This window comes from Pelobates fuscus, chromosome 3, assembly GCF_036172605.1.
Source record: "Pelobates fuscus isolate aPelFus1 chromosome 3, aPelFus1.pri, whole genome shotgun sequence".
Classification (NCBI taxonomy): Eukaryota; Metazoa; Chordata; class Amphibia; order Anura; family Pelobatidae; genus Pelobates; species Pelobates fuscus.
In genome coordinates, this window is record NC_086319.1 from 399459386 (window position 1) to 399603564 (window position 144179).

The 144179-nt window shown below is 41.0% G+C and overlaps 3 protein-coding genes across 3 annotated transcripts; all 3 read left to right on the top strand.

Annotated features, from left to right (window-relative positions):
• The first annotated feature begins 28821 nt into the window (after window positions 1-28821).
• LOC134601906 (extracellular calcium-sensing receptor-like) lies at window positions 28822-65397 on the top strand. Its single transcript, XM_063446410.1, has 6 exons — window positions 28822-29003; window positions 34637-34928; window positions 38472-39302; window positions 43713-43940; window positions 59846-59969; window positions 64365-65397. The coding sequence occupies exons 1-6, from the start codon at window positions 28822-28824 to the stop codon at window positions 65285-65287; spliced, it is 2580 nt and encodes an 859-aa protein (XP_063302480.1). The 3' UTR covers window positions 65288-65397.
• Window positions 65398-72651: 7254 nt separating this feature from the next.
• Window positions 72652-104507, top strand: LOC134601907 (extracellular calcium-sensing receptor-like). The gene is made up of 7 exons (XM_063446411.1): window positions 72652-72757; window positions 93040-93187; window positions 94529-94820; window positions 95931-96761; window positions 101732-101959; window positions 102716-102839; window positions 103585-104507. Exons 1-7 carry the CDS (start codon window positions 72652-72654, stop codon window positions 104505-104507), a joined length of 2652 nt encoding a protein of 883 aa, XP_063302481.1.
• A 14219-nt stretch (window positions 104508-118726) lies between these two features.
• Window positions 118727-131090, top strand: LOC134601908 (extracellular calcium-sensing receptor-like). Its single transcript, XM_063446413.1, has 6 exons — window positions 118727-119002; window positions 123634-123925; window positions 126212-127042; window positions 128112-128339; window positions 128974-129097; window positions 130168-131090. Exons 1-6 carry the CDS (start codon window positions 118821-118823, stop codon window positions 131088-131090), a joined length of 2580 nt encoding a protein of 859 aa, XP_063302483.1. The 5' UTR covers window positions 118727-118820.
• Window positions 131091-144179: the final 13089 nt, after the last annotated feature.

The following is a 144179-nucleotide window of genomic DNA, read 5'->3' on the forward strand; positions in this document are numbered from 1 at the left end:
TAAATGTGTTGTTATTGGTTTGGAAGTTTGTGTACCTGTTCCCAACAAGGTCCACCTGGGTGTCACCCTTGTTGGGAAACTTGCATAAAAGGCCAGTGTGCCTCCATTAAAATGGTATTCCAACTTACACTCCAAAACTGTGTGTCATCCTGTTATTGGAGGGAAAGATTTACTCCTGTGTCTGCTGTTCCAGCTTGCAGGGGATTCAACGGGGAAAGTCCTTGTAAGGACAAGAGTTAATTCCCCATTTGGCTCCAGGAAGTAGCGGTACCTGGGCCCCAGTCAAGCCTGTGGGCAGAAGTGCTGCGGTTTGTCCCCTGTTCCTGCTACGCTCTCTGGACTAGGAGAGGTCTACCCACTGAAAGCTGGATCCTGGTCTTGGGTCCAGGGAGGGTGGAGTATGGCGAGACCCCAACCAAGCTGGGGCGGTTCGTGGGGTCTATGGTGGTTATGGTGTTTCAGTGCAGTGATTATGGTACTCGCAAGTACTAGGAAGCAGAGATAGATGGAGGTACCCAGTCGGGGTTCCAGGCGGTTCGGTACAGTCACAAATGAGAGATTCCTTAGCCACTGATTTGTAAGGGATTTGTAAGGGAGTGTGCATGAAATTACGATTACGGTTTTGAAACAGCGAAATGTGTACTAAGACTTGGCGAGCGTTCTTGAGAGATCAGGAAGCTTTATATCTCTATGACTCCAGCAAACACTATGAATGTCTAGAGTTGATGTGCCCTATAGCTATATACATATACCTCTAGGGATACCACACATACTCGTTACAGTCCAGATTCTAGATTCTACCAAGAAATGTAGAGTATTGGAGAGTATTGAGATGGAAGGCTAGAAGTCCAAATACAAAACCATCCAGTGCTGGGTTAGCAAAAAGCAAAGTCCTGCATACTGCTTTACTCTAAAAGTACACCTCCCACTGCATTGTCAACAGACTTCGCAACACACATCCCACTACATTGTCAACAGATATCACACCACACCTCCCACTACATTGTCAACAGGCATCGCAACATACCTCCCACTACATTTAACCACTAGAAGAAAGGCACTCTGAAGCTAGGGCCCACAATCCCTGAATGCTAGTGACATGGGGGGCAATTGCTCCCTTTGCTACCCACCACATCTCACAATTACTTCTTTGCATAGAATGTGACGGCAGATAAGAACCATTTGGCCCATCTTGTCTCGACAATTTTCTAAATACTTTCATTAATCCCTGGCCTTATCTTATAGCTAGGATAGTCTTATGCCTATCCCATGCATGCTTAAACTCCCTCACTCTGTTATCATCTACTACTTCAGCTGGAAGGCTATTCCATGCATCCACTACCCTCTCAGTAAAGTAATACTTCCAGATATTATTTTTAAACCTTTGCCCCTCTAATTTAAGACTATGTCCTCTTGTTGTGGTAGTTTTTTTTTTCTTTTAAATACAGTCTCCTCCTTTACTGTGTTGATTCCCTTTATGTATTTAAATGTTTCTATCATATCCCCCCTGTCTCATCTTTCCTCCAAGCTATACATGTTAAGATCGTTTAACAAGAGCCTGTTTCTCTAGGCTTTGAAAAAGTTAACGGGGAGCGTAAAGTTTGCTGACTACTGTGTCATCAAAGATGGGTGAAAAAGTTATGTCGAACCTGCAATCAAACCCGGGTCAACTGCTTGGAAGTAAACTATACCATCAATGCTTTAAAATATTTATTGTTTCCTACTACAAAATCCTAGTAGGGCAATAAGACGTACATAAAAATGTACAAACTGCACACAACCCCTTTACTAGAACCTACCTTTTCGAAGGCTACTGTTGCTGCTCCTCCCTCTCGCACTGTTACCTACATTATACCTCTGAACTTACTGACCATATGCACTGTCATTGCACCTCTATCCTGTGCTGTAACTTACCTCATATTCCTATTGTTATTGACTTGATCTCCCTTTCCTATCCAATTGTCCTCGCCAACTGAGATGTCCTCTCTTTTCTATATTTTGGTATTCTGTACTTATATCTTTTTCTCTGTTATTTTAATTTTCTTTCAAGCTTCCACTATGAGAGCTATCAGCATCTTCAAACAGTGATATTTGGTATCGAGGAAATCAACAATAATCACAATATTCTCATTAATGTCTCCCTTGGATATCAAGTATATGATTCTTGAATCATGTTGCAGCAGAGCATGCAGGGAACCTTTGAAGTACTGACAGGAAGCAGTATGGCCATTCCTAATTACCGGTGCACTGGGGACATCCCTTTAAGTACTGTAATTGGCCATTCTTCATCGACACACTCGATGATGCTGGCACATATATTGGGGCTCAACGGATACCCACAGGTAAGAGCAAAGGAAAAAGGATCACACTATAGCCAGCTATCCATATGGAAATCCCCACAGTAATTTCATTAAAATCCTGATCTGCAAGTGTTTAAAGTGCTTTGTCATATTTAGTAACCATTACAATGCAGTTTTTATTTTAGAAATCGATAAAGTGAAACTATAGTGCCAGGAAAGCAAACTCGTTTTCCTGGCACTATAGCGACCCCCTCTGTCAAGGTCCCCCCCTGTGGTGCAGAAGGGGTTAATAACCCCTTGTGTCACTTACCTTTGTCCAGCGCCGATGTCCCTTGGTGCTGGCTCAGCTCCGCCCATGCTCCTCCCCCGCCGACTGGGAGACCTAATGCGTATTTGCTGCAATGGCCCCGCTCGCATTAGGAATTCCCCATAGGAAATCATTGTTCAATGCTTTCCTATGGGGATTCCGGTGATGCAGGATGTCCTCATGCATAGCGTGATGATGTCCAGCATTGTTTAGGTGACCTATCCACCATTATATCCCTTTAGTGGCTGTCTGGTAGACAGCCACTAGAAGAGGAGTTAACCTTATAAAACTGCAATAATTACATGCTCAGGGTTAAGGGTGATGGGAGTTTGCACCCAGACCACTTCAATGAGCAGAAGGGGTCTGGGTGCGTCCCTTTAATGCCCTTCGCCACTTGGTCCTGGAGAGGCCTGCTTGCCAGCCTCATCCCCTGTGACAATGACTCTTTGATGTATTTGGCTTTAAAGCCCCTATTCTACCTTCAGACAGACTATTTATGTAGGTTGCTTTATTTCTCTTATGTTTTAGTCACCCTGTACCCATTATAGGTGCAGGATTTGTGTAATGTAATTGTTTATAGTGTGTGTGTGTGTACTGTGAAATGTATTGCTTGCTCTCCTGTACTGCTGAGGTTTGCTACCAACTAGTTGGATTTGGCTATGGAGCTTGTCTAGTGCCTTCTGTTGGTAGCAACAGCAATATGCACTACCTGAATAGCGACTGGTTCATTTGCATATTCGGGTAGATTTGCATATTGCTAATTCTGCAGGCACGTGAGATATTTTCTGTTAAATATTGTCTCCCCCACCCCTTTAAAAATTTGCCATTTTTTTATAATAAGTCACTGTATGTTGCCTGCTACGATCTGACTGTTTGTAATTTTATTAAGTGTTTTCACAGCAATGTTAATGTAATTACCATATGGGCTGGTCCCAAGTAAAATAAAGTTTTAGACAGTTCTTCTTGATCCCTCAAAACATAGCCGTGTCTTGTTACTGGAGGGAGCTGTTATAATCACACTGGGGATTGCTATGCTCTGCATACTCCCCTGAGCTTGAATCACTTAAGAGCTTGTTCCTGATATGCTGTCCTTGGAGGAGAGGTCTTCCCCACACAGTTCTGGATGCTGGAGGTTCATACAGGGTGGAAGGAAGAGGTCTTTCCCACACGGTCAAGCTGGTCCAGGGTGGAAGGAAGACGGCGAGACTCCAGTCAAGCTACGGCAGTTGTGGAGTCTGCGGTGGTTGTGGTGTCTGGTGCGGTGCTTGTGGTCCTCGGTGAAAGCTAGGAAGCGTCCATTAACGGAAGGTTCCGTTACAATTAGGTCACAACAATCCAGTTATTAGATGTGGATATTGTGACTTGGACAGATGGGATACATCTAAATATGGGCTGTTGGTTCAGTTTTCTGAAACATTACTTATCATATTGCACTTTATGTAAAATACAGGAAAAACAAATGACTGCAAAAAGTAAAGAAGAACAACACCTGGCCCATATGCTCTACACTAAACCCACTGGTAGGAACACTCTTCTGCAAGCAAACAGTTTCCATCCACAGTATCTTAAGACCTCCCTACCTTTTTCCCAATTTCACAGAGTTCTGAGGAATAACTCGGATTCACATAACGCCATGATTCAGATTGGGGAGATGTGGATAAAGTTCAATGAGCGGGGCTATAAAGACGATACTTTACAAAAAGCACTTGATAAGTGCTTCAAGACCCCACAGAACAGAAGCTTGAAAACAAACAGAATGGTATTCCCCATTGCATACACCACAAATTCAGGCAAGCTACAACAGAGCATCTCCAGAAATTGGAGGATGTAAAGCAATGACGAACTCCTGCCAGATCAATTTCGGGAACCACCTATTATGTCATACCAAAGAGGTAGAAAACTCAGGGACCTCTTAGTGAAAACAGATCCCATCCATTGTTATGCCACCTCCAGAAAAAATCAGAACCTGGGTTGTTCTAGTTGCCTGGGGTGCGTCACTTGTAACCATATGACACCAAGTAAAACCTTTGCACACCCACATACCAGAAAAAAGTACAAGATAAAACATAGACTCACATGTACCACAGACCATGTGGTTTATAAGATACAGTGCCCATGCGGACTGGCATACGTGGGCAAAACTGATTTGCCGCTCAGGGAACGGATGAGGAATCATCGGTCCAGCATCCGTATTGCCTACCGCGATCAACATTCAGAACTACCAGTGGCTAAAGATTTCCTTGATGCACGACACCCGATGCCCTCAATGAAATTCATTGCCATTGATCATATACCAACACCACAGCGTGGAGGAGATAGGAGTAAGCTCTTTCTTCAAAAGGAACTATTCTGGATCAGGACGCTTGATACAGTATGGCCAAAAGGACTTAATGAGAAATATTCTCTATCCGTATTCTTATAACTATTGTACTTGCTATTGCTAACTTTTGTTTCTTTTTTCAGATCTGTGGGTCAATCTGATTCCCTTGATTTACAATTATTACCTGTCATATATTTTTTATTATTGTTTTCTGTTCAAACAGTTCCTCAGTTCATGCCCAAATAATTGTTGTATGGTTATTCTAATCAAATCTAAACAGGGGCTAGTCTATTATCATTATTCCCAAAAAAACACTGGGAATTTTTGGACCGAAGTATCCAACGCTCTAGATGTATCGTACTGGTCACCATTCTGAGTTTCTAGGTGATTGGTTAGTTTGCTCTTTCTGCCTAGCCTCTATCTTGTTCTATTCTCCACCTTTTGGAATTTCCGTACTACTTTTTGTATATATCTTCTAGCTTATACTTTTCAGTAGTATTCAGATGGTCTGTTGTATATGCAGTAATTTACACTAGCCTTCAATCTTTACTGTCATCCAGTTCTCCTCTCACATAGGTAATTTTGATGCTGTTTCGGGTATTTCCCAGACATTGTATCATGTTGGTTCTCTGGATATAATTATTTGTAACAATCCCCAGTAACTGTGGTATGAATGTGGCAATTCTTTTTAATCCAGGGAACAGAAGTCTTATCATTTAATTCCTTTCCTAGGGTTGAATAACGTTTTGTACTACTCTTTCATTTGGGTGCATTGGCTATGTACATTTTGACTTTATCCTTTTCTGTTTTTCCAACTAATGAGGTTGTAATGATCCAATCTATGGTAAGAACCTCACTAATATCTAATAGTTGGTAAAATGTTCCATCAGATATTTGTAATCTGGACACTTCAATCTGTGCCCAGTATCTATCTAGTGATAATTTATATTTCTGGGACCAGTATCCCTCTATATTGAGATTAATTGACATATACTTACGAATTCGATGCCTATTTTGTTAAATTATTTTTTTTCCCATAACCAAATCTGATTTCAGATTATCATATTTTTCTATCACTAATTTATTTTTCTTACCGGCTCATGCATTTAATATTTCCATTTTTAAATAACCTATTATGTTTGTTTCATGCTGTTTCATTGAATTTAATTTTGTTTAGCTATAATTTCCCTCTCCCTCCTTGACTCGCCGCTCGTGGACGCACTTGTCATGTCTATGACAGCCTGGCCGCGGTAGCACACCCAACACTAACGATATGCGTTCCAGCTATCGGCATGGTACCTGGCTGGAACGCAGTGTTGGGAGTTCAGGGTTACTCTGCAAGTGTTGCAGTACCGGGTCAGTTATCTCCGCGAATCGCGGAAAGCCACAAGCTGCTTGCCAAAGTTCAAGGGGTGAGTACCCATGTGGATGCTGTTTAATCATTAGTATAACCCTATCTATATGCACATTAATCGTTTGTATCACTTTCCTGAAGAAAGTTCAGATTTCTGAACTGAAACGTCGACTTTTGTAACCAGCCAACAACCTGAATAAAAGTTATGTTTTATTTTCATTTCAATATAGTCCTTTGAGTGCTATAATTTTTCTATCTATCTATCTATCTATCTATCTATCCACACATATATAAACACATACAAAATTGATAAAGAGATAGAGGGTATAGGGTGTTGGACTAGCCAACTCCCCAACCTCTATAGAGGTAACAAGAGTTATAAGGGGCTTAATCCTGAAAAAATGCAGAAAAAAAGGGGATAATGGGCTGGAAAACCACCTAATTGATAAGTGAAATCCCTGCTCATTCACAGGTATATACCTCTAAAAGTAAATGTGCCATCACAGAGGGGAGGGGGGGGGGTGTTGGGGGTAAGGAAGGGTTATTCAACCTTTATTAGGGGAAATAAAAGGATTTTAATTGTTTAAAGACTGGTAAAAGTACACCTGGATAATGTGTAAGTGAGTGAGATAAAAGGCGGTTCTATATGCCGAAACGCGCATCGAGCATACTCTTTAAACAGGAGCACTTTCATTTCTCTCAGCTCATATGAACTATATGCTCTGGAGGGCGAGTGATCATTTTTTGAGAGTTTATTATCTGTGCATTATATCCACATAACCCTAGTATTTGTATTTAAGTGGACACTTTTATACTGTATGGAGACAAATTTACTTTCTCTCCTTTTTTTCTACACATTCCACCCCATACATTCCTGCCTGCACTAGTAACTGTAGCTGTCTCCCCAAGTGGCACCATAACTACTACCAAGGCATGATTATATCCCTACCAATATTCCCCCTCTGCTTAAATGCCAATGTTGCGGCATGACTACTTTATACAGTGTACATATTGTACTCCCATAGAGATTTACCAATAGAATTTTCTATATATATTCACTTTATTAATTTTACCCTAGTTTCTTTTTGAGAGCATTTATCTCACTCACTTACACATTATCCAGGTGTACTTGCCTCTGGTAATACTTTTACCAGTTTTTAAACAATTAAAATCCTTTTTTTTTTTTTTTCCCTAATAAAGGTTGAATAACCCTTCCTTACCCTCAACCACCCCCCCCCCCCCCCCCCCACCCGTGATGGTATGTTTACTTTTAGAGGTATATACCTGTGAATGAGCAGGGATTCCACTTATCGATTATGTGGTTTTCCAGCCCATTCTCCCCCTTTTTTTTTTTTATAAACACATACAACTCAATGGATTTGTGGGAGGGCCAGTAAACGTATCTTAATTGTCACCGCACATATTTCCACTTCCTGGATTGATTTTCCCTCTGTTTGCTGTTACTGCAAAATCCATTCTCCAGCATTATTTGGCCTGTCTATTTTACTGAGGTAATCTCACTCTATTTGACTCTAACTCTATTCGACTAAGTCGCTCTCACTCGGGGTAGTTTCAGCCTATTCAGCCTGAAATTCAACTTCACTCTGTGAAATTCAACAGCGTTCGGGTGATTGTATTTGAATCAACATTCGAATCCTATTTAAAGTAATTCGACTGGAATTCTACTCCTAAAGACACAGTTCATATTTTCTCACTACAATTTGATTTAAGTCTAACATCTTATTGTAAGTATAAGGATAACCCGTGGTTAGACTCCCCTGGTTATATTTTCATTACTTAGCAATTTATACCCATCTTAATACTATTCGGAATTATAATATTTCATTCAGCCATTAATAAACATATATAGAGAGAATTGCTATAATATGGCATGTACTTTGATCTTCTGCTATGAATACAATTATCAAACTTTTCTACGTATATGTATTAGGAAGAAGGTGTCCACATACTTTACTAAAGATTAAACAAATTATGCTTCTTGCGCTTCTATACATCAATATACATACATCTATTCGGTCTTCTAGGTTCTACTATCCTGTCATAAGGAATCAATTAATAGAAATGTTGTAATTTACAGCAAGTATGCCCCTATATTTTAGGTTGAGGCGCCAACTCACATATAGGCCATTTTTTTTTACATATTATAGATTCTCACAGTGTTAGTGGTCAGCTTATTTATTCTCTAAAGATGGCATATTAACGTAACTCTATAGGGTCATGAACACAAACATGTATTCCTCACACTATAGTGTAAAACCACATTTAGCCCCCTGGCTCAACTTCCCCCCTTAAATATAGTAAAAATCTTACTTTTATTCCAGTCTGCTACTGGTGCTGGCTCTGCCCCTGACCTAACTGCTTGGCTGACATATTAGAAGTGTTGATCAAATGCCAATCACAATGCTTCCCCATAGGATTGGCTGAGACTTTCAAGAAGGGTGGAGACACTGAATGGCAGTGCTTCACACTGTGCATCAATGCCCCATGAAGCACTTCTAGTAGCCATCTGAGGAGTGCCAGTGAAGTTATCACTAGGCTGTAATGTAAACACTGCATTTTCTCTGAAAAGACAGTGTTTATTGCAAAAAGCCTGAAGGTAATGAGTATATTCATCAGAACCAATACAATAAGTTGTAGTTGTTCTGGTAACTATAGTGTCATAAAGTATCCACACATTTCAGAGTTCCAAATCTCGGGGTTTACTTCACACAGGTTTCTTTTCCTTACCAAATACATATTGGAATGCAATAATTTGTAGTCTACTTTGAGAGATCCTGTTGCAGTCAACTCCCTCATAAAAACAGAAATGGAACAAGGATTCTTAATAGGCCATTTTAATTTTCCCCCATTTTCTGCATTGCGTACTAACCCAATAGGGATTGCTATGGAAAAACTTAAAATAATAAACAATGAATAATTGACTTATCAGTTCCCCACTCTACATGTTTAGCCTAAATTAATTAATCCCTTTTCAAGAATTCTCACTACAATACACTACTATAGACCCTGCCATTCAAGCTATATTTTCAGGTGGATTTGGTGCATAGTTACGCAACTCAGATATTGTACACTCAAACTCCTCCTTATTCACCAACCCCTATGGCATCTACATGGTATCAAGTAGGACTTTCTTTACCAGGCTTACTTTTGGATCAAAGAGCAGCCCCAGGCTTTTTGATATGTTCACCAAGACACTATGCTGTTTACTACTTAATGCATGTAGATATCCTGTAGTCATTCATTATTTGTATGATTTTCTTAAAGTAGAGAACAATTCTAAACCCTTAAGCAGTTTAAAACATGTTGTTCAATTATTCAATAGCATAGGTGCCCCAATCTTACAGGGACACTATAGTCACAGGACAACTACAGCTTATTGAATTTGTTCTGCTGAGTAGAATCATTACCTTCAGGCTTTTTGCTGTAAACACTTTATTTTCAGAGAAAATGCAGTGTTTACATTACAGTCTAGTTATAACTTCACTGGCCACTCCTCAGATGGGAGTTAGAGATGGGCCATGGCTGCCTAAAATGCATCCAAACATTCAGTATCTCCTCCCTCTGCATGGAGACACTGAACTTTCCTCATAGAGATTCATTGATTCAATTCATCTCTCTGAGGAGATGCTGATTGGCCAGGGCTGTTTTTGAATTGTGCTGGCTCTGCCCCTGATCTGCCTCTTTGTCAGTCTCAGCCAATCCTATGGGGATGCACTGTGATTGGCTCAGGCCACCACTTCTGATGATGTCAGCAGGAAGTGGGCAGGTCTAAAGGAAACAGGGACAAACTATGCAGCTGCAGGCTTGAATTCAAGTAAGATTTTACTATATTTTTAGAGGCATGAGGGGACCAGGGTGGCTAGATGGTGGTTTTAACCCTATAGGGTCAGGAATATATGTTTTGTGTTCCTGACCCTATAGTGCTCCTTTAAATGATCAAACTGAAGGTCTTGGTGATAAAGGGATTTTCCTACGCATTAATCTGGACTCGGTAACCGTGAAAGCCAGCTTTCCTAAAAATAAACATTTCTTCCATTAATGATAACCTTTACATTCTTATCCAACAAGCTTGCTGTAATCATAAGGAACTCAAATCACTGCTAGGCTCACGTAATTTTGCCATGAGCATATTTTGTTTTTAAACTGAGCTACCCAACTAGGATAGTCTAGGCGTCATAGATAAGCAAGGTATGGCAGACCTTACTGTGTGGCAGAGGTTTCTACACATGTGGAATGGGAAGTCCATGTTTCTGTTGCCTTGCAGATAATTAACCTACAAATTGAAATGATTCTGCATCCTCAACTGGCTTTGTAGCAAGCCGTTTGCGTCTTATAATAACCTATATATATAACCTTATATTATCCTTCCTGGGCCCTTCAGTTTGGGTGTACCACTCCATGTTGTGAGTTTCATTTACAAGAATTTTATCTTAGTTTGAGATGTATGACAGTGTTGCACTAGAACTGTCTTTGTTTTTGTTTTTAGATGCTTGAGATCATCTAATATTAGTTTTGTATGTTAACTGCCGGAAAATCATTCACACGATTTGGTGATTTGTTTTGCACGTTTATTGCATTAAATTAATCTATGTACCATTATTATATAAATAATTAGTGTTCACTTATGCACTTTAATTGGTATCTATATGTAAGATATATTGTAAGATAATTGAACACTGTTTTCATTGATATTGCCCACCAATTTAGTGGTTGATTAATTGTTTTTTTATTGGTAAGAGATATATTGGAAGATAAATGTGCACTGTTTTAATTAATATTGCGCACCAATTTATGGGTTATACATACACATCTAACTTTCCATCTTTTAAAATATTAATATGTAGCATCTTCTGAATTTTCTTTTTGGATTTTTTAATTTGCATCTGTATGTAGTAAAATAATGTTTTCTCTGTTAAAATAAGACAAATTCCGGTTAGTATTTAGTAAAAAATTTTTATTAACATATTGTTTGACTTTAATGCCAGCTTACTTTTCCATTTCCCAACAGATCAGTCACTTTTCAACTAATCCTCTTTTAAGCGATAGCAATACGTTTCCATCTTTCTTCAGAACTATCCCCAGTGATACCTTCCTGTCTAGAGGTATTGTCCAGCTGGTGTTGCATTTTGGATGGACATGGGTGGGGATATTGGGTTTAGACGATGAATATGGCCAACAGGGAATTCAAATAGTCACTCAAGAAATAATCAAGGCTGGTGCGTGTGTTGCTTTCACTGAGAATATTCTTACTAATCAACCAGACCGTAATGCTCCTCGAATTGTCAAGGTGATAAGGGACTCAACTGCAAAGGTTGTAATTATCATTGCCAATGGTGCCGCTTTGGTTCCGATTTTTGATGAGATGTTGTTAAAAAAAGTACCAAATAAATTATTTGTTGCCAGTGAAGCATGGTCCACATACACTCTGTTTAATATGGAGAAATATTCTGGGCTACTTGTTGGAACTATTGGTTTAGCTATTCCACGTGGAACAATACCAGGACTTAAAGAGTTTCTCAACAAAGTCCACCAATCTATGACTTTAGGAGGAAGCTGGGCAAAGCTTTTATGGGAAAAATCTTTTGGATGCAAATATTTAGACATCAAAAATGTCACCTTGTCTACAAGTATGCAAAAAAAGCAGTGTACTGGAGAAGAAAAACTAGAAAGCATTCAGAACAACTACAATGATGTTTCACGTTTAAGAATCACCTACAATATTTACACTGCGGTTCATGTTTTGGCCAGGGCACTGGAAGACCTTCAAAACTGCAATAAGGCAGAAGGTCCATTAATTCTTGGAGGTTGTACAGACATTTGGAACTTCAAGTTTTTAGATACATAAATGAGAAAAGAAAAGTAAAACAAGGATTAGTTAGATTAAAAACAAAAGAAGGAAGGTATGTAGATGAGGATAAAGGTCTAGCTGACTGCCTCAATGAATATTTTTGTTCGGTATTTACAGATGAAAATGAAGGAAAGGGACCTCAGTTAAGAAAAAGGATAAATGAGTCATTTATTACACGTGAGTTTACAGAGGAAGAGGTTCTAGTTCAACTGTCAAAAGTAAAGACAAATAAGTCAATGGGACCTGATGGAATACACCCAAAGCTATTAAAAGAGCTTAGTGGTGTACTAGCAAAACCATTAACAGATTTATTTAACCAATCATTGATAACAGGAGTAGTCCCAGAAGATTGGAAGTTAGCGAATGTTGTGCCCATTCACAAGAAAGGTAATAGGGAGGAGTCGGGCAACTATAGGCCAGTAAGCCTTACTTCAGTAGTGGGGAAAGTGATGGAAACCATGTTAAAGGATAGGATTGTTGAACATCTAAAAACACATGGATTTCAAGACCAGAGACAACATGGGTTTACTTCAGGGAGATCATGCCAAACTAATCTTATTGATTTTTTTGATTGGGTAACTAAAATTATAGATCAGGGTGGTGCAGTAGACATTGCTTACCTAGATTTCAGTAAGGCTTTTGACACTGTTGCACATAGAAGGCTTATCAATAAACTACAATCTTTGAGTTTGGATTCGAATATTGTTGAATGGGTAAGGCAGTGGCTGAGTGACAGGCAACAGAGGGTTGTAGTCAATGGAGTATATTCGAAGCTTGGGCTTGTCACCAGTGGGGTACCTCAGGGATCTGTACTTGGACCCATTCTCTTTAATATTTTTATTAGTGATATTGCAGAAGGTCTTGATGGTAAGGTGTGTCTTTTTGCGGATGATACTAAGATATGTAACAGGGTTGATGTTCCAGGAGGGATAAGCCAAATGGAAAAAGATTTAGGTAAACTAGAAAAATGGTCAGAGTTGTGGCAACTGACATTTAATGTGGATAAGTGCAAGATAATGCATCTTGGACGTAAAAACCCATGGGTAGAGTACAAAATATTTGATAGAGTCCTAACCTCAACATCTGAGGAAAGGGATTTAGGGGTGATTATTTCTGATGACTTAAAGGTAGGCAGACAATGTAATAGAGCAGCAGGAAATGCTAGCAGAATGCTTGGTTGTATAGGGAGAGGTATTAGCAGTAGAAAGAGGGAAGTGCTCATGCCATTGTACAGAACACTGGTGAGACCTCACTTGGAGTACTGTACACAGTACTGGAGACCCTATCTTCAGAAGGATATTGATACCTTAGAGAGAGTTCAAAGAAGGGCTACTAAACTGGTTCATGGATTGCAGGATAAAACTTACCAGGAAAGGTTAAAGGATCTTAACATGTATAGCTTGGAGGAAAGACGAGACAGGGGGGATATGATAGAAACATTTAAATACATAAAGGGAATCAACACAGTAAAGGAGGAGACTATATTTAAAAGAAGAAAAACTACCACAACAAGAGGACATAGTCTTAAATTAGAGGGACAAAGGTTTAAAAATAATATCAGGAAGTATTACTTTACTGAGAGGGTAGTGGATGCATGGAATAGCCTTCCAGCTGAAGTGGTAGAGGTTAACACAGTAAAGGAGTTTAAGCATGCGTGGGATAGGCATAAGGCTATCCTAACTATAAGATAAGGCCAGGGACTAATGAAAGTATTTAGAAAACTGGGCAGACTAGATGGGCCGAATGGTTCTTATCTGCCGTCACATTCTATGTTTCTATGTTTCTAAGTCATGGCAGGTAAATATTTGATTTCTCTATTTATTTGCTCTGTTTATTTTGTTGAAAAGGTAACTGTAATAAATGAATAGCAATGAAGAAATCATGCACAGGATTAAGAAGAGTTCAAATATAGGCCATGGTGATTAGTTTTCTCTAGCTCAATGTGTTAAAGGAATACTTCAAACACCATAACTACTGCAGTTATGGTTATATTGCCAGGAGTACTCCGGTGGCCCCCATTGTTAGCAGTCAAAACATTTTAGAGATGTTTAACTGCTTACAGTAGAGCTTCTGTTAGCTCTGTGTCTTTACAAAGCCCTGCAGGTCAGATCATTGGTTGAGAGGGTCAACTTAGTGACCTCAGCCCAAACAAGGAGCTTCCAGCTCTCGCTGAGGTTGTAGTCGAAACACCTGAAATACCCCAGGTAAGAAATGTAATTGTTCTAAAAAAAAAAAAAAAAGCACTGCAGTGATTATGGTGTTTGGAGTGTTACTTTAAATGTGATTGATATAACTTTATGTTTGCATTTGTTACATTATTACAACATATTACAGATTGGTAAGAATATCCATATTTCCCCTGTTTGGAATGAAAAAAACCTTTCCTTTGGCAAATCTATGTTGTATTTGATCTTTTAAACCTGTAGATTTTTAGAAACATGATCACTCTGTTCCTCAGAAAAGTCACCATTACAAAGGCACCCTTATCTTAGCAGCCCTGCCGTTCAGCATCCCCACGCTCTGCATAGAGACGCTGAATTTTCCTCATAGAGATGCATTGAATTCAATGCATCTCTATGAGGAGGTCCTGATTGGCCAAAATGGCATTTGGCCCCGCCCCTTGCTGAAATCGTCCATTTTGATGATGTCGCAAAGGGGGGTGAAGCTAGCGCTGGCGGACCAGCGCGGTGCTGGAAATAAGGTGAGTTTTAATATCCTTACGTAAGTCCGGCCACCAAAAATCTTTAGAGACCAGAGCATATGTTTTGCGGATGCCCGGATGCCCCGCCACTTTGCTGTTATGGAGACAGCGTAGCACCTCCAGTTGGAGAGTGGCAGGAACGAAGTGTCGATCCCCAGGAGTCTGTTTGGGTGCCAAATGCTGAGATTTCATGATCTCGGAAAGCAATGGAGAGTGAATCCTAAGATTCGTGTTTGCGATGATATTTCCCTTGGGAACTATGGAGGACAGGACTGGTTCGGTTATAGTGGATGGTTCATATTGACGAGACAAAGCATCGGCTTTAGAGTTCTTAGAACCAGGTCTATAAGTAAGTACATAATTAAAGTGAGTGAGGAACAATGACCAGCGAGCCTGTCTGGCGGATAAGCGCTTAGCCTCCCCAATATAAGACAAGTTCTTATGATCCGTTAATATAGTAACAGGAAGACAAATACCAGACCTTTACCTAGACTTAAAGGCAGTGTAATATGTGTGAATGCAGTGTGTGTATGAGTGCAGTGTGTGTGAATGCAGTGTGTGTGAGTGCAGTGTGTGTGAGTGCAGTGTGTGTATATGAATGAAGTGTGAGTGTGTGATGCAGTGTGTGATGCAGTGTGTGTTTGTGTATGTGTTGGTGGGGGTGGGCATTTGATATATTATTAATTATTTTTTTTTTTTTTTTTTTTTATATTATTATTTTTTATTATTATTTAATTATTATTATTATTATTATTTTTTTAATTATCTTTTTTTTTCGTCCCCCCTCCCTGCTTGCTAGCTGGCCAGGGAGGGGGGCTCCTTCCCTGGTGGTCCAGTGTCATTGGTAGTTCAGTGGGGGGAGAGGGGTGCTGGCAGAGCTGTACTTACCTTTCCTGCAGCTCCTGTCAGCTCTCTCCTCCTCCGTGCGGTCTGTGCAGCTCCCTCTGTCAGCTCCCAGTGTAAGTCTCGCGAGAGCCGCGGCTCTCGCGAGACTTACACTGGGAGCTGACCGAGGTGCTGAACGGACGGCGCGGAGGAGGAGAGAGCTGACAGGAGCTGCAGGAAAGGTAAGTACAGCTCTGCCAGCACCCCTCTCCCCCAGTCTGTATTATGGCAATGTAAATTGCCATAATACAGACTCTGACTCGAGTATAAGCCGAGTTGGGGTTTTTCAGCACAAAAAATGTGCTGAAAAACTCGGCTTATACTCGAGTATATACGGTACATTACAGAAAACACTCCCAGCAATTACACACAAAATCCTCCCCTCTCCCTGTGATATAATTATGTTACACAATGGGTTAACATAATTATCACAAGCAGGGAAAATACAGTTTTTACACATACACTGTAACTTTAAAACCATACAGCCAATCTTCATAAAAATAACATATTATTAATCAGCACACTTTAAACATAAACACTCTCAAACATCAGCCAAATCCATTCAGTAGATCAAAACTTAGATGGAAGCCCTTTATGACCGACCGCAAGCACATTTTCCTGCCCAAAACAGTTCCATAGATTTGGGCTGTGCGGCCGGTCAATTTCGTGCAGAAAAATGTGCATTCGAATCTTCGAACGGGACTTAGTCTCTGCAGCTGAAAACGGGACTTAGTCTCTGCAGCTGAAAATTCAGTATGGGAGAAGGTAAGGGTCAGCGGTGTTCGCGGAAATGTGTAGCCGATTTTAGTTCCATGAATTTGGCTACACATACCGATGACCTCGTTCAAATGAACAAAGATGGCCGCCGCCACGTGTTGGTTTGCACAAACTGCAGCCTCCCAGCGGTCGGCAATTTACCTGCAGTAACCTCACAGCCTGGGAGGTAAATTGACTGCACACTTCTGGGTGGTCCGCCTGTGTGGTACTTGGTTCAGTAAGCCCCATTTACTGAACCAAGTGGGAGAAAGCCAGGAACACAGTATATTAAAGGTTTGGGGACGTCTTAAAGGGGCATTGTTCACCAAAGTCACAATATGTCCCCAGACGGTTCTTAACCCCTTAAGGACACATGACATGTGTGACATGTCATGATTCCCTTTTATTCCAGAAGTTTGGTCCTTAAGGGGTTAAAGGGCCATACACACCCAATAAAAGTCCATAAGTTTTCAGGGGCACAATCTCCCAGGGGCCATAGTCATGAGGAAGGAGGCTGGCAAATAGGCTTCTCCACAACCCAGGGAAGCAGGGCAATTTGTCATTTAAAGGGCCAGTTACAAATAGCAGTTTGTAACACAGCTATAGTATAAAGAATGCACATTGTATTCCTAACACTATAGCGTAAAGTTTAACACTTTACAATCTTGTAGTTTGAAACTACTGGATTTGTCTTGTCCCATTTTTAAACTAGCGTGTTCTAGCAACATATTTGTTAATCTAACTTAATAAAGTTGTTTATTATTAATATATAGCCCCAATTTTTGTTCTATTTGGGGTTAGGGTTGTTACAAACTGCCGTTTGTAACTGCCGTTTCTAACCCTTTAAGAACAGCATTGGGGCTTATGGATTTTTATTGGACCATGCTGGCCCTTTTCTGGGGACATATTGTGACTTTTGGGAACAATGCCCCTATAAGACTATGACCCCAGACCTTTAAAATACTTTTCTTATGGCTTTCTCCCACTTGGCTCAGTAAATGGAGCTTACTGAACCAAGTACCACACAGGCGGACCACCCAGAAGTGGAAGCGTTCAGTTAATTTACCTCCTAGGCTGGGAGGCTGCTGTAGGTAAATTGGTCACCGCTGGGTGGCCACAGTGGGTGGCGGCGGCCATCTTTGTTCATTCGAACGAGGTCAGCAATATGTGTAGCCAAATCCATGGAACTGAAATCGGCTACACATTTCAACGAACACCGCTGACCCTTACCTTCTCCTACACTCGGTTTTCAGCTACAGAGACTCTGATTGGTTGGTTTGAAATCCAACAATCAGAGTGCTCTGTGTCATTTTACACAGCGTGGGAAAGTTCTTTGGAATTTTCCCACGCTGCGTAATTTGACTCATAACTCTCTGATTGGTGGATTAAGTAACAGGCTGCTCACTGTATAATAGACATGCCCCTACTCGCGGTATAGCGAGTAGGGGCATAATTTACTAATACTAAGTAATCTTTACTTAGTATTAGTAAATTTGGCTGAAAGACCAATTTAGGTCTTTCAGCCTTTTAGTAGATAGCTCCCTAATACCATGGGAATTAGGGAGTTATCTACTTATTCATTCCTGTCATTACACTGACTGGCCAAGTAACTTACATTTTATATGAATGTATGTTACTTGATTGTTGTAAGTGTTGCAAATGCTTACAGGTGAATCCTGGCTATGTTTGTATACCTTTTATTTAAAATTGTATACAATGTAACATTCTTCTTCTTTCACTGGGTAAGTATATTAGTACTTAGGCAATACTGTGCTTCGGAACCTTCAGAACTTCGACACTTCGGAAATTCGGTAATTTCGGAACCTCGGCAATTTGGAAGTACCCGAATGTCCGAATTGCCTGAAATTCGTCCAAATTCATATTCTACCGAAACGAATTGCACATGTCTAGTATCTTTTACTTCATCCCAGTCCCTGTGTGTTTCTTTATACCCTTCTCCAGCCTCTGTAGGTCTCTTTCCCCCAGCTTCTTTTGTGTATGTCTTAGCCCCAGCCCCTTTGTCTCGTTCTCCCCTTCCAAATCTCATCTCTGTGTCTCTTTCTAACTCCAGACTCTGTGTGCCTCTTTCTCTTCTCCCAGCCACTCTGTGTCTCTTTTTTCCCCAGCCCAGCATTGCCACCCACAAAACGTGTGTGTCACTTTGTTCCCCTTCCCTTCTGTATGTCTCTTTGTCCCCCAAACAAACCTTATGTATGTATCTTTCTCCCATATCCTCCCTGTGTCTCTCTTCCCCATCTCCTCCCTGTGTCTGTATCTTACCCCTCTGTCTCTTTGCCCCCCTTCCCCTCTCTTTATTACCCCTCTGTCTCTTTGTCTCCCCATCCAATGTGTCTCTCTATTACCCCTCTGTCTCTTTGTCCCCCCTTCCCTGGTGTCTCTCTATTACACCATCTGTCTTGGTGTCCCCCCTTCCCCTGTGTCTCTCCATTACCCCTCTCTTTGTCCCCCATCCCCCATCCCCTGTGTCTCTCTATTACCCCTCTCTTTGTCCCCCATACCCTGTGTCTCTATTACCCCTCTATTTGTCTATTACCTTTCCCCTGAGTTTCCACTGCCCCTCTGTTTCTGTGTCCCTACTGACCTTGTCACAGGAGGACTGAGGGAGGGGGCAGAGCTAACTGCCGCCCGGCACACTCACTGATACTGACATAAGTCATGCAGCTGAGGAGATGGGGCCGCTGGCCGCAAGGTGAGTACCCCCTCAGAGTGTGCCACGGACTGACCACCCGGTGGCACCGGCAGGCGTTTTTATTAAAGACGGCTGCAGGGCTCCCTCTCGCTAGGGAGTAAGAGCTCTGCAGCCCCCAGGTGCCGTGGCCCACTGGGAAATTTCCCGGTATCCTGGTGGGCCAGTCTGGCCCTGCTTATAGCTTTTCTCTTCATCTACTGTTTGATCCTATGGTACTTAAACTCCTTCTATCCTGATCACTTTCCCTCTTTTTTTGCTTTCATCAGTCCACACATATCTAGTCTTAGCAACATTCCAATGTCCTTGCTGTATATCCTAGTAAGATGGATCAGTGAGTCAATGTCCCGCTTACTCTTGGCATACAGCTTGATGTCATCCATGTAGAGTAGATGGCTAACAGTAGCTCCACTCTTGAACCTATATCCATATCCATTCTTCATGATGAACTGGCTAAGGGGGTTGAGGCCTATGCATAACAGTATTGGAAATAGCATATAACCTTGACAAAAGTCACATTTGATGATCACTTGTTTTATTATGCTGTAATTGACTTATGGAGCTGTTTTCCACTTGCTCATCAAGTTCTTGATGAAGGCTTTTATTTTCCTGTTGACCTTCTATAGAGCCAAGTATTCCAGTATCCATGTGGCATAGACTTTCTAGTAGTCAATCCAGGCTGTTTAACTATTGCTCTGTCGACTTCAAATACCAGTTATACCACTTCACCAGTAAGTGTCCATGGGCAAGACACCCAATGATATATGCCTACCCACCTCACTAATATGAGAGCAACACATACTAAGAGAGTCATGCCAGGTCAGACATCGCCCAGATTAACAAGGTTCGTATCAGATGCTAGGGAACCAGGGCTATCTGATGACAACTGGAACAAACCATTTTATATATGTAGATAGATATGAAAACCAACTCTACATGTTCCAGCCAAACAGCCGTAACTCTGCAATTGAAGGTAGCGTGGCTGAGTGGTCTAAGACACTGGATTTAAATGCTAGTTTCTTTAGAGGCATGGGTTTGAATCCCACAGCTGCGAAATATTATGTTTATCAGGGATTGTGCATTATTGTTCATAAATGCCAAATTGCCCATTTGTCAACTCATATGATCACTGAAAACATTCACGTTCCTGGCTCTTTTCATCTGGAACTTAAAATGTTTTTTTTTTGTTCTTCAAAGTGGCAAGTAAAATTTGCCATGCATGAACAGTCACCCATTGTAAAGCACTGCGGAATTTGATGGCGCTATATAAATATCATAAAATTAATAATAATAACATCCCGCTTCAACTGTATTTGTATTTACTGCAAATGAATCATTCCTCTGCTGTAGGTAAAATCTCTTCTGCTCAAGTCTCAGTCGAAGACCTCTTGTTAAAGGTAGGCAGACAATGTAATAGAGCAGCAGGAAATGCTAGCAGAATGCTTGGTTGTATAGGGAGAGGTATTAGCAGTAGAAAGAGGGAAGTGCTCATGCCATTGTACAGAACACTGGTGAGACCTCACTTGGAGTACTGTACACAGTACTGGAGACCCTATCTTCACAAGGATATTGATACCTTAGAGAGAGTTCAAAGAAGGGCTACTAAACTGGTTCATGGATTGCAGGATAAAACTTACCAGGAAAGGTTAAAGGATCTTAACATGTATAGCTTGGAGGAAAGACGAGACAGGGGGGATATGATAGAAACATTTAAATACATAAAGGGAATCAACACAGTAAAGGAGGAGACTATATTTAAAAGAAGAAAAACTACCACAACAAGAGGACATAGTCTTAAATTAGAGGGACAAAGGTTTAAAAATAATATCAGGAAGTATTACTTTACTGAGAGGGTAGTGGATGCATGGAATAGCCTTCCAGCTGAAGTGGTAGAGGTTAACACAGTAAAGGAGTTTAAGCATGCGTGGGATAGGCATAAGGCTATCCTAACTATACGATAAGGCCAGGGACTAATGCAAGTATTTAGAAAACTGGGCAGACTAGATGGGCCGAATGGTTCTTATCTGCCGTCAAATTCTATGTTTCTATGTTTCTATGTCCTTTGTGGTTTTCAAAGAACAACAGAAATTGCAGGTACTTGTGACCCATCGACAGACAATGTACCCCACCATGAAAAAAAATGAAACCAACTGTACTTGTTCCAGTTAAAGCACCCCAAAACATTTCTTAAGATGTCTACTGAATTGGATAAAACAATACTTCACTTTGAGAATTCCATAAATGTATTTGTACTTACTGCAAAGGAATCATTCCTCTGCTGGAGGTAAAATCTCCTCTACTCAAGTTTCAGTCGAAGACCTCTTGTCCTTTGTGGTTTTCTAACAACAACAACAGAAATTGAAAATGCTTGTGACCCTTCGACAGACAATTTACCCCCACCGTGAAAAAAAAAAATGAAACCAACTGTACGTGTTCCAGCCAATCAGCCGTGAAACTGCATTTGAACTATGTATATACATTTGCAGTATGGGGCTCCGTCCTGTTCTTCCATGTGACCAGAATCCTTTAGAGATGTTTGACCTGCACCTCCTTTTTAGTACAGTCTAACAATTTACCTGGGTCCCACTTGTTACCCGCAGCCACAGCCCCTGCATCTAGTTTTCTCAAGCAGGAGAATCCAGTTGACTCTACAGAGCTAAGCAGTGCCATGCAGGACTATGAGTGCATTAGCTCAACAATCTTAGTTGATGAACATGTTCGTGGGTTGGCCTAGCTTTTTCAGCAGGAAAAGGAACATATACAGCACAGGTGCCTGTTGAACCCAGGTAAGTGGCCGAAATGTATTAATACCATGCCAAAGTGTGACAAGCACTCGATGTGAGCCCTGTGACATCTCATTGAACATGTGGATGACCACACTCATATGACATCATCACTGACATTGTCAGGTACCTGGATTATCGGGATGAAACTTACAGGGTTTGAAGAGACCCTGATAGGGTTTCCAAGTAGCCTCCTGTGTGACACTCTCCCATTGTGTTCAGAAGCTTTTTTCAGAATTGAGAATGGTGTTTGATCAGACACAGAGATTGCAAGCTGCAGCTCTATTACAGGATCTGTAAGTTAATCACAGAGCTAAGCTGCACAATACAGCTGGACAATCTGTTTATCCCTCTGATACCGAGGTCTTGCACTATACAGCAGATATTTATTTATATCTATGCATTAGAATTGGGCACACATAGAGCATATAAAGCATGTGATCTTCTATTTGAATAATATTAAAAAATGATGACAATTTTCCTTTAAATCACATTGCAGTGACATTCCTATTTGTGTTTCTGTGGCTAAATCAACATGATTTTTCTGTTGAACTTTAGCTGTGTTCTATCTGAGCACCCAGTTTAATATAATATTTTTATTGCTCTCGTAGAATAAATTTTTTTTTAATATTTTTACAATAGGAGTAAAACGTGTTTTAAACATTTGAGATACATGTGGCAAATCCCATCTGCACATTGACTGCTATAATTTGCTACAAAGAGACAGTCTGGTCCCTGCATTGAAACAGTAAATGTCCATTGAGGATCCAGCATTTTGGCTCCTGGGGATATGGACGGTGTATATAAACCTGGACTGTGTGCATTTACTGAGGACTTATTCTGCATTATCTCACACTTTAAGAAGGACAAACTCTGCAAAACAAAGAGCCATTATCAGGTATAGTGAGTAGCAAGAGAACACAGATTTTTTTAAAATGTATCACCATTATTACAGCACAGATTTTTAGACATAGTTTATGCATTATGCAAGTCTTCTTCGTGTTATGATAACCTCCTAAGGGTCCCTGTTTGTGAGGCACAGTCCCTGTGTTGGACTCTAATCCTGCTGTCCCTCTTTTCTAGGAGCTCCATATTGTTGGTGTATCTGAGTGTATAACAGAGCTCCACAGCAATAATACTCCCAGTAACACCGCTTTAAACTATAACAAATGTGTTTGAAAATCAGTCTGTGTAAATAATATACATTGTACTTCTAAATTATTATTTTTTCATAAATTATTAGTAAGTCACCTAAAATTTCTCAGATCCCTAAAGTACACACTACATTCCATAATAATATCCTCTAATATTTCTCAATTAATCTCTGTACAGTAAAAATAATATTCTGCTTTAGAATGTCCATATATTCCCTCGTCCCTATTCTCTGTTCTGACCTTGAACACACGTATAGCCATACGCCTGTCTCAAACTATTGTAGACATAGACCTCTGTTAATTATTTTACTCATATATTATGGGCTTGGTTGCTTCATCTAAGTGTTGCTTCTAAGTGTGTGGTTGGAGATATTCTGAGAGCTTTACAGAAGCTTCAACTGTCTAAGAGTTGTGCTAAGAGTTTTTCTTTTCTACTGTTACAGGTAAAATTCATCTGTAGGAAAAGGTTACTGAATGCACAAGGTTTGATTTCCTGTTGGTAATTATAAGGCATTTGATTTGATTAGTTAGCTACTTGCTATTGATTGCTGTTTAATTAGCTATTGTTTGCAAACAAGCAGAGGCCTACCCAGGTGTTAAACATTCCTAGTGGGAGGTGATTTTAGGTGTATATAAGGGTTGTTGTCATTAGCTTGGCTAATAGAGCTTGGTTGCTTCATCTAAGTGTTGCTTCTAAGTGTGTGGTTGGAGATATTCTGGAGAGTGTTGCTTCTAAGTGTGTGGTTGGAGATATTCTGGAGAGTGTTGCTTCTAAGTGTGTGGTTGGAGATATTCTGGAGAGTGTTGCTTCTAAGTGTGTGGTTGGAGATATTCTGGAGAGTGTTGCTTCTAAGTGTGTGGTTGGAGATATTCTGGAGAGTGTTGCTTCTAAGTGTGTGGTTGGAGATATTCTGGAGAGTGTTGCTTCTAAGTGTGTGGTTGGAGATATTCTGGAGAGTGTTGCTTCTAAGTGTGTGGTTGGAGATATTATGGAGAGTGTTGCTTCTAAGTGTGTGGTTGGAGATATTCTGGAGATAAACTGGAGGTAATCTGAGGTATTCAGGAGGATAAATAAAAAGTGAAAATTTGATTGAATTAAATAATTCACCTCATTGGAATGGCAGACTTAGTTCAGTGTAATAGTTGCTATGCATTTGTTTCATGTTCCACGTTTTGGAGGTTTGGTTGTTGCCTAATCTGTAGACAGTTCTCTATCTTGCAGGAGGAGATTGTATTTTTGAAGTCTGAGATTTGTAAATTATCTGGTAAACAAACTCAGGCTGGAACTGCTGCAAAGCCACTGCCACAGAGACGTACTAGGAATGGCAGATGGATCACTGTAGGATCTGGTAGATTTAGAGTTGTGGATGAAAGGCATATTGCACAGTCTGTTGCTCTACATAATTCATTTTCTGCAATTTCAGAGTGTAATTGTGTTATGGAGACAGGCACTGAGGGTAGTGGTGTTGTGGAGAGAGGCACTGAGACTAGTGGTGTTGTGGAGAGGGGCTTGGAGACTATGGTGAGGCCTAATAGAAAGCAGTTGTTGTTAGGGGATTCCATCATAAGAGGTGTGGAGATGGACAATGGTGGTCTTGTGAGGTGTCTTCCCGGAGCTACTGCTCACAGAGACAGGAGACGTATCTGTAATATTGTTAAGCGAGCAAAGCAGGAAGGGGAATTGGATGTACTTGTCCATCTAGGGACAAATGACTTGGCTTGCAATGAGGTTTCAGAGGTTAAAGAAGCTTTTAGTGTTTTTGCCAATGATCTACGGCAGGTTGCTTCCACACTGTCATTCTCTGAAGTTCTGCCTGTGCATAACACTCAGAACGACAGGCGGATGTGTATTAGGGACTTTAACTTGTGGCTTGGTGAATGGTGTTTGGAGCAAGGATTTGGCTTTATTTCTCATGGTAGCTCTGTTTGGAATGGAAATAAACTGTACAAAAAAGATGGTTTGCATCTTTCTCAAAAGGGAACAAATGTACTCTGTGAGCAGTTCAGAGGCTTTGCTAGGATGTATTTAAACTAGGTGGGGGGGGGGCAAAAGGTTGATAAAACATCAATCCAATTGTCCCCCAAAACAAGGACAGAAGGTGCCTGTAGCAAGTGTGTTAAAAAATGATAAGCTTAGAGTCATGTCTACAAATGCTCGCAGTTTAGGGAATAGAATCCATGAACTTGTGGCAATAATGGCAACTGATAGTGTAGATTTAGTCGCTGTTACTGAGACATGGTATAATGAGAAAAATGACTGGGACATAACAATACCAGGGTACTCTTTGTATAGAAAAGACAGGGAAGGCAGGAAAGGGGGAGGGATGGCCCTGTATGGCATACCTTACCATACCTTACCTTCTGCAATATCACTAATAAAAATATTAAAGAGAATGGGTCCAAGTACAGATCCACGAGGTACCCCACTGTATGGCCCTGTATGTGAAGGATAGCATAAAATCTACCCTAATAAAAGTTAGTGAGGCAAACATAGAGTCCGTTGGGGTTACGTTAGAATTTGGTAATCACACAGTAACTCGTGTAGGTGTGATTTATAGGCCCCCAGGACAAATTGAAGAGTTAGATAATCTACTAGTTGAGGAAAAAGCTAAAATGACAATGAAGGGGGAAGTTATCATCATGGGTGACTTTAGTCTTCCTGATGTGAATTGGAAAACAAAAATAGCTGCTTGTGCCAGGAGCACACATATTCTAAACTCCCTACTGGGATTGTCTCTAAAACAAGTCGTTGAGGAGCCAACTCGTAAAGAGGCCATACTAGATTTAGTAATAACAAATGGAGATTTGGTATCCGATATTACTGTAGGTGAAAGTTTAGGATTCAGTGATCATCAGTCAGTGTGGTTTAATATAAGAACAGTGACTGAGTCACACCACACAAAAACAAAAGTTTTAGACTTTAGAAAAACAAACTTTTCTAAAATTAGAATATGCGTAAAGGAGTCATTATCAGACTGGAGCAATTTAAATGGAGTCCAAAAGAAATGGGATTATTTAAAAGTTGCACTACTGAAGGCAACATCAAATTGCTTGTCAGTAAAAGCAACATTTTCAATTCAAGAAACCTCTGTGGTACTCCGCAGATGTGGCCAAAATAGTAAAAAACAAAAAGTTAGCATTTAGTAATTATAAAAAACCCCAGAGTGAAAAAACAGAATAATCTATAAGATTAAGCATAAAGAAGCTAAGCAAGTTATAAGAGCTTCCAAATCACACACAGAAGAGAAAATAGCACAGTCAGTAAAAAATGGGGACACAACTTTTTTTAGATACATAAATGAGAAAAGAAAGGATTAGTTAGATTAAAAACAAAAGAAGAGGTCTAGCTGACTGCCTCAATGAAGATTTTTGTTTGGTATTTACAGATGAAAATGAAGGAAAGGGACCTCAGTTAAGAAAAAGGATAAATGAGTCATTTATAACACGTGAGTTTACAGAGGAAGAGGTTCTATTTCAACTGTCAAAAGTAAAGACAAATAAGTCAATGGGACCTGATGGAATACACCCAAAGCTATTAAAAGAGCTTAGTGGTGTACTAGCAAAACCATTAACAGATTTATTTAACCAATCATTGATAACAGGAGTAGTCCCAGAAGATTGGAAGTTGGCGAATGTTGTGCCCATTCACAAGAAAGGTAATAGGGAGGAGTCGGGCAACTATAGGCCAGTAAGCCTTACTTCAGTAGTGGGGAAAGTGATGGAAACCATGTTAAAGGATAGGATTGTCGAACATCTAAAACCACATGGATTTCAAGATCAGAGACAACATGGGTTTACTTCAGGGAGATCATGCCAAACTAATCTTATTGATTTTTTTGATTGGGTAACTAAAATTATATATCAGGGTGGTGCAGTAGACATTGCTTACCTAGATTTCAGTAAGGCTTTTGACACTGTTGCACATAGAAGGCTTATCAATAAACTGCAATCTTTAAGTTTGGATTCCAATATTGTTGAAATGGGTAAGGCAGTGGCTGAGTGACAGGCAACAGAGGGTTGTAGTCAATGGAGTATACTCGAAGCTTGGGCTTGTCACCAGTGGGGTACCTCAGGGATCTGTACTTGGACCCATTCTCTTTAATATTTGTATTAGTGATATTGCAGAAGGTAAGGTATGGTAAGGTATGTATTTTTGATGATGATACTAAGATATGATACTAAGATATGTAACAGGGTTGATGTTCCAGGAGGGATAAGCCAAATGGCTTATGATTTAGGTAAATTAGAAAAATGGTCAGAGTTGTGGCAACTGACATTTAATGTGGATAAGTGCAAGATAATGCATCTTGGACGTAAAAACCCAAGGGCAGAGTACAGAATATTTGATTGAGTCCTAACCTCAACATCTGAGGAAAGGGATTTAGGGGTGATTATTTCTGATGACTTAAAGGTAGGCAGACAATGTAATAGAGCAGCAGGAAATGCTAGCATAATGCTTGGTTGTACAGGGAGAGGTATTAGCAGTAGAAAGAGGGAAGTGCTCATGCCATTGTACAGAACACTGGTGAGACCTCACTTGGAGTATTGTACGCAGTACTGGAGACCGTATCTTCAGAAGGATATTGATACTTTAGAGAGAGTTCAGAGAAGGGCTACTAAACTGGTTAATGGATTGCAGAATAAAACTTACAAGGAAAGGTTAAATGATCTTAACATGTATAGCTTGGAGGAAAGACGAGACAGGGGGGATGTGTTAGAAACATTTAAATACATAAAGGGAATCAACACAGTAAAGGAGGAGACTATATTTAAAAGAAGAAAAACTACCACAACAAGAGGACATCGTCTTAAATTAGAGGGCATAGGTTTAAAAATAATATCAGGAAGTATTACCTTACTGAGAGGGTAGTGGATGCATGGAATAGCCTTCCAGCTGAAGTGGTAGAGGTTAACACAGTAAAGGAGTTTAAGCATGCGTGGGATAGGCATAAGGCTATCCTAACTATAAGATAATGCCAGGGACTAATGAAAGTATTTAGAAAATTGGGCAGACTAGATGGGCCGAATGGTTCTTATCTGCCGTCACATTCTATGTTTCTATGGGTAATTTTAGCAAAATTTCTACAGGAATGATGAATTTTACTCTACACGTAATGCCTGCCATTTCTGATATTACTAATGTTCTCTGGCCATCACCTCCATATTCTCCCTGCTACCTTTTGTCTCGTTTCCCCATTTTAACATGTAATTCAAAGCTCACAGACTATCTAGAAAAGCACTTTGTATAAAAGAACCCCAAGGTCTAGATTTCATCCCACATTTTGTTTTCATCTGAGTATGAATTTACTGTGTTTTTTACACAATTGTACAGCACTGCGGAATATGTGGGCTCATTATAAAAGCCAGTAATAATAATAATAATGTTCCAACTCTGACACATGATATATCTATCCTTTTCTCTACATTAATTACCAGGTCTGCTCCAGCGAATGGGAATCCTATACATGGTACAGCTGTGTAAAAGCATGTTATGTCATATATTTACCTTTATTGATGTGTGTACATTTTATTGGGAATATGACTTGAAGAAGATCACACTGACCAAAACGTAGTCTTTTTGAATTCAGTAAACCACACCAAAAAAGATAAACTGACGGAGTCTTGGATTTCTTTTCTCTTGTAAATATGGGACTGTGTCTCTATATGAAAAATTGGCACCTGGTCATGTTCCTTCTAATTCCTGTATTTTACTCTGAAGACCAGCAATGCAGACTGCCCGTCACAGAGCTTGGAGGGATGTTACAGCCTGGAGATATAATGGTCGGGGTGATATTACCTCTGCATCTTGATAACTTGTATCAAACGATATTCTTTAATGAGACACCACCCAGTTTCCCATGTTTGAAGTAAGATCAGATTTCACTGTGTGCTCGAGTATTGATTCCTTTTACTGCAAATTACACAAACCCCACATACTGCTCTGAACATTCTATCAATGTTATTAAGTGGATGCTCAATGTTTGGAGTAACCTGCTGTAATGGTTAGGGTACACAGCACATACAGTGTAGCTCCTCTGCTTCAGTTTGGATAATGTGGTATTATGTGATTGTTATGACTAGATTGGTTATTTGCTTTTTCACAAGTCATAACAAACACACACACCTCCCCCCCTACAAGAATACACATCCAGACACACAGATTGTTAATGAAAACATGCTCATACATACAAACACACATATGCCGCAACATACAAATTAATTCAAATAAACTGTGTTCGAATTACAAAGAAGTCAAAAGGTATGAGAAGATAAACTAGCATTACTTTGTATCAGTGACACACTGTCATAGCATCTCCATCCTGCAATGTAACCTACTTCATATCGCTGTACTCACTGTCCCTATTCACTGTCATAGCATCTCCATCATGCACTGTAACCTACCTTATATCTCTGTACTCACTGTCCCTATCTACTGTCATAGCACCTCCATCCTGCACTGTAACCTACCTTATATCTCTGTACTCACTGTCCCTATCCACTGTCATAGCACCTCCATCCTGCACTCAGGCCCGTCTCTACCCGACAGGCAAAACAAGCAACTGCTTGGGGCCCCGAGCTGGCCCGGAGCCCCAAGCAGAGCCGGCAGGGGCATGCGGTCCTGGGGGGCCCAGACTGCTCAGGTCATCCGGGCCCCACATTCAGTGGGTACATACCGGGTCGCAGGGGGCCCGGTATGTACCCACTGGGCCAGCCTCTTCTCCTGGGGGGCCCAGCAGCCGGTCACCTCAGGGCCCCCCAGAGGCTGGCCCTGCTGACACGCGGCGGGCGCGCGAGGGAGCACTCTCCCTGGCTGAGTGCTTCCTCTTCAGCTCCCTCGCGCACCGTACTGATGCCGGAGCCGGAAGATAACGTCATCTTCCGGCTCCAGCATCAGTACGCGGCGCGCAAGGGAGCTGAAGAGGAACCACTCAGCCAGGGAGAGTGCTCCCTCGCGCGCCCGCCGGGTGTCAGGGACAGCCGACAGGGAGGACATTTCAGTGAGTGGGGGAGAGGGAGGGAGGAAATTGGAGGGGGGAGGGAGAAAATTTGAGTGGGGGGGAGGGAGAAAATTTGAGTGGGGTGGGAGGGAGAAAATTTGAGTGGTGTGGGGGGGAGGGAGAAAATTTGAGTGGGTGGGGGGGGAGGGAGGAAATTTGAGTGGGTTGGGGGGCGAGGGAGGAAATTTGAGTGGGGGGGAGAGGGAGGAAATTTGAGTGGGTGGAGGGGGAGAGGGAGGGAGGAAATTCGAGGGAGTGGGGGGGAGAGGGAGGGAGGAAATTTGAGGGAGTGGGGGGGAGAGGGAGGGAGGAAATTTGAGGGAGGGATAGGTAGGAATTTGAGGGGGAGAGGAAGGGAGGACATTTGAGGGAGGGGGGAGAGGAAGGGAGGACATTTGAGGGAGGGGGAGAGGGAGAGGGAGGGGGAGAGGAAGGGAGGAAATTTGAGGGAGGGGGAGAGGAAGGAAATTTGAGGGAGGGGGAGAGGAAGGAAATTTGAGGGAGTGGGGGGGAGAGGAAATTTGAGGGAGTGGGGGGAGAGGGAGGGAGGAAATTTTTGGGGGGGAGAGGAAGGGAGGAAATTCGAAGGGGGGAGAGGAAGGAAATTTGAGGGAGGGGAGGGAGAGGTAGGAATTTGAGGGGGGAGAGGAAGGGAGGACATTTGAGGGAGGGGGGAGAGGAAGGGAGGACATTTGAGGGAGGAGGGAGAGGGAGAGGGAGAGGGAGGGGGGAGAGGAAGGGAGGAAATTTGAGGGAGGGGGAGAGGAAGGAAATTTGAGGGAGTGGGGGGGAGAGGGAGGGAGGAAATTTGAGGGAGTGGGGGAGAGGGAGGGAGGACATTTTTTGGGGGGAGAGGAAGGGAGGAAATTCGAAGGGGGGGAGAGGAAGGAAATTTGAGGGAGGGGAGGGAGAGGTAGGAATTTGAGGGGGGAGAGGAAGGGAGGAAATTTGAGGGAGGGGGAGAGGAAGGAAATTTGAGGGAGGGGGAGGGAGGAGGGAAATTTAAGGGGGGAGGGAGGAAGGAAAATTGAGGGGGGGAGGGAGGAAGGAAATTGGAGGGGGGAGAGGAAGGAAATTGGAGGGGGGAGGAAGGAAATTGGAGGGGGGAGGAAGGAAATTGGAGGCGGGAAGAAGGAAGGAAATGAGAGGGAGGGGGAGAAGGAAGGAAATGAGAGGGAGGGGGAGAAGAAGGAAATGAGAGGGAGTGGGAGAAGAAGGAAATTGGACGGCAGGAGAAGGCAATGAGAGGGAGGGGGAGAAGAAGGAAATAGGAGAGGGGGGAGAAGAAGGAAATTGACGGGGGTAGGGGGAGAGATTGACATCCATCACACACACACACACACAATGCACCCCTTGCACACAGAAAAACACACAATGCATTACACACAGACACACATACACAAGCAATGCATCCCTTACACACAGCAACACACAATGCACCCCTTCCACACACTCAGTGCATCCCTTACAGCAGTGTTTCCCAACCCAGTCCTCAAGGCACACCTACCAGTCCAGGATTTAGGGGTGACCCAGTTGTGTCTAAGGTGTTTTTTCTTTTTTTTCTAAAAACACCTTAGACAAAACTGGGTAATCCTTAAATCCTGGACTGGTAGGTGTGCCTTGAGGACTGGGTTGGGAAACACTGCCTTACAGACACACACACTGCATCCCATACATACACAAACTCACCTTGCAGCCCTTACACATACAAACACAGATTCACACAATGCATTCCTTACACACATCAGGACATCCCCCTCCCCCCACACACACACACACACCCCTGTGAACAAACTCATTGGTGGAACATGAAGGTGGACCCTGGGACCCAGACCTTGAGCTGTGTAAATGGCCCTCAAAAAATGGAGCTGCTTCCCGTTCTCCCAGAACATTGATTTTTGTGACCACAGTTACAAACCGCCTCCAGAGAGCCTGTTCTACACCAGACCAGTGGAGCCAGACGGCAGCTGAAGCCCATCATCATCCTCATCTGGTTGTAAGTAGGCAATCTAGTATATTATTCGTGGCACTAATCTCTAATTTACCTCACATTAAAGGGACACTATAGTCCCCAAAACCACTGCAGCTTAATGTAGTGGTTCTGGTGTCTATAGCCTGTCCCTGCAGGCCTTTTATTGTAAACACGGCGGCACTGCAGCACTGTGTTAGTTAACATGGCAGATCATATGGGTGGGGCACTGTGATGTCACATGGGGGGCGGCAAACTTTACTTTTGCCTAGGGCGGCAAAAATCCTTGCACCGGCCCTGCAGACACTGCATCCCTGTGGGCGGACTCAGGGGGGGGGGGGGGGGGAAGGACCCGGGTGCAGGCGCCGACCTTGAGCGTGCATGTGGGGGCCTCCATGTCCATTTTGCTTGGGGCCCCCAAATTCCTTCAAATGGCCCTGCCTGCACTGTAACCTACCTCATAGCTCTGTACTCGCTGTCCCTATTCTCTGTCATAGCACCTCCATCCTGCATTTTAACCCACCTCATATGTCTGTACTCACACTCCCTATCCACTGTCATAGCATCTCCATCCTGCGCTGTAACCTACCTCATATATCTGTACTCACTATCCCTATTCACTGTCATAGCACCTCCATCCTGCACTGTAACCTACCTTATATCTCTATACTTAACTGTCCTTATCCATTGTCATCGCACGTCCATCCTGCACTGTAACCTATCTCATATCTCTGTACTCACTGTCCCTATCCACTGTCATAGCACCTCCATCCTGCACTGTAACCTACCTCATATTATTATTATTATTATTATTATTATTATTATTATGATATTTTTAAGAGCGCCGTCAAATTCCGCAGCGCTTTACAATGGGTGGACGAACAGACATGTAGTTGTAACCAGACAAGTTAGACACACAGGAACAGAGGGTTTGAGGGCCCTGCTCAATTAGCTTACATGCTAGAGGGAGTGGGGTAAAATAACACAAAAGGTAAGGATAGTATTAGACTAGTGACAGTTGCAGAAGAGGAATCAGTTGGGAGCTATTAACAGTTTAATTGATACGCTTTTATGAAGAAGTGGGGTTTTAATGATGTTTTGAAGGAGTGGAGACTGGTGAGCATTTAACGGAGGAGGGAAGCGAGTTCCACCGGAGTGCAGAGTGCAGCCCTCGAGAAATCTTGAAGGCGAGCATCATGAGAAGTGTGAGTACGGACAGAAGATAGACGTAAGTCTTCAGCAGATCGTAAGGGCCTAGACGGGACATACTTGTGTATAAGTGAGGATAGATAGGTGAGAGCAGAATTATGTAGAGATTTGAAAGCAAGAACCAGCATTTTAAATTGAGCTCTATATTTTATAGGAAGCCAATGTAGGGACTGACAGAAGGGTGAGGCATGGGAGGTGCGGGCGGACAGGAAGATGAGCCTCGCCGCCGCATTCATTATGGACTGTAACGGCGCAAGTTGGGAGCACGTAAGACCACTGAGAAGCGGATTACAATAGTCAAGGCGAGAAAAGACAGTGGAATGGACCAACACCTTAGTCGCATCTGGCGTTAAGTAGGGGCGGATGCGCGCAATGTTTTTGAGATGGAAATGACAGGATTTGGCAATAGATTGAACATGAAGCTTGAAGGAGAGGTCGGAGTCAAAGAGAACACCTAGGCAGCGAGCCTGCGTGGTGGAGCTGATGGTAGCACCATTGACTTGGAGGGAGACAAACACAGGAGTAACAACATTTGAGGGAGGAAAGACCAGAATTTCAGTTTTGGTCAAGTTTAGTTTAAGGAAGTGGGCAGCCACCCAGTTAGAAACAGCAGAGAGGCAGTCAGAGACACTAGTCAAGAGGGACGGGGAGAGATCAGGAGAGGACAGGTAGATTTGCGTGTCATCTGCATAGAAATGATATTGGAAGCCAAAGGAACTAATGAGTTTACCAAGGGAGGCAGTATAGATGGAGAACCGTAGGGGACCAAGGACTGAACCTTGGGGGACACCAACAGAGAGGAGTTCGGGAGAAGAAGCAGAGCCAGAGAAAGAAACACTGAAAGAGTGCTGGGAGAGGTAGGAGGAGCACCAGGAGAGAGCAATATCTTGTAGACTGATATTGCGGAGGATGAGAAGAAGCTGTTGATGATCAACAGTGTCAAAAGCCGCAGACAGGTCAAGGAGAATTAGGATAGAGTAGTGACCACGAGATTTTGCAGCGAGTAAATATCTCTGTACTCACTGTCCCTATTCACTGTCATAGCACCTCCATCCTGCACTGTAACCTACCTCATAGCTCTGTACTGTGTCACCATACACACTCTAACCTACATTACATATTTGTTCTCGCTGTCTCCATCCACTGCCTTTGAAGCTTTATCCTGTGCTGTAACCTACCTCATATCCCTATATTTATTGACTTTATCCTAATCTCAATCACTGCATCTCATCTCAGCACAACATCATTTATCAAATCCTCTCTTTTATATTTTGGTATTCCGTACTTATATATTTTTCTCTGTTATTTTTTATTTTCTTTAAAGCTTCCAGTATGAGATCTATCAGTATCTTCAAACAGTGATATTCGCCATAGAGGAAATCAACAGGAATCCTAATATTCTCACAAATGTCTCCCTTGGATATCAAGCATATGATTCGTGCAGTTTGTTGCAGCAGAGCGTACAGGGAACCTTTCAAGTACTGACAGGACACAGTATGGCCATTCCTAATTACCGGTGCATTGGGGACATCCCTTTAAGTGCTGTCATTGGCCAGTCTGCATCTACACACTCAATTATGCTGGCACATATTCTGGGGCTCTACAAATACCCACAGGTAAGAGGAAAGGAAAAAAGGCTACACTCTCGTATATATATATATGTATATATATATATATTATTTTCATTTTTTAATTTTTTTTATTTGTGGTCCGGGAAAACAAGGTGAGTTATAGTAGTGGTGGTGTAAGTCGGTTGTGGTGTGCTAAAACCAATGTTCTGGTAGGCCTGTAATAAGAAGGCAAAAAGTTCAACTTCTCATAGTAGTATGTCTCCATTCACCTTTTTGGAATAGAATCTTTGTGTTCTAGCTGCTTTTGAAACTTCTCATAATAGCACCCTCTAATTGAAGAGAAACATGAAAAGTGCAAAGTTCAACAGTTTAGCACCTTAATAGGCATTGACATTATGTAACCAGTACTTTAAATGCCTGCCTAAATTCCCTCTCCAGTTGAGTACATGGACATAAGCATCTTGCAAGTCTATTAACTTCATCCATTGTATTAACAATAATGGCTTTTTTATGAATGACAGATGTCAAGAATGCAGTAAACCTGTCTAGATGTAGAATGTCTCCATCCACCTTTTAGAAGTAGAATCTTTGTGTTCTAGCTACTTTTGAAACTCCCCATAATAGCACCCTCTAATTGAAGGGAAACATGAAAATGACAAAGTTCAACAGTTTAGCAGCTTAATAGGTGTTGACATTATGTAACCAGTATTTTAAATGCCTTCCTAAATCCCCTCTCCAGTTGAGGGATGCCTTTAGTGTATGCAGATGATCTCCCCTGTCCCAGCCATCGATGACGTGTTCTGGGATGTTCCACCAAAGACTACAGACGCAGCGCCTATTCTTACAGAATGATCTGAACATGTTGAAGGTTGTATCCAAATAGTTTTATGATGTTGTGAGCTAATTTATAAATAAAATCTGTTATTTCCTGTTGTTGAATCACAGTGATCCATTGGTTGGGGCATATATCGAGACACGGTGGAAGCGGAGTCTCATTAGTAGTGAGGAGATTGGTTCCCTGTGGCTTCTATACGATCCCTGGATATGTAGTATGACAGTCAACAATCTTTACTTATGTAAAAAGTTTTACTGCACTTTCTCAAGAGAGCTCTACCATGCCTTGGACTTTTAAACCATTTTCCCAGCTATACCCTTAACTGGGAGGGAGCATATAGAATTCAGCAGATCTATCTTTCACCATGAAGATGTAAAAATGAAGAGCCCTTCCACTGCAATCTCAGAAACCTCTAGTGATGTTTAGCATTGAGTACATGGAAATAAGCATTGTGCAAATATATTGACTGCATCCATTGTACTAGGAATAATGTTTTTTTTTATGAATGACAGATGTTCAAGAATCCATTAAACCTGTGTAGATCTAGGATGTCTCCATTCATCTTTTAGAAATATAATCTTTGTTTTCTAGCTGCAGATTATCTGCCAGTATTTTTGATAACAAGCTGTCATCTTGCTATCAATTTTACAAGATTCCCCGTGCCTTTAGAGCTCATCCCCCTCCCCCCCACCCAAAACTTCCGTGAACCACCACCATGTTTCACAGTGGGATGGTATTCTTTTCACTATAGACCCCTCTCCAAACATAGCGCTTTTGGTTGTGACCATATTTAAAGCTCTATTTTAGTATTGTTACTCCAAATTACAGTGAGCAAGAAGCTGTGAGCTGTGTCAAGGTGTCGTTGAACATATTGTAACTGGGCTTTTTTGTGGCATTGGCACAGTAAGGTTTCTTTCTGGCAACTCGACCATGCAGCTAATTTTTGTTCAAGTATCGTCGTATTGTGCTCTTTGACACAACCGCACTGTATTTTTCCAGAGTATTTCTCCTGAGATTACCTGTGGGCTTTTCTTGGGTATCCCGAACAATTCTTCTGGCAGTTATGGCTGAATTCTTTCTTGGTCTACCTGACCAAGGTATAAAGAGATCCCTGATCTGACTGGCATTTTCAAGCCTTTGGATATTTTTTTTATATCCTTTTCCATCTTTATAAAGTTCCATTAACTTGATACACAGGTCTAAAGTCAGTTCTCCCCCCCTCCCCCCCCATGGCTCAGTATCTAGCCTGCTCAGTGCATCCACGTGAGAGCTAACAAGCTCATTGACTATTTATACACAGACACTAATTGCAATTTATAAAGCCACAGGTGTAGGAAATTAACCTTTAATTGCCATATTAATCTGTCTGTATCACCTTGTGTGTCTATAACATGGCCAAACATTCAGCATGCTACCCTTCCTGCAAGGTAACAACAACAAAGGAAAATCATTCAATTTCATTTTAATAATTAGTAATTTAATAAAGCCCATATACAAACATTACACCCCTATATACACACACTGTACATGAATGAGCGGGTGTGGCCAGGGAGGGACGCTGTGAAGATTCTCTGTACAAGGCACCTTAAGTCCTAATGCCAGCCATGCTCCTTGTCTAACATCCCAAAAAACAGGGCATGCAGTTAGAAAGATGATTGAATGCATGGCTGTTCACCATTTGTCACCAATAGACATAGGAAGAACTTTTTTCCTTGTCTACCCTACTTTTTATATTTTCCCCTTACCCGTTCCAACCAGCGAATGGGAGTAGATATTAGACTAGAAACCTGACTTTTTAACCACTATCATTCTTAACCCATGGCCAGACAGCCAATGTCAAGGACTTTGGGGGACATATTTTTGGGGGTGTTGCTATATTTCTCTATTACTCCACCAATATCTCAAGCACTAGCAAGAACTCTGAACCAATCATTGCCATCCAAGATGGACAGAATCACACTTGAAAATGCAGAAGTGTGGTTTCTGATTTATCAGTGCAGCTTAAAGGGATTGTATTATGGCTTCAAAATAGTTTTATGAAAAATAAATAAACAAATAAATAGATATAACAATAATAATAATAATAGTGATAATAATTATAAAGGAAATAAAAGAAAGTTGGCCCTGCAATTCGTCGTATTCCACAATGATCATTTCAGTGAGCTGTAGTAACTATAATTCTTGATGGGAGCATTTCCTGATATCATAAACATTTTTGTTGTTGTTTGGGAGTCCCACTAAAATATTTCAAGCAAACTAAAAATTACTTCCAGATATTAATCTGTCTAAAGAGAAACACCAGAGGTTTGGACTCAAACTGTATTCACGTTTTTTTTTTTTTTTTTTTTGTGGGTGGGGGGGGGGGGGGGGTAGTTTTGATGGTGTTGATTTTTTTTTTTTTGGTGGGGGGGGGGGTCAATTTGTAATTCTGCATCATACATATGCTTTCCATTATAATTTTCCATTACTAAATGTTAATGTGTAGCATCTTCTGAAGGTTCTGGTAGAGTTTTTTCAATTTGCCTCTCACTATATATTTATATATATATATATATATATATATATATATATATATATATATATATATATATATATATATATATATATATATGTATGTATATATGTATATATATATATATAGTAAAATAATGTTTTCTATAGTAAAATAAGATATGTTCCAGATTAGTATTTAGTAGAATTTATTAACTTATTGTTTGTCTTTAATGCCAGTTTAATTTTCTATTTCCCAACAGATCAGTCACATTTCGACTAGTCCTCAATTAAGCGACATCAATATGTTTCCCTCTTTCTTCAGGACTGTCCCCAGTGATATTTTTCAGTCTAGTGGTATTGCCCAACTGGTATTGAATTTTGGATGGACATGGGTGGGGATATTGGGTGTAGATGATGACTATGGCCAACAGGGAATTCAGACAGTCACTCAAGAAATAGTCAAGGCTGGTGCGTGTGTTGCTTTTACTGAAAATATTCTTAGTAGGCTACCAGACCGTAATGCTCCTCAAATTGTCAAGGTGATGAAGGACTCAACAGCCAATGTTGTGATTGTCATTTGCAATGGTGTTATTTTGGTTCCTATTTTCGATGAGATGTTGTTAAAAAAAGTAACCAAAAGAATATTTGTTGCCAGTGAAGCATGGTCCACATTCACACTGAACAACATGGAGAAATATTCTGAGCTACTTGTTGGCACTATTGGTTTAGCTATTCCCCGTGGAACAATACCAGGGCTTAGAGAGTTCTTCAACAAAGTCCACCCATCTATGACTTTAGGAAGGAGCTGGGCAAAGATTGTATGGGAAAAATCATTTGGATGCAAATATTTAGACATTAAAAATGTCACCATGTCTACAAGTATGCAAATAAAGCAGTGTACCGGAGAAGAAAAACTAGAAAGCATTCAGAACAACTACAATGATGTTTCAAGTTTAAGAATCACCTACAATATTTACACTGCGGCTCATGTTTTGGCCAGAGCACTGGAAGATCTTAAAAGCTGCAATAAGGCAGAAGGTCCTTTCATCCTTGGTAGATGTGCAGACATTTGGAACTTCAAGTCATGGCAGGTAAATATTTAATGTATCTCTTTATTTGCTCTATTTATTTTGTTGTAAAGGTAACTGTTATAAATAAGAAAACAGAGCGAAAAAATAGGTAGTGGGTAACCGACTACGTCCTTAACCCAAATGGAACAGTCACCAGTACTGTACCAAATGGGACAGTCCCAGTCTGGCCCCGCTTAGCCTATTGTACCGCAGGGAGACTCCAGGGGTCTCCAGGGGCTTGACCCCTAAACTATATCAATGCCAAACAGACAGAAACAGATGCTCAAGGTCTCAAACTACAAAAGTAAATGAGACCCTATGCATACCTGGATATATGTATAAAGTTTGTAGAAGGGTACTATATACAGATACTGGAGGCTGAATCCCCCTAGCCAGGGAGGACAGTGCCACAAAATGAATAGATAATTGGAACAATCAAAATACATAAAAGAACTCAAAAATTAAATAAATGAAGTATATACAACTAATTCACTCTCCATTATCTAATGGATCTGGGATAAGTCGAGGACTATTCTGGGATAGAGGGACAAAAAATAAAAAATCCTTTAATGATAGTAGTCAATAAATATATCCATATCCCTGTCTCTGCTGCTTACCCAGCCATACAGAGTTAATGAGTAGATGAATGGATGAAGATTAAACAACAATAGTTTAAATTAAATCAAAATGAATGAAGTATATACAACTTGTACGATCTCTACTGTCTAATGGGTCTGGGATATAGTCAAATGAGAGAGGACTATTATGGGATAGAGGAAAAAATTCCAATTAATAATCAATATCCATATCCCTGCCCCTGGTGCTTTCCCAGCCGGCGTTTCTAGCATTTATTATTTTTTTGTGTTTCTCACATGGGCACAGATTGAACACTTTGGGTGGGGAGCATTTTTTACCATGCTCTGTATCACCGTTTTTTGTTGATTTTCTTTCATACTTTCTCTATTATGTCTATCTAGCTAGCTGAAAAGGGAGAGAGGCTTTATAACTATATTTGTCAAGTACATTTAGTACTGACCTCTTATCCTATCCTATGCTTCTTTCACTATATTGCTCTATCCCTTGCTTACAGCATCTCTGTGATACAGTCTGATTGTTAGTGCTGCCTTGTTTAATTAACTTTTATGTTGATTATCTGTATCCACTTAGGATGACAAATTAGTTCTAAGCACTAACTTTGGAGCGGATAATAGCTATATATATGTGGCTGGGCAAGCACCAGGGGCAGGGATATGGATATGGATTATTAATTGGAATTTTTTCCTCTATCCCATAATAGTCCTCTCTCATTTGACTATATCCCAGACCCATTAGACAGTAGAGATCGTACAAGTTGTATATACTTCATTCATTTTGATTTAATTAAAACTATTGTTGTTTAATCTTCATCCATTCATCTACTCATTAACTCTGTATGGCTGGGTAAGCAGCAGAGACAGGGATATGGATATATTTATTGACTACTATCATTAAAGGATTTTTTATTTTTTGTCCCTCTATCCCAGAATAGTCCTCGACTTATCCCAGATCCATTAGATAATGGAGAGTGAATTAGTTGTATATACTTCATTTATTTAATTTTTGAGTTCTTTTATGTATTTTGATTGTTCCAATTATCTATTCATTTTGTGGCACTGTCCTCCCTGGCTAGGGGGATTCAGCCTCCAGTATCTGTATATAGTACCCTTCTACAAACTTTATACATATATCCAGGTATGCATAGGGTCTCATTTACTTTTGTAGTTTGAGACCTTGAGCATCTGTTTCTGTCTGTTTGGCATTAACTGTTATAAATGAATAGCATTGAATTGCACATGAATTGGTGATTCATTTTATCTAGCTCAATATGTTAAAGGAATACTTCACGCACCATAATTACTTCTGTAATGGGTATGTTGCCAGGAGTACCCTCTTGCCCCCATTGTTAGTAATCAAACCAATTTAGAGAAGTTTAACTGCTTACCTTAGAGCTTGCATCAGCTCTCTGTCTGAGCAAAACCCTGGAGTTCAGGGCTAGCTCATTGGCTGGAAGGGTCAGGTGAGGGACCTCAGCCAAGTCCTACTCCACTGAGCTTAGATCAGACAAGAAGTTTCCAGTTCTCACTAATGCTGTAATGGAGGATGCGAGTGGCACCTGACAAAACCCACTTAAGAATTTAATTTGTATATATAAAAAAAAACACCATAGTGATAATGGTGTTTGGAGTGTTCCTTTAAATGTAATTGGTATAACTTTATGTTTGCACTTATAATCCATCTTATTTTAACCCCTTAAGGACACATGACATGTGTGACATGTCGTGATTCCCTTTTATTCCAGAAGTTTGGTCCTTAAGGGGTTAAAGGTAATAACAAAACATATCACAGCTTGGTGATAAAAGCCAGTTCACGCATTTCAAGTGTTCCAGCTCAAGCACACATTGTGCAACTAATAAAGCTGTTGATTATTTGCAACAGGTGTGCTTGATAAAACACCTGTTTTGCATATTTGTACAAGGGGTTGAATAATTTAGAAACTGGAGAAGTTATTATAAGATACATTTTCTGTTGAATTTGGGAAATCCGCTTGAAGCATTGGACTGGTAAGTGCCGGCGAGACATATTACAGAAATGCTCTTGTTGTACAAATAATGTTTCATACAATTCATAAAATAATATTAAATCATGAGACCAATTATTCACAGATCAGGTGGGATATGTACCTTAATTTACATTTTGGAGCTTAACATTTGTAGAACTATGCTACTAGCCAGTACTTAACAGTTACTCACCACTGCAAGTCTGTTATACCTCCTCACGGCCCGCGCTGCTCCGGTCCTGCCGTCTGCACTGCTCCTCCAGGCTCTGCTGACATCCGGCCGACAACGCGCACACGTCCAGGTGCACGCGCACGACCGGGAACACGCTCGGGGGTGCGCACATACATGCGCTAGGGTTGTGAGGCTTGTCTCCGGCCCCCTAAAGTGATATTACCATGTTTTACCTGTGAACTGGTACTCTATTTATATACTGCCCTATTTTGTTCCCTAGCCTATCAGCTCTCTCCTAGCCCTATTTATACCTCCCTCTTACATCACTTCCTTGCCCTGTCGTGGTTTATTGTAGCCCGAGAGTGCGTTCTGTTAACTTGTCTTTCCTGGTATCTGACTTCGGCTTGTCTCTGATTTTCCGTATTTCTGGATTCCCTGACCTTTGGCTTTGATTATCGTTTATCCGTACTTCTCCTACCCTGACCTTGGCTCGTCTGACCATTCTGTTTTTTTCCTATTTTTCTCTTCACGTTAAGTCTGGTCACTTTAAGGACCGGTAATACGTCTAGCTAAGTTGCCCTTTAGTCCTATAGTTAGCGTGTCAGGGGAGTTATACCTTGCAAAGGGCAAGCAAAGGCAGAGCGGGCCGCATTCAGCCCACAAGGACCATCTTTGCAGCCCGGCGAGCCGCGAGTACATGCTGGTGTTATAGCAGAGTAGGCACCTGCTTTCTCCACATTGAAGGTGCCTACTTTGCTAAAACTTACCTGGCCGGGGAGGAAGGCCAGCGAGGGAGCTCAAGCTTCCTGCTCCTCACTGCTCCCTCACCCGCGCGGTTTGTAGTGATGCCAGGGCGCCAGCGCGTGGGAGGAAGCAGTGAGGAGCAGATAGAAGGACCCCAGGGAGATGCCCCACATCGGCTCCAAAAGGTAGGGAGCAATAAAGAAAATAATGTGTAACTGTGTGTATGTGAGTGTCTGTCAGTGTGTGTCTGTCTGTCTGTCAGTGAGTATGTGTGTGTGTGTGTGTGTGTGTCTGTCAGTAAGTGAGTGTGTGTGTGTCTGTGTGTCTGTCTGTCAGTGAGTATGTGTGTCTGTCTGTCAGTGAGTATGTGTGTATGTCAGTGAGCATGTGTAAGCATGTCAGCGGGAGGATCAGATTTGGGACAGGGTGGTAGAGGGGGGTGCTGTGGTTTAGTAGAGGGGGGGGACTGGGATTTAGTAGAGGGAGGTGCTATGGTTTAGTAGAGGGGGATGCTGTTTTTTTTATATACTGTACTTTTAAAAATAAACCTACGTTTCTATGAAAATGTAAGTAATTTTTTTCTTGTTTATGTGGCCTGTGCCAGACTTTGAGTTTGACATGCTTGGCATAGGGGCATACATTTTCACTCACTGATGCATGTTTGTTTGAAACATATCACATATCATGTTTTCCAACTATATCCAGAAAGTGAATCCTCAACAGTCTCACAACCCACTACCTGGCCTATAGCTGTTTCATTTAAGTGTATTCACATATTTTGTAAGATCTTATTTTAATTCATTGTTTTTGTTTGATTAGTTTATAAAATCTTAAATTAAACATTTCAGATTAAAACAGATAAAACTGTGTCTACTCATGCTCTCTGCAATTAATAAGCTCCACATGTCCTCTCTTTCAGCTCTTGCATTACATGAAGAAAGTGAAGCTCAAACTAAGCAGCGGGAGGGAGCTTTACTTTGATAGAAACGGTGACCCACCTGCTGTTTATGACATTCTAAACTGGCAGCAGGGCCCAAATGGTACCATAAGGCATGTCAACGTGGGCAGTTATGACATGTCAGCATTTCTTGGACAAGTCTTCACCATCAACACCAGTGCCATAGTCTGGGGAACTAAAGACCAACAGGTAACATAATACATGATCATCTTTTCCATGACTCATTGGACGTAAAAAAAATAAACAGAAATTTTAGAGAATTAATAAGGATAATTAAAAAAAAGAAAGAAAGAAAGAAAGAAAGAAAAAAAAGTACATTTTGAAAAAAATATATTAGCAGAGAATCCTTAACTTCATTCTAATTTACCTTTTTTGTTGTCATAAATTAGCCAATTTATGATATGACTTTCCATGCCATCCTCCACATATTGGTCTTTAGAGGTTATCATGGAACGTCCTAACATTTTGGTGTGACTCGGGTTAAATCCCTGCTCACTTTAGGAAGACCCAGATATCAGTTGAAATCTGGTATTAGTCTCTTTCAGCTGGGGTAAAATTTATACTGATAGATGTGATGATGCAGCTGCAGTGAGTTTGATGTTTCCAGTATCCAGAGAAAACACCCACAGAGCATGAATAGATCCTGCCATAGTCTCCCTGCATTATTATTATTATTATTATTATTATTATTGCCATTTATATAGTGCCAACAGATTCCGTAGCGCTTTACAATATTATAAGAGGGGGATTTAACTATAAATAGAACAATTACAAAAAAACTTACAGGAACGATAGGTTGAAGAGGACCCTGCTCAAACATGCTTACATTCTATAGGAGGTGGGGTGTAAAACACAATAGGACAGGAATTTGCAGTCAAATAAGGTGGGCTGCTTTTTAGGAGAGAGCAAGAGACAAGTATGTAAGGTAGAGGTTAATCTGGGAAGTTTTCCTAAAGAGATGGGTTTTAAGGCACTTCTTAAAGGATGCAAGACTAGAGGACAGTCTGATGGGGCTAGGCATTCTATTCCATAGGAAGAGAGACGCCCGCGAGAAGTCGGACAGGAGGTGATCAACGGACAGGAGGTGATCACAGGCAGAGCGGAGAGATCGAGAAGGGACATACCTATGGATCTGTGAAGAGATATAAGAGGGGCTAGAGTTGTTCAGTGCTTTATAGGTGTGAATTAATACCTTAAATTGACTCCTATAGCATACAGGAAGTCAATGTAAGGACTGACAGAGGGGTGAGGTGTGAGAGAACCGACTAGAGAGGAAAATCAGTCTGGCGGCAGTGTTCATTATGGACTGTAGTGGTGCAGTACGGCTTTTGGGAAGACCAATCAGGAGAGGGTTACAATAATCCATGCGGGAAATTACTAGAGCATGGACAAGCTCCTTGGTAGCTTCTTGCGTAACATATTGGATGTGAGGCTCAAATGTGAGGCCAGAATAAAGTATGATGCCAAGACAGCGCGCTTGCAAGGATGGACTGATGTGGGTACCACAAACTTTAAGGGAGAGTGAACAAGGAGGATCAGTATTAGGAGGAGGAAAGACAAGGAGCTCAGCTTTAGAGAGATTGAGTTTCAGAAAGCGGGAGAACATCCAGTCAGAGATGGAAGAAAGGCAAGCAGTGACTCGCTGCAGGATGGCAGGGGAGAGGTCCGGGGAGGAGAGATATATCTGGGTGTCATCAGCGTACAGGTGGTAGTGGAATCCAAAAGAGGTAATAAGTTTGCCAAGAGAGGCAGTATAAAGATAAAATAGAAGGGGACCAAGTACAAAGCCTTGGGGGACTCCAACCAAGACAGGACGAGGGGAGGAGGTATCATTAGAAAAGGAGAAACTGAATGAGCGTTGGGAAAGATAAGAGGAAAACCACGAGAGGACAGAGTCAAAGAGACCGAGCGATTGAAGAGTTTGAAGAAGGAGAGCATGATCAACGGTGTCAAAGGCAGTAGAGAGGTCAAGAAGAATTAGTATGGAGTAGTGGCCTTTGGATTTAGCTGCTATTAGGTCATTAGTAACTTTGATAAGATCAGTTTCAGTTGAGTGGAGGGGGAGGAAGCCAGATTGAAGAGGGTCAAAGAGAGAGTTGGAATTGAGGAAGTGAGACATACGGGTAAAGACAAGTCTTTCCAGAAGCTTTGAGAAAAAAGGGAGCAGGGATATAGGACGATAGTTAGAGGGGGAGGATGGGTCAAGAGATGTTTTTTTCAGGATAGGTACTACAGTGGCATGTTTAAGTTCAGCAGGGACAATGCCAGAAGAGAGAGAGCAGTTGAAGATGTGCGTTAAGGAAGGCACAAGACAAGTGGAGAGAGATCTGGTAAGGTGAGATGGGACAGGATGGAGCGGGCAAGTGGTAGGGCGAGAGGAAAAGAGAAGAGCAGCCACCTCTTGGTCAGTAGCTGGGGAGAACGTCTGAAGGGTAGGAAAGGCATGATCTATGTGTGGTTGAGAAAGGGAATGGCAAGGAGGGGAGAATTTTTTCCTTAGCTGTTTAATCTTGTCGGTAAAGTAACATGCAAAGCTATTGGCAGTAAGGTTAGTTTGGGGGGTGGCCACAGCAGGGCAAAGAAAAGAATTAAAGGTGGCAAAGAAATGCCTGGGATTATGGGAGTATGAAGTAAGGAGAGAGGAAAAGTAGGACTGTTTGGCGAGGGCAAGGACTGCGCTGTATGTGAATCTATAATGGAGAAAGTCTGACTGGGTGCAAGACTTCCTACAGGAGCGTTCAGCACAACGGGAGCATCTTTGCAGGTAGCGTGTTGATTTAAACAAAAACAACAATATATGTGAAACACAACCCCAGTGAGAAATGTATAAATTTGGAGCAAACCGGGACTTCCCCTGAATTTTGGGTGAAGTGTCCTGGATGAATCCCCGAAGACTTCCTCTTGTCTTCAATAGATATATGCAAATAGGATAGGGGAAAATCTGCTAAACACAAGCAAAATAAAGAAACATAGCGTATAACTGTGTGGGGACTGGTGTTAATGTGTAATCACAATTGGACACTCACAAATTATTGGAGTTAAAACAGCCTTGAAAGGTATCTCTTTCTTCAGTATCCAATGTGTTGTCCCTCTTCACATATTCATCAGCGGATGGATGTATATATCTCAGAAGACAAAATATATACAGAAATTGTAGTGCACTTCCAGAGTTTAAGTAAAAAAAGTTTTAATAACTTACATTCAGGTAAAAAATAAACAGCATGTCACCATAAGACGTCCTACGCATTTCGTCCTTGGACTGGACTTCCTCAGGGACTTGGTGAGATAAGGTGCAATCACAAATATTAACAGCAATAAAAATATCCCTCCCGCAGTCCTTTTATACATCCCCATTTGGTGTTCAAAGTCTTTCAGCTGGTGTTCATTTTTCGTTTTTCGCGGTCTTGGGCCGAATGACGTCATCGCGTACGCCACGTGCGTTCCACCATGCGTTCCACAGACCCGGAAGTGGGTCGCGATCGTTGGTCTGTTTCCATTGCATAGACTCAGAACATGTGTAGACGGGTGCACCAAACGGAGAACCAAACGGTTCTCTGGATGGCACTTACAATTATAAAACAAAATCAGAACTGTATATTTACCATATAACGTGTTGGTAAAGGCATATGTATACATCCCTTTTTATGAGAGAAAAAATAAAAGATAAAAGTTGCTAGAAGTTGCTTCCCTTACATATTTTATGTTTTTTATGCTTTTCACATCATTTATGCAGCATATGTAATAAGAGGATAATAATATCATTTATAAAAAACATAGGGAGAGGATAGTGATGTCACTTATAGAAAACATATAAGGAAAGAATAGCGATATGATTTAACATCTTATGATTCTGGTACCATAAACAGTGTATATATACTGATATCGATATGATAGTGAAACCCGTTTATGTTGCACCTTTGTTTCTTTCTGTTTAAAGGTAAATACAATAAGTTATATGTCTTTTGGGTGACAATCAAAAATATCCTAAGAGATAAATGATAAAAAATAATACAAAAAAACGGAATAAGAAAATTAAGTAAAATTTGGAATCACAATGGGAAAAAATATAAATAAAAATAAAAATAAAAATAAAAATAAAGATAAAAATAAAAAATAAAAAATAAAAATAAAAATAAAAATATAAATAAAAATAAAATTAAAATTAAAAATAAAAATAAAAAAATCTAATAAAGATAAAAAGATAAGTAAGACAAAATAATAATAATAGGGATAAAATACAAGTAAATCCTTTATTTTTCGAAAGAAGAAAAGGTGCAATAATTCCCACGTTTTACAAAAAACGAATATAAAATTGATGGTTCTTTTTTTTTTTTTTTTTTTTTTTTTTTTTTTTTTTATTTCAGACAGTACCTGCCGGTAATTTTCTGTTGCCATTCATATAGTTCGGGCTATGGTACTAAGTCATCATTAATATTTCGCATTATCAATAACAAAAGAAAAAAAAAAACATAAAGACAATACGCAACTGACATACAGATGGTGATTACGATCCTCAGTAATGTTCCCATAATAATAATTAGAGTAACTAGCTAATTATCTTAGCATATATTTCTTTTATAGGTTAAAATGCACACAACTTATTTAGCCATTTATCTATTTCCACCTTTTTTTTTTTTTTTAGGTTTACATTTAAGCCGCTTTCCATTTTTAGCTGAAATGTTAACTGATTTTTTATGGTTTCCCAGTTTGGTATATTATTAGTTCTCCATCTTCTGGCTATAGAGATCTTTGTCGCTATTAACGCATGCGTAAGAAAGTATTGAAGGTCCATATTATATTGGCTAAGATTTAAGTGTAATATGAGTAATTCTGGAGACAGAGGTATTTTAGAGTCGGTTATTTCTTGAATTTTGTCTATAAACATTTCCCATAATTCTATTATCAAGGGGCAGCTCCACCAAATGTGTAGCATGTCTCCCACCGCACTATCACACCGCCAGCAAGTCGCTGATATGTTATGATCCATTTTATTCAAGCGACTTGGGACCAGGTATAGTCTATTTATAATCTTAAAGTGTAACTCAGCTAAATTTAAGCATTTAATATGTTTAGCCACAGACACCCAAGCTTTTTCCCAATCACTTTTTTCCAGTTTTTTCTTTATTTTCAAATCTTTCTCCCATTTCTCAATGGCCGGAAAAATAATATCTTCTTCCTTGAGTCTTAGTATCGAGTTACACTTTTTTAATAAATTTTTCGTGTCATTCGCTTTCAGCAGCTGACATAACTTACATTTAACTTCTGAATGTTCTTTGTCTAGTGCTTTACTTAAGTAACTATTGATCCTTATAAAGTTATATTTTTCTTTTCCTGGCAGAGCAAATTCTGTATTTAATTGTTCAAATGATTTAAGATTTGGTCCAATCATTAGATCTTCTATGTTTTGAATACCTACTTTGTCCCAATTTTTTAGATTTAGATCTTCTATATTATTTTCCAAAATTGAAATTGGTAAAGTATTGATGATACGGTTATTAAGACCCATATTTTTTCTTATTTTGTTCCAAGCTTCTACAATATTTTGTAACACTATACTTTCAGAACATGGTTGGCAGTTGTCTTTCTTTTTTTGCGTCAGCCAAAAAAGGGTAGACAGATCTTTATTATTTGACATTTTTTTTTTCTATTGCATACCATCTCTCATGTTTAGTCTCTGTATGTTGTGAAATAATGCAATGAGAGAGAATGCTCGCTTGATAGTATTGTTGGATCAGCGCAAGTCCCACTCCTCCATTTGCTTGTTTAATCGCCAAGAATTTTCTTGCCAGCCTCGGTTTCTTTGATTGCCATATAAATTTAGAAAAAGATTGTTGAATAAGTGATAGCCAGCTGTCAGGTACCTTCAAAGGGAGCATTCTGAATAGGTATAACCACTTTGGTAAAACATAGGATTTAACTATATTTATACGGCCCCACCATGAAAATTCCAGATTTTTCCAATCTTTTAGTAGCTTGTTCATTTTTAGGAGTAGTGGGAGGAAGTTAATCTCAACAATTTTGCTTGGATCTGTACAAATATTAATTCCCAAATAATTAAACGATTTTTCAATCCAGGTAAAATCGAACTTCTTTTTTATCTCTTTTTTTTCTTCCATATTTACATTACTCGCCAAAATGGTTGATTTATCTGTATTTAATCTGTAACCAGAGACCTGCGAAAACTTTTCTATAATTGTCATGAGCTGTGTTATTGATTGTAACGGATTTTCTAAAGTTATAATCACATCATCTGCATAGAGGTTTATTTTTATATTTTCTTTCTTATGGTCAAAACCCGAGATGTTTTCTTCTTGTCTGATGGCAGATGCCAAAGGTTCTAATGAGATTATATAGAGTAAAGGGGATAACGGACATCCCTGTCGTGTTCCGTTAGATAATGGAAACCACTCTGAGCTAAAGCCGTTCCCCTTTATTCTTGCTGTTGGACCAGTGTATAGGGCGCAAATGTTCTCAAGAAGTCTTCCCTCCAATCCGAATCGCTGAAGTGTTTGTCTCATGAACTCCCAGTTGACCCTGTCAAATGCTTTCTCAGCATCTAAGGACAGGGTCAACATGGGAGTTCCGGTGGTCCAAGCGGAATCCAATATGTCAATCAATCTTCTGATATTATGGGTTGAGGACCTCCCTGGGACAAACCCGACTTGGTCTCTGTTTATTATTTCTGATATGATTTTTTTTAAACGTTCTGCTATCATAGCAGAGTATATTTTGATGTCGGTATTCAACAATGAGATTGGACGATAATTCTTTATCTTCTCTGCATCCTTTTCTTGTTTAAGGATAGGCACTATATTTGCTTGTAACAGTTCTGCCGGTATGCTATTAGGTGTAACAAAGGAATTGTAAACTTCGCTTAAATCCGTTTTAATATTATTTCCTAACAGTTTGTAGAAAAGGTTATCAAATCCATCTGGACCAGGTGATTTATTCTTTTTTAATTTGTTGATACAGAAGATCAGTTCTTCTTCTTGAAAAGTTTTATTAAGCTCCTGCAGTTGTGTTTGTGAGATTTTTGGACTCTTTATGTTCTCAAGAAATGCGCTAATGTTCTCCGTTTTGATAGGGTCTTTAGTATTGTATAGATCTTGGTAGTAATTTTTGAAGGCTTCTGCTATTTTTTCAGGTCTCAAGATAGTCTCTCCATTATCAATAATTTTGGTGATGATTCTTTTCGATTTTTCTTTTTTTATTCTGTTCGTCATTAGTTTTTCTGCTCTGTTTCCGGTGTAGTACCATTTTTGTTTTAAGTAATGTAACGCATTCTTTGCCTTTGTCATAAGATGTTCATTAATTAATTTTTCAATGTCTATAATTTCGTTAGTAATACTCCGAGATGGTTTCTTTTTATTTTGTTCAAGTAAATCATCTAGTTTTATGTACAATTCAGCTAAATTTGCCTTTTTTTTATTTAGTTTATTATCTCTTGCTGTTAAGCTTATAAAAAGGCCCCTTATTACTGATTTGTAAGCACACCAAGTCATTGCTGGAGAGACATCTTTATTTCTGTTTTCTTTGAAAAAATAATCTGTTGTGTCTTTAATTTGTTTAAGGTTATCTTCATTTTTAAGTAACCAGTCTTTCATTTTCCAGTCAGCTCTTGTTCTTTGATATTGTTCTTTTATATCTAGGATGACCGGATTATGGTCTGACCATGTAGTAGCTGTTATAAAAACCTTTTTGATTTGGCTCGCTAAGTTTCTGTCTCCCAAAAAGAGATCAATTCTAGAGTATGAGCAGAAAGCTTTTGAGAAACAGGAAAAATCCTTCTCCTTCGTATGAAATATCCTCCAATAATCTAAGAGTTGTGCTTGTTTAATTAATTCAGAAAATGTTTTAGCAGTCATCTTCATATTTCCATAGTTACAAGTTTTTGTTTTAGAGCTCCGGTCCATCTCAATATCGGGTACACAGTTAAAATCTCCCATAACAATAACTCGACCCATTTTCACGCGTTCCATTTTATTCAGCACTTTTTTAATAAAAGCAATTTGTGATTGATTTGGTGCGTATATGTTCACTAACGTATATTTTTGATTGTTAATTTCTGCTACTAATATAATGTATCTACCTTCCAAATCAATTTCTTGGTATATAATTTTTAATGATATATTATCCTCTTTTCTTTTTTTGACTCATAGAAGCACTGATTATAGTAGGAAAAAATTTAGATTTAAGATTATTTTTATCTTGTGTTCTCCAGTGGGTTTCCTGTAGGGCTGCAATCTGGATTTGTTCTTTTTTGAGAAACTCAAGGATTGTATATCTTTTAAACTGTGAGTTTATCCCCTGTGCATTAATCGTCGCTAGTCTCATTTTATTTTATATATCCTATTTCTTTTCCTTCGAGGACTGGTAAATTCACCATCTGTACTAACAAACATATAAAACACAACATAAAACGTACAATGTCTGCCTTTTACTAGGCAGAAAGCAATGTATCTATTTCCTCCCTTGTGTTCCTCCCTACCTAGGCCTCCCGTAGCCTTCAGGGGGAAGTCCTGCCAAAAACACAGGGAGAGAAAACAACAGTCCCAAAACGGCACCGATTCTCTAATCAGTGACGTCGCAAAAATCCCCATTCTCTATGCTCGCAGAAAAAATGTCGAGATCTGCGAGCTAGAGTTTCTCCTTGGCCGGACGGGTGTAGTGGATAAAATAATACCAGAAGGGGAAAAAAAAAAAAAAAAAAAAAAAAAATTGTTTTTTCTTTATTTTTTATTTGTTTCATATTTTACCCAAATAGCACCTACATTCAATCTTAGTGTAGATTCGTTTGTTTTGTATCAAAATATTTCTATAAAGTGACACCCAGTTTTTCTTCCTTTCTCTTTCTTTCTTCCTTTATTTGATCTAAATAGCCTTTTAGTTAAACCCAAAAAAAATTGTTTTTAGTGTATTTAGTGTATTTTCTATTTTAATATGTCTTTAAATCCAGGATTTTACTTCTATTTTATATCATGGTCTTTCTATCAAATTACCTCTTACTATATCGTGTATTTTCTTATTATTATTGTGGTTATTATAAACACCCCTTTCCTTCTCTTTTTCCTCCCCTATTTTTTTTCTCCCTCTATTCCCTTCTCTTTTCTTCTCTTTATCCCTTCTTTCCCCCATTTTCTTAGTTTTCAGGAGAGATTTAAATTAATAATGTGAAACCACCCATTACATTTCTGTGGTCTCTAGTGTAGCTTTAATCCTAATTTATTTTTTTATTTAGTGTCTTATATGTGCGAGAAAAAAAAAAAAAAAAAAAAAAAAAAAAAAAAAATTATCTCATGCCATGTCTTATGTTAAATTCCCTTCTAGTAGCCATTGTTCTAATTTCTGCGGTTTATCAAAAGTCAGTCTTTGGTTATTATATGTTAAATTTATGCGTGTCGGGAATCCCCAGGCATATTTAATTGCATTTTTTCTAAGGACCTCTGTCTGGTTAATAAAAAGTTTCCTTTGAAGTCTGGTCTGGTATGAGAGATCCTGAAAAATCTTAATTTGATGGAAGATTGACCCCTTCAGGTCTTTTGTTGTCATTGCCTTCATAATTTGTATCTTAAAACGGAATGATTGTAGGCAAATAATTATGTCTCTCGGGGCTTGTTCTGGTATATTATCAAGTTTACGTAGTCTATGACATCTTTCAATGCCGCTTGTGCCATTATCTGAATTAACCCCCAGGAACAGAAAAAACTCTACACAATACTTTTCTAAATTTGCCTTTGCAACAGTCTCCGGGACCCCCCTAATTCGGAGGTTTTGTCTTCTGGATCTATCTTCTAAATCCACAATCTTCTTTTTCAGGCTCTCTAGGTTTTCATCCAGTTTATTTATATTATCCGTATTGTTTTTTTGTTGTATCTTTATTTGGTCCGTCTTCTCTTCTAGCATTACCACTCTTCTTCCTATATTTATGATCTCATTTTTTATTTCTCTAGATTGCAGGTTTATTTCTTCTTTTATTTTCTCAAATTGTATCTCCAAGCATTTGGATAAGTAACCGGCAGTAATAGATACATTTTCTTCCCAAGAGCTATCTGACAAGGTTTTGTCTATCTCAGTCTCTTTAGAGTCCAATATAGGTATTGATTCTTCTTGTATAGATTTAGTACTACTCCCCTTATTTAATTGGGGAGAAAAAAAAACCTGAAGTCCTCCTTTCTGTGGCTGGTTCTTGTTTTTTAGCAGTTTTTTTAACATTCTGTTTGCCTTCTGGGTTTTTTTTTGAGGCCATTTCCTCCTCCTATCTTTCCCTTCTTTTTCACTTTCTCTTTCTATTAGCGTTCTATTTCTTTGTTTTTTTATATATCTCTTTTCCCTTTTTTCTTTTTATTTATATATATTTTTTTTTTTTTTTTTTTTTATCATTAATATATAAATATTTTTTTGTGTTCCTATATTTTTTTTTCAGTGAAGTTTCCTTTGAGTCTTAGTAGTTCTTAATAATTCTTAATAAATGATTAATAAATGATTAAAGGGAGATAGGGGTAGCAATTACTGCGATAATAGTGCGATAATAGTAAATAGTACTACATATAATAGGGTATAAAACCTATATATGGACCTTAATGTACACTTAGGTACTGAGTGACTAAGTAGTATCTAAGCTCTGTTAACTAATACGTAGATCTAATATACATGTATACATGTAACATATGTCATATATCTATAGTAAACCAGCCGGTATACTTATCCACTTATCCACTTCTTCGGTTAAGCGTCCTGAGGGGTCACTCTTCTCACTCCCATCACGCCCGTCACTCCCCCTTTGCAGTACCGGACGAACAGAGACCGGTTTTCCACCTAGAAAAGTAGGCGCTTGGGATCCGTCCTCTGTCCTCTCTCTCCACTCAGCATCCGCTCAGCAACACTGCGTCGCCCCGTACCTCCAACCGCAGCAAAAAAAGCAAGTCAGGCGTCTTCCCTCACAACGTCCGGCTCTGCTCGGTGTCTCCCACCTCCCATCTTCCGGCCAAGGAAAAAAAAACCCGCGAGACGCGGCGTGCCACGTGCCACGTCCTACGTCATCCCCCCACCGATAAGGTCTCGTTGGGAAAGCTTTTTGGTCAAAGGAGCTTTTTGGAGACGAGGAAATTTGACCAAAAAGCTTTCCCAACGAGAGACTTTTTGGATCAATAAATTAAAAACACTCCAACCCTTTGGTCTAAATTTAGATATTGATTTGTGGAGTTTTTTTGAAGATTAAAAGAACCATCAATTTTATATTCGTTTTTTGTAAAACATGTGGGAATTATTGTACCTTTTCTTCTTTCGAAAAATAAAGGATTTACTTGTATTTTATCCCTATTATTATTATTTTTTCTTACTTATCTTTTTATCTTTATTAGATTTTTTTATTTTTATTTTTATTTTTAATTTTAATTTTATTTTTATTTATATTTTTATTTTTATTTTTATATTTTATTTTTATCTTTATCTTTATTTTTATTTTTATTTTAATTTTAATTTATATTTTTTCCCATTGTGATTCCAAATTTTACTTAATTTTCTTATTCCGTTTTTTTGTATTATTACCCGTCTACACATGTTCTGAGTCTATGCAATGGAAACAGACCAACGATCGCGACCCACTTCCGGGTCTGTGGAACGCATGGTGGAACGCACGTGGCGTACGCGATGACGTCATTCGGCCCAAGACCGCGAAAAACGAAAAATGAACACCAGCTGAAAGACTTTGAACACCAAATGGGGATGTATAAAAGGACTGCGGGAGGGATATTTTTATTGCTGTTAATATTTGTGATTGCACCTTATCTCACCAAGTCCCTGAGGAAGTCCAGTCCAAGGACGAAACGCGTAGGACGTCTTATGGTGACATGCTGTTTATTTTTTACCTGAATGTAAGTTATTAAAACTTTTTTTACTTAAACTCTGGAAGCGCACTACAATTTCTGTATATATTTTGTCTTCTGAGATATATACATCCATCCGCTGCTGAATATGTGAAGAGGGACAACACATTGGATACTGAAGAAAGAGATACCTTTCAAGGCTGTTTTAACTCCAATAATTTGTGAGTGTCCAATTGTGATTACACATTAACACCAGTCCCCACACAGTTATACGCTATGTTTCTTTATTTTGCTTGTGTTTAGCAGCGTGTTGATTTAGTATGCCACGGTTGGGGGCGGGTGCTCCTTGAGGTGCTTGTTTGGAGCGGTGCTGCAGTGTTCAAGGCAGAGGTGAGGGTAGTGTTATATGCAGAGATGGCCAGTGAAGTACAGGAGAGGGAAGGGATGGATAGCAGTTGTGAATCAATATCAGCTGACAGCTGCTGGAGATGAAGAGAATTAAGGTCCCTCCTGAGTTGAGGGGGGTTATGCTGAAGTTGTTGGCTGAAGGTGTGTACGAGAGAGGAAATGGAGTGTTGCAGATATTAGCTACTGTACATGCAAGAGCAGATTAGGTCAAGGGTATTGCCAGGGTGGGAGAATTAGCCCACTGTGATAGCACGAGGGAGGAAGTAATTGAAAGTAGTTTAGAGGCTGTAGAGGTCAAAGGTGGGTTAATGGGAATATTGAAGTCCCTGAGAATTAGGGATGGAATATTAGAAGAGAGGAAATAGGGTAGCCAGGCAGCAAAGTGGTCAAGGAAGAGAAGAGGGGAACCAGGGGGGCGATAAAATAGCAATGTTAGCAGAGAAGGGTTTGAAAAGGTGAATTGAATGTATTTCAAATGATGGGAAAGAGAGGGAAGGGGGAGTGGGTAGAGGTTTAAAGGAGCACACCGCCACCTTTACATGCCACACTGCTGATTGTGATCGGCCTTGGGCTTCACCAGCTGCCCTGCACTAATCGAAATGCTAATAGCAGTAAGAGATTGCTATTTTAGCTTCTGCAGTATTTTGCTGGAGTGTCCCCTATTATTAGAGATACTGATAGGATTAGGGTTAGTGTTATGTAATGCTGACTTTGGGTTAATGATGTTTTAGGGTTAGAGATAGTGTTAGGTTAAGATTGTACTATGTTCCATATATAGGTGTGTGTGTGTGTGTTAACATTAACTGCCGAAACTTAATTTAGATCCTAAACATACTAGTAATTTGACAATCAGGGCTGAATCTAATGTGAGTTCTATTTCTTTAGTTGCAACTGTAATAATTATTATAAGCAAAAATGTGAAAAATGTGTCTTCTTTTCCATTGTAAAAAAAATTCATACTTACAGCTACACTTAGGCTCATGGAAGTAGTCTGAGTGCAATTTCCCAGTCACATAACCCTGCAAATTTAATTCTAGCAGTTTTTTTAAAGAAATAGATAGTGTTGGGTTAAGGTTATGGATAAGGTAAGGGTCGGTATATGGTTACAGCTAGCGTACTTGTATAGAGTTGGTTGAGGGGGTTGGTATAGGGTTAACAGTTAATGATTGTTTAGTTGCACTTGCAATAATTATGAAAATGTGAAAAAAATATATAATAAAATACATTTCTCTCTTAATTTCTCTCTTTGAACTTAAACTGTGAAACAAACACATAGCACAAATTCTAGGTTTTGTTTTGTTTCAGATGTTTAAGGGTTAATATGTTTTGTTCAAAATTTGTATTCTGATATAGACAGTTAAGTCATAATATAGTGTTAGACAATGTTGATGCTAAATAATAGTAATAATAATAATCTTACAAAATGTGTTTTAAAAAAAAAAACTACCCTTGGAAACAAGTACAACCTCTTAACTATACTTTCTGGAATTAATCAATGACATTCTAAAGCATCACAAAACTCATCCATATATAGCCTTTGTACTGAAAAAGACACTATAGTCACCAAACCAACTTTAGCTTAATGAAGCTGTTTTGATGTATAGATTATGTCTCTGCAGTCTCACGGCTCAATTCTCTGCCATTTAGGAGTTATATTACATTTGTTTGTGTTTAAATAGCCATAGTCACGCCTCCCCTTGATATGACACAGCCTGAACAAAAATAAATGGTTTCATTTTTAATCAGATGTTAGCTTACTTAAGAAGTTTTTACCCCCACTAATTTGAGTCACACACATATAGGTCTAGCAAACTAATAACAGTACAGGAGATAATACGTGATTAATTAAACAGACTGTGTATAAATTAACTATAAACATTAGCTCTCACTTTACAGCAAGTGTTTAGGAAGACTGTGCATAAACAAAGTGATTTAACGCCTAATTGGCAGGGGGTAGATGTGACTACAGTGTCCCTTTAAGGTATAAAAGGGCCTTTGGTTACCACTTAAGGCAGTGTCTCTTCCTTCTTTAGAATGGAATACTGTCATGCAAGTACCTAGTAACTTATTGTTATACTTGGTTTACTTAAATTACATAAAATAACACTAGTTTATGCACATCCAATGGGCACATGAATATTCTGGCAATATTTCTGGATAGTGTATTTTATTTTCCTTCATTGGAAGAATCACTATTTGTCTACATGTGTAACAGTTTTAGTTTTGATGTATCTACTAGACTTAGAGATTGGTTTGAGATCAAATCGCAATTCGTCTAAATTTTGGCTGATCGGGACGGTGTTTGACCGATTTGCCGAATTCCAAGCCTAAATATACTCAAATTACTCACTAACTGAACAACGCTATGCTGAACATGTTTTTTGGGGGGAAGTAAATACTCAGAATTCTGCCTGGAATCAAAAGAAAAAATCTGACTGATGGCTAGGGACAGTCAATAAATGTTCATTTTATTCAGTTTGGAAAATGTTTTCTAGACAGCAGTTTGGATGTGTGTTTTCTTTGTTACATGTATTTCTCTCTTTCTGCCTATTTGTTTTCATCTTTGTGTACTGGAGATCCATGTGAAAAGAGAAACGGCTTCCAAGCTTCAATGTCCCTATTCTTCATGTCATCGTTATGTAGGTCTGAAATGTGTTCTGTCCAGGTTTGCAAGGATACATTGAGTATCTAAAGCTGAGTGCATGGTGGACAAACTACTGAGCCCATTAAAGAAAGAGAGCTATCTACACATTCACATTCTTATTTGGATAAATGATAATGGGATGGAGGGGGTGGCGTAAGTTGAGGTTCCAGCTTGTGCGATGGCCTGCGTTTGAGAGGGGTGGGCTGGGTAATGCATACGGATTATTTTTTTTTTTTTTTAAAGCTGTATCAAGATTTTTAGTTGTGCATATATGAAGGGGCGTTGTACTAGCTTGAGGGAAACACATGCATATTCCCTGCCCCCCCATCCAGCGGGGAGTCATCACCACCAATTGCTCTTGTTCATTCTCCCTGTCTGGAAATTGTGAAATAAATTGCTAAGTTGTCAATCTTTAAAAAAAAAAAAAAAAGAAGTGTGGAAAACAGGAAGAGCAGTAAAAAAAGGAATCTAATAGATAGATATTTGTCTACTGCTCCTTGTGTTTTTCCCTCTATTGGTTACCATTTCTCAGTTAAATGGTAAACCAAATTGCAAGACGGATGCTCCTAGTGCTCACCGAGGGCCGTCATCTGTAACATGAATTTTAAAGTAAATGTAGCATCTCGTGTAAAGAAAAAAAGGTTTGAGCTTATTTGAAAATGTTTTCCCCATTTTTGAAATGTTACAGTTTGCCCTCAATATAGTCTGGGTGGAAAGACTGTTCATACATTTCTACTAATTTCTTTTTTACAACTTTATGCATCCCTGCAGTTTATGAGGTGGGGAAACATTTTCAAATAGTATCTTTAAGGAATAGAATTTTAAGACAGCCTTGAGCATCATTGGTCATCAAGGAGTTAAACAACCTCAAACAGCATAACTAACTGTAGCCTAGTCATTTTACCTGACATATGTAAATGAGTTGTCCTTTAAACTACTCCTAGTAGGCAGCCATCATTTATCGAGAGCTGACTCTGGTACAGGATTGACAACCATGTGAAAAGGTCATAGTGAGACAGTTTTCTATTCCTTTCCATTCTTCTAATGATGTCAGAAAAAAGAGATAGAGAGAAGAAACAACTATTGGAAATTATCCTCCAACAAAATGTACAGAATCTATGTATGCTGTATGTGGTATGACAATCCTTACTAAAATAAAATGTCACTAGTAGAGTTATAATAATACAAGTAGCGTCTAATGCCTATTCTCTCCCCAGGTTCCTGTCTCAGTCTGCAGTCAGAACTGTCTCCCTGGTTTTCGTAAAGCACCTAAAAGAGGGCAAACAGCCTGCTGCTATGAGTGTGTTGCCTGCTCACAAGGCGAGATCTCCAATCAGACAGGTAAGTGATGGTTTTAATGCTCAATGGTACTCTCAAATTATGGGGGGGGGGGGGAATGAAGGCAGTCCAAGTGCTGCTCTAAGGGGGCTCCACTAATAACCCAATTATACAGACAACAGGTCAAGGAAATGATTTATCAGCTCTCTTTGTTATTTGAAGAACTATTTGCACGCTGGCAGGGCTAGTATCCAGGAAGCCCTTGGCAGTGTGAGGGTTAATTATGTAGGAGCTGGCCAGCACTTGCAAACCAGATGCCACATTAAAATAGTAAAAATAGTAGAGTATTTTTTCTTCTATTCTTCAGCTCCAGAAAAAGGACCCCCCAAAAATCCATAATTATCAACACCACTAATTAAATGTAAAAAATGCCCAATCACACACACACACAAAAAAAGCAAAAGTAAAAGCGCGTCATGACAAAAAAAAAATCCATCGCCTCAGAATGAGGATTCCTATCAGGGAAAACCCTTATATATATATATATTTATATATATCACAAATCATGGGAAAATTCCCCACTCTGCAATATAACCAGAACACCTACCAATCAGAGTGCTCTCACACAAGACATCAGGATTTATGGATTTGCTCTTTCTTGGGACTGAAGAAAAGAAGAATTATTAGAAAAAATACTTCTGATAGTAAATATATATATTTTTTACAGGTTTTAGGTATTTTGGTCCTCTCCTCCCTATTATTAGGATAAGGGGGTTATGCAGGGCCAGGTTAAGAGCCCAGTGGGCCTGGTGCTGACAATTATGATGGGCCTAATTACAAAATGTTATTGACCAAAAACACTAAAACAGTCCTACCTCCTAAACATCATGTATCTGATGGAGATGGAGATGTTGCTGGAAGGAAAACAAGGGGCTGGCTGCACTCACCTAAACATGCTTAAATGGGGTGCTGCTGGGGGCCAATAAGTACAGTAAAAATAGAAATCCAGCGCACTCACGTATCAACTAAACAGCTACTTTGATGCTGACAGATTTGACTAGTTTTATTAAAAACACCTAATCTAGGCAAAAAATAATGGGGGTTTAGTTACACTATATGATCATACATTGCATAAGCCTGCCACAAACGTTAATGTACCCCATCTTTGGCAGGTCCTACTCTCACTGCCAACTGTCTACTAAATGAGCTACTCACTTGGGGAAATCCTTCCATCTCGAGTTCTCTGCAGTACAAGGCTTAAATAGGGTCCTGAGATGAGACACCTGTGACAGGGGGCGGTGCAAAACCAAGGAGCTGGCTGGACTCCTAAATATATATGGGAAAACAAGGGGCTGGCTGCACTCGCCTAAACATGCTTAAATGGGGTGCTGCTGGGGGCCAATAAGTACAGTAAAAATAGAAACTCATAGGATGCAGCTATGAGAAAACACATACCCTATGCTAATCTCACGCTTTCAACTTTCAAGTAAACCCATAACCCCTAACAGCAGTGTCCAGTAAAGAAGGAAGTTTATGGATGGGGTTAAAGGGTGGGCCACTGACACAAATCACATAACCAGAACTGCCGAAAAGGGCAAACATACACAAAAAGGGGGCATGTCTGTGTCCCCATGTCTGCCAGTCCCATAGTGTCTGTGTCCCCATGTCTCCCAGTGTTCCCATGTCACTAGGGGACATTGGGAGACATGGGACACTGAGAAACTAGGGAACACTGGGAGATATGGGGACACTGGGTGACTTTGAGACATGAGGGGGCACTGGGAGATATGAGGCACTGAGACACTGTGATACATAGGGGACACTGTGATATATAGTGGAAACTGGAGACTTGATAAAGACCTGGGTACAGGTCAAAACATTGCGGTGTCCAATAAACCTGCTTAAATCTATCACAATGAGTGCCTGATATTTTTTTCTTTTATACTAGGGGACACTGAGACACTTGCGGGCACTGTGAGACATGGGGACACTGGGAGACTAGAGGATTCTGAGAGATTAGGGGACACTGAGACACTACGGACACTGAGATACACCAGGGACACTGGGAGTCATGGGGCACTGAGACACTCTGATGCAAAAGGGACACTGTGATACATAGGGGACACTGGAGACTTGATCAAGACCTAGGTACAGGTCGAAACATTGTGGTGTCCAATAAACCTGCTTAAATCTATCACAGTGGGTGCCTGAGATTTTTTCTTTTATACTAGGGGACACTGAGACACTAGGATACATGGGGACACTGGGAGACATTGGGACACAGAGACACTAGGAGACTAGGGGACTTTGGGAGACTAGGAAACACTCAGACACTAGGGACACTGGCACACTACGTACACTGAGAGACACCAGGGACACTGGGAGACATGGGGATACTGAGACACTGGGAGTGCCCCATGTCTCCCAGGTCTCAAAGTCGCCCAGTGTCCCCATGTCTTCCTGTGTCCCCCAGTTTCTCCATGTCTCTCAGAGTCCCCATGTTGCCCAGTGTCCCAATGTCTCAGCGTCCCCAAGTCTCTCACCGTCCCCATGTCTCGCAGGCTTGGGGATGCTGTCTGGGCTCTGTGCAGAGCTGCTCCCCCACGGATCAGTGAGTAGTGAGAGGCAGGGAGGGAGATGCTGTAACTTCTTATCCCTGCCTCTCTTCACACAAACAGTGAACCCTACTAGTCGGCGCTGGTATTGCAGAATAATCTCTGTTTAAACTGAGACAGACATTTGTATTGCCGTTATTAATGCAATACCGGCACCGGCTAGGCAGCCTCAAATACCTGAGAAATACTTCTGAGAAATATCTGGCAACCCTAAGAAATACCTGGCAACCCTAAGAGTAGTGTGTGTGTAAAAAAAATAATATTTTTTTTTTAAAATCAATGGACCTATTCCATGGGCCTGGGGCTGCAGCTCTATCAGCCCCTATGTTAATCCGGCCCTGGGGTTATGCAGGGACTTTATTATAAGGGGTGGCTAAGGGATTGGGGATCCCTAGGGACTTTAGGTTCCCCCACTTAACATTTAAAGTATTTCCTAATCAATGCCCATGGGTGGGGGCACATGGGGGACTATGTTACCCATGTTATTTCACAGGCCCCATCCCACTGATATGAAGCCTTTTTTAGTGACTGGGCAGCAAATGTTTCCCAGCTGACACTAGCTGTTCAGTGCAGAAATCTCTATAGGGTAGAACCCAAAATGCAAAGAAACAGACAAAACAACAAGTGTATTGACATTTTCAAGGAATCAAACTAAATAAACTCAAACTGAATAAAATACAAACACAGATAACTGAATGTAAGAGAAGGGCCTCTGGATACAGGGAGACAGAGAGCTCAGGATACAGGGAAGCAGTCAGCTCAGGGGCACAGGGAGACAGTGAGCTCTGGAACACAGGATAGGCAGGCAGCTACAACAGGAACTCAGGATAGGCAGGCAGCTAGCACAGGAATACAGGACAAAATAGAAACCTAGAAACATAGAATGTGACGGCAGATAAGAACCATTCGGCCCATTTAGTCTGCCCAAAAAATGACATTAATGAGCTGGCAAACAAGAAGGGGTGAGGCTCAACTAAATAGGGAGAATAGGATTGCAAAGTAAGGCTAGCTGGGAACAGAAAGAGGTCTCAGTCTGGATGCAGAAGCCTGCAATAGCACTACAGACAGGTAGTGGCACTGTGAGGGACTGCACCAGACTGAGAGTAAACTGAATTGTGACAATAGAAGTCAGGGCCAATACTGGGGGGGTTTGGACAACCCAGGTGTTCTGTAGATTGGCGGGATGTTTGGCGATAGGATTCCCACCTCAGGTAACTCTCACCTCCTTTTGTTAGGTCCCACCTTCCCTCTTGTCCGGCACCGCTCATGAGGGGGCATGACCTAAAAAGATACAATGGGAATTATCTCAGGGGTTGTGCCTCCTGCCAAACACCCCACTATCCAAAGAGCACCTTGATCGGCCCTGATAGCAGCATGTCAGTCTTTTTGATCCAATATAGTATTTTTTTTTTATATATTTTTTTTCCTTGTTTAATCTGACAATCTGTCTATCATGCCAGCTTCCACATTCCACAATTATTCCTTGTGCTGTCAAGGGATTTTTAATTATTCAGTGTTTTTTAAATAAGGGCTCAGAGTTGAATTATCTGAGCCTGGATTTGCCGCATTAGCCCTGGTTTTCAGCTATTTGGTGGAGATAGGCCTGCCTGAGATCTATGACATATTTAGGTTAGTTTGTATTTTGCAGTCCAAATAGACTTGTATGCAGCTGGATGGTTTTGCCTCATTAGTCTTAGAGCAATTCAGACTTTAAGGAATAACCCTGATAGCATTTCATAAATGTGCAAAATTACAAAGTATTTATGAGCATAAGCACTTTTGACAAATTACAATATTGTGTTTGAAATATCATAGTTTTTGCATTTGTCATTTTTTATTTCAGATTCTATTGACTGCAGCAAGTGTCCATGGGATCAGTGGCCAAATCCTGAGAAATCAAAATGCCTTCCAAAACGCTTAGAATATCTCTCTTATGAAGACCCAATGGGATCTGCTATAATGGCCGGGAGCATCACTTCCTCATTGGTTCCTGCTTGTATTTTAAGACTATTTATCCAGCATAAATCCACCCCCATTGTAAAAGCTAACAATTACACATTAAGCTGCATTCTTCTAGTATCCCTTTCACTTTGTTTCCTATGTGCTTTGACTTTTGTTGGTTACCCTCAACCAATGATGTGTCTTCTACGCCAGACTATGTTTGGCATGGTTTTCACACTATGTATCTCTTGTATTTTGGCCAAAACGATCATGGTGGTTTGTGCATTCATGGCAACAAAACCAGGCAGCAATCTGAGAAAATGGACCATGCCTCGGGTATCCTATTTTATAATTTGCATTTGTTGTCTTTTACAATTCCTCTTGTGCATCACTTGGTTATCTCTTGTTCCTCCATTCCCTGAACTAAACATAGAATCCCAACCGAGAATTATCACTGCTGAGTGTAATGAAGGTTCGCCCATTACTTTCTGGTGCATGTTGGGGTATCTTGGCCTCCTGGCCACTATCAGTTTTATTGTTGCCTTCTTGGCCAGGAGACTTCCTGACAGCTTCAATGAAGCCAAGTTCATCACCTTCAGTATGCTGGCATTCCTCACTGTCTGGGTGTCCTTTATTCCAGCTTCACTCAGTGCCCGAGGAAAATACACAGTGACCATGGAGATATTTGCAATCCTATCTTCCAGTTGGTCCCTTGTAATCTGTATGTTTGTTCCTAAATGCTTCATTATAGTGTTCCGGCCTTATAGGAATTCCAAAGAACATCTAATGAGAAAAGAGACAGATCAGTACAAAATAACTAAATAATTGTAGATCTGTTTGACATGTCACGTCTGTACTGTCTTAAATTATGCATCCAGCATCCAATGTATTCTTATAATATCGAAGAAGCAAATGTATCACAACTTTATAGAGCTCAGCATACGAGCCCTGCCAATGAAAAATGTTCATAGAAATACATATCAATTTTTGATTAGAGAAATTAAAAGGCATGGAAATGATTGTTCACATTTAGCATTTCAGATATATCTTAAAATATAAAATCAACAGACGTGCAGTCTATTACAATATTCTCACAGAGCAGAGGTAGTCCCTAGACAAAAAAAATATGATACCACTGTTAATTTGGTCACATTCTTGCAAAAGAGCCAAACATTGTGAGATGCAATTAATTTTGAACTCTAAACAAATTAGAAAATCTTTATACTAAAATAGTGTGTCAAACTAATTTATTCTGGAGGGCCAAATTGTCCACTGAAATAGGTATTGAGGGCTGAATGCATACAATTTATATTTACACCCAAGGAACAAGAAAAAATCAGGAACAAAGAATAACTTTACATAATTTCATAATTTATCACTTCCCTAATAAAGGAAAAGGTGGGAGAATGATATATAGGTTCAGTAGGGCTGGCCTGGCAGAGGAGGGCATGAACGCAAGTGATAAAATAATGAAAAGAAAATAACTAGCTCTTAACCCAAAAGTATGGTAATTGAATGATTAAAAATCAACGTTTAATATAAGGTATATACACAAAGATAGAAGTGGATACAATCAAAGGTATTGCCACTAGATGGAGACAAAACCAAACTGTGCTAAATAAATAGCATCAAAGAAAAAAATTACACTTAATAATCTATTTTCAATATATATACAGTGTGAGAAGAAAAAGGGGGGGTGGGGGGGGGGAATGAAAAACAAAAAGATCAATTTATATATTTACAGATAGAGGTCTACTTGGGGATGTGTATATATATCCATTGTACAGCGCTACGGAGTCTGATGGCACTATATAAATAATAAAATAATAATAATAATACATAAATAGATAGCAACAAGCTGTATCCACTGCAGTGTTCTGCAGTATATTGAGTAAATAATCTGTTACAGTTTATCACTAGAATGCAACATGGTACAGTAACATCATGTTTGCAATGAAATGCCAGGGGTAACTCTCGACAATATGGAAATGCAGGCAGAATACAGCAGCTACTTGAAAAAATGAGATGTGAAGTCCTAGTAAAGACTGTTGGCACAGAGTAAAATGGTAATTCTGGTTAATATAGATACTAAATCCGTGCTTTCAAGGGCACCTATGCTAGATTGTAGAGACTAGATCTAGCTATCACTGTATGGCACTGCCGATAATTCTCACCATTTAAAAATACGGTATAACGTTAAAAACGTCGGGAAAAATAATTCTGCTTCAAATATATGTGACAATTAGTGCATAAAGAGGTACCGGTACTGAGAAGAAAATAAATAGATTTACACTTGGATGGTAATGCTGCAAGTATTTACTAATGTGCCTTCAAGGGCACCTGTTGAGAAGAGATTCTATCTATCGCTGTCTGTTACGGAAAAAAATAATTAGCTTATTGCCGAATAGTAACCCTGCAATGATTTGCTATTCTGTGCCTTCAAGGGCACCTATGAGAGAGAGAGTCTATCTATCACTATAAGGCAGAATGCCAGAACGTCTAATCGCCCTGGTCTGACCACTACTGAAGAATTTTGAGCGGAGAGGTCTGTAAGGATCCACATACAGATAGTATGCCGGGGTAACCAGGGTATCTGTTGACGATCTGCAGTCTAGCCCGGGTGTTAGATGGAGCCCCGACACATTTCGACGGTTGGGCAGTTCTTCAGGGGGAAATGAACCTCTGTAAACAGAGGGTTTAAATATCGGGCTGTGTCTGATGATTGGTGGGAAGGTGGCCAATCAGAAACTTAAGTGGATTGATTGACAGATGAAACAGCCAATAAGAAAAGTCTGAAGGGTTAACCACATAATAATTTGTCTTTGACATCAATTGATAAATAAATATTTAGGGTTAGCATAATCTGTCTGAATGGAATAACAACCAATTATATGTAGACTGTATGTCCAATATTAAGAAAATGTATGATGAGGACTGTAACGGACCGTTTCACTTACAAGAGGATAAAACCCAGTTTAGGCGATAATCCCCTTTAGATGGACCAGCAGCTACCATAAGCACCAACTTCCCGAACTCCCAAACTGCACGAATTCACCAACTCTCGAACAGCAGACACACTAACCCTGGAAGCAGCCGAACAGGAAAAGCAATATGGACAGCTTACACTCCTGGCAGTCGGCATACAGTCCCCTTTCCCCCCCAAGAAAGAGACACACTCCAGCTTCAGGGTTAAACAGCAACAACACTGATTTATTCACACACAGGCTTTTATGAGATTCTCCCATGCAAGGGAGGGGTTTACAGTACACCAATCCAGTTTAAGGTACAACCCACACATCTCCTCCCTCCAACATATCTGTTAATACAATTAACATGGACATATTTTTACCCAAGTTTTGGATGTACCCTAAATACTTGGTGTTTGCCTAGTCAAGTGTCCGATTTCAGTTCCAGACACTCGACGGCAAAACACCGCTGTTCGGTAGTTTAAGATGGCCGCCGCCACGTGTTTGTTTCCCGAATGGCGGCCACCCAGAGGACAAAGACCACACTGCACTGATTGCCAATTACCCGTTTGCAACATTGTTGCAAACGGTAATTGGAGGTACACTTAGTCCTGGGTGGTCTGGTTGTTCGGTAGTTTCCTCAATACAATGAATGGAGTGATTCTACCGAACAATCAGATGAATGCTGCAGATATATATAACCCAGGTTAACTGCATACATAAATGCATATACAATATACAGGCAGTACAATAGAACCTGCTTCACAGTCTTAAAGGGACAGTAGTCCCAAAATGTCCATCGCTGATTTTAAAGGGCCAGTAGCCGCAATATAAATTATACATGCCCAAATATAGTCTTTAAAGTGTAATATGTCCAGGGGCCATAGTCAGCGGGCAGGAGGCTAGCAACCAGGCTTCTCCAGTTCACAGTGGCGAAGTTGGTTTCGCCACAAGGACATAGTAAATATTTGAGGATAGTCTCCTAGAAAATACAATAATGGAGTGAAAAAAAAAGCTTATAATAGTTGTAATTTGTGATTGATAGTACAGTTGAAGGCTTCACTGATAATAAACAGTAATAAAAATAAAAACAAGGAGTAAATTGAAGATTTGCAATTAAGAGGGCATACTAGGAATGAATAAAGGGGGTGAAGTTAAATTCTTAATTTAACCCCTTGGGTGCCATTGTTTGGTATTTATAGATAAATCTAGATTCCTTCTGAAGTAGTTTCAGATTAAAAGTACCTTTGTATGAATTAAGAGTTAAAGGGACACTATAGTCATCCATTCTTGGGGGGGCTGGCGTGCTGGGACATCCCTCCGCGTCAGTCTTGCCCAGGTGCGCAGGTTGCTGCTTTCAATACAACAAAAGCCATTGTAAGTGGGGGGCCAGATGCAAGTTTAAGAACGAATGCTCTGGGTGTGGCGGTTCTGTGTGTCTGTGTATCTGCATGTATGTCAGTGTGTGTATCTGTGTATTATGTAAAGAGTATTTTCAGGTTTAGGCTTTGAATGGTTAAATTGTGCATTAGGGTAAAGGTTTGTTTAGGTTTTGGTATGCTTTAAATATAACCCCTTAGTGACCAGACCACTTTTACATTTTCTTACCGTTTGGGACCAGGGCTGTTTTTACATTTTTGCAGTGTTTGTGTTTAGCTGTAATTTTCTTCTTACTCATTTACAGTACCCACTCATATTATATACCGCGTTTCTCGCGATTAAATGGTCTTTCACCATATCATATAATTTACTGTAAAGATTTTTATAAAATATGATGAAATATTAAAAAAAACCACACTTTTTCTAACTTTGACCCCCAAAATCTGTTGCGCATCTACAACCACCGAAAACACCCACGCTAAATAGTTTCTACATTTTGTCCTGAGTTTAGAAATACCCAATGTTAACATGTTTTTATGTTTTTAGCTTTTTTGGAAAGTTATAGGGCAACAAGTACAAGTAGCACTTTGCTATTTCCGAACCATTTTTTTCTCAAAATTAACGCAGGTTACATTGTAACAGTGATATCTGTCATGATTCCCTGAATAACCCTTCACGTGTATATATTTTTTAAAAGAAGACAACCTAAGGTATTACACTTGGGGTATTTTGATTATTTTCATGCAACCATTTTATAAAAAATTAAAATAATAAAAATAATTGGTGATTTTTTTGACACACATAGCAATTTGTCACATCCTGTTCCTAGCTGCGGATCATTCTGGCAATGGCGTCTGGTATCCAGTACTCTTTTTACAATTCTTGTTTAGTTTTTCTTTTTTTTTTGGTTTTCTATTCTATGTCTGGTTCTGGGTTCATTCCTGTAATCCGTCCCTGGAATTCCCAGTCTCCAGGTTTCCTTTAAATGTTTGTTTTATGTTGCCACACCCGTTTGGTTTCCATCATTCTTTTTGTTTCAGTGTTCCTGCAGGCAGCTGCTCAAGGCTTCTGCCCTTTCTTGCAGGTAAGTGCTATATATGTCTTCTTTGGTTGTTTTAGCATACATTAGGCAGTGTAGGACCTGCCAGATATGGGGTACATTGGCGTTGTTGGCAGGCTTATGAAATGTATGATCATATAATGTAACTGTGACAGATCCATCTGTATCATCTGAGACTGCTGGTATGTCTGTTTGCCCCTTTTTCGTGTAATTGCCTGTCCGTATGCCCCTGTTCGTTTGTTCCAGAATATACAGATTAAAACTACCGAACAGAAGGCCACCCAGGAGAGAAGTGTGCTGCTTGTTAACCTCTTGACCCCAATTAGAACGTTGTGGTTAACCGCAGACACCTCTCCATTCTATCCGTATGCAGGGTGGTCGTCATTCGTGTGCCGACCACGAGGCGGTGGCCATTTTAAATACGCGAAAGACCAGCGGTGTTCGGCGAAGATTCTATGGAACTATAAACGGACACTTTATCTACCGAACACCACTGAAACTACTGATCGCCCTTCGTTTTCGTCAAGGCATACGAACACTGGTCCGTTCGGGAGTTTGGATTATACGCATGGACTTAACCCAGATAGCCATCCCATGGAGTCAATAGTATACCGAAAGACATGTGAAAGACTTTGACTCCATGGCGATTTAACTGTGCGCATTGGATCTGAGCGCTATTCGGTAGAAATATGCACTCAGATCCAGGCTATCTGGGGATACGTTGCACGAAGCCCATGTATTCGGTATTTGTGTAGTTATATATTTTTATGTGTTTTTACAGTCGTGTATAAAATGGCGATTTATCCCTGGAGATAATTAGATTCCTTCCCAATTATCTCCAGGATAGAGAGGAGGGATTTACTCATGTAAAGGGGAGTGTTTACACCTGAGCCACTGCGATTGGCTACTGTACAATATATGTCCCAGTCTCCCATCTGGTCCCCTAGGGGAGTGTCCACCAGGTGGGAGACCTGCATAAATACCGGGCAGGTAGCCCTCATTAAACAGATTCCTGTTTTACCCTCAAGACAGAGCTTGGTCTCGTGTTTGGGGGGATTGCTACTTGGAAGGATTTATTTCGCCTGTTTTAACCGTGGAAGAAGTTAGCTGATTTTATGTTCGTGGATTTACCGCATTCCCTTGCACTCCGTTTGGGAGATTGGCGGTCGGCCGTGCAGAGCCTGTGTCTCTGGAAAGGGGGATTATCGGCTAAACAGCGGTTTCATCTATTTGAGCTGTGAGTGTCTTAACAACTGGTGGCAGCGGTGGGATGATCCTCATCGCCCAGAGAGACAACTACACACCCAGAATTAATGGAAATACCGTACCAAAGGCTGAAAAGAGCTACCCTTAAAGATTTACTGGAACAAAGAGGCAGACAAGCCAGTAACCTCAGGACGAGGGAAACTATTGCCATACTGACCGAGATGGATGGAGTACCAGGGACTGAAGGAATCAATGGGCCCAGCACAGCTGACAGAACCCCCGAAGAGGCAAGCTTTGACCGGGCGGTAAGAATCAGACTGGCCCATTATGGTCCCAACCCGACTATAGAAATCATCGACCGGGTCATAGCAGCTGTGGAGGCCAACCTGCTACGCCAAAGCGGTGCTGCAGCAGCCCCAGTTCCAGCAACCCCGGTGGAGAAAAGGAAGGTACAGTTTGCAGCTTTTAAATCCTTCATTGAAACAGAAGGGGAGATTGATGGGTACCTTGCCGATTTTGAGCGGCAATGTGCGCTACACAAGGCACCCACAGAAGACTGGGTCACTATATTATCTGTAAAGTTATCCGGCCGGGTCAGTGACGCTTTTCGGGCCATTCCTGACGAGGAGATCGGGGATTATGTGGCTGTAAAGGAAGCTTTGCTCTCCGGGTATGCCGTTACACCGGAGGCATACCGGAGGCAGATCCGAGACACTGAAAAACTATCTGGGGATTCCTACATTGAATGGGCATGTAAAGTGCACTGCACAGCCGCTCACTGGATGGCGGGTTGTCAAGCCATATCCGTGGAAGAGGTGCTGCAGATGTTCCTGCTAGAACATTGCTTTGAGAAATTATCCCCCTCCACCCTGCATGAAGCAGCCCGCCTGGCAGATGAGTACACGGATGCCCATAAACTGGACAGTGCTAGTGTTAAGACTCCTGCCAGAGTGGAGTACCGACCAGCAGCACCCCCAGCAGCTACCGTCTACCAACCACCGACGCACCGCGCATCAGCAACTCCTCCAGCTAATAAGTACATTCAGCCACCCCGGTTTAATTCACGGGACTACTCACAACCCATCCGGTGTTTTGGGTGCAAGCAGCTGGGGCACAAATGACCGGAGTGCCACTGAATAACGCTAACCAGGCCCAGTCTGGGAGGAGACCCATCAGCGGAAACCAGCGCAACCCTCCGCCTGCTGCCCACTGTGTAGAGGAGGAGGAATGTTGGGGCGTCTTGCACGAGGCAGACCCCGTCCAAGCTGCCCACCGGGATAACCACCAACAACACAGAGAGTTAGTTAAAGTGAATGGGAAGGAGGTCAGCGGTCTGTGGGATACCGGTGCAACCATGACATTGCTCCAAAAGCACTTGGTGTTGGAGAATCAACACACCGGAGACACTGTGGCTGTGAGAGTAGCCGGAGGCGCTGTGTTTCGCCTACCCGTTGCCCGGGTACATTTGGTTTGGGGAGTGGGCGCTAGACATGTGAATGTCGGGAATCATGAGGGATTTACCAGCTGACGTCTTCCTTGGAAATTACCTGGCCCCTCTTGTCTCCGCATACGCTCCCATGGGTCCCGCCGAAGTTAATGCTGTGATGACCCGTGCCCAAACCCGTGCCGCCGAGACCGGCCCACCTGAAAAAGAATACCCCTCCGCAGAATCGGCAGCTGGTGGTACCTGCGAAATACCGGCAGGAGATTCTGCGGATTGGGCATGATGTGCCGTTAGCTGGACAGTTACGGTCCCGCCACACAGCTCATAGTATCACTCAAAATTTATTTTGGCCCAATTTTAACCGAGAAGTGCGGGTATACTGTAGCACTTGTGACACATATCAACGGGTAGGTAAACGGGGGGATCACCCAAAAGCTAGGCTTATGTCTATGCCTATGATTGGGGAACCCTTTTCCCACATAGCCATTGACATTGTGGGTCCACTGGCCAGGGCTAGTCCATCAGGTAAGAAGTATATTCTCACTGTGGTGGACTATGCCACTTGTTACCCAGAGGCAGTCGCGCTGTCTAATATTGAGGCAGAGACAGTAGCTGATGCCCTGGTTAAGATTTTTACTAGGGTAGGGTTCCCTCAGATGATTCTCTCCGACCAGGGAACTCAGTTCACCGCTGTGCTCACCCAGCAACTGTGGAAGGTGTGCGGCATTAAACCACTGCTTAGCTCACCTTATCACCCACAGACTAACGGTCTCTGCAAACGATTTAATGGTACCCTCAAGCAGATGCTGAGGACATTTACTGACACTTGCAGAGACTGGGAGTGATTCCTGCCTCATCTGCTATTTGCATACAGAGAGGTGCCTCAGGAATCCACTGGGTTCTCTCCCTTTGAGCTACTCTATGGGAGAAGGGTCCGTGGACCCCTAGATCTCATTAGAGGACACTGGTAGGGAGAGACATATGTTCTGGAACTCTGGGATCACATGGAGAAACTGTCCCTAATGGTAAGGGAGAATCTCCAGGTGGCCCAGGAGAGACAGAAGAGGTGGTACGATCGGGGTGCCCGACAGCGGGTCTTCCAGGTGAGGATTTATATTATGCATTTATATTAGTTTTTTGCATTTTTCACACTTAAACTGCCATTTCACCGATTATATTATCAGTATAATATATTTTACTGATCTAAAACACTACTTTGTGTAGAGTAATGTCTCACGAGTACAACAGTACCCCTCGAGTACAGGTTTTATGGTGATTTGGAAAGTTACAGGGTCAAACATAAGATTTGCCCATTTCTGTTTTTGTAAATTGCTATTTGCCAGATTGGCTATATTGCCTTTGAGACAGTATGGCAGCCCAGGAATGAAAATGAACCCCACCATGACATACCATTTGAAAAAGTAGTCAACCCAGGGTATTCAGTCTTTGTAGTAGCCACGTAGTCACAAACACTGGCCAAAGTTAGCATTTTTATTTATTTTTTGCATGTTTTACACAAAAACTGCACTTTTACTGGTGATTTCATCGTCCTGATGGGTTTTACTGTTTTAAAAGCTCATATTTGTGTTCAGCAAAGTCTCCCGAGTATAACATGTTATGCACTGTATTAAAATTACAATGTACAGGTTTTATGGTGTTTTGGAAAGTTACATGGTCAATTCAGTTTGCCAGATTGGTTTGCTGGGTCTAAGTTGCCTTTTCAGACCGTATGGTAGCCCAGGAATGTAAAATAACCCAATCATGGCATACCATTTTCAAATGTAGATAACCCATGGTATTCAATATAGAGTATTTCCAGTCTTTTGTAGTAGCCACTTAGTTACAAACGCTGGCCAAAGTTTTTTTGCATTTTTTTTTTTTTTTAAACAAAAACTGCACTTTTACTGGTGATATCATCGTTGTGATAAGTTTTACTTTTTAAAACACTCATATTTGTGTTCAGCGAAGTCTCCCGAGTATAAAGATGTACATGTACAGGTTTTATGGTGTTTTGGAAAGCTACGTGGTTAAAAATAGGGCTTGCCAATTAAATTATCTGGACTATCTGCCTGGGTTGTCAGGCAGGTCCTTCAAATTATAATTAGTAAAATAAAATACTTATGTAGTTGATAGTTAAATATATTCAACTGAGGGGGGCGGAGCGAGATGACGTAGTGTGGTGTGCTTCATACTTGGTACTCAGGGTACCGCAAAAACGATGAAGCAAGGGGATGTAGGGAGCTTTCCTTACACCTGATAAAGCCACAGCCAGCCAAATAACCCAAAGGAGCCAACTCTTGCGAACATATTCAAAGGGAATATAAAACAAGACCAATAGGAGAAAACAGCAAGTGGGAGTACATCTCCATAAGCTAAGTGCCAGTTGCTACTAATTTTCTGTCTGTTTTCATTCTATGTTTACTCTGCAGAGGTTGGTAAACAAAATTGAGTCTCCTGACAATTTGTGAACACCTAAGAAGAGGTGAAATGGAGATATGATAGAGAGCTGCATACAGGGGGCAATATATGAGTTAAAGACAATTTAAACCCAGTTAATATTTCTGTCCATAGTAGATTACTAAAAAGGTCTGCAGTTAGCCAAGTGGAATTGCCCAGAGGGTTTTGTTACTTCTAGTGCCTTACCTTTTATTTATTGTCGGTACAGAATAGGAAGGAAAGAGAGGAAAAAAGGAAAGAGAAGAGAAAGAAAGAAAAAAAGGAAACAAATTTTAAATAATAAAACATAATTGCGTACCAGGAGAGAAAGGTGAAGGTGGGAGTAAAGGTGAGGAGGAGAAGAAGTTGGGGAGCAAGAAACGCAAGATAGAAAAGGGTGCTACACTAAAAGCAAATATAGTACTAGCCTAAAAAGCAAATAACTTCCAGAAAAAAAGCATTAAACTAAAATATAAATACAAATTAAAATACAAATGGCTACAAAAAAGACACAAAATGAACAACACCTATAAAAAGAGAAAAAGCCTGAAAATAAAACAGAAAAACGCCTTTCCTTCTTCTCACCAAACCTATCAAGTAATAAAACAAACCTGGAGGAATCTCTTCTCTCTAATATTCCATCAGAGGAAGGCATTAATAAAGGACAAGGGAAGAAATTCAAGAGTCAAGAGAAGGAAAAAATGAATATAACAACTTACTCAGACACTTAGATACACAATTTGTAAATCTGAGAGAAAAAATCCAAGCTAATACTCTAGAAATAAACAAAGAACTGTTGACTCTCAACAAACATTTTAAAAGAAAAACTAAATGGATTGAAACGAAAGGAAAAAGTCCACAAAGAAGAACATTCGGCACTGGAAAAAAAGATGGCTGACATGAAGAACAAATTGATAGACCTAGAGGACTGGTCAAGATGGAACAACTTAAATGACCACTATAGTGCTAGGTAAACATACTGCCCTCAGGGACCCCCTCCCGCCGGGCTCTGGGATGAGGAAAGGGTTAAAACTTACCTTTATTCCAGCGCCAGGCGGGGAGCTCTCCTCCTCCTCTCCGCCTCCCATCCTCCCTTTTGGCTGAATGCGCATGCGCGGCAAGAGCTGCGCGCGCATTCAGCCGGTATAGGAAAGCATTTACAATGCTTTCCTATGGACGCTTGCATGCTCTCACTGCTCTCACTGTGCTCTCACTGTGATTTTCACAGTGAGAATCACGCAAGCGCCTCTAGCGGCTGTCAGTGAGACAGCCACTAGAGGATTTGGAGGCTGGATTAACCCTATTATAAAAAATAGCAGTTTCTCTGAAACTGCTATGTTTATTAAAAAAAAGGGTTAATCCTAGAGGGACCTGGCACCCAGACCACTTCATTAAGCTGAAGTGGTCTGGGTGCCTAGAGTGGTCCTTTAAGAATTGGAGGAGTATCAGAACAAATAAATCTATAAAATCTGGAATCTTACATAGAGGAATTCTTTAAGCATCTGAAGGTGGAATGGGCCCCAGAATTCCCATAATGTAAAGATGCCACAGAGAAAACTGTGTATGAATTTTATAGATTTTTTTTTATTGGGTAACTAAAATAATAGATCAGGGTGGTGCAGTAGACATTGCTTACCTAGATTTCAGTAAGGCTTTTGACACTGTTGCACATAGAAGGCTTATCAATAAACTGCAATCTTTAAGTTTGGATTCCAATATTGTTGAATGGGTAAGGCAGTGGCTGAGTGACAGGCAACAGAGGGTTGTAGTCAATGGAGTATATTCGAAGCTTGGGCTTGTCACCAGTGGGGTACCTCAGGGATCTGTACTTGGACCCATTCTCTTTAATATTTTTATTAGTGATATTGCAGAAGGACTTGATGGTAAGGTGTGTCTTTTTGCTGATGATACTAAGATATGTAACGGGGTTGATGTTCCAGGAGAGATAAGCCAAATGGCAAATGATTTAGGTAAACTAGAAAAATGGTCCGAGTTGTGGCAACTGACACTTAATGTGGATAAGTGCAAGATAATGCATCTTTGACGTAAAAACCCAACGGCAGAGTACAGAATATTTGATAGAGTCCTAACTGCAACATCTGAGGAAAGGAATTTAGGGGTGATTATTTCTGATGACTTAAAGGTAGGCAGATAATGTAATAGAGCAGCAAGAAATGCTAGCAGAATGCTTGGTTGTATAGGGAGAGGTAACCCTTACACCACCTGATTGATACAACATCATACCTGATGTTTTAAAGCAGGTTATTACAAACAATTTAGGAATGTTAGGTGATTTATGCCCTTTATGTATTAAAACCAGACTCTGCATCAACTATGTAATTTTCCATGGGTGTTTTGCCATGGATCCCCCTCTGGCATGCCACAGTCCAGGTGTTAGTCCCCTTGAAACAACTTTTCCATCACTATTGTGGCCAGAAAGAGTCACTGTGGGTTTTAAAATTCGCCTGCCCATTGAAGTCTATGGCGGTTTGCCCGGTTCGCCCGTTCGCGAACATTTGCGGAAGTTCGCGTTCGCCATTCGCGAACCGAAAATGTTATGTTCGCGACATCACTAATACCTAATTATGTAAAAAAATATATATAGAATTAATATATGTAGAATTAATATATGTGTATATATGTATATATATATACGTATGTGAATATATGTGTATATATATATATATATATAATTTTTTTTAAATATTTTTATTTATATATAGGTATATATATAGTGATATATACGTATATATTTTCGTATATAGATATATATATTATTTCATTCTACGTGTATTTTGATATAAATATATATATATTAATATCACAATACAGTTAGAACAAAATAACACACATTTTTTATTATTTTTTTAATTTTATTTTTTAAGGTATTTACATATTTGTTTTTTTTTTTTTTACACTGATTAATTTAATTTTATTTCCAGCCAGCAGGGAGACTACCTGTCATTACAGGCAGTCCCCCTGCTGGCAATGCAGCAGGCAGCTAACCCGGCCATGTGATTGTGAGGTCCTCGCAAGGACCTCACTCTCACATGGCCGGGGCGGCTGCAGGAGGACGGATCTGCTGTGGGGGACTCCCTGGGAGTCCAACTGACCGCGATCGCCGGCGTGGGATTGCCGGTGACCGGGTAAGTGAAAAAAAAACGGAGGGCGTACTATTATTGTTTCGACCCCAAGCTTGACAAAGACCTTTGGGGTCGAAACGTTGCTGTTGTGGTTCCTAATAAAGTACCTGTCTTGAACCAAGGAGTGTATGGACCTCTATTACTTTATTAAAGCTACAGCATGTCTTCTCTAATAAGCAGAAACATGCAGCTCATTCTATTTTTTTTCCAAGCTTTCTATAAGCAACATTGCTTCAATCTATTCAAACCTATATTCCTGAAAAAAAAAATTAATCTTAAAATCAAACAATTTGCTTGAAGTCAATATGGCTCCAAAAATAGAAGAAAGAAAAAGAAAAAAAATACTCCCAATCTCACTAAACAAATTAACAACTTGTATTCTCCTAGAGCTAAAAATAAGGATAATAAAATGAAATCTTACAATACTGAGTTGAATATCACATCAATAGGAGGAGTTCTACCTCCTAATACAGATGACGACTCCATGATCAGTGAGTGATCCTCCCATCTCTGATGAAAACATCTCAGAAATGCTAGATAACATCTAAAAAAAAAATCTAACAAAACAATACCTAGGAAATAAAGTCAGATCTAGAAAACAGAAGGAGAAGAAAAAATTCTAAGAATCAGAAGAATCAGCGAATCAATTACCCAAGATCAACTCTGTCCATACTTACATGATTTAATGAATCCAATAATAACTCCAGAAAAAATGGAAATACATCCCTTTGAAAGATTTCATAGACTTGCTTATCCTAAAAACAGAAGAAGAACTCACCAAGTGATATCCTAATACCCTTTCAAACTACTACACTAAGAATATGATATCCCAAGCAGCAAGAAAGAAGAAAACACCGGGGGACAGCCATAAAGATATTAATGTTTTTCAGGACATTTCATATGCTACAAGAACTGCAAGAAGTAAATTTACTGACAAAGCCGAACTCGGCAGTGTGTATTTGGTAGTACAGTGGGGGCAGTGTGTGTATGGGGGGAGAAGTGTATGCATGGGAATGCAGTGGGGGCCGTGTGTGTATGGGGGTACAGTGGGGACAGTATGTGTATGGGAGAGAAGTGTGTGTATGGGGTTGCAGTTTGGCAGTGTGTGTGGTTGTGCAGTGTGTGTATGGAGGTACAGTGGGGGCAGTGTGTGTATGGGGGGGAGAAGTGTATGCATGGGAATGCAGTGGGGGCCGTGTGTGTATGGGGGTACAGTGGGGACAGTGTGTGTATGGGGGGAGAAGTGTATGCACGGGAATGCAGTGGGGGCCGTGTGTGTATGGGGGTACAGTGGGGACAGTGTGTGTATGGGGGGAGAAGTGTATGCATGGGAATGCAGTGGGGGCCGTGTGTGTATAGGGGGCTGTGGGGGCAGTGTGTGTATGGGAGAGAAGTGTGTGTATGGGGTTGCAGTTTGGCAGTGTGTGTGTGGTTGTGCAGTGTGTGTATGGAGGTACAGTGGGGGAAAAGTGTGTATGGGGGGTGCAGTGGGGGCAGTGTGTGGTGGGACACTGTGTGTATAGGGGGCTGTGGGGGCAGTGTGTGTTTAGTTGGGGGAGGGGGCTGATTAAAAATAAAAGTGTTTTTTAAATTAAAAAATATGCTTTATATCTCCCCTCCCTTCTTACCTTTGCCCAGGGAGGGGGGATATTCAATGTTAAGCCCTGGTGGTCCGGTGGTGGTGAATTCCTGGCAGTTCTAGTGGGGAGTGAACTCTAGCCTACAGCTCAGGCCAGAGTTCACTCTCACGAGAATGGAGTTTTGCCATGGTAAGCGTGGCAACGCTCGGTGAAAGCGAGAGGTGACCCAACGGAGCTGCAAGCTAGAGCTCTCAGATCTCTTCTCCCTCCCCTGCCAGCCATCCAGCAATGTGCCTGTGGACCGGTGAGGAAGATCTCTGATATCCCCTGCAGTCCATGAAGGCATCCAGCAGGGCCGCCGCTTGGATATCATCGGCCCGGCAGGGGAGAGAATCGACTCTCAGGGGGTGCAATTGCCCGGTTGCCCACCCCAACCTGGTTCCGCCACTGACAGGCCAGGAGTGTGCGGTGCCGAGATGCTGATGCGAACTGCCTATTTTCGGTGTGCATTTCACTGTCCTCATTGCTCTGTGTTCCACTCAGCAACTTCTGTTACGGATCTTGATCAAATGTCCCAGCTAACGTATTTTACAAAACACAGGTTGCTTCATTAGAGGCAATATATACTCTGACATATATATATATATATATATATATATATATATATATATATATATATATATATATCAATAAAACACTAAACACTCGGACATATATATATATATATATATACCACTCTGACATAGATATAGGTTAGAGTCAGAGTGTTTTATTGTAGTAATATATAGTGCAGCAGTTTAATCCCAGTGACCCCTGTGCTTATCATTCAGGAGTCTGTAAACCACCCTTACATCTTATATCTAATCACCAGAACAACTACAGCTTAATGTAGTTGTTCTGGTGTCTACAACCTGTCCCTGCAAGTTTTTTAATTTTAACATTGTCTTTTCGGATAAAAGTAAATGTTTTCATTAGTGCCTAGTAACACCTCTAGTGGCAGTCATTCAGACAGCCACTAGAGGCGCTTCCTTGGTCAGTGCAGCACGGATGTTCAGCATCTCCAAACTCTGTGTCTCCATGCTCTGCGTTGATTCAATGCATCTCTATGAGGAGATGCTGGCTGGCACAGTGTGGCATTTTGCTGTGTATGCGCAATAGCCTCCCATGCTTTCCTGTGGGAAAGCATTGGATTGGCTTTGATTGTCAATTCTGATGATCTCAGCCAAGGAAAAGGAGAGGAGCGGAGCAAGCCATGACAAGACCAAAGCAGCACTAGAAAAATGGTGAGTCAAATCACATTTTACTCTTCTAACAGTGGGGGCAGGAATGTAAACTATGTTTTTACACTTTAGTGTTATTTTAAGTCTAACACTTTCATATATTTGAGATAGAAACTACTGGATTTATCTTGTCCTAGTTTTCAACAAGTGTGGTCTGGCCACATATGATTCAATCCAATGTTGTTTATTATTCATTTATAACCCCAATTTTTGTTCTTTTAGGGTTAGGTACAACTGTAGGTATGTTCCGTAGCATTTTGTAATTTAGTTAATTATTTATAAAGTGCATTCTGAACAGTTACCAAAAAGGGGGGGTCCAGGTTGGTTGAAACTGCTAGAACTTGCTGAACCTGTAGGAAGGTAGCACAAGTCTCTTAAAATTACCCCTAAAATTACAGTATAGGAGAACCTTATTGGACTTTTCTTAGGAAGGAAGCAGACCTACAGCAGTCATGGAAGCATGGAGGACCAGACGGTCAGTGACCCAAAAAAAGTATTTTCTTGTGAAGCTGCAGATTAATCCACAGAGTCATAAGAACTAGATCTAGGAGTTATTCTCAATTTCTGCTTATTCTCATTGACCTATTTTTTGTGAATTTTAATAAACTTTATTATTATTATTAATTACCTGTTGCTTCCCTTCTTTTATACTAATACATATTAAAATGATTGGTGTATTGTATAAACACAAATGTTCACACCTGCTCTATACTGGATATATCAGAAATTAAAGGTACACTATAGTCACCAGAACAATGACAGCTTATTGTATTTGTTCTAGTGAGTATAATCACTCCCTTAAGTCTTTTTGCTGTCAACTTTTCATAGAAAATGCAGTGTTTACATTACAGCCTAGTGATAACTCCACTGACCACTCCTTAGATGGCTGCTAGAGCTGCTACTTAGCTCAGTCTTGCATAGTGTGCATCACAACATATCAGTATCTCCACCCTCTGCATGCAGACACTGAACTTTCCTCATAGAAATGCATTGATTCTATGAATCTCTATGAGGAGATGCTGATTGGCCAGGGCTATGTTTGACTTGTGTTTGCTCTGCCCCTGATCTGCCTCCTTGACAGTCTCAGCCAATCCTGTGCGGAAGCATTGTGATTGGCTCAGACCACCACTTCTGATGATGTCAGAGGAAGTTCACAGGCAGTGGTAGCAGTTTCAGAGTTGAATACAAGTACGATTTTACTATATTTAGGGAGGCAAAGTAGGGTCAGGGGGGCTAGATGGTGGTTTTATTACTATAGGGTCAGGAATTTGTGTTCCTTTAACATGGTTACTGGTAAAACACTCATTGTCTCAGGTACAAACAAGGCAATCTCCAGCCACAAATATAAATTGACTTGAAGGAAAGTACCTACGAGACTGTTAGTGTGGTAATTATAACTGCATTGTTAAATACAAAAAGATATGAAAAAGCATTCAGTTGCACACTGAAAACATAAATAATGAATAGAGGAGTAGATATTAAAAAAAAAGATAATGAACACGCAGAAGAGGTTGAAAAAAAAAAAAAAGGTTAGAAAGCAGTTGTGGATAACATAGAGCCAAGGGAAGGTTTATTAAGGCAAAAGCCAGGTGTTATTATAGTTGAAGCAGTACATGCAGACCAATATCTATGGGAACAGATAGAATGTCTCTTTGTTTTTTTTACACTTTGCACCCAGAACAGCAGTTACTAGCATAACAATCTGTAGATCAAACTAGTGGAACAATAAACATAATAAAAAAAGGCATTAAACGATCCAGATGGGAGAGACAAAATAATAATTATAATATGGATGAAGCAGTAAGTGACATTTGCAAATGCTAAAAAAGTAAGGTGTGAAAGAAAAGACAAAACGTAAAAAGGAAGTCAAAAGAAGCCTAAACAGCTGAGAATTATATATTTACAATAGATCTAACTAGCTGAACAAAAAACATATTAAAAAAAGCATAAACTGATACAAATATGATAATGATACAAGTTTTCCACTTACCTATCAAGTTCTTGATGAATACTCTTATTTTCTTGTTGATTTTGTATAGAGGCAAGCATTCCAGTATCCATGTGTCATAGGCTTTCTTGTAGTCAATCCAGGCTCGGTAAAGATTAATCTGTCAGCTTTAAATCCCAGTTAGACCCCCTCAGCAGTAAGTGTCCATGGGCAAGACACTTATTGATCTATATCTATCCACCTCACTAATATGAGAGCAACACGAACCGAGAGTCAGAGATGGCTCTAGACTTTATGAGGCGAAACTCAAACATGAGGCCCCACTAACACAAAGTGAAAATAAAATAGAGTTGCAATACATGCACACATATAAACATTGATGCACTGCCTACCTGTGTTTGTGCCTGAAAGTGTATGTCTTCAGGTGAAATGGAGGGTTGCACTTAATCACAAGGTTTTAGCACAGGGTGCACTGAGCATGGGTCAGCAAACCCCAAACAATCTGTATACATGAAACAAATCTCAGGCACTGACTGTGATCACTTCCAGGCAGTTTATTGCATTTTTTTCATTTATACTGAAAGAGTATGAATGTATGACTCTGTGAGCATGTTTGCGTTTTTGTCTGGGGTAGCTGCTTGAAGTGTGTTGTGTGTATGGGGGTCTGCCTGTGGCCTTTGTGCATTGTGTTTATGGCAAAGCTATGTTTCCTGACTGTTTGTGTATGATGAATGTCTTCAGCTGGTGACTGTGAAAGGTGAGTAAAGTGGTTCCAGTGGCAGGGAGAGCGTGACAGGGTGAAGGAAGTAATTGGGACAGGGAGTGGGTGTTCTGAGAGAGAATGAGGGACAGGGAGTATGACATAGCTTGCTGAGGGAGTGTGACAGGGCGAGTGGAGGTAAGTGTGTCATGGCAATTGTGTCATGGTAGAAGGGACGAGTGTGACAGAATTAAGGGGGGCTAACGTGACAGGGTGAGTGTTGCAGAGTAAGGCCAGGTGAGTTTGAAGGGGGTGAGATTAGCAGGATTAGGAGTGGATAATGTGAGTGTGGATGCATGAAGAGGCTGACAGTGTGGGGGGTGACAGTGTGGGCGGGTGACAGTGTAGGGAGGGGTGACAATGTGTGGGGATGTAACAGTGTAAGTGGATGCTAACAGTGTGTCTGGGGAGGCTGACAGTATGTGGGAGTATGGTGACACAACATTGTTGTGGGTGACAGTGTTGGGGGCATGACAGTGTGTGTGAGGGGTGATACTGTGTGTGGGGTGGATACTGTGTGTGAGAAGGTGATGGTGTGAGGGGTTGATGGTGAGAGGGACATGGGGGTGATAGGGAGAGGGGGGTGATAGGGAGAGGGGGTGATGGTGAGAGGGTGGTGATGGTGCGTGGGGGTGATATCATTGACAGAGGACCCGACACAGTCTACCTTAAGGCTGCTTAGGCGGCCGCGAGGCCTAAGCGAGCGCAAGGCATTAGACGGCCGCCTAAACCACCTAAGTAGAGAGCCGCCTCTACCGAGAGTCATACCAGGTGAGACATTGCCCAAACTAACAAGGTACACATCAGATGCTAGTGAACAAGGGCTATACGATGACAAGTGGAACAAACCATTTCATATATGTAGGTAGATATTCACCATGTATATGCATTTGCAGTATGGGGCTCAGTCCAGGCCTCCCTGGTGTGCAGAACCATTTAGAGATGTTTGGCCTATACTCCCCTAATGGAGGCCCTGCATTTTAGTACAGTCTGACATATGACTGGTCATCCACAGCCACAGCCCCTGCATCCAGTCTTCTCCAGCATAAGAATATGTATGGCTCTGCAGAGCTAAGCAGTCCAGGTAAGTGGTCAAACCATATTAATACTATGCTAAAGGGTCAGATGTAACAAGTACTCAATGTGGGCCCTATGACAACTTAATGAAAATAGTGTGGCTTAGCTTCCACATATGGCCACTCCCCTGTGACATCATCACTGGCATAATGAGGTACCTTGTTTTACAGGGTAAGACTCAGTGTTTGAAGAGACACCCAGTATGACACTTTCCCAGTGTGATCAGATTCTTATCTCAGCATTGAGAATAGTATATGATCAGACACAGAGATTGCAAGCTGCAGCTCTATGACATGACTGGAGCATAGACGCCATATGGGAAGGCGGAATCAGAACAAAAACCCCCGCATACCTAACCCAATAAAAGACAGACACTAGGATATATGGGTCAAAATGTCCACAGCTTTTATTAATGATAGTATTGGTAATAAATTAACATTAAAAAAGTCATTGCCCCACACCCCACCATACCACATCCGTATCCCCTCAGTTAGATAAAAAAGTCAAAAATTACCCATTTATAAACACATAACATAACAGTATTTCAACATGAACATAAATGAAGTGCCAATAATTGTAATTAATCATGTTATGCATGTACCTGGATACCGCTACCCCACCAGGTTCTGAGCCACCGACAAGCTAGGATTAATGCTTTCCTATGGGCGGTTTGAATGCGCGCACGGCTCTTGCCGTGCATGCGCATTCGGAGCTGAGAGGCGGAGGGATCCCAAGTGCCAAGGGAGTCCAGCGTTGGAGAAAGGTAAGTGCTGAAGACACACACACATTCTCACGAACAGACGCATACACACTAGCTAACAGACACACACATTTACTGACAGAGACACACTCAGCGACAGACATACATACACACTCACTTACAAAACATACACTCTCACTGACAAACATACACTTACTAACAGACATCAAACAGACTCACTAGCAGACAAACAAACACACTCAGTAACAGACACACACAGTAACACACTCACTGACACTCACTAGCAGACACACACTCAACAGACACACTCACTAACACTCACTAGCAGACACACACACTAACACTCACACTAACACTGACAAAAACACTAACACTCACACTAACACTCACAATAACACACACACACTAACACACACACACACACACACTCACACACACACACTCCCACTAACACTCACACTAACACTCACACTAACACATGTTTTTTTTTAAATGTAATCCCCCCAGCCTCCTTACCTTTTGGAGTGCTGAGGGGATTCCCTAGGGTCCAGTGGTGCTGCTGGGCTCCTGGGCGGCCGGTCACTGGGTGGCAGGCAGGCTGGCTGGCTCTTCTGGCTCCGGTATCAGTGTGATGCGCGAGGGAGCTGAATAGGAAGCACTCAGGGGAGAGTGCTCCCTCGCTCGCCCGCAGGACCGGCCGTGGGGTGACAGCAGGGCCAGCCTCGGTGGGCCCTGAGGTGGCCGGCTCCTGGGCCCCCCAGGAGAAGAGGCTGGCCATAGTGCATACATACCGGGTCGCAGGGGCGGCCGGGCCCCCTGGTGGGCCGGGCCCGGTCGCAGCCGCGACCCCTGCGTCCCTGGTATGTACGCCACTGATCCCTACATAGCTTCCTCCTCTGCCTGCCTTCTAGCACTGTCAAGGCCCTTTTCCACTAAGTTGTGCTTTTGTTACATGGGACTACAGGATTTGTGAGCTAATCACGGAGTTAAGCTGCACAAACAGTGTATTTCTCCCTCTGATCTCGAGGTCTGGCATTATACACAGATATGTATTAGTATCTGTGCATTAGAAAAGTATATACATAGAGCCTATAAAGCATGCAGGGCCGGACTGGCCCACCGGGATACCGGGAAATTTCCCGGTGGGCCGTCGGCACCTGGGGCCGGGGAGACATGTGGGTGTCCTGCGGCCGCATGGAGAGCTTGGATGGCGGCCGCAGGGGAAGCTCTTCTTGCGGCCACAGGGGAAGCTCTTCTTGCGGCCACTGGGGGAGCAGGCTGTTCTGTCTCTGCTCCCCCTCCCTCGCGCGCAGCTTAATGAGACCGGGGCCGGAATATGACATCATATTCTGGCCCCGGTCTCATTAAGCTGCGCGTGAGGGAGGGGGAGCAGAGACAGAACAGCCTGCTCCCCCAGTGGCAGCAAGAAGAGCTTCCCCTGCAGCCGCAAGAAGAGCTTCAGGAAGGCTGGCTGGGCTGGAAGGTGAGCACACGGGGGGGGGGGGCACAGGAGCGGAGGGGGCTAAGAGGTCACAGGAAGGGGAGAGGGGCCAAAAGATGAGCACAAAAGGGGCTAAAGAGGGTACAAGTCTGAAGGGGGGCTAAAGAGGGCACGGGAGGGGGCTAAAGAGGGCACAGGAAGGGAGGTGGCTAAAGAGGGCACAGGGAGGGAGGGGGCTAAAGAGGGCACAGGGAGGGTGCTACATAAGGGTACAGGAGGGGAAGGGGCTAAAAAGCACACTGGAGGACAGGGGGCAAAAGAGGGCACGGAAGGGGAGGGGCACCTATCAGTCTGCCCACCCACCCACACAGGTAGCAACAAGAATGTATGTCAGTGGGAGTGTGTCTGTCTGCCATGCTGTGTGTGTGTCTGTCTGTGTCATGCTGTGTGTGTGTCTGTCTGTGTCATGGTGTGTGTGTGTGTCTGTGTCGTGTGTGTGTCTCTGTGTCACTGTGTGTCTGTATTATGGTGTGTGTGTGTCTGTCTGTGTCATGGTGTGTGTGTGTCAGTCGTAGTGTCTGTGTGTGTTTGTAAAAATAGTGTTTTACTCACCTTTTTTTTTTCAACGTTGTGCTGGTCTCTGCCTCTAAGACTGAGATCATCAAGCTTGATGATATCAGCCAATCTGCACTGACACAGGAAGCGCCTCTAGTGACCGTCTGAGTGTCTGTCACTAGAGGTGTCACTAGGAAGCAATGTAAACACTGCTTTTTCTCTGAAAAGTCAGTGTTTACATTCAAAAGCCTGCAGGGACAGCTATAGACACCAGAACCACTACATTAAGCTGTGTGTGTGTGCGCCTGCTAGTGAGTGAGCTTGCTTGCATGTGTGTGTGCGCCTGCTAGTGAGTGAGCTTGTGTTTTTATGTCAATGAGCTTATGTATATTAGTGAAATTGTTTGTCTATGAGGCTGTGTATCAATGAGCTTTTGTGTGTCAGTGAGATTGTCTGTGTCTGCATGTGAGTATGCTTACTGTATAATTAAATGTTTTACTCTGAAAGGACCAATATTTTATATTAGTAAAAGCAATATATATATATATATATATATATATATATATATATATATAAACTCAATCATTTGGGGTGGCAAGACATAGCCTTACATATTACATGCAACAATATATGGCGCAATGACTTATGGGGTTGGCATAGATTTTTTTTTCCCAGGGCTGCTTTGTATCCCCAGTCCGGCCCTGAAAGCATGTGATCTTCTATTTTGAATAATAAAAAATGATGACAGTTTTCCTTTAATGACACTCCTTTTTGTACATGTGACTTAATCAAAGTGATTATTTTGTTGAGAATTAGCTGTGTTCTACCTGAGCATCCATTTATTTATATATTATTGTTTTATTTTATTTTCTCTTAATGCTCTCTTAGAATAATAAATGTGTGAATATTTTTCTAATACCAGTAAAAAGTGTTTTAAACATCTGAGGTACATGCGGGAAATCACATCTGCACAATGACTGCTATAATTTGCTCCAAAGAGACAGTCTGATCCCTAGCATTGAAACAGTAAGTGTCCATTGAGGATCCAGCATTTTGGCTCCTGGGGATATGGATGGTGTATATAAACCTGAACTGTGTGCATTTATTGAGGACGTATTCTGTCAGCATCTCTCACTTTAAGAAGGACAAACTCTGCAAAGAGTCAGTATGAGGTACAGTGAATATAAAGATAACACATTTTTTTTAAATATATCACCATTATAACTGCATATATTTTTAGGTATAGTATATATAGTGTGTGTTTCTTTATCATGTTACTGCTAATCATTCCTCCTAAGGGTCCCTGTTTGTGAGGGATAGTGCCTGTGTTGACATTCCTCTGTTTCTCTATTCCATCCTAATGACCCCTCTTTTCTAGTAGCTCCATATTTTTGGAGTCTGAGTGTATAACAGAGCTCTACCGCAATATAACTCAAATTAACCCATCTTTAAACTATAAGAAATGTTTAGAAACCAATCTGCCTAAATAGGATACATCTTTCTTCTTCTAAATTATATTTTTTTGCATACATTGTTATTAGTAAGTCACATAAAATTTCTCAAAAGAGCCCGGCCCTCTCTACACCACCACTCACACCCCAATATGTTCATCTAAAATGGGAATATGCTATCCATCTATGTATGTCCTGGCAATACCTTCTGATACGCCTGTATTGCCTGCCACATGCATCCTGCTTCCTGAAATACACTCTACTATTATGTACTGTCATGTCCAGTACTGATATATAAGAGATATAAGAAAGCAAATAATGCGTGCAAAAAGGCAATTAAACTTGCTAAACTTCAAAATGAAAAAATGATAGCTAAAGAGAGCAAAACCAACCCCAAAGCATTTTTTAAGTACATAAATTCCAAAAAACCCAAAAATGAAAGTATAGGTACACTTAAAACTGAAACGGGGGTGTTAGTTAATGAAGACCAAGAAAAGGCAGGAATTCTAAATAACTATTTCTCCTCCGTATATATTAAAGAAGAACCCATGGCAATAGATGTGCAAATGATTGCTACTAAAAACTTGCAGAATAATTGTAATTGGTTAACTCAAGACAATGTGCTGCAGCAACTAAAGAAAGTTAATATAAACAAAGCTCCAGGGCCTGACGGTATCCATCCACGTGTACTTAAGGAACTAAGTGTAGAAATAAGTGAACCTCTGTTTTTAATCTTTCAAGATTCTTTTCTTTCAGGAAGTGTTCCGGAGGATTGGAGGAAGGCAGATGTGGTTCCTATATTCAAAAAGGGTTCAAAATCCTTGCCTGGAAATTATAGACCTGTGAGCTTAACTTCTGTGGCTGGTAAAATATTTGAAAGGTTATTAAGGGATAATATTCAAGAATTCCTTGAGAAGAATATGGTTATCAGCAAAAATCAGCACGGTTTTATGAAGCACAGGTCATGTCAAACTAACTTGATTGCGTTCTATGAAGAAGTAAGTAGAAGTATAGATCAGGGTGTTGCAGTGGATGTGATCTATTTGGATTTTGCCAAGGCATTTGATACAGTTCCACACAAAAGATTAGTGTTCAAACTCAAGGAAATCGGTCTCGATGAAAATGCTTGTTCTTGGGTAGAACATTGGCTTAAAAACAGAATACAAAGAGTTGTCGTTAATGGTAAATTTTCAAGCTGGACAGAGGTGGCAAGTGGTGTCCCTCAGGGGTCTGTTCTGGGACCCCTTCTATTTAACATTTTTATAAATGATCTTGAAGACAGCATTGAAAGTCATGTTTCAGTGTTTGCAGATGACACAAAACTTTGTAAAATAATACAATGTGAGCAAGATATTACTTTGCTGCAGAAGGATTTAGATAGACTGGAGGACTGGGCACTCAAATGGCAGATGAAATTTAATGTTGAAAAATGCAAAGTTATGCACTTCGGCGTAAAGAAAATACAAGCAACGTATACCCTTAATGGAAGCGAATTAGGGATAACAACACACGAAAAGGACTTGGGAATTGTTATAGACAACAAACTATGCAACAATGTGCAATGTCAATCCGCAGTGGCCAAGGCCAGTAAGGTATTGTCATGCATGAAAAAGGGCATTCATTCTCGGGACGAGAATATCATTTTGCCTCTCTATAAATCACTGGTAAGACCACATATTGAATATGCTGTGCAATTTTGGGCACCTGTTCTAAAGAAGGATATCATGGCACTAGAAAAAGTGCAGAGGCGGGCTACAAAATTAATAAAAGGAATGGAACATATCAGCTATGAAGAAAGGTTAACAAATTTAAACCTATTTAGTTTAGAAAAACGTCGCCTGAGAGGGGATATGATAACATTATACAAATATATTCGGGGCCAATACAAACCATTGTGTGGAAATCTATTCACAAACCGGACTTTACATAGGACACGAGGCCATGCGTTTAGACTGGAAGAAAGAAGATTTCGTCTAAGGCAAAGGAAAGGTTTTTTTACTGTAAGAACAATCAGGATGTGGAATTCTCTGCCTGTAGAAGTGGTTTTATCAGAGTCCATACAGATGTTCAAACAGCTACTAGATGCATACTTGCAAAGACAGAATATTCAAGGATATAATCTTTCAATGTAGGGTAATAACTGCTTGATTCAAGGATAAATCTGACTGCCATTCTGGGGTCAATAAGGAATTTTTTGTCCTAGCTTGTTGCAAAATTGTGCTTCAAACTGGGTTTTTTTTTTTTTTTTTTTTTCTCTTTTGGATCAACAGCAAAAAACAGGTGTGAGGAAGGCTGAACTTGATGGACGCAAGTCTCTTTTCAGCTATCTAACTATGTAACTATGTAACTATGTAACTATGATATCCTCAAAATATACTCTGCTATTCCTGCATTGTCCCCAAAAGGCTCTATACTATTCAACTCATACATCCCCAAAATAATGCACTTTTACTGTAAGTACATCTCTAATACATGCCCTGCTATCCTGGTACTTACATCTCCAAATACACCCTGCTATTCCAGTACTCACATCCCCCACCTATGTCCTGCTATTCCAGTACACACATTCACAAATACACCGTACTATACCAGTACTCACATCACCAAATACACCCTGCTATTCCAGTACTTAAGTCTCCAAATACACCCTACTATTCCAGTACCTAAGTCCCCAAATACACCCTGCTATTCCAGTACTCAAGTCCCCAAATACACCCTGCTATTCCAGTACTCAAGTCCCCAAATACACCCTGCTATTCCAGTACAAGTCCCCAAATACACCCTGCTATTCCAGTACTCAAGTCCCCAAATACACCCTGCTATTCCAGTACTCAAGTCCCCAAATACACCCTGCTATTCCAGTACTCCACTCCCCAAATACACCCTGCTATTCCAGTACTCACATCCCCAAATACACCCTGCTATTCCAGTACTCACATCCCCAAATACACACTACTATTCCAGTACTCACATCCCCAAATACACCCTGCTATTCCAGTACTCACATCCCTAAATACACACTACTATTCCAGTACTCACATCCCCCAACTACGTTCTGCTATTCCAGTACTCACATCCCCAAATACACCCTGCTATTCCAGTACTCACATCCCCAAATACACACTACTATTCCAGTACTCACATCCCCAAATACACACTACTATTCCAGTACTCACATCCCCAAATACACCCTGCTATTCCAGTACTCACATCCCTAAATACACACTACTATTCCAGTACTCACATCCCCCAACTACGTTCTGCTATTCCAGTACTCACATCCCCAAATACACACTACTATTCCAGTACTCACATCCCCAAATACACCCTGCTATTCCACATCCCTCAAGTACACACTACATTCCATAATAATATCCTCTAATATTTATGAAGTTATCTCATTACATTCCCCGTAATATTCTGTCTTACTATGTCCATACATTTTCTCTTCCCTATTCTCTGTATTGATCTTGAACACACGTATAGCCATTCACCTGTCTCAAACTATTGTAGACAATATTTTATTTATATATTATGGGTAATGTTAGCTAAATTGCAGCATGAATTATGAATTTTACTCGACACGTAATGCCGGCCATTGTCAATATTAATGATGTTCTCTGGCCATCACCTCCATATTCTCCCTGCTACCTTTTGTCTCATCTTCCCATTTTATCATGTAATTCAAAGCTCACAGACTATCTGGAAAAGCACTTTGTATAAAAGAATCTCAATGGCTAGATTTCATCTCACCTTTTGTTTTTGGTCTTGTAATGTGCATATGTTAGCACGTTATTAATGTCAGTAATAATAATAATTATGTTCCAACTCAGACACTTGATATATTGATCGTTTCTCTACATTGATTACCAGGTCTGCTCCAGTCGGTGGGAATTCCATACATGGTAAAGCTGTGTAAAAGCATGTAATGGCATATATTGTGAACATGGCTTGAAGAAGAGCACACTGACCAAAACGTTGTCTTTTTTGAATCCAGTAAATCAAAACAAAAAACATAAACTGCCAGAGTCTTGGATTTTTTTTTCTCGTGTAAATATGGGACTGTGTCTGTATAAGAAAAATTGGCACCTGGTCATGTTCCTTCTAATTCCTGTATTTTACTCTGAAGACCAGCAATGCAGACTGCCCGTCACAGAGCTTGGAGGGATGTTACAGCCTGGAGATATAATGGTCGGGGTGATATTACCTCTGCACATTGATAACTTGTATCGAACGATCTTCTTTAATGAGACACCACCCAGTTTCCCGTGTTTGACGTAAGATCAGATCTCACTGTGTGCTCGAGTATTGATTCCTTTTACTGCAAATTACATAAACCGCACATACTGCTCTGAACATTCTATCAATGTTATCAAATGGGTGCTCAATGTTTGGAGTAACCCCCTGTAATGGTTATGGGGTAAATAGCCTATGGATGCAGTCCCCTTGAATTGTGGGAAATTATCCTAAAGAGGTTTGAACAAGAATGGCTTTAACGGCACATACAGTGTACCACAACAACAACAACAGCAACACACACACAATTATCTACAAGAATACGCATAGATACACTCAGATTCTTGTTGAGAAAATACTCATATGTACAAACAAATGCAATCATATAAACTGTGTCCAAATGTCTATGAAATCAAAAGGTATCCGAAGATAAACAAACATAATTTTGTATCAGTGGCAATACTAGGGAGGAATTATAAGGCTATAGTTTTAATATGGGATTCTTACGCTATTGATTTGTAAGGCAGTTGTTAAGCTAGGTTTTATATCCAGTGACCCACTGCAAGTTTTATATCTCCGTGACTCTAGCAAAATCTATGAATGTCTTGAGTATTGTGTTGATGTGCCCTATAATATGTATATAGATACAGACTCCTCCAGGGATACTTGTTACAGTCAAAATTCTAGAGTCTACCAGGAAATCTCCTTCCTGTCCAGACCTGGAGAGTATTAAGATGGTTGGCCAGAAGCCCAAATACAAAACCACCCAGTGCTGGGTTAGCAAAACCCAAAATGCTGCATACGGTACACTGTCAACTGACATCACAACATACCTCCCAGTACATTGTAGTACTACAACCACTAGAAGAATGCCACTCTGAGGCTAGAGCCCACAGTCCTAGTGGGAGAAAAATTAACTTAAAAGAAGAAATTGTGACATGGAGTGGGTAGAAAATGGAGCAATTGATCCTCATGTCACAAGTTCTTCTTTAAAGTTCTATATTTTATTTCCACTACATAATCCTTATGGGGTTATAAAATGAGAAATAAAATGTATAAACTGCACTAAAACCAACCTTTTATCACTGAACCTACTGACTAGACACATTATCGCTGCTCCTTAATCCAGCACTGTAACCTACAGCATACCCTGTGCTTACTGTCCCCATCCACTGTCATTGCACCTCTATCCTCTGCTATCACATATCTCATATCCTTATAGTTATTGACTTCATCCTCATCTCAGTTACTGCATCTCATCTCAGCACATTATGTCTCCCCTTTCCTATTCAACTATCTTTATCAACTGAGCAGTCCTCTCTTTGATATGTTGATATTCTGTACTTATATCTTTTTTTCTGTTACTTTCATTTGCTTTAAAGCTTTGAGTATGGGAACTATCAGCATCTTCAAACAGTGATATTCGCTATAGAGGAAATCAACAGGAATCCTAATATTCTCACTAATATCTCCCTTGGATTTCAAGCGTATGATTCGTGCCGTATGTTGCAGCAGAGCGTGCAGGGGACCTTTCAAGTACTGAGCGGACGCAGTCCGGCCATTCCTAATTACCGGTGCACTGGGGACGTCCCTTTAAGTGCTGTCATTGGCCAGGCTGTATCTACACACTCAATTATGCTGGCACATATCCTGGGGCTCTACAGATACCCACAGGTAAGAGCAAAGTAAAAAAAAAAAATACCCTATACAGTGTATTTTTAGCTGTGTTCAGAAAAAAGCCCAAATGAAAAAAGCCCACATGAAAATTGCACACAATAAAAAAACCACTGCCATAAATGCCCACAAGAAAAACGCCCACATGGAAAATTGCCCACTTGGAAAATTGCCCACACAGATCAAAGCCCACAAAGAAAAATGCCCACACTGAATAAAATGCACATATAGCAATTTTCCCATTCATGAGCATGAATAAGTGTATTACCTACATTTTATTTTGCTATCGATATCTTATGATTAAAATATCTCATATTCATATGCAAAAATTGGCATTGTGATTTTATCATGTATAATTAAATAATAATTCTGCGTTATTATAAGTATACTAATTCACTGCTAAAAAAAAATGTGGTCTGTGTATGTAGAGTGATATAACCCCTTAACGACAGAGGAAATTTTACAAGTTCTGGCCAAAACAAATCCTAGAATTTGAGCTAAATATGTCTTGTTCATTATTATATATAATTTTTTCAGGAAAAACAAGTCTTTCATTTCACATCAAATATACATTTATATATAATATATAATTTAATTTGAATACAATCTAAAAAAAAAAGTGACCCATTCCACTATAACCACTACAGCGAGCTGTAGAGAGTCACTGTAGAGAGTCACTCTAGAGAGTCTTTGTGCGTCTAATAGAACATTTCTTGCAATGGTAACCATTTTTTTTTCTTTGTTTGGAAATCCCGCTAAAACATTTTAAGCAAAACCAAATTTCCTGCTCCAAAAATTAATATTGACTGTTTTTTGGTTGTTGTTTTTTATGTCAATTTGAAATTCTGCATCATACATATACATATGCTTCCCATTATAAATTTCCATCTGTTAAAATGTTAATATGTAGCACCTTCTGAATTTTCTTGTAGAATATTTTTCATTTGTGTGTATGTATATATATATATATATATATATTAAAATAATGTTGTCTCTGTTAAAAAATACATGTTTTCGATAGATTAGTATTAAATAAAATAATGTATTAAATTATTGTTTGTCTTCAATGACAAATGAATGACTTCAGTTTAATTTTCCATTTCTCAACAGATCAGTCACATTTCAACTAGTCCTCTTTTAAGCGACAGCAATAAGTTCCCCTCTTTCTTCAGAACTGCCCCCAGTGATACCTTCCAGTCTAGAGGTATTGCCCAGCTGGTGTTGCATTTTGGATGGACATGGGTGGGGATATTGGGTGTAGACAATGACTATGGCCAACAGGTAATTCAGACAGTCACTCAAGAAATAGTCAAGGCTGGTGCGTGTGTGGCTTTCACTGAGAATTTTCTTAGTAATCAACCTGACCGTGATGCTCCTCGAATTGTCAAGGTGATAAGGGACTCAACTGCAAAGGTTGTGATTGTCATTTGCAGTGGTGTCATGTTGGCTCCTGTTTTTGATGAGATGTTGTCAAAAAAAGTAACAGAAAAAATATTTGTTGCCAGTGAAGCATGGTCCACATTCACTCTGATCAACATGGAGAAATATTCTGGGCTACTTGTTGGAACAATTGGTTTAGCTATTCCATCTGGAACAATACCAGGGCTTAGGGAGTTTCTCAACAAAGTCCACCCATCTATGACTTTAGGAGGGAGCTGGGCAAAGATTTTATGTGAGGAATCTTTTGGATGCAAATATTTAGACATTAAAAATGTCACCATATCTACAAGTATGCAAACAAAGCAGTGTACCGGAGAAGAAAAACTAGAAAGCATTCAGAACAGCTACAACGATGTTTCAAGTTTAAGAATCACCTACAATATTTACACTGCGGCTCATGTTTTGGCCAGGGCACTGGAAGATCTTAAAAACTGCAATAAGAGAGAAGGTCCATTTATTCTTGAGAGATGTGCAGATATTTGGAACTTCAAGCCATGGCAGGTAAATACTTATTATATCTAATTATTTGCTAAGATTAGACATAATGAACAGCAATGAAGCAACCATGCACAGGACTAAGATTAATTAAATTATAGGCCATGGTGATTCATTTTCTCTAGATCAACGAGTTAAAGAAATACACCAATAGCCATAACTACTGCTGTAATGGTGATGTTACCAGGAGTACCCTGGTGCCCCCACCCCCTCCCCCCATTGTTGGTAGTCAAACCATTTTAGAGAAGCTCTCTGAACAAAACCCTGGAGTTAAGGGCAAGCTCATTGGCTTGGAAGATCATCTGAGCGACCTCAGCCAAATAGCTAAGTCCAGCTCCAGATGGCTTCGATCAGATAAGGAGCTTCCAGCTCTAACTGAGACTGTAGTGAAGGCACTTGACAGACTCCAGGTAGGAAGTCAAATTGTTCTAAAAAGCAATGTTCCCTGTTTGGAATGAAACAAAAATATTTTCTTCAGGAAATCTATATTGCATTTGATAATTTAAACCTTTAGATTGTAGAAACATGACCACTCTATTACTCAGAAAAGACACCATTACAAAGGAACCCTTATACTGTAATTGTGAAATGTTCTGTACTGCAGCCTTTGTTTGTGTGTCTCTCCAAACCCCTTATGTGCCTCTTTCACTCCTTTAACCCCTTTTGTGTCTTTATAAACCCACTTTCCTCTTCTTCATCTCTCCTTACGTCCTTTACTGCCACCTCCTAATATTGTCGAATGTCCGAGTGGAATCGCAGATCGGTATGCTTCCCTGTCTGTCATTGGAGCTCTGAGTGGTATAATGTGTAAATACTAGAAAGGAAGGATATGATGTTCAGTAAAATCACCTGTCCAGCACCAAATGTATATATCTACTGCCTGTAGGAACAAATTCTAAGGTGCCTTCCACCCCTCCACCAAAAAAAGGCAAAAAGACAAATAAAGCAAGTTTACTTAATTGTAATCATACAAATGTGTCTAAAAACCATATATCATTGGACAACTGCATATGTTTGTATGTGCATAATTCTTCTTGTAATATATTGTGTTTGAATCTGTGAGTATAGTAAGAATATGCAGCTGTGTAAATGCATGCAGTGTTAAATATAATGTTAGAAGTGGTTAGGGCAGGGGGGTTAAGAAGGATTAACAAAGCGTGAGTGTGGTTAAAGCTGTGGTATTAGCAAAGTTTATGATTATTGAGTTTAGTGTTAGAGCTGGGTAAATTTACTATTGGGGTAAATGGGGTGTTTAGTTTTTAAGAGCAGTTAAACCAAGGATTTAGGTCAAGAGTATTTTCAGGTTTAGGCCTCGAATGGTTAAATTTTAAACTAAGCTGAAGGTTTGTTTAGGTTTTGGCATGGTTTAAATTCAAGGTTAAGGCAAAGGGATATTTTGGGTACAAGCAGTGGAGCATACCCTTCATAGCAGTAGTTCCCAGTCTTGTTTACACTTGTGTATTCATTTCCATAAATTGTAGCCATCATTTTTAGCAAAATGTTCATAATTGATATAGTTGATATTATTTCAAATGTATACATTTTTATCTGCCTCATCTCCCCCTTTTGTCTGCTGTAGGCCACCCTGGTTCTCCTCTGCCTGGGTCTCTTTCTGCTTCTACTTTTCCACTAGAAGCCCATGTTTTTCCTGCACTAAATATATTGGTATCATGCTCTTAATCTTGCACTAAGATTTTCTACCTTCTCATTCGCCTCTAGAGTTTGACAACATCAATATTTAAGGAGTTAAAGTGCGTTTATTACTGTCTAAATATTGTTATCTTTCACTCTTGCCTACCCTTGCATTACATTTTTAAACCTAAGATAGCTTGTCTTCTGCTTGTGATGGTCCATATATAATTATGGTTTCTACTTTCAGGTTTTTTTTTTTAATCTCTCTTCCACCCTTAGACTTACCATGCCAGTGGTTATCAGAAGCTACCTTCCTTTTGTTAATATATGTGACTTTTCAGGGAACCATAACTAATTTCCTGGCTTTCTGTTATCTTTGGAAACATTGATTCTCAGTTACAATCTCACTTTGATTCTCAGTTACATTTAAAAATACATTTCTTACTGTTTGCCATTGTATCTGGACTCTATTACTCGTCAACCAATCTACTAAAGAGTTACTCAAGTATTTACACATCTGATCAAGACAACACCTCACTATTTGCGTATTGCTATTGTTAAGTGCTTCTTTATAATCTAATTAGAATTAGAAGTAAATATACGTGAAAAAAAATGAAACCAATGAGCGTAGATTTGATACCATAACTCTATTTCCATCATTGAATGAGAGAAATTAGATATTATGTGTTATACATATGCCATTAACAATAATTTTCTGTAAACTGTCTTTAATTAGGACAGTCATTAACATTATGGGGGAGATAATGGTGTGATGAGGAAGGGGAGAGCGTCAGGATCCCGCGGGCGGCTACGAGGGGAGGCTGCAGTCCGCTCGCGGCACTCACCCTCCAGCCATCCGCGGTCCCCTTCCTGGCGTGCGCTCGGTGGGCGGCATCCTCCCAGCCACGGATGCAGCCCGCGTCTTCCTCTACGTCCCCCAGCGGCAGCATGTATGACGCTGCACGCTGGGAGACCGCCCATTTTAATAAACGCCGGGGTCAGCCACCTGACCTGGCGTTAAAGGCACAGTGCCCAGGGGCGTATTAACCGCGAGGCAAACAAGGCATTTGCCTTGGGCGGCATTTTCCAGGGGGCGGCAAAAAAAGCCGCCCCCAAATGCCCAAGGCAAATGTCTTGTTAGCCTTGCGGCTAACAGACATGCCGGCGGGCTGCTGGGCGATCGGGCGGCACTGCCTGGCTGGCGGGCGGGCGGGCGGGCTTGCGGCCGGCTGGCGAGGGAGCACTTCCCCTGAGCTGTCTGCTCAGCTCCCTTGCCAGCCGCAGAGTGAGAGTCGGAGGCGGAGCCGGAATATGACGTCATATTCCGGCTCCCAGCCTCACTCTGAGGCGCGCGAGGGAGCTGAGCAGACAGCTCAGGGGAAGTGCTCCCTCGCCAGCCGGCCGCCCGCCCGCCAGCCAGGCAGTGCCGCCCGATCGCCCAGCAGCCACTGGACCACCAGGGAAGAAGAGACATTCCCAAAGGTAAGGAGGCTGGGGGGGGGGGGGTTAATTAAAAAAAAAAAACGTGTTAAAAATAAATATAAAAAAAACGTGTTAAAAATAAATATAAAAAAAATGTGTTAAAAATAATTTTTAAAAAAAAATGTGTTCAAAATAAAAAAAAAGTGTTAAAAATAAATTTAAAAAAAATGTGTTAATGTGGGTGGGTGAGTGTGTGTCTGTGTCTGTTAGTGTGTGTGTCTGTGTCTGTTAGTGTGTGTGTGTGTGTGTCAGTGTGTGTGTCTGTTAGTGTGTGTGTCTGTTAGTGTGTGTGTGTGTGTGTCTGACTGTGTGTGTATGTTAGTGAGTGTGTATCTTAGTGAGTGTGTGTGTCTGTTAGTGTGTGTGTCTGTTAGTGTTTCTGTATGTGTCTGTTAGTGTGTGTCTGTTAGTGTTTGTGTCTGTTAGTGTTTGTGTCTGTGTCTGTTAGTGTGTGTGTCTGTGTCTGACTGTGTGTGTCTGACTGTGTGTGTATGTTAGTGAGTGTGTATGTTAGTGAGTGTGTGTCTGCTAGTGAGTGAGTGTGTGTCTGTTAGTGTGTGTCTGTTAGTGAGTGTGTTTGTCTGTTACTGAGTGTGAGTGTGTCTGTTAGTGTGTGTGTGTTTCTGTTAGCTAGTGTATGCGTATCTGTCAGTGAATGTGTGTGTGTGTATTTAGTATGCGGGGCGGGGGGAAAGGTTGGGTGGGGGTGGCGCGGGAGGAGGGGGGGCGCGGGGGGAGGGGGGGCGCCTGAGTTTTGTCCTGCCTAGGGCAGCACAAAACCAGGATACACCACTGACAGTGCCTCAATCACAGTGGGAGGTCTAGATATCTCCCACCTGTGATTGTTAATTCTGATTGGAAATTATCCAATCAGAATTAACCTATGGATTTAAATACTTACCTTTCCTGTTCCTCTCTGCCCTGTTGTGGTCTTTGCTTGCTAGTATTGCTACTGAACTTGTGTTTCTGGTTATGTACTCTCTGGCTTGTTTATCTGACTTTGTGACTTTCTCCTAACCTTTGACTTCTGCTTGTTTCTCGTTATTCTGTCTTCTGGTTCCCCTTACTCGGCTTGTCTCCTGACTATTCTTTGTGTGCTTAGCCCGGCCACTCTAAGGTCCGGTACTGCATCTTTTCTGTGTGTGTGTTAGCGTGTTTGGTTCCCGGAATCGTGAGAGAGAGAAAGTGTGAGATACCAAAGTGAGGGGGTGATATGTGTTACTACAGAGATACCAAAGTAGGAGGGTGATATGTGTTACTAAAATACATAGGTCTAGCGATATGGGTGAAGCATGTCCTTGACCCTATTAATTTTCCACAAACGGTAATTGTGACTGTAAAATATTCAATAAAACATATACAGAAAAAGTGGTTTGGTGATTTTGGTTTAAGGCAAATTCTCTTTGTAATTCAAGTAATGTTTCATAGAATTATTCAAGTGAGATTAAAACCTTTCATTCCTGCAATCATTAATTCATATTTTGAAGATTATAATTAGAAGAACTATGCTACCAGTCAATGCTTAAAAGTTACTCACCACTACAAGTCATACCATACACACCTGGGGTAAATTTTCACTCACTGATACATGTTTATTTAGTACATATCATGCATCAAGTTTTCTTCTGACATAATCCAGAAAGTTAACCCTCAAATACAGTCTCACAAGCCACCACCTGGCCAACAGTTGCTTTGCTTACTGTGTATTGACATATTTTGTTGTAAAGATCTTATCTCAATTCACTGCCTTTTTATGTTCCATCAGTTTATAAAATCTTAGATCCATAATTTCAGATTAAAAAAACAACTGTGGCTACTTATGCTATCTCTAATTAATAAGCTCCATGTGTTTTCTTTTTCAGCTCTTGCATTACATGAAGAAAGTGAAGGTCAAACTGAGCAGCGGGAGGGAGCTTTATTTTGATAGAAACGGTGACCCACCTGCTGCATATGACATTATAAACTGGCAGCTTGGACCAAATGGCACCATAAGACATGTCAATGTGGGCCGTTATGACACATCAGCATTTCTTGGACAAGTCTTCACCATCAACACAAGTGCCATAGTGTGGGGAACTAAAGACCAACAGGTAACACGCTTTTGCCATGATTTATTGGACCTTAAAAAAAATAAACAGGAATTTTTGAGAATTACTTTGTAAAAATGAAATTGTTATAATGTTATGATGCCAGGAGGCCCCAGAGTGTACTCCTACCTTAAGGGTTTTTAACCGGACTTGAATGATTTAACCCCAAAAGTTTCCTCTAGTGTCGATCTCCAGGTCCCCCAGGCGACATACGGTTTCTGAATCTCAATTACAGGAAGTGCTGCCACTGCCAAGCAACACTCAGCACTTCCTGTAATTGAGATTCAGAAGCTGTATGTCGCCTGGGGGACCTGGAGATCGACACTGGAGGAAGCTTTTGGGGTTACAGAGGCCAGCTGATGCTCATTTAGTAGCTGCCCATTGATAAAAAAAATAAACATTTTTGTTATCAGTGGGGCGCTACTGATTGGCTGAAGTTATGTAAATGCCCGAGGTATCCCTTAAACTACCTCCTTGTAGTCAGCCATAATTTTCCGGAGCTGTCTGACTGTGGTACAGGAATGACAACCATATGAAAAAGTCATAGTGAGATAGTTTTCTATTCCTTGCTATTATCGTAATGTCGTCAGATGTCTGAAAAAAAGAGATTGAGAAGAAACAACTAATATAAAATATTCTCCACCAAAATGTACATAATCTATGTTTGTTGTCCACATTGACAATTCCTATTAAAATAAAATGTCACTAGTAGATAAATAATAACACAAATAGCTTTTTTAAAGCCTATTCTTCCCCCAGGTTCCTGTCTCTATCTGCAGTCCGAGTTGTCTTCCTGGTTTTCGTAAAGCACCTAAAAGAGGACAAACAACCTGCTGCTATGAATGTGTTGCCTGTGCACAAGGCGAGATCTCCAATCAGACAGGTGAGTGATGGTTTGAATATTCAATTGTACTCTCAAATTTCGAGGGCAGAATGAAAGACATGGTGAAGATTCCAGTTTTCCTAAAACATGTGACATGAAGGCAGTTCACATGCTGCTCCAAGGGTGTGTTCAAGGGGTTCCACTAATTATTATGATTTATAATAAGAGGGGTCTAGTGTCCCCTGTCCCCCCATACATTAATAAGTGTAAAAGAAGGGGGTATCCAGTTCCCCCTCCATTTCGCACCCATGCCGCCCCTAATATTACAAAATTAAAAATAGGGAGAAACTATTGTTCCCAACCCCAATTAAAAAGTAGGAGTGGTGGTAATGCTATTGTCCCACACCAGTCAAATAATAATACCTCCCACCCCCAGTGGATAGGGATATCCAATCACTTAGCCACCACCTAAACTCAGCCCTTACCTACCCCCCACACCCTAATAATAGTGAAAAGGGGGCACAAATATGTAAAAAAAAAAAAAAAGGTACACAGTCACTAGTTTTAAATGTTTAGTAGATATGACCCCACCTAACGGATGGCAGGTGGGTGCATATGGAAGTACAACATCTCCATTATAGCAATATGTTGGGACCATTTAGACTTTCCCCAAATGTACAGAACATTTAAATATAATAATTACAAAGTTGTCTTAAGTAACCAACAGTATTTATGAGCATAACCACTTTCACAATATTGTGTGTTGAAATATGATAAGATATGTATGTGTAATTTTTTTTTCCAGATTCTGTTGACTGCTCTAAGTGTCCATGGGATCAGTGGCCAAATCCTCAGAAATCACAATGCCTTCCAAAACCCTTCGAGTATCTATCCTATGAAGACCCAATGGGATCTGCTATAATGACTGGGAGCATCACGTCCTCATTGGTTCCTGCTTGTATTTTAAGACTATTTATCAAGCATAAATCCACCCCCATTGTAAAAGCTAACAATTACACATTAAGCTGCATTCTTCTAGTATCCCTTTCACTTTGTTTCCTATGTGCTATGGCTTTTGTTGGTTACCCTCAACCAATGATGTGTCTTCTACGCCAGATTATGTTTGGCATGGTTTTCACACTATGCATCTCTTGTATTTTGTCCAAAACTATCATGGTGGTTTGTGCCTTCATGGCCACCAAACCAGGAAGCAATTTGAGAAAATGGACCATGCCTCGGGTGTCCTATATCATAATTTGCATTTGTTGTCTTTTACAATTCCTCTTGTGCATCACTTGGTTATCTCTTGTTCCTCCATTTCCTGAACTAAACACTGAATCCCAACCGAGAATTATCACTGCTGAATGTAATGAAGGTTCACCCATTGCTTTCTGGTGCATGTTGGGGTATCTTGGCCTCCTGGCCACTATCAGTTTCATTGTTGCCTTCTTGGCCAGGAGACTTCCTGACAGTTTCAATGAAGCCAAGTTTATCACCTTCAGTATGCTGGCATTCCTCACTGTCTGGGTGTCCTTTATTCCAGCTTCACTCAGTGCCCGAGGAAAATACACATTGGCCATGGAGATATTTGCAATCCTATCTTCCAGTTGGTCCCTTGTAATCTGTATGTTTGTTCCTAAATGTTTCATTATAGTGTTCCAGCCTGATAAGAACGCCAAAGACCATCTAATGCGAAAAGAGAAAAATCAGTTCAATAGAACTAAATAAATTTAGATCTGTTTGTGACATGTCAAGTCCGGACTTTGATAATTTATAAATGCAGCATCCATTGCATTATTATTATATGGACCAAGCAAATGTATCTCAACTTTATAGAGCTCACAATATGAACCCTACCAATAAAACATGTTTACAAAATTACTTCTCAATCTTTTATTGGAAAAATTAAAAAGGTGTGAAAATGATTGCTTATCTTTTGCATGTAATATATATATATTTACATATAAAACATATAGTCATATGTGCAAATTGGATGAATGCATCGCAAGTGCTTGTCACACTTAATTATTAATTTTCGGTAATTTAAAGAAAGTTTCTTCAAAGGTACAAAATATTACTGGAAAAAAGAAAATGTTCTGACGATTATTGTTTTAAAATAATTTCCACGTTTCCAAGGTATATCAGGGTAGTGGTCATACAATACAACCTTTTATACTTATAGTCTATTACATCTTGCTCACAAAGCAGAGGTAATACCTTGACAAAAATTGTGACACCACTGTTGATCTGGTTATGTTCTTGCACATTGGCAAAACATATTAGGTGCAGTTCATTTTCAGATTAGAAAGTATTTAAACTAGAGTAGGAGTGTCAAATTAATTTATTCTGTAGGGACAAATTGTTCTCTGAAATAGGTATGGAGGGCCGAATACATACAATTTATATTTACAGCCAAGAAACAAGAAAAAAAGCAGGCACAAAGAACAACTTTACATAATATCATACATTTTATTTATAATTTTCTTACAACAATAAGGAATATAAAACCAGTGTATAGGTGAAGCGCTATATAAATGGGTAACCAAAGTGTAAAATACCAGATGATGGAAACCAGAAAGATAAAAATATACCTTCTGTGTTATCAATTCACAATAATTCTTAACAGGGGTTCCTAAAAACATAAACAGAAAAATCCAAACATAGTGCAAACTGTAGTACTGAAAGATGTGATAAAAAATTCCACAAATTTCCCACTCACACTTTTAGGAGCTAGAGGGGTATAGCTCAATAGAAGCACTTTCAGAGTCCGTAGAGGCGACTCTTATCCCTTCTTTTATCACTTTCTTTCTTGTATTCTGGAATGTATAAGGGAGAATACCTCTGGTGCAATAACGTAAGTACACTGTATATTATGTATAAAGGGAAATAGGGTACTTACAAACCCAGAGCCATCCGTATCGGCTCTGATACAATAGCATATGTGGATTAAGGACCACACTCCTTCTTTATGAGTAGCAGGAAAATGCCGAAAGTGTGTATCAAAAATGTAAACTTTATTGACTACATATACAATATAAGTACAATATAAATATAAAAAATATATATATATAAAAACACACTATAAAGGCATAAAAAGTCCAGTAATTAAGAGTATTTTGCTCACAATGTTCCCAGAACGCGTTTCGCCGTGACGGCTTCCTCAGCTGGATGTGAAAAAAGTCTGTTTAATATATAATATTATACAATAATAGTATTTCACAATAAGAAATATGCATCTGTGTGTAGTTTTGGTGTCTGTATGCATGGATGTGTTTGTAGTAATGGTGTTTCATTGCACAGCTGTGTTTGCATGTAGTGTTTGAATGCATGAGTGTCACAGATATGTACACACACTCAGATACACACAGGACCACATACGCAGTTACACACATACAGAGACAGAAATGCACAGCTACACATACACGCTTACACATATAGAGAAATATACAGATATATGCACACATTGACACAGATATATACACACACTCAGATACACATAGACACATACACACAGGTACAGATACACACAAACACATAATACATAGTTACATAACTGAAAAGAGAAATGCGTCCATCAACTTCAGCCTCTCTCACATGTTTTTTTGCTATTGTTTCAAAAGAAGGCACAACCCAATCAGAAGCACTTCCAATTGAGCAGACGTTATTACCCCATTAATTAAAAATGATAGCTCTGTATGTTGTGTTTTGCAAGTATTTATCCAATTGCTGTTTAAACATCTTTATAGACTTTGCCTCTTCAGGCAGAGAATTTTGCATTCTTATTGTTCTTACTATAAAAAAAGATGCCTTAGACTAAATTTCCTTTCTTCCAGTCTAAGTGCGTGACCCTGTAACCTATGTATAGCTCTATTTATGAATAGATTTTAAGACAATCATTTGTATTGGCCCCAAATATATTTGTAAAATGCTATCATAACCCCTCTAAGGTATTATTTATCCAAACTAAAGAGATTTAAATTTGTTATCCTCTCTTCTAAACTAAAACAAAAATGTTCCATTCCTTTTATCAATGTTGTAGCTCTCCTTTGCCCTTTTACTAATGCCCTAATATCCTTCTTTAGAACAGGTGCCCAAAATTGCAAAGCCTAAACAAAGTGTGATCTTATCAGTGATTTATAAAGAGGCAATTGACATTGCATATTATATTATTATTATATATATTATAAAAATATGATATTATTATTATTATTATTATTATTATTATATTGCCTAGTATATTGACTATAACAATTCCCAAATCCTTCTCATGTGGTGTTCTCCCTAATTCACTACCATTTAGGATGTATGCTGCTTGGGCAATTTTTACCCCGTAGTGCATAACTTTGCTTTTTTCTATTTTAAATTTAGTCTCCCATTTAAGTGCACAGTCCCCCAAACTATTTAAATCCATCTACAGCAAAGCGATATCCTGCTCACATTGTTACTTTACAGAGTTTTGTGCCATCTGCAAACACTGAAACAAGGCTTTCAATGCCTATTTCAAGATCCTATACAAATATATTAAATAGAAGCAGTCCCACAACAAAATCCCGAGGGACAAAACTTACCACTTACTTCTTTATAGAATGCAATTTGGTTATTTTGACATGGACTATGTTTCCTAAAACCATAGGCGTGCGCAGCCTATTGCATTAGGGTGTGCACCCTAAAGCACAAACACACGCCGCATGTGTGTATATATATATATATATATATATATATATATATATATATATACATATACACATACACGGCTGTGTGTGTGTGCTGCTAGTGTGCTGTGTGAGGGTGGCGTGAGGGTGCTGTTAGTGTGTGTGTGAGGGTGCTGTTAGTGTGATGTGTGTGCTGGTAGTGTGCTATGTGGGTGAGGGTGTTTGTGTGGGTGCTGTTTGTGTGTGAGGGTGCTGGTAGTGTGTTGTGTGTGAGGGTGTTTGTGTGTTTGTTAGGGTCCTGTTACTGTGCTGTGTGAGGGTGCTGTGTGTGTGAGGGTGCTGTTTGTGTGATGTGTGTGGGTGTCGTGTATTTGTGAGGGTGCTGTTTGTGTGTGTGTGTGTGTGTGTTTCTGAGGGTGCTGTTAGTGTGCTGTGTGTGAGGGTGTTGTGTGTTTGTAAAGGTGCTGTGTGTGTTTGTGAGGGTGCGGTTAGTGTACTGTGTGTGTGAGCGTGCTGTATGTGTCTAGGTGCTGTGTGTGTGTGGGCTGTATGTTTGGAGGGATTGTGGAGGTGGGGGCAGATTAGTAAATATCCCCCCTCCCTACCTTATGTAGGGAGGGGGGATCCTTGCTGCCATGCGCCATCCCTTGTGGTCCAGTGGAGAGTGAACTCTAGCCTGCGGAGCTAGAGTTAACTCTCGCAAGATCTGAGTGTTGCCGTGGCAATGCTCAGATTTTGTGAGAGGAACCTGGCAGAGCTGCTGTCTAGAGCTCCCCGGGTCCTCTCCTGCCTCCCTCCATGTTGCTGTGGGTTAGTGAGGTAGATCTCCCCGCCAGCCCATGGAGGCTAAGAGCAGAGCCGGCACTCAGATAGTGCCGTCTCTGCGTGAGCCGACAGGGGAGATCCGGAGATCTCCGGAGAAGTCCTGGGGAATAAAGTGTGGGAACCCCAAAAAACCCCCCCAAAAATAATATACACGTGTGTGTGTGTATATATATATATATATATATATATACTGACACACATACACAGACACACACATATATATACACGCGTACACACACATACTCCCACACACTCACAGACACACACATACAGACACACACACATTCACAGACACACACACATTCACAGACACACACACACTCAGACAGGCAGACACACTTACAGACACACACACATACACTCACAGACACACACACTCAGACAGACAGACACACTTACAGACACACACACATACATTCACAGACACATACACACTCAGACAGACAGACACACTTACAGACACACACACATACATTCACAGACACATACACACTCAGACAGACAGACACACTTACAGACACACACACACACACACACTCAGACAGACAGACACTTACAGACACACACACTCAGACAGACAGACACACTTACAGACACACACACATACATTCACAGACACACACACACTCAGACAGACAGACACACTTACAGACACACACACATACATTCACAGGCACACTTACAGACACACACATACAAATTATTTTTCTTTTAATAAAAAAATGTCCACCCAGCCTCCCTACCTGGAGTGCTGGCGTGGACTTGTCCCTGGGGTCCAGTGGGTCGGGTGCCTGTCTTCATCTCAGCCGCGGCGAGGGAGCTGTGTGTGCTGTCTGCTTCCTCTCACCGTGCGGGCTGTCTGCTGTAGCTGGGAGCCGGAATATGACGTCATATTCCGGCTCCGGCATCAGCAAACGGCGCGCGGCGAGAGGAAGCAGACAGAACACACAGCTCCCTCGCCGCGGCTGAGATGAAGACAGGCACCCGACGGGGGGGGGGGGGGGGTCGATCACCTCTTGCCCCCTCCCCCCCCCTTGACAACGCTGTTCCTGCAGGACTCAATACATAGTGCGTGCCATGGGGATTAGGGTGTGCCCAGGCACACCCGGCACACCCCGTGCGCACGCCTATGCCTAAAACCATGCTGATTATTGCTAATAACACTGTTCCTCCCAAGGAATTCCTTAATATTATCCATTAATAACCCTTCAAATACTTAGAAGTTAATCTTATTGGTCTATATTTATCCAGGCAAAGATTTTGAACCCTTTTTGAATATTATTTTATTTATTTATTTATAAAATATTTTACCAGGAAAGATACGTTGAGATATCTCTCGTTTTCAAGTATCTGCCTTCCTCCATTCTTACGGTACAATTCCTGAAAAAAAGAATCTTGAACGATTATATACAGAGGTTTACTTATTTCCACACATAGCTCCTTAAGTACTTGTGGGTGAATACCGCCAGGCCCTGGAGCTTTGTTTATAGTAACTTTCTTTTGTTGCTGCAGCACCTTATATAGAGTCATCCAATTACAATTTTTCTGCCAGTTTTTTGCAGCAATCATTTGCATATCAATTGCCATAGGTTCTTCCTTAATACATATGGAGGAGAAATAGTTATTTACAATTTCTGCCTTTTCCTGTCTTCATTAACTAACAGCCCCATCCCGATTTTTAGTGTACCTACACTTTTATATTTTTTTTTCAATTTTTTTTTTAGAATGTATGTACTTTAAAACTTTGGGATTGGTTTTGCTCTCTTTGGCAATGACTTTTTCATTTTGAGGTTTAGCGAATCTAATTGCCTTTTTGCACGCATTATTGGCTTCCTTATATCTTTTATAGGATGCCACTGATTTGTCTGATTTAAAGGCATTGAAAGCTCTTTTATTATTTTTAATTTCTTACATCACTTGCAACTAAGCCACATTGGTTTCAATTTGTTTCTTTTATATTTATTACCTAATGGTACATACTGACAAATGCACCTTTCTAATATCTGTTTGAAGATATTCAATTTATCCTCAGTGTTCGTTTCAATGAAGAAAGTGGCCTTTTTAAAATGATATATTTTAGTATACCCCATGTGCTTTTGTTTTTTTTAGTTTATTTCAAAGGAATACTCTTTCCCAAGTGCTCACCTATCTGAATGTTGGTCAAAAGATCAACATTGTTTGTTAAAACCAGGTCCAGACAAGCATCCTTTCTAGTTGGTGCTTGTACAAGTTGTGACATGAAGGTGTAATTTAACAAGTTCAAAAAACAAATTACCTTTGCTGAACTACTAGTCCCTCTGTCACAATTTATGCCCGAGTAATTAAAATCTCCAATAATTAACATGTTACCCAGATTTGCAGCTTTCTCAAATTGCTCAAACAGCTGTTATTCCTCATCAATATTAACATTAGGTGGTTTATAACATATCCCAACAAATAGTTGATTTCCCTTCTTTTGCCCCAAGCAGATATTTACCCATAAAACATTCCACATTCTCCTCATCAGCTTCCACTTGTTTATGATTTAGTTTTAACTCACGGTCAGAGGCGGCTCTCTAATTAGGCGGTTTAGGCGGCCACCTAAGGCCTCGCGCTGTGCGGGGCCTCGCGGCCTGCAGCTCCGCCGGGTGTGAGCTGCAGACTGAAGTGTCTCGCGATCTCTAGCCAATCAGAGCGTTGCCGCGGGTTACCACGGCAACGCTCTGACTGAAGATCGCGAGACCTTCACCATGTGGTCTGCAGCTCCCGGCAGAGCTGCAGACCGGAGAGCCCACTGGATCACCAGGGAGTCTGCCACCACTGGACCACCAGGGAGTCTGCCACCACTGGACCACCAGGAAAAAAGGTACCTGCCACCACACCTGTCACCCTGCCACCCCACTTGTCAACCCCCCTCACCCTGTCACCCCATCTACCACCCCCCTCACCCAGTCACCCCATCTGCCACCCCACTTGTCTCCCTGCCACCCACCTGTCACCCCATCTGCCACCCCCCTCACCCAGTCACCCCACCTGTCACCCCCTCACCCTGTCACCCCATCTGTCACCCAGCCACCCCACCTGTCGCCACCCCACCTGTCACACTGCCCCCCCACACCATGTCACCCCATCTGCCACCCCCTCACCCTGTCACCCCATCTGCCACCCCCCTCACCCAGTCATCCCATCTGTCACCCTGCCACCCCACCTGTCACCCTGCCACCCCACCTGTCACCCCCCTCACCCTGTCACCCCACCTGCCACCCCCCTCACCCAGTCACCCCACCTGTCACCCCATCTGCCATCCCCCTCACCCTGTCACCCCATATGCCATCCCCCTCACCCTGTCACCCCATCGGCCACCCCCCTCACCAAGTCACCCCATCTGTCACGCCCTCACCCTGTCACCCCATCTGTCACCCAGCCACCCCACCTGTCGCCACCCCACCTGTCACACTGCCCCCCACACCATGTCACCCTATCTGCCACCCCCTCACCCTGCCACCCCACCTGTCACCCCATCTGCCATCCCCCTCACCCTGTCACCCCATCTGCCACCCCCCTCACCCAGTCACCCCATCTGTCACCCTGCCACCCCACCTGTCACCCCATCTGCCATCCCCCTCACCCTGTCACCCCATCTGCCACCCAATCACCCCATCTGCCACCCCACCTGTCACCCCCTCACCCTGTCACCCCATCTGCCACCCCCTCACCCAATCACCCCATCTGCCACCCCCTCACCCAGTCACCCCATCTGCCACCCCACCTGTCACCCTGCCACCCCACCTGTCACCCCATCTGCCACCCTGCCACCCCCTCACCCAGTCAGCCCATCTGCCACCCCACCTGTCACCCCCTTCACCCTGTCACCCCATCTGCCACCCAGCCACTCCACCTGTCACCCTGCCACCCCACCTGTCACCCCCCTCACCCTGTCACCCCACCTGCCACCCCCTCACCCAGTCACCCCATCTGTCACCCTGCCACCCCACCTGTCACCCCATCTGCCATCCCCCTCACCCTGTCACCCCATCTGCCACCCTGTCACCCCATCTGCCACCCCACCTGTCACCCCCTCACCCTGTCACCCCATCTGCCACCCCTCACCCAGTCACCCCATCTGCCACCCCACCTGTCACCCTGCCACCCCACCTGTCACCCCATCTGCCACCCTGCCACCCCCTCACCCAGTCACCCCATCTGCCACCCCACCTGTCACCCCCCTCACCCTGTCACCCCATCTGCCACCCCACCTGTCACCCCATCTGTCACCCAGCCACCCTACCTGTCACCCCCCCTCATTCAGCCACTCCACCTGTCACTCTCCCCACCCAACCACCCCACCTGTCACCCCCCTAACCCAGTCACACTACCTGCCACCCCACCTGTCACACTGTCACCTCCCTCCCCTGCCACCCACCTGTCACCCCTCTCTCACCCTGCCACCCCCTCACGTTGTCACCCCCCTTACCCTGCCACCCTACCTGTAACCCCCTCACTTTGTCACCCCCTCTCACCATGCCACGCTCCTGTCACCTCCTCTCACCATGTCACCCCCCTCTTACTCTGTCACCCACCCTGTGACCCCCCCACTGTCACCCCCCTCACCCTTCCACCCCACCTGTCATCCCCCCTCACCCTGTCACACCCCTCACCCTGCATCCACCCCACCTGTCACCCTTCTCTCACCCTGTCACCCCACCTATCACCCCACCTCACACTCTGTCACCCCATCACACTCTGTCACCCCATCACACTCTGTCACCCCCTACACAATGTCACCCCCCCCTCACACTAGGTCTCCCCCTCTCACACTAGGTCTCCCCCCTATCACACTAGGTCTCCCCCCTCTCACACTATGCCACCCCTTCACACTCTGTCACCCCCTTACACAATGTCACCCTCCCTCTCACACTAGGTCTCCCCCCTCACACACTAGGTCACACCCTGTCACCCCCTCTTACTCTGTCACCCACCCTGTGACCTCCCCACACTGTCACCTCACCCTGTCGCTCCCCACACACTATGTCACCCCACCTCACACTGTCACCACCTCTCACCCTGCCACCCCACCTGTCACCCCTCTCTCACCCTGCCACCCCACCTGTCACCTTCCTCACCCATTCTCACCATGCCACCTCCTTCTCACCCACTCTCACCTTGTCACCCCCTCTCACCTTGTCACCCCACCTGTCACCCCCTCACCCTGTTACCTCCCTCTCACTCTGCCACCTCACCTGTCACCCCTTCTCACCCCACCTCTTACTCTGTCACCCACACTATGTCACCCACCCTTACTCTGTCACCTCACTCTGCCACTCCCCAAACAATATGCCACCCCCTCTCAGCCTGTCACCCCACCTCACATTGTCAGCCCCTAACACTGTCATCCCCTCTCACCCTGTCACTCCACCTCACATTTTAGCCCCTAACACAATGTCATCCCCTCTCACCATGTCACTCCACCTCACATTGTCAGCCCCTAACACTATGTCACCCCCTCTCACCATGTCACTCCACCTCACATTGTCAGCCCCTAACACTATGTCACCCCCTCTTACCATGTCACCCCACCTCACATTATCAGCCCCTAACACTGTCACCCCACCTCACACTGTCAGCCCTTAACACTATGTCACCCCACCTTACACTGTCAGCCCCTCACACTCTATCACCCCACCTCACACTCTGTCACCCCCATCACACTCTGTCACCCCATCACACTCTGTCACCCCCTACACAATGTCACCCCCCCTCTCACACTAGGTTTCCCCCCATCACACATTAGGTCTCCCTCCTCTCACATTATGCCACCCCTTCACACTCACCCACCCTCTTACTCTCACACTCCCCTCTTATTCTGTTACCCACCTTCACTATGTCACCCTCCCTCTCACTCTGTCACACCCTTTTACGAATGTAACCCTCTCACACTGTTACCACCCTCATACTCTGTCACCACCCCTCACACTATGTCATTTCCCCCACACACTCTGTCACCACTCTCTGCGCACACTGACACCCCTCCATACACACTGTCTCTCCCTCCGCACACACGGGCACCACTCTCCGCACTTGGGCACCTCCCTTCATTCTCACCGTCAACCCTCAACACTCTGGCACCCACCTCCATACACTTTGGCACCCTCCTGCTCTTTTACACTCACCCTGCCAAAGTTACCCCTTAACTCACCCTGTCACCCCCTGAAGGCAATAATTATACACACTGTCATAAAACATAGCTCCGCCATAAACTCCGTGCCAAAGGCCACAGGCAGTACACAAACATACACATGCTCAGAGAAACATGCATACATATACAAGTATACTCACTGCCAGACACACACTTTCAGGCACACAGAGGTAGACAATGCAACGATGTATACATAGACTAGCTCTCTATATCCAGTGCTGCAAGCTCCCTCTTCAATATATCTACAGCTTCTTATACACACAAATCAACTGCTATTTTTTCAATAATGGTGTTAGTGGGGGCCTCATGTATGAGTCTCGCCTAAGGCCTCACCAAGTCTAGAGCCGCCACTGCTCACGGTTGACATACAAAAATACCCCACCACCTTTCCTGTTTTTCCTATCCTTGTAACCATTTAAGTTAACTGCCCAGTCATGTGTCTCATCCCACCATGGTTCAGTTATGCCTATTATGTTATATTGTTTAGTGTATGGTCTAGTTCTCCCCTTTTGTTATTTGGGCTTCTTTCATTAGTAAGCATACATTTAATATTATCATGAGTCATTTGTACTTTTTGTGAATTTTTATCAATATTACACACCTCCTCTGTTTTGATCTTGCCCCTCCCCTGTCTCCACACCCCTTATACTAAGCTAAAGCCCATCTCTTTGCTGTCCTATCTTCATTTTATAGATTGCTATGACCCTCCTTACCTACCACTAGTTTAAAATCTCCTCCAACCTTCTAGCCATCTATGTTTCTGATCATTTACTATCAGGAGCACCAAGATGGCTGCCAACCATGTGCATCAAAGATCATCAAGATGGCCATCAGCCATGTGTTCTGGTGTAACCTAATCACACTAACAAAATACCTGATTTTTCAGGTGAGACTCACAGTGTTTGAAGAGACACCCAGTAACCCCGTGTGACACTCTTCCAGTGTGATCAGATGCATGTCTCAGCATTGAGAACGGTATATGGTCAGACACAGAGAATGCATTCTGCAGCTCTATGACAGGATCTGTGAGCTAAACTGCACGCACAACGCACAACACAGCTGGATAAACAGTGCGTTTTGCCCTCTGATGCTGATGTCTGGCATAATACAGCAGATATTTCTTAAGATCTATGCATTAGAAATGTACAAACATACAACCTATAAAGCATAAACATGATAACAGTTTTCCTTTAACTGTTGCTTGACTCCTTTTTGCATTTATGTAACATAGTCAAAGTGATTTTTCTGTTGACCATTCGCTATGTTCGATCTGAGCATGCAGATACTGATATTTATTATTTTATTTTAAGGCTCTCTTAGAATAAGAAGTGTGTGAATATTTTTAAAATAACATTAGGAACTGTTTTAAACATCTGAGGTACATGTGGGAAATCCCAACTGCACAATGACAACTATAATTTGCTCCAACGGGACAGTCTGATCCCTAGCATTGAAACAGTAAATGTCCATTGAGGATCCAGCTTTTTGGCCCCTGGGGATATGGACGGTGTATATAAACCTGGGCTGTGTGCATTTACTGAGGACTTATTCTGTAAAATACCTGCATTATCTCTAAGTTTAAGAAGGACAAACTCTGAAAAACGAAGAGCCAGTATGAGGTGTTGTGAGTATCAATTTTGTTTAGTGTATCACCAATATTATTGCACAGATTATTAGGCACAATATAAGCATTGTGTGTATCTGCTTCTTGTTACTGCTAATCCATACCGCCTAAAAGGTCCCTGTTTGTGAGGGACAGTGCCTGTTTGGGCTCTGAGCCCACTGTTTGCCTTTTCTATTCTAATATCTGTCTTTTCTAGGAGCTCCATATTGTTGGTGGGTCTGAAGGTATAACAGAGCTCCCCAGAAATAATACTCACAGTAACACAGCTTTAAACTATAATAAATGTGTTTAGAAATTAGTCTGTGTAAATAAGACACATTCTTCTTCTTCTAGATATTTGTTTTGCCTTAATTGTTATTACTAAGTCACCTAAAATTTCTCAGAAGTTTCTGTCCCTCTCTACACCACCACTCACACCCCTAAATCTAAACATCTGAAATGTTGAGCACTATGCTTCTATGTACATCCTGAAACCACACTTTGATACCCCTGTCCTGTCTGCCACATGCATCCTGCTCCCTAAAATACACTCTACTATTACTGTACTGACGTGTCCAGAACAGATATTCTCAAATTATACTCTGCTACTCCTGCATTGTCCCCCAAAAGCTCATTACTACAATCCTCATGCATCCCCCATAATAGTGCACAGGAAAAGTATCTACATCTCTAATATATGCTCTGCTATCCTGGCATTCACATCCACAAATACACCCTGATATTGCAGTACTCACGTCCCCAAAATACACCCTGCTATTCCAGTACTCACGTCCCCAAAATACACCCTGCTATTCCAGTACTCACGTCCCCATAATACACCCTGCTATTCCAGTACTCACATCCCCATAATACACCCTGCTATTCCAGTACTCACGTCCCCATAATACACCCTGCTATTCCAGTACTCACGTCACCATAATACACCCTGCTATTCCAGTACTCACATCCCCAAATACACACTACTATTCCAGTACTCACGTCCCCATAATACACCCTGCTATTCCAGTACTTACATTCCCAACTATGCCCCGCTATTCCATTATTCACAATTAGCAAGTAAACCCTGTTATTGGAGTACTCATATCCCTAAAGTACACAATACACTCCATAATAATATCCTCTAATATTTCTGAATTCATCTCTTTACAGTAACGGTATTATTCTGTATTACTATGTCCATACATTTTCTCTTCCCTATTCTCTGTACTGACCTTGAACACACGTATAGCCATATGCCTGTCTCAAACTATTGTAGACATAGACCTCTGTGAATTATTTTATTTATATATTATGGGTAATGTTAGCTAAATTGCAACGGGAATGATGAATTTTACTCTACACGGAATGCCGGCTATTTCTGATATTACTGATGTTCTCTGGCCATTACCTCCATATTCTCTCTACCTTTTGTCTCAACTCCCCATCTTAACATGTAATTGAAAGCTTCATGGACTATGCCCTGTCTTTGAGCCTCGCATCCAGCATGTTGCCAAATCCTGTAGATTCCATTTAAAAAACATAACCCGCATCCGCCCCTTTCTTACACAAGATGCTACCAAGGAGCTTGTCCATGCTCTAGTAATTTCCCGCATGGATTATCGTAACCCTCTCCTAATTGGTCTTCCCAAAAGCCATATTGCCTGCTACAGTCTGTAATGAATGCTGCCGCCAGACTGATTTTCCTCTCTAGTCGGTCCTCTCACACCTCACGCCTCTGTCAGTCCTTACATTGGCTTCCTGTATCCTATAGGAGTCAATTCAAAGTGCTAACCCATACCTATAAAGCACTGAACAACTCTAGCCCCTCTTATATCTCTTCACTGATCCATAGGTATGCACCTTCTCGATCTCTCCGCTCTGCCCGTGATCTTCTCCTGTCCGCTGCTCGCACCCGTACGGCCAACTCAGGACTTCTCGCGAGTGGCTCCCTGCCTACCACCATCAGACTCTCCCCGAGTATTCAATCGTTTAAGAAGTGCCTTAAAACCCATCTCTTGAGGAAAGTTTATGGCCTCCCAGACTAACCTCTACCTCACCTACCAGTCTCTTGCTCTCTCCTTATGGGCAGCACTCTACTCTCTCCTCCAGCTCTGCTTCACACCTTATATGATTGCTATTTCCTGTCCTAATGTGTTTTATACCCCACCTCCTATAGACTGTAAGCTTGTTTGAGCAGGGTCCTCTTCAACCTATCGTTCCTGTAAGTTTACTTGTAATTATCCTATCTTTAGTTAAATCCCCCCTCTCATAATATTGTAAATCACTATGGAATCTGTCGGCGCTATATAAATGGCAATAATGATAATAATAATGATAATAATCTAGAAAAGTACTTTGTATGAAAGAACCTCAGTGGCTTGATTTCATCCCACACTTTGTTTTGCTCTGTATATAATGTATTGTCTTTTTCCCCAGTAGTACAGAGCTGCAGCATAAAAGTCAGTAATAATAATAATTATGTTCCAACTCTGACACATGCTTTATTGATCATTTCTCTACATTAATTGCCAGGTCTGTTTCGGCCAATGGGAATCCCATGCATTGTACAGCTCTGTAAAAAAACATATAATGGCATATATTTACCTTTTTTAATGTGTGTACATTTCTTTTTAATATGGCTTGAATAAGATCACACTGACCAAAACGTTGTCTTTTTTGAACGCAGTAAACCACATCAAAAAATATAAACTGACGGAGTCTTGGATTTTCTTTTTCCTCTTGTAAATATGAGATTCTGTCTGTATATGAAGAATTGGCACCTGGTCATGTTCCTTCTAATTCCTGTATTTTACTCTGAAGACCAGCAATGCAGACTGCCCGTCACAGAGCTCGGAGGGATGTTACAGCCTGGAGATATAATGGTCGGGGTGATATTACCTCTGCATCTTGATAACTTGTATCAAACGATATTCTTTAATGAGACACCACCCAGTTTCCCATGTTTCAGGTAAGATCAGATTTCACTGTGTGCTCGAGTATTGATTCCTTTTACTGCAAATTACACAAACCCCACATACTGCTCTGAACATTCTATCAATGTTTTTAAATGGGTGCTCAATGTATTTAGTAACCTGCCGTTATAGTTATGGGGTAAATAGTATATGGATGCTGTCCCTCTGGATTGTCTAAAATTATATTCAATAGTATTGAAAACAATGACTCTAACAGCACATACAGTGAGGACCCTCTGCTGCAGTTTGGATAATGTGGAATTACAGGGAGTGCAGAATTATTAGGCAAGTTGTATTTTTGAGGATTAATTTTATTATTGAACAACAACCATGTTCTCAATGAACCCAAAAAACTCATTAATATCAAAGCTGAATATTTTTGGAAGTAGTTTTTAGTTTGTTTTTAGTTATAGCTATTTTAGGGGGATATATGTGTGTGCAAGTGACTATTACTGTGCATAATTATTAGGCAACTTAACAAAAAACAAATATATACCCATTTCAATTATTTATTTTTACCAGTGAAACCAATATAACATCTCAACATTCACAAATATACATTTCTGACATTCAAAAACATAACAAAAACAAATCAGTGACCAATATAGCCACCTTTCTTTGCAAGGACACTCAAAAGCCTGCCATCCATGGATTCTGTCAGTGTTTTGATCTGTTCACCATCAACATTGCGTGCAGCAGCAACCACAGCCTCCCAGACACTGTTCAGAGAGGTGTACTGTTTTCCCTCCTTGTAAATCTCACATTTGATGATGGACCACAGGTTCTCAATGGGGTTCAGATCAGGTGAACAAGGAGGCCATGTCATTAGATTTTCTTCTTTTATACCCTTTCTTGCCAGCCACGCTGTGGAGTACTTGGACGCGTGTGATGGAGCATTGTCCTGCATGAAAATCATGTTTTTCTTGAAGGATGCAGACTTCTTCCTGTACCACTGCTTGAAGAAGGTGTCTTCCAGAAACTGGCAGTAGGACTGGGAGTTGAGCTTGACTCCATCCTCAACCCAAAAAGGCCCCACAAGCTCATCTTTGATGATACCAGCCCAAACCAGTACTCCACCTCCACCTTGCTGGCGTCTGAATCGGACTGGAGCTCTCTGCCCTTTACCAATCCATCCATCTGGCCCATCAAGACTCACTCTCATTTCATCAGTCCATAAAACCTTAGAAAAATCAGTCTTGAGATATTTTTTGGCCCAGTCTTGACGTTTCAGCTTGTGTGTCTTGTTCAGTGGTGGTCGTCTTTCAGCCTTTCTTACCTTAGCCATGTCTCTGAGTATTGCACACCTTGTGCTTTTGGGCACTCCAGTGATGTTGCAGCTCTGAAATATGGCCAAACTGGTGGCAAGTGGCATCTTGGCAGCTGCACGCTTGACTTTTCTCAGTTCATGGGCAGTTATTTTGCGCCTTGGTTTCTCCACACGCTTCTTGCGACCCTGTTGACTATTTTGAATGAAACGCTTGATTGTTCGATGATCACGCTTCAGAAGCTTTGCAATTTTAAGAGTGCTGCCTCCCTCTGCAAGATATCTCACTATTTTTGACTTTTCTGAGCCTGTCAAGTCCTTCTTTTGACCCATTTTGCCAAAGGAAAGGAAGTTGCCTAATAATTATGCACACCTGATATAGGGTGTTGATGTCATTAGACCACACCCCTTCTCATTACAGAGATGCACATCACCTAATATGCTTAATTGGCAGTAGGCTTTCGAGCCTATAAAGCTTGGAGTAAGACAACATGCATAAAGAGGATGATGTGGTCAAAATACTCATTTGCCTAATAATTCTGCACTCCCTGTATGTGATTGTTGTGACTAGTGTTGTTTTTTAATCTTTCACTAATCACTGTATGCAATATAAACACACACACACACACACACACACACACACACACACAAGAATACAAATACATACAGTCAGATTCTTTATGATAATATACTCATCCATACAAACACTCTTATGCAGAAGCATTCATATAAACTGTGTTCAAATTTCAATGAAATCAAAAGGTATCAGAAGATAAGCATATTTTATATCAGTAGCAATGCTAGTAAGAATTATAGTTTCAAATGTGGGATTTCTTAGCGATTACATAGAAACATTAAATGTGACGGCAGATAAGAGTCATTCGGCCCATCTAGTCTGCCCAATTTTCATAATACTTGCATTAGTCTCTTAAATCTAGGATTGACTCATGCCTATCCCACGCATACTTAAACGTCCTCACTGTTTAACCTCTACCAGTTAAGCTGGAAGTTTATTCCATGCATCCACTACCTTCTCAACTGTGTTAATTCCCTTTATTTATTTAAATATTTCTATTATATCCCCCATGCCTATCCCATTCCCTGCTGCTCTATTACATTGCCTGGCTACCTTTAAGTCATCTGAAATAATTACCCCTAAATCGCTTTCTTCAGATGTGCGTTAGGACTGTATTAAAATATTCTGTACTCTGCCTTTGGATTTTGATGCCCAAGGTGCATTATCTTGCACTTATCCACATTAAATGTCAGTTGCCACAGCTCTGACTAATTTTCCTGTTTACCTAAATTATTAGCCATTTGGCTTATCCTTCCTGGAACATTAACCCTAATGCAAATCTTAGTATCATCTGCAAAAAGATATACCTTATTATCACGACCTTCTGCAATATCACTAATAAAAATATTAAAGAGAATGGGTCCAAGTACAGATCCCTGAGGTACCTCACTGGTGACAAGACCAAGCTTCAAATATACTCCATTGACTACAACCCTCTGTTGCCTCTCACTGAGTCACTGCCTTACCCATTCAACAATATTGGAGTTCAAACAGATTGTAGTTTATTGATAAGCCTTCTATGTGCAACAGTGTCAAAAGCCTTACTGAAATATAAGAAAGAAATGTCTACTGCACCATCTTGATCTAATATTTTAGTTACCCAATTGGTTACCCATTGATTTGTAAGGTAGGTGTTAAGCTAGATGTCACTGCAAGTTTTATATATCCTTGCCCCCAGCAATTACAATGAATGTCTTGAGTAATGTGTAAATGTGCCCTATAGCCATATACAATTAAGCAAAGTAGATGGTAGGAACCGCACTCATTCCCAATGGCCACAGGTGCTTCAGAGCAGGACCAGCAATCCAGATTAATAGGCAAAAAAGAAGGACTTGAAAAAGACCTTCATGGTCGAAACGTTGCGTTGCATTCTGTTACAATAAAACTGCCTGCGGCTTGAATTCGGAGTGCCTGCGAGTCCTTTTTTGCCTATAGCCATATACAGACACCTCCAGGGATCTCAGACATACTCGTAGCAGTCCAGATTCTAAATTCTATCAGGAAATATCTTGTCAGACCTGGAGAGCATTGAGAAGGTAGGCCAGAAGTCCAAATATAAAAGCATACTGCTTCACTCTAATAATACACTGTCAACACACATCACACTGTAATGTACAAACTGCACACAACACTTTCACTGAACCCTATCTTGTATCACTGAACCTACTGATACAATGTCACTGCTCCTCCATCCTGCCCTGTAACCTATATCATACTCCTGTACTTACTGACCATATCCACTGTCATTGCACCTCTATCCTGTGCTATAACCTTCCTCATATACCTGTACTCACTGACCATACACACTGTGACCTACCTCATATCACTGTACTCAGTGACCGTACACACTGTGACCTACCTAATATACCTGTACTAACTGACCATACACACTGTGACCTACCTCATATCACTGTACTCAGTGACCGTACACACTGTGACCTACCTAATATACCTGTACTCACTGACCATACACACTGTGACCTACCTCATATCACTGTACTCAGTGACCGTACACACTGTGACCTACCTAATATACCTGTACTCACTGACCATACACACTGTGACCTACCTCATATCACTGTACTCAGTGACCGTACACACTGTGACCTACCTAATATACCTGTACTCACTGACCATACACACTGTGACCTACCTCATATCACTGTACTCAGTGACCGTACACACTGTGACCTACCTTATATACCTGTACTCACTGACCATACACACTGTGACCTACCTCATATCACTGTACTCAGTGACCATACACAGTGTAACCTACATCATACCCTTGTACTTACTGACCATATCCACTGTCATTGCACCTCTATTCTGTCCTGTAGCCAACCTCATATCCCTGTACTCAGTGACCATACACAGTGTAACCTACATCATACCCTGGTACTTACTGACCATATCCACTGTCATTGCACCTCTATTCTGTCCTGTAACCAACCTCATATACCTGTACTCAATGAACATACACACTGTAACCTACCTCATATCCCTGTGCTCAATGACCATACACAATACAACTTACCTCACATGTCTGTACACACTGTTTCTATCCACTGTCATGGCACCTCTATCCTGTGCAGTAACCTTATCTTCCTATTGTTATTGACTTTATCCTCATCTCAATCAATGCATCTAATCTCAGCACAACATAATTTCTCCCCATTACAGCTCTGTCCTATCCAACTGTCCTCACCAACTGAGAAGTCCTCTCTTTTATATTTTGGTATTCTGTACTTATATCTTTTTCTCTGTTATTTTAATTTGCTTTGAAGCTTCCACTATGAGAGCTATCAGTATCTTCAAACAGTGATATTCGCTATAGAGGAAATCAACAGGAATCCTAATATTCTCACCAATATCTCCCTTGGATATCAAGCATATGATTCGTGCAGTATGTTGAAGCAGAGCATGCAGGGAACCTTTCAAGTACTGACAGGACACAGTATGGCCATTCCTAATTATCGATGCACTGGGGACGTCCCTTTAAGTGCTGTCATTGGCCAGTCTGCATCAACACACTCGATTATGCTGGCACATATCTTGGGACTCTACAGATACCCACAGGTAAGAGCCAAGAAAAAAGGTCACACTATAGCCAGCTATCCATATGGAAATCCCCTAGTAATTGCATTCAAATCCTGATCAACAGGTGTTTAAAATGCTTTGTCATATTTAGAAAGCAGATTATTATGATATAGTTTTCACTTCAGATTGTGAAATATTTAACTTGATAATGTATGCTATTCACGTGTAAATTCTTCAGATGAGATTAGCTCTTACCAATCCAGTTCTGAGATGTGGATATTGTTACTTGGATAGATGTGAATCTCCGCTGGTAGACTTAATCAGAATTCAAGAGAAGCTTAGTGCAGCAATTCCCATCCCATTCCCCAACAACTGGACGATACACAGCTTTGGGAGTCAACTGTTTTTTATTGAGCCACAATAAACAATTATACAATTCCCCATGCATTGGGTTTCTTTAATGACATTTGAGGGGCTTTCCCCTGGTGGACCTTGTTGGGGACAGGGAACAAAGACACATTTCCCATGATCCTTTCCTGCACTTGGAAGATAATTGCGCAAGGACAATTCTTGAATTAGATTATACAAGTACAGAAAATGAAACAATAATTTAAAACATCATAACTCCCAAAATATTAATCAGAACTCCACGAAAGACACTTCACCGAATAGCAAGGATCTGAGCGCCCAATCTGACGAAATACCGCCCAGATCCATTTGGTAAAACAGGAACGCCATTTGAGTGAAGTTTAGATTGGTCAGCCACAAGGCGAAGCCCCAAAACAGTTCCATGCGGTTGAATGCTTTGACCGGTCTTCTTTCGGGAGTTCTCACGACTAAAGTAATGAATAGAAGTGCTCATGAACTGGATAGTCGTGTGCCTGAGGTTCGTTCGTTCAATTCCGTCGAATGCAGCTTTTCTAGACGAAAGGGAACGAACGTACGAACAAGATGGAAGTTCAGCGGTGTTCGCGAGGTTCGATTATATAGTTCCACGCACTTGACGACCAAACACCGTTGGGCGTTCGTGCGCAAAGATGGCTGCCGCCACGTGTTCAGTTATACAAATGGCGGTTACCCATCCAACCATTTAGAACCTTGAAGTTTTAAGGTGTTACAATACTCGATTGGGGGCACACAACTCCTCTGGGTGGTCTTCCTGTTCGGTGGTTGGTTCGACTGACAAACAACATGCCCATATTCCATTCGGTAACTTTAAATAGACGAACCACTCAGTCTCCTATACAAATAAGTGGCTAGTTTTGCCACAGATACCTCTGTATTTGGACTGTTGGATCAGTCATCTGAAACATGACTTATAATATTGTACTTTATATGAAATACAGGTAAAAATTTTGTAAAAAAAATGTTTAAAAATCTATTCATGAACTGAAGAAGGCGATCAAACCCAAAAAGGAGCAAAATGGACCAATCACTGTGCTGCAATATATATAGGCGAGTTAGTATTATGATAAAAGTCAGTTGTGGTGTGCCTAAACTGACTAGTGGGTGGGCCTGTAAAAAAAGAAAGCAAAATATATAAAGCTATTCAAAATATATAAAGCTATTCAGGCTTGACAAAGGCCCTTAGGAGTCAAAACGTTGCTTCTTGGTTTCTTGTTCCAATAAAAAATTGCCTCTAATTTGGAATTCGCTGGAGTGCCTGGATTACTTTCTATATTCAATTCTATATTTGGTCCTTTTTTGGTACTGGGGCTTATCCATTAGAGCACCCTGAATTCCATGACGAAGGATTGAGTGCACTTCCATCACCTACATATATAATTCTTTGAGTGTCTTTAGAACATTTCTTGCTATTGTAAAAACAATTGGTGGAGTCCAGCTAAAACATTTTAAGCCAACTACATTTTCTTGCTCCAAAAATTACTTCCAGATATTAATCTGTCTGAAAGGAAAGTGGTGGTGAGTGGTACTCATACTGTATTCACTTGTTTTACTGACTTTGTTTAAAGAGCTTTAGAAATAATATAATTGTTTTCCTTTATTGTAAATGATAGAATAAGAGGCAAAAGTACTTGGTTTGTTCTCCTTGTTTTTTTATTATTATTTTTGTGGGTGTCATATTGTAAGTCGGCATCATACATACACATATGCTTTTCATTATAACTTTCCATTTGTTAAAATGTCAATACATAGCATCTTCTGAATTATGTTGAAGAATTCTTTAATTTGCCCCTGTATATATGTAGTAAAATAATGTTTTCTCTGTTAAAATAGGACATGTTTCGGATTAGTATTAAGTCAAATAATGTATTATATTATTGTTTGCCTTCAATGCCAGTTTAATTTTCCATATACCAACAGATCAGTCACTTTTCGACTAGTCCTCTTTTAAGCAACCGCAATAAGTTCCCCTCTTTCTTCAGGACTGTCCCCAGTGATATCTTCCAGTCTAGAGGTATTGTCCAGCTGGTATTGCATTTTGGATGGACATGGGTGGGGATATTAGGTGTAGACAATGACTATGGCCAACAGGGAATTCAGACAGTCACTCAAGAAATAGTCAAGGCTGGTGGGTGTGTGGCTTTCACTGAGAATATTCTTAATAATCAACTTGACCGTGATGCTCCTCGAATTGTCAAGGTGATAAGGGACTCAACCGCAAAGGTTGTGATTGTCTTTTGCAGTGGTGCCAATTTGGTTCCTATTTTTGACGAGATGTTGTTAAAAAAAGTATCGAAAAAAATATTTGTTGCCAGTGAAGCATGGTCCACATACACTCTGATCAACATGGAGAAATATTCTGGGCTACTTGTTGGCACTATTGGCTTGGCTATTCCACATGGAATAATACCAGGGCTTAAAGATTTCCTCAACAACGTCCACCCATCTATGACATTAGGAAGGAGCTGGGCAAAGCTTCTATGGGAAAAATCTTTTGGATGCAAATATTTAGACATTAAAAATGTCACCATATCTACAAGTATGCAAACAAAGCAGTGTACTGGAGAAGAAAAACTAGAAAGCATTCAGAACAACTACAATGATGTTTCAAGTTTAAGAATCACCTACAATATTTACACTGCGGCTCATGTTTTGGCCAGGGCACTGGAAGATCTTAAAAAATGCAATAAGAGAGAAGGTGCATTTATTCTTGAGAGATGTGCAGACATTTGGAACTTCAAGTCATGGCAGGTACATATTTATTATCTCTATTTATTTGCACGGATTATTTTGTGGTATAGGTAACTAATAAATTAATTGCAATGAATCAACCATGTACAGGATTAAGATAACTTCAAATATAGGCCGTGGTGATTACATTTCTCTGGATCATTGTGTTAAAGGAATACTCCAAGCATCAATAACTACTGTAGTAATAGTTATCTTACCAGGAGTCTCCTGGTGCCACCCATTGTTAGTACTCAAACCAATTTCGAGAAGTTCAACTGCTTACCTTAGCGCTTTCATTAGCTCTATGTCTGAGCAAAGCCCTGCAGTTTAGAGCTAGCTCATTGGCCGAGAGGGTCAGCTAAGCATCCTCAGCTTATTTGTCATGCTCCAATGGGCTCAATGCATTTGACTGTATAATATTCAATAAAACATATACGGAAAAGGTGGTTCGTCGATTTCTGCATAAGCACCGTTCTCTTTGTAATTTAAGTAATATTTCATAGAATTAATAAAGTGATATTAAATCATGAGACCTTTAATTCCTGACTGATCAGGAATCATTGTGAAACAAAAAGTGGAAAACACCTTCAATTAGTGTACAATATTAGATACAACCTGGATACAGTGACCAGAGTAGTAATATTCTATATGAGAATATTGGGAAATCTAGGATAATAAGAAAATACAAATCATAGCATAATACTGTATAAAATAAATAGTGAGAGAATGAAGTCGGTATTGAACTCACAAACAAAAGTGAAAATCAGGCTTCTCAGGATTCTGATCAGGAATCATCAACTCATATTTTGAAGCTTAAAATGTGAAGAACCATGCTATCATTCATCGCGTTTCCTTCCAAACCAATCCAGAAAGTGAACCCTCAAATACAATCTCACAACCCACTACCTGGCCAATAGCTGCTTCGTTTACTGTGTATTGACATATTTTGTTGTAAAGATCTTATCTCAATTCACTGTCTTTTTATATTTGATCAGTTTATAAAATCTTAGATTAATATTTTCAGATTAAAAAACACTGTGGCTACTCATGCTATCTCTAATTAATAAGCTACATGTGTTTTCTCTTTCAGCTCTTGCATTACATGAAGAAAGTGACGGTCAAACTGAGCAGCGGGAGGGAGCTTTACTTTGATAGAAACGGGGACCCACCAGCTGTTTATGATATTATAAACTGGCAACTTGGCCCAAATGGTAGCATAAGGCATGTCAATGTGGGCAGTTATGACACGTCAGCATTTCTTGGACAAGTCTTTACCATAAACACAAGTGCCATAGTGTGGGGAACTAAAGACCAACAGGTAACACGCTTTTGTCATGATTTATTGGGCCTTAAAAAATAAACAGAAATTTTAGAAAATTAATTATTTTAAATTAAATTGTTATTGTGCCAGGAGGTTCCAGGGTGCACTCTTACCTTAAGGAGTTTTAACTGGTCTTAAATGTTTTAAACCCAAAAGTTGTCTCCAGCGCTGATCTCTAGGTCCCCCAGGCGATATACGGCTTCTGAATCTTATTTACAGTGCAGAGTGCTGTCAGGCAGTGGCTTTACTGATTGTCTAGAAAAGCCAGATGATGCTCTAAGCCAATCAGTAGTTCCCCATTGATAATATAATAAAAAAAAAATCAGTGGGAGCTACTAATTGGCTGGAGTTGTGTAAATGCCTGAGGTATCCCTTAAACTACCTCCTTGTAGGCAGCCATACTTTTCCAAGAGCTGTCTGACTGTGGTACAGGATTGACAACCATAAGAAAAGGTCATAGTGAGTTTTCTATTCCTTGCTATTATCTTAATGTCATCAGAAAAAAATGAATATCCTCCACAAAAACATACATAATCTATGTTTTTGTTGTATGACAATCATTATTAAAATAAAATGTCACTAGTAGAGTTATAATAATACAAGTAGCGGCTAATGCCTATTCTCTCCCCAGGTTCCTGTCTCAGTCTGCAGTCAGAGCTGTCTCCCTGGTTTTCGTAAAGCACCTAAAAGAGGACAAACAGCCTGCTGTTATGAGTGTGTTGCCTGTCCACAAGGTGAGATCTCCAATCAGACAGGTGAGTTTAATGCTCAATCAGACAGGTGAGTTTAATGCTCAATGATACTCTCAAATTTTGGTAAAGGGAATGTTAGACATGGTGAAGATTTCAGTTTTCCTGAGAACAGACGGCATGAAGATAGTCCACAAGCTGCTCTAAAAGTGTGTTCAAGGGGTTCCAATTGCTATTATGATGTATAGTAAGGGGGCTCTCGTGTCCCCTCCACTGCCCCCCATACCCAGGTGGAGGGGCCTTAATAAGTATAATAAAGAAGCAATCTAGTTTCCCATCCCCCATCCCTCACCCATGCTGGCCCTTATATTAAAAATTACAAATAGGGGAGAAACTATTGTACCCAACCCCAAATATAATGTTGTAGCACTGAAAATGCTATTGTCTGACACCACTCAAATAATAATAAGCCTCCCACCAGTGGCTAGGGATTACCCTAGTAATAGTGAGGAGGGGCAAAAATATGTAAAACATGTTTTTAAAAAAAAAAAAAGGTACCCAGTCACTACTTTTAAATGTTTAGTAGATATGCTCCCACCTGACCAGTGGCAGGTGGGTGCATATGGAGGATTTTATAGGATTTGTATTTACTTGTTTGTTTTACTAGTTTAATGTAGCAGCTGGCTATCATGCTCTAGCTAGCTGCCACATAATTAACCCTTGCACTTCCGAGGTATTTTATTAATAAATCATTCTAGTTTTTTTTTTTTAATTCAGTCTCTGAGATGAATTCTCTGAGCCTAGATTTGCCACATTCTGCCAAGGTTTCAGCCATCCGGTGAAGACTAGCATGGCTGGAATCCAGAACAAATTCAGGCATCACCAGGGCCTAAATAAAAAAAAACAGACATAGATGAGTTCCATCAACAATGTCTGGATTTTGCAATCTGAATGCCCCCCTATGAAGCCATATGGTTTTGCCCCATTCAATTTGAGGCCATTTAGACTTTTCGCAAATGTACAGAACATAATTGCAAAGTTGTCTCAAGTAGCCAATGGTATTTATGAGCATAACCACTTTTACAATATTGCATTTGAAATATGATGTAATATGTATTTGTAATTTCTAATTCCAGATTCTATTGCCTGCAGCAAGTGTCCATGGGATCAGTGGCCAAATCCTCAGAAATCACAATGCCTTCCAAAACCCTTAGAGTATCTCGCTTATGAAGACCCAATGGGAACTGCTATAATGACTGGGAGCATCACTTCCTCATTGGTTCCTGCTTGTATTTTAAGACTATTTATCAAGCACAAATCCACCCCCATTGTAAAAGCCAACAATTACTCATTAAGCTGCATTCTTCTAGTATCCCTTTCACTTTGTTTCCTATGTGCTATGGCTTTTGTTGGTTACCCTCAACCAATGATGTGTCTTCTACGCCAGATTATGTTTGGCATGGTTTTCACACTATGTATTTCTTGTATTTTGTCCAAAACTATCATGGTGGTTTGTGCCTTCATGGCCACCAAACCAGGAAGCAATCTGAGAAAATGGACCATGCCTCGGGTATCCTATTTTATAATTTGCATTTGTTGTCTTTTACAATTCTTCTTGTGTATCACTTGGTTATCTCTTGTTCCTCCATTCCCTGAACTAAACACAGAATCCCAACCGAGAATTATCACTGCTGAGTGTAATGAAGGATCGCCCATTGCTTTCTGGTGCATGTTGGGGTATCTTGGCCTCCTGGCCACTATCAGTTTCATTGTGGCCTTCTTGGCCAGGAGACTTCCTGACAGCTTCAATGAAGCCAAGTTCATCACCTTCAGTATGCTGGCCTTCCTCACTGTCTGGGTGTCCTTTATTCCAGCTTCACTCAGTGCCCGAGGAAAATACACAGTGGCAATGGAGATATTTGCAATCCTATCTTCTAGTTGGTCCCTTGTAATCTGTATGTTTGTCCCTAAATGCTTCATTCTAGTGTTCCGTCCTGATAGGAACTCCAAAGTACATCTAATGAGAAAAGAGACAGATCAATTCAATAGAACTAAATAAATGTTTATGGCATGTCATGTTCAGATTTTGATTCATTATATAATATTATAATATATACCAAGCTAATGTATCACAACTTTATAGAGCTCTAAAATGTTTATAAATTAAAATTAAAAAGCATGTAAAATATTGTTCATGTTTTGCATTTCAGATATATCTTTACATATAAAATTAATAGTCATATATTCAAACTGCATGAATGCATTGTAGGTGCACTAATTGTCTATGCTTGTCACAGTTACCGTATATACTCGAGTATAAGCCGAGTTTTTCAGCACATTTTTTGTGCTGAAAAACCCCAACTCGGCTTATACTCGAGTCAATAGTCTGTATTATGGCAATTTGCATTGCCATAATGCAGACAGGGGCTGTGGGGGCTGGCAGAGAGCGTTACTTACCTCTCCTGCAGCTCCTGTCAGCTCTCTCCTCCTCCGCGCCGTCCGTTCAGCACCTCGGTCAGCTCCCAGTGTAAATCTCGCGAGAGCCGTGGCTCTCGCGAGACTTACACTGTGAGCTGACAGAAGAGCTGCACGGACCGGCGGAGGAGGAGAGAGCTGACAGGAGCTGCAGGAAAGGTAAGTAACATCTCTGCAGCCCCCACAGCCCCCTCCTACACAGTGCCCATCCACTGGACCACCAGGGAAGGAGCCCCCCTCCCTGGCCAGCTAGCAAGCAGGGGGGGGGACGAAACAAAAATAAATTAATAATAAAATAATAATTAAAAAAAAAATAACATTACAAATAATAAATAATAATAATAAAATATGAAAATAATTTTAAAAAAAAATAAGTAAATAAAAAAAAATAATGAAAAAAAAATATTAAAATAATGTAAAAAAAATAATAAAATTGCCCCCCCAAGGCTCTGCAACACACACATACACTGCACTCATACACACTGCACTCATACACACTGCACTCATACACACACACACTGCATTCATACACACTGCACTCATACACACACTGCATTCATACACACACTGCACTCATACACACACTGCACTCATACACACACTGCACTCATACACACACTGCACTCATACACACACGCTGCACTCATACACACACGCTGCATTCATACACACACTGCACTCATACACACACACTGCATTCATACACACGCTGCACTCATACACACGCTGCACTCATACACACACTGCATTCATACACACACTGCACTCATACACACGCTGCATTCATACACACGCTGCACTCATACACACGCTGCACTCATGCACACACTGCATTCATACACACACACTGCATTCATTATACACACACTGTAAAAAAATATTCAATTAATATATTTTTTTTAGGATCTAATTTTATTTAGAAATTTACCAGTAGCTGCTGCATTTCCCACCCTAGTCTTATACTCGAGTCAATAAGTTTTCCCAGTTTTTTGGGGTAAAATTAGGGGCCTCGGCTTATATTCGGGTCGGCTTATACTCGAGTATATACGGTAATTGTTCATTTTCTGTTGTTTAAGGGAAGTTTTTTCAAAGGTACAAAATATTACTGGAAAAAGGAAAGAGTTCCAACAATAATAATTTGAAAATAATTTCCAAGGTATATCAGGGTAGGGGCTTCCATATTTATAGTCTATTACATCTTTCTCAAAGGAGCAGAGGTAGTCCCTAATCGAAAATTGTGATATCACTGATGATCTGGCAATGTTTCTGCAAAAGGACAGAAAATATGAGGTGTAGTTTATTCTCAACTTTAAACATATTATAAAGTCGTTATACTAGAGTAGGACTATCAAACTAATTTATTATGGATAGCCAAATTGTTCTCTGAAATAGGTATGGAGGGCCGCATGCACACAATTTATATTTACACCCAAGAAACAAGAAAAAAAATGTAAGCACAAATAACTTTATATAATGTCATATTTGTAATGAAAATGTGAATTTGTGTGCAGTGTTGGTGTTTGTATGCATGTGTGTGTTTGTAGTAATGGCATTTGAATGCAGGGGTGTGTTTGCATGTAGTGACATAGATATGCACATACACCCAAATACACACAGTCACAGGTACACATACATACAGACATGCAGATACAGATGCACACACACAAACATAAGTAACAATTAATATTGTTTGAGCCACCCTCCTGTTTCCTTAACCAGTGGGTGAACTTAGTCCAGGCAGGCTACTACAGAAGGGGCCTGGTCCAGTACACTATTAAAGGGACCTGATCTGAGCCCCTTCCTGTAGACTCACAACCACCCAATGGATCTCCACCACTCACCACAGGGCCGTACCACCACATGTGCCATGTGTTTGACAGCCCTGTGCTAGAGAATTCATTGAATGTCATGGTTTGGAGGAAAAGTCTTTGGTTCCTTTTAGTGATTTCATTCACCACAACTGTTGCACACTTATTATTCCAGCGGGGTTATCTGTGATGTAAATGTGTCTTTAAAAAAAGTAATTTACTAAATCCAAATAGAATAAAAACACAAAACCGTGGATTAGGAACACATCCCCTAGTAAGTGGAAGTCGCTCTTCTGTTGTCTCCGCATGCCAGCTTGAGTAGGAGAAGGAGAAGATTAATTTATAATCTGGGCAGTAACAAGACAGGCCCCGGGGTGTGCGGTGCCTCAATGTCGATCTTTAACTCACTGACGCTCAGGCTGCTCTCAGTCTATTTTCAGCTTCCATGCCACTTTCCTGTGTTCCATTCAGCTACTTCTGTTGCAGATCTCATACAAATGTCCCACTGAACTCGTTTTTTGGAACACAGGTTAGTTTAATCAGATAATCTATACACTGACCAATATATACCAGTGTTTTATTGTAGTACTATATTATAGAGCAGCTTATTCTCAGGCAAAGACACATATTGCTGCCCCCAACATTTGTCTTCACCTGTCTGTCTAATATTTCCCCTTTTGCCCCTCTTACCCATTCGTTTGCACCTTTTGTGCATCTTGCCAACTTTTTTCTTTCATGTTTTCGCTTTTTGTATATTGTATACCCTGTTTGGCATTCTTTTCTTGTTTTTGTGTCTTCATCCTAATTTTGTGGTCTCTTTACCCCCTTGTGTTACTCACTGGCTCTTACACACATACTGAGTATACATAAACACACACTGGCTATTACACACACACACACACACACACACACACACACACACACACTTACTGTGTCTTATAATTGCTAAACAAACATAGTTCCCCAAGGTGTTGCTGCACTGTAGTTGCTTTCCTCTGCTCTCCACAACAGTTGGCCAGCAGGTGTCATATTCCTGAGCAGGTCAGATAGGAGACGATTGCCAGGGTTATTAGTTGAAACTTTATTGGTGTTTTTAGACATAACAATTAACTTGAAAGAAAGAAGAATGAAGGCAATCTGCCACAAATAGGAAACTTAAAGGGAATAAATAAAGTCTTTGAGATCCAAGTAGGATTAAAGTTATTCCATTTGATTAGTACCTTGTAGAATGCTACAATGCAGCCAGGTTCAGGATGATGCAGGGTTGAAGTAATAAGGCAGGTAAGTTCCTTCAGGTATTAGGCAATGCAAGTAATTACTGGATGATGAGAGTTGAAGCAGTCAAGTACCTTTCAGTATAAGGCAATACAGGTTGCTTACAAGATCATGCAGAGTTGAAGTAGTAAAGCGGGTAAGTATTTTCAGAATGGTAGATCAAGCAGGTAAGTACCTTCAGTTTGATACAATGCAGATAAATACAGGATGCTTAAAGGAGCCAGGATCAGAAGTTCTTCATTGGAACACTGACTTCAATGTCAATGCCACGTGTATCATAGGGTGTGGCCTTTTATAGCTGAGTTGATTGAAGTCTCTCCAGGTGAGAGCCTGAGATGTCTAGTGCCTTGGGAGGCCACTAGAGGTGAAGATAAGGAAGTGAAATTAAAGGGGCAGTAATAAATGAAAAAGTCTTACATGTCAGTTTTGGAATCTGACACCAGGATATGATGTCATGTATCCCAGTGGCCTTTAGCTCATGAAGAGATTGGCTGCGGTCGCTACTTGCTGCCCGCCCTCCTCCCTCAGTGGCTGCACATTTTTTTCCCCCTGACACAGCCAGGTAAATTACAACCATGGACATTGCTACAGAAAGCATGGAGAACTCTGCTCCCGCTGGTAACTTGGACATTTTTGCTCGCCTCGGGTCAGTGTGCCCTAAGGCCCTGCTTATTCCAAGTGATACCTGTATGTATCATTCAGGAGTCTGTAGGCTATACTGCCACATTATATCTATGGCATGAAATAGAAATTCAAAAAGAGAAGTCCTGCGCTCACTCCCATCACTACTGGGCCGGCAGCAAGGACTACAGTAAACATCAGCCCCAATATATAGTAAAAACCAAAGAATAGAAAAAAGTTACCTGCGCTCTCTCCTTAATCCCTATGTATATTTAGACAAATGGAGGTCATTTAGTTGCTCCAATGGCCATTGGAGGGAATGCCCGCCTGCCAACGTCAAGGCAGACCCCCCTAAGCGGGTCCTAACACTGACCCTTCAGCCTGCTTCCTTGAGCTTCTGGCAAAGATATCTCTAATGAGACAGAAAGGGGTATTTTTTTATATACACCCCTTTACTTATTAACCCTTAATAGGGAACACATGGGATGGGTAGCAGCATTGTAACCAGGCTGTGTGATACAAAGTAAATACAAATACAAAAAGAGAAGTCCTGCGCTCACTCCCATCACTGCTGGGCCGGCAGCAAGGACTACAGTACACATCAGCCCCACTATATAGTAAAAACCAAAGAAAATAAAAAGTTACCTGCGCCCTCTCCTTAATCCCTATGTATATTTAGACAAATGGAGGTCATTTAGTTGCTCCAATGGCCAATGGAGGGAATGCCCGCCTGCCAACGTCAAGGCAGACCCCCCTAAGCGGGTCCTAACACTGACCCTTCAGCCTGCTTCCTCGAGCTTCTGGCAAAGATAATATGAAGAAAATGAAAATAATTAACCTAGGGCCAAAATTTAGATATCACAAGGTAGAGGGCACAAAAAAAGGGGGGTAACCCCTAAATGGTGAATATCATAGAGAATAAACAAAAAAAGAAAAAAATGCCATTCTACCTGTGTATGATTTACTGAGAAGATTATAGGCCTAAAAAGTAACTTTTAATAAATAAATCTAAAATAAAATTATAGAAAAGAAAAATAATAATAATATGAACAGCAGGAGTGAGAGGAGACTATACAGCGAGTAAAACTCTTTGACTACTTATACAAGCTGTAAAAGTGTAAACATAATAACACTAATGCTGAAGCAATACTGTTTTGCTACAATATAACATCAGTGTATTCCCACGTAATAGAAGTGATACTATATTATATATCACTAATAGCTGTAACAAGAGGGGGGAGATAAGACGACTGCTAAACCAGTGCTGTCAATAGTTAAAAGATTTATGGATAAGTAAATCCCTACATGATAGTACAACTAACGACATGGGTTAACTCCACATACAATAATTGATAATGTTCTATGGTGCTTAACCTCAGAAAGATCCAAGATAATGGTTCAGCTAAGACAGATTTCTGACAGATGGCGATTAGCCAGTTAAATATCACAAAAGCTGCCTAGATCATGGCAACGTATTGATAATAAATTAAAAGTTGCTGTCAAGCAGTAAAGTGTAAAAAAAGGGGTTGCTAACCTGGCTCCGTTTTTTCTGCAAGATACCAAGCAGTATATTCTAGTGTAGCGACGGCTGCCTGCAAAACGGCTGAATGATGTTATCTTATGCTTGACCACAGCGGAGCACAAAATAGTAACTCAGCTGTGAGAGACTGCTGACAGGCAGCAGTTAACCGGTTAAAAGTCACACAAGTTGCCTAAGTGCTAGCAGCATCTAAATAGTAGGTCAAAGTATAAAGAGAGGGTTTACAAACAGTTTTTGAAAAGGTTGCCTAGGTAGTAGAAAATAAACAGACAGTGACAGAGGAAGGCATATAGAATAAAGATTCCTGAGTCTTGTGCCTTCAAGGGCACCCCTTAATAAAATGCCTGGTCTTATCAATCTCCCCCCATAAATATAATACAGGAAAAAGAAAGAGAAATAAAGTATGTACAGAGTACACAAAATCAGTGTTAAGAGTCTCCAATATGCACTCCTGAGATGCTGGACATGAATGAATGAATGTCGGTAATTTAGCAATTGATAAGCAGAGAGTTAGGTGCCGACACCAATAATGTGTCAGTATGTGTCCAGAGCCCCTGACGTGCACGTTTCGCCAGTGAAGCTCATCAGAGGGGAACCAGATACAGGCAAGTATAGGAGTATTTAAATCATAAGCTCTCAATTGATTGGGAGATTATCAGGATTCTGACCAATGGTAGCTTGGGGAGGGAATCTCAACCATTAATCCAACTGATATAAATGAGATATTTTTCTCGACTCAGAATCTTTATAAAGATCAAATTAAAGGCTTTTGGGAGTTGGCAAGTCTGAAGCAGTATGTTGAAAAAAAGCTGGTACCCCGTGGGTTAAGACTAAATATCTCCACACCAGACAAAGTAAACACAGAAGAGAAACTTGACTGTTCCTTTAAATTAATGCTATACTTAATCCAGCAATAACAAAATCATTTTGAGACTATTAACAAAAACCTTAATGATCAAATCACGTTAACTAAAGAATTTCAATCAAAACAAATCCATGGAGGCGCAACTCCCAAAAAATCTGGAAAGCTTCACTAAACTTATTAGGGAGAAAAAACATTTTAAATTCCAGAGGGACCATAAAGACTTCAGTGAGGGTAACATTTTTAAAGTTATACCCAAATCAAGAAAAAGAACTAACAGTAGGAACTCCTCTACTTCTGATTACACTGATTGGTCAGACTCAGAGTCTGCAAACAACAGTAATAGTAACAGCTCCAACTCCTACAGATCAAGGAATTATAATCAAATACCTAAAGGTATTTTACGAAATCAGGATAAATCAGTATCATTTCTGAATAAATCCCCCTTGACTGATACAGAATTGGAATCTAGACCAGGCTCCTCTTCCTCCTCTCCCTCTCCTTTTTTGGACTGAACTTGGCAAAACTCTAAAAAGCCAAAATTAAGAGACAGGAAAAAATGGGGTTACAGGGGAAACAGAAATCGTTAAAAGCAGCAGCTCTAATGGTTCCCACAGAAAACAAAGTCATTAATCTATCCAAATTTCATCTAAATACTACACATCTGTCCCTTCTAAACAAAGGGCTCTCCTTTGTACCCACACCTAATACTGACAAATTTAACTGGTTAAAAGATACTAACCTTTTTGGTAGAAAGTTGGCATTGAGTGCTCTACATAATAGAAAAGAAACTCTACTCGCCAGGGACATGGGTGTAGCACCAGAAGACTACCCACATTTGAGAACACTAGTCACGTTACTGGATGATCAAGACAAAGACCCACCTCTCACAAATCTTAAACCACAACGCTGGTACACTCCAAACTTTAAAGAGGTGACAAACATTGACCTTTTTATTCAAATGACATGTAATGAAATTGAACAACTCCCTCCTGACAAACCTATACAAACTAATAATCTATCACATGAAGAGACACGTGCTTTAAAAGAATTGAGATCAAACCCCAACCTCGTAATTAAACAATCTGACAAAGGAGGTAATATTGTACTAATGGAAAAATAAAAATACATTGAAATGTGTATGGTCCACCTTTTTGACAACTAATGCTATGAGAAGCTTCCAAATAGTGATGTTGCGAACACGAAATTTTCAGTTCGCGAACGGCGGACGGGAACTTCCGCAAATGTTTGCGAATGGCCGAACAGCCATAGACTTCAATGGGCAGGCGAATTTTAAAACCCACAGGGACTCTTTCTGGCCACAATAGTGATGGAAAAGTTGTTTCAAGGGGACTAACACCTGGACTGTGGCATGCCGGAGGGGGATCCATGGCAAAATTCCCATGGAAAATTACATAGTTGATGCAGAGTCTGGTTTTAATCCATAAAGGGCATAAATCACCTAACATTCCTAAATTGTTTGGAATAACGTGCTTTAAAACATCAGGTATTGATCAGGTAGTGTAAGGGTTACGCCCGCTTCACAGTGACAGACCAAACTCCCCGTTTAACGCACCGCAAACAACCGCAAACAGTCCATTTGCACAACCACAAACTCCCCATTTGCACATGTTTTAGTGCAAACTAGTCTAACTACTAATATAGTTGAAACATGCTACTTTTATTCATGCCAGACAACCATGCAGACCAGACTAACAAACATGCCAGGGCCAATCATAGTTAACCACCTCAGATAGTAACATGGCTCCCTCTATATACAGAGTAAACATGGCTCCCTCTATATACAGAGTAATATGGCTCCCTCTATATACCGTGTAAACATGGCTCCCCTCTATATACAGTGTAAACATGGCTCCCTCTATATACAGAGTAAACATGGCTCCCTCTATATACAGAGTAATATGGCTCCCTCTATATACCGTGTAAACATGGCTCCCCTCTATATACAGTGTAAACATGGCTCCCTCTATATACAGAGTAACATGGCTCCCTCTATATACAGTGTAACATGGCTTCCCTCTATATACAGAGTGACATGGCTCCCCTCTATATACAGAGTAACATGGCTCCCCTCTATATACAATGTAAACATGGCTCCTCTCTATATACAGAGTAACATGGCTCCATTCTATATACAGCCTAAACACGGCTCCTCTCTATATACAGAGTAACATGGCTCCCTCTATATACAGTGTAAACATGGCTCCTCTCTATATACAGAGTAACATGGCTTCCCTCTATATACCATGTAAACATGGCTCCCTCTATATACAGAATAACATGGCTCCCTCTATATACAGAGTAACATGGCTCCTATCTATATACAGTGTAAACATGGCTCCTCTCTATATACAGAGTAACATGGCTCCCCTCTATATACAGAGTAACATGGCTCCCATCTATATACAGTCTAAACACGGCTCCTCTCTATATACAGAGTAACATGGCTCCCTCTATATACAGTGTAAACATGGCTCCTCTCTATATACCGTGTAACATGGCTCCCCTCTATATACAGTGTATACACGGCTCCTCTCCATAGGCGTGCGCAGCCTATTGCATTAGGGTGTGCACCCTAAGGCCCAAGCACACGCCGCGTATATATATGTATGTATGTATGTAAATATATATATGTATATATACATATACACATATACACACACACACACATATACACTGCTGTGTGTGTGTGTGTGTGTGTGTGTGTGTGCTGTTAGTGTGATGTGTGTGTAAGGGTGCTGGTAGTGTACTATGTGGGTGAGGGTGTTTGTGTGTGCGCGCTTGTGAGGGTGCTGTTAATATACTGTGTGTGAGGGTGCTGTTTGTGTGTGTGTGTGCACTTGTGAGGGTGCTGTTAATGTACTGTGTGTGAGGGTACTGGTAGTGTGCTGTGTGTGTTTGTTAGGGTCCTGTTTGTGTTTGTGAGGGTACTGTTTGTGTGCTGTGTGTTAGGGTGCTGTTTGTGTAATGTGTGTAAGGGTGCTGTGTGTTTTTGTGAAGGTGCTGCATGTGTGGGTGCTGTATGTGTGTAGGTGCTATGTATGTCTGTGGGTGCTGTATGTGTGTAAGTGCTGTGTATGTCTGTGGGTGCTGTATGTCTGTAGGTGCTGTATGTCTGTGTGTGCTGTGTATGTCTGTGGGTGCTGTATGTGTGTGGGTGCTGTGTGTGTGTGGGTGCTGTATGTGTGTAGGTGCTGTGTATGTCTGTGGGTGCTGTATGTGTGTATGTGCTGTGTATGTCTGTGGGTGCTGTATGTGTGTTGGTGCTGTGTATGTGTGTTGGTGCTGTGTATGTGTGTGGGTGCTGTGTATGTGTGTAGGTGCTGTGTATGTGTGGGTGCCGTATGTGTGTAGGTGCTGTGTATGTCTGTGAGTGCTGTATGTGTGTGGGTGCTGTGTATGTCTGTGGGTGCTGTATGTGTGTGGGTGCTGTATGTGTGTTGGTGCTGTGTGTGTGTGGGTGCTGTATGTGTGTAGGTGCTGTGTATGTCTGTGGGTGCTGTATGTGTGTATGTGCTGTGTATGTCTGTGGGTGCTGTATGTGTGTTGGTGCTGTGTATGTGTGTTGGTGCTGTGTATGTGTGTGGGTGCTGTGTATGTGTGTAGGTGCTGTGTATGTGTGGGTGCCATATGTGTGTAGGTGCTGTGTATGTCTGTGAGTGCTGTATGTGTGTGGGTGCTGTGTATGTCTGTGGGTGCTGTATGTGTGTAGATGCTTTATGTGTGTGGGTGATTGTGGGGGGTGGAGGTGGGGGTACATTACTCAATATCCCCCCTCCCTTCTTAGTTTATGTGGGGAGGGGGGATTCTTGTTCCTTGTCCCTGGTGGTCCAGTGGAGGTGGGGGCAGATCAGTTAATATCCCCCCTCCCTTGTTACCTGATGCCTGGGAGGGGGATCCTTGTTCTGCTGCTGCCATCCCTGGTGGTCCAGTGGAGAGTGAACTCTAGCCCCGGAGGGCTAGAGTTCACTCACGCGAGATCTGAGCATTGCCGCGGCATAGGATCCTGAGATCTCCCCTGCCGGTCTCAATATACAGGCGTGCCGCGGGGATTAGGGTGTGCCCAGGCGCACGCCTATGCTCCTCTCTATATACAGAGTAACATGGTTCCCTCTTTATACAGTGTAAACATGGCTCCTCTCTATATACAGAGTAACATGGCTTTCCTCTATATGCCGTGTAAACATGGCTCCCTCTATATACAGAATAACATGGCTCCCTCTATATACGGAATAAAATGTCTCCCTCTATATACAGTGTAAACACGGCTCCTCTCTATATACAGAGTAACATGGTTCCATCTATATACAGTGTAAACATGGATCATCTCTATATACAGAGTAACATGGCTCCCCTCTATATACAGTGTAAACATGGCTCCTCTCTATAAACAGAGTAACATGGCTCCCTCTATATACAGTGTAAACATGGCTCCTCTCTATATACAGAGTAACATGGCTTCCCTCTATATACCGTGTAAACATGGCTCCCTCTATATACAGAATAACATGGCTCCCTCTATATACAGAGTAACATGGCTCCCCTCTATATACAGTGTAAACATGGCTCCTCTCTATATACAGAGTAACATGGCTCCCCTCTATATACAGTGTAAACACGGCTCCTCTCTATATACAGAGTAACATGGCTCCCTCTATATACAGTGTAAACATGGCTCCTCTCTATATACCGTGTAACATGGCTCCCCTCTATATACAGTGTAAACACGGCTCCTCTCTATATACAGAGTAACATGGTTCCCTCTATATACAGTGTAAACATGGCTCCTCTCTATATACAGAGTAACATGGCTTCCCTCTATATACAGTGTAACATGGCTCCCCTCTATATACAGAGTAACATGGCTCCCTCTATATACAGTGTAAACATGGCTCCTCTCTATATACAGAGTAACATGGCTCCCCTCTATACAGGGGCGTACCTGGAGCATTTGGCACCCAGGGCGGATCCTTTATTTGGCACCCCCTCCCCAACTTAGAAATGTAAAAAACAGCTGCAATTTTTTTTAAATGTATGTTTATGCAGTGTGTGCATAGTGTATGCTGTGTGTGTATAGTGTGTGTGTGTATAGTGTGTATGCAGTGTGTGTATAGTGTGTATGCAGTGTTTATCAGGGATCCTTAGGATAGGTGTCAATCCATATCTGCCAAGTGACCCTATGTAGGGGGAACAGTCCCTATTCTGCTCTGTGTCAGTGTCTGGAGGGAGTATCTGCAGTAACACAGGGTGTCTGGAGGGAGTATCTGCAGTAATACAGAGTGTCTGGGGGGAGTATCTGCTTGTACCATTTATATGCACACACAAAAAAAAATAATAATAATAAATTGAAAAAAAGAAAAAAAATGCTTGCAGCTTCAGAATTAATCTAAAATGGATGCTGTCCAGTAGGTGGGAGGGTCTGCTAGGGAGGGTGTGCTGCTGATTGGCTGCAATGTGTCTGCTGACTGTGAGGTACAGGGTCAAAGTTTACTCAATGATGACGAATAGGGGGCGGACCGAACACCGCATGTGTTTGCCCGCGGTGGCGGACGCGAACATGCTATGTTCGCCGGGAACTATTCGCCGGCGAACAGTTTGGTACATCACTACTTCCAAATGACCCTACTGCTTCATACCTGAAAACTCTCAAGTTAATACTTGCTGAAGCAAGAGATAGTGAGATAATCTCTCAAGATGAGTTCAAATTTATTTGTCCAAATAACACACCTATGGTAGCGACTTTTTATTGCTTACCCAAAATTCACAAAAATAAAAATAATCCACCAGGAAGACCAATAATTTCGGGTAATAACTCACAGAACAAGCAATCAAATTCATGGAGAAAATACTCCACCCATTTGTAAGTGATCTTCCATCTTATATTCAGGACACTAAACAGACATTACTCACTCTTGAGAATCTCACTGTTCCCCCATACACTCTTCTAGCAAGTATGGATGTAGTCTCTTTATACAATAACATCCCTCACAAAGTAGGCCTTGAAGCCACCCAATATTTCTTAGAAAAATCATCCAAAATCACAGCGTCCCAAAAGGATTTCCTTATGGAACTATTGAACTTTATACTAACTCACAATTATTTTGTGTTCAACGGCACCTACTACCTGCAAACTAGGGGCACTGCCATGGGAAGTGCTTGTTCCCCTAGTTACGCTAATCTGTATTTAGGGTGGTGGGAAGTCACAATTTTGAAAAATACGTAACAGACAGGATTTGATAAATTCATAATTAGTTGGCATCGTTACATTGATGATGTCCTGGTATGTTGGACTGACTCAGTAACACAGTTCGAGGAACGTGTCTCGATACTGAACATCAACACTATTGGCCTACAATTAACTCATGTCATCAGTGAGGACAGACTAGAATTCCTGGATTTGGTTATTAATCTATCCCAAGGGGGTGAAGTAGATACCGAACTTTACAGAAAACCTACTTCGTGCAACAATTTCTTACATTGGAACAGCCATCACCCTTACAAACTCAAGGCAGGTATTCCCTACGGGCAATACCTGAGGGCAAAAAG

What these genes read in the sequence shown, in the direction of transcription:
- LOC134601906 (XM_063446410.1), top strand. Translation starts at nt 28,822, where the DNA reads ATGTTCCTTCTAATTCCTGTATTTTACTCTGAAGACCAGCAATGCAGA. An exon ending in CCCAGTTTCCCATGTTTGAA is followed by an intron (nt 29,004 to 34,636) that starts GTAAGATCAGAT and finishes TTTTCTTTAAAG; the next exon opens with CTTCCAGTATGAGATCTATC. An exon ending in GGAACTTCAAGTCATGGCAG is followed by an intron (nt 39,303 to 43,712) that starts GTAAATATTTAA and finishes CCTCTCTTTCAG; the next exon opens with CTCTTGCATTACATGAAGAA.
- LOC134601907 (XM_063446411.1), top strand. Translation starts at nt 72,652, where the DNA reads ATGGGTCCCGCCGAAGTTAATGCTGTGATGACCCGTGCCCAAACCCGT. An exon ending in CGCAGAATCGGCAGCTGGTG is followed by an intron (nt 72,758 to 93,039) that starts GTACCTGCGAAA and finishes TTTACTCTGAAG; the next exon opens with ACCAGCAATGCAGACTGCCC. An exon ending in GGGGAACTAAAGACCAACAG is followed by an intron (nt 101,960 to 102,715) that starts GTAACACGCTTT and finishes TTCTTCCCCCAG; the next exon opens with GTTCCTGTCTCTATCTGCAG.
- LOC134601908 (XM_063446413.1), top strand. Translation starts at nt 118,821, where the DNA reads ATGTTCCTTCTAATTCCTGTATTTTACTCTGAAGACCAGCAATGCAGA. An exon ending in CCCAGTTTCCCATGTTTCAG is followed by an intron (nt 119,003 to 123,633) that starts GTAAGATCAGAT and finishes TTTGCTTTGAAG; the next exon opens with CTTCCACTATGAGAGCTATC. An exon ending in GGAACTTCAAGTCATGGCAG is followed by an intron (nt 127,043 to 128,111) that starts GTACATATTTAT and finishes TTTCTCTTTCAG; the next exon opens with CTCTTGCATTACATGAAGAA.